This window comes from Anarhichas minor, unplaced genomic scaffold (assembly GCF_050575085.1).
Source record: "Anarhichas minor isolate MPS153535 unplaced genomic scaffold, ASM5057508v1 ptg000016l, whole genome shotgun sequence".
Classification (NCBI taxonomy): domain Eukaryota; kingdom Metazoa; phylum Chordata; class Actinopteri; order Perciformes; family Anarhichadidae; genus Anarhichas; species Anarhichas minor.
In genome coordinates, this window is record NW_027466462.1 from 1,677,656 (window position 1) to 1,821,834 (window position 144,179).

The 144,179-nt window shown below is 43.8% G+C and overlaps 3 protein-coding genes across 3 annotated transcripts; 2 read left to right on the plus strand and 1 right to left on the minus strand.

Annotated features, from left to right (window-relative positions):
* Positions 1-44,702: 44,702 nt before the first annotated feature.
* Positions 44,703-91,841, plus strand: htr2cl1 (5-hydroxytryptamine (serotonin) receptor 2C, G protein-coupled-like 1). The gene is made up of 8 exons (XM_076092373.1): positions 44,703-44,792; positions 68,664-68,836; positions 73,509-74,618; positions 81,202-81,402; positions 84,442-84,605; positions 84,709-84,862; positions 84,957-85,192; positions 86,607-91,841. Exons 3-8 carry the CDS (start codon positions 74,204-74,206, stop codon positions 87,177-87,179), a joined length of 1,743 nt encoding a protein of 580 aa, XP_075948488.1. The 5' UTR covers positions 44,703-44,792; positions 68,664-68,836; positions 73,509-74,203; the 3' UTR covers positions 87,180-91,841.
* A 12,844-nt stretch (positions 91,842-104,685) lies between these two features.
* LOC142950610 (actin-binding protein WASF3) lies at positions 104,686-115,990 on the plus strand. The gene is given in 10 exon segments (XM_076092173.1): positions 104,686-104,818; positions 106,212-106,346; positions 110,896-111,049; positions 111,287-111,404; positions 113,383-113,427; positions 113,728-113,861; positions 114,350-114,649; positions 114,826-114,946; positions 114,948-115,230; positions 115,833-115,990. Coding segments are annotated over 10 exon segments (1,581 nt in total).
* A 14,321-nt stretch (positions 115,991-130,311) lies between these two features.
* gpr185b (G protein-coupled receptor 185 b) lies at positions 130,312-132,722 on the minus strand. The gene is made up of 2 exons (XM_076092252.1): positions 132,216-132,722; positions 130,312-131,381 (listed from the first exon to the last, which is right to left on the minus strand). Exons 1-2 carry the CDS (start codon positions 132,268-132,270, stop codon positions 130,312-130,314), a joined length of 1,125 nt encoding a protein of 374 aa, XP_075948367.1. The 5' UTR covers positions 132,271-132,722.
* Between the last annotated feature and the right edge of the window lie 11,457 nt (positions 132,723-144,179).

The following is a 144,179-nucleotide window of genomic DNA, read 5'->3' on the forward strand; positions in this document are numbered from 1 at the left end:
GTGTCTTTGTGAGGACCAGTTTGACTTTTAGACCATGTGAGGACCTGGTCCTGGACTCTTTAAAGGTCTGTTGGAGGTTGAAGCTTTGGGGGTTTTCTTTAGATTTGAGGTTAGAATTAAGGTGAGGTTATGTTTTGGGGCTTGGATAGTGGTTCTCAAAGCATCGGTACGCTTCAAAGTGCTTGTCAGAGCATTGACCAAGTGTCCAAACTGCTTACCTGCAGACCCATCAGACATATGGATTGGATGGGCTTCAGTCACCTGTTCAGCCAGCGGCAGGTGTGTACAGGTGTAAAAGTAGACGTTGAGTTTGACCTTCCCTCTCAAGATGTCTTTATTCATTCAACTACTTCTGTCAGTTTTTGTGTGTGCAACTTAGTGTAACATCATTTGGGACAACTTTGAAGTGTTTTGTCTAGAGGTGTGCTTGGGCAACTCTTTGCACAGACTGGTTTGTATCAATCACACCCCGACTGTTTCTCGTGTTCAATCATTTCCAAGAAATAGCTTTTTGAAGCACAGAGCCATTTCTGTTAACAGTTGTTCTTTGGACATTATTATGTTTCTGCTCTTGTAGAATTTGACCGTGGTTGCTTGCGGTGAGTGCTGGTGTTCTCCGTTAGTGTCTGTTTGAATCGACAGCATTGGGACTGACACTAGTGATCCTTGGGTACCTTTCGGATCAACTCAGATTCTGCTCTTAATTCATCTACGATGGGTTTCAGGTAGGTTTTTCCCACAGGTGCTTTTGGGATCAGGTTGAACATTTTGAATCTGTGAAGACCTCCACTTGGGGAAATAGAGGTAAAATCATGAAGAACATGAAGCGCAGGTTCCTTGAACCTTCAAAAGAATACTGCTCGTTAAACCTTGCTCAGGATAGAAATCCTGGCTCTCCACTATACTGAGAGTGAACCTGAGAGCAAGATAGGCTTCTTCATATTTTCGCAATGAGGATCACCTGCTTCGTTCTGAATAAATCTAACCTGCATCTCGGTTGCGTGGAGGCCTCCTTGCATTGTTCCCTCACGAATCAGATTCATTCAGCTTTAGCTGTCGTCCACACACACGGTTTCCCCACGTTCACGCGTCCTCTCAAGTACAGAAGCACAAACTCCGGTGTGTTTGTGTTCAGCCATGATTGCTGCACTTGATTCAGTTGTTCAGTCAGAAGAGGATTTCGTCTGACTGAATTGCCTGAGTGTCTCCCGGCCCGGGACCCAAAAGATTAAAGTGACAATCAGTCATGTGAAACAATAACAACCACTGCCTCCATCACCACCCTCTCTCTGTAGAGGGGGTCGGTGGGGGGGGTTTAACCTCCAGCATTGAGTTGGCGGTAGACAAACCTCATCAATTGCCAATCAATCCCTCTAGCTGCTGCTGCTGTGTTGCTTTCCTCCCTCCATATGAAGAGCAGAGATAAGAATAGAGGCTTCTCGAGTCTGATTTAATCTTTCTCGTAATGGTGAGGGGATGGTTTTTTGTGTGTGGCTGTGTGTGCAAATTGGGATTTTCCAGCTGCGACAGCCTCTAAAAGAAAACAAACAAAGTGACGTCCATCTTTTTAAAGTCCCTCAGCATGAATCTAGGTAACTTCAACGCTCCCTCTGGCATTTAACAGTCAGTTTACAGACAATCCTACTGTCTGACTACCTGCTCCTTGTGTTCCCTCCCCATGTTTTAAAGAAGAGGATCTTTGATTGTAAGGTATCGTGTCTTTGTGAGTCGGCAGAACAGTTCATTGCCTGCGGTGATAAAAGGGGGGGAAACTGCTGTGAAAGCGGAACATAAGAGAGTTTTGTTTCACAATGAGATATCAACCTCTTCAAAATCAGACACCTACTTTTACTCAAGGTTGACTTTAATTCAATTCAAAGATGTAACCGTCCAGCTGCTCTTAACTGTGGGGAAGAGCAGTATTTTATGAGAAGTAGTCATTTGTGCTCTTTAAATATTGATCAGTGGACATGAGACAACGGTGTTTCTTTTCATTCTTTTAGGAAGTGAAACCCGGCCTGTTGTGCTTTATAATGAAGCCTAATACTCGTCATGTGGGGACGGGCTGTTTGAACAAAACAAGCAGGATCGATGGAATATCTTTGCTTTGCACAGCAACTGCAATAGCATCAGTTATATCCAAAGTATCTTCAGTGAAAGAAGAGCAAAGAACGACACTGAAGGCTTTTGTCGATTGGAGAAGATGCTTTCGCTCTTGGTTTCGGCAAGAGTTTGGTTGACGGATCGTTGCAAACTTTTTGTGTAAGTGCCTGCCCCTTCCCCAAACAGTTTCCAATGATGACCTCTCAGATGGTTCCGTGTAACAAACAATCTGGCTCGTCAGGTTCCGAATGGATTTGCTGCTGTATGAAGGCATTAAACTTCAGGTTGGAGGTAGATTTATAGCATCCAGGGGAGCAGAGAGGCTTTGTCTGGTTTAATGTGTCCGCAATGGTTCAGGATGATTGAAATAAATGGATGGAAGATGGAAGTATGAAAGGATAGAGTAATAATCCAGGATTTATAGAGCTGAACTTGTGATACAGAGATGTCGTATCAGCCCTTTCACATTCTTGATTTGGTTTAAGTGGTCTCGCGGTTGGATTCAAGCCTTCGGAGACCTCCCTTTAGAGGGACAGGAGGCAAAACGGGACCTTTCATTGCTGAGATCAAATTATCCCACGCAACTCCAGAGAGCGGACCACCATCTGTTATGACTGCAAAGACATGAACGTTCATTTGCATATTCAAAAAGCCTTTAATAAAGGCTCAGTCATGCTGGACCTTAAACCAAATTGAATGGCCTCAACAACTCTTCCAGAGATTGGAGGATTGGAGGAAGTATCATGTTTATTCCCTGGGCCATTGGAGGGATTCTATGAAGAATGCGTTAATGTATTCGTCCTGCATACTCTCCGGTGGTATCATTGATTTACTGCTTTGTTTTACAGCCAACTTGGCTCCTTATCACCCTGCAAGGGGGTTTCCTTCCTTTTATGATCCTTCCCAAGGCAGTTTTTCTTATTAAATACTTTATTGCTGGAGTTTTTGGTGCCCACTTGGGGGGATGGCATTCTTCTTTTCTATCTAATGTGGTCCTGTCAAGCCCTTTGACTTGTTGGAAGAAACACTTTTTAACTGCATATAAAGGATTTAAATTAGAATATATCGCAAAACAAATGAACGGTTTCCAAACTAAAACAAAAGCAGGACATTTTCTAATGCCTTTTTTAGATTATCTAAGTGAAAAAAATTAGATTTTCAAACATTTCTTCTTGGTAATGAGGCCAACATGCATTCTAACCAAACTGAAATGACTGAATTCATAGCTCTTCTTTGCCTTGATCTTTCGACTTCAACTTGTTTTCTTTCATCCCAAGTCACCTTTGTATTCTACGGTATTATCAGACCTGTTCACAGTTTTGCGTCAGCGCAGAACACCTGATGATTCTGAATAGTTCCAGTAAACGCTATGAATAAAAGGATCTCTTATCGCTGCAGAGGCCTCAGGCTAAAGGAACGTTGAGCCAGGTATCTACGCTACATACAGTCTTATTTTAACATTTAATCAGTGAGACCTTGAATGGCTTCATACTCTTTAAACCTCTTGAGATCTGAAAAGGTTATCTGAGTGAGAGTAAATACGCGATTAGGAAAGTTGATACCGTGGAACAGAAAGCAGGAAAAAGGGAGCAAGAAAAGGAAAGGTATAGAAAAGAAAATGAGAGAATAATTGAAAGAGCTAGGAGGGTATCAAAGAGTAAGACCAGTAGTTTGTGACTTTGTGTGTTGAGCTGTCTCTCAATCTGGCTTTTAAAACCACAAGGTCAACAGGGGCAGTTATAATCCACTATAATCCCAATTTACAATCTCTACCTATAGATGTAATTACCCAAGTGTTAAGAGCTTAAACCAGTTTGATATTCTGCAAACCGACTGAACCTGACTTTGTCATTATGACATGTTCTGGCAAATTGAAAAATAGCCGACGTCAGCGACCTGGGCCAACGACATCATGTCGCTTAATCCAATTTGTGTTACATAATAATAAGCAACGATAATTAATGTGATTAATATACTATTATGTTTGTTCATAAATGGACTCACAGACAGGCCATACCGGTCCGGTCCGGTCCGGTCCGGTTATTACATCTCTTTCACACTTCAGCGGTGGAATAACTCAAATGTCTGGAATGACTGAGGCCAACGAGATCAGCTCATTTGAATTCCAGTCACTTTGAACACTTCTGTTCTTTTGATCATTTAAATAAAATAACCCCGGCCTCATTAGAAAAGCATACTTGGATATCGTCCACCCTTACTGGATCAAGAGTCTTATAGGAACAAGATACGTCTGTATGTGTTTGATAAAATAGTCCTTACTAGAAAGCTACTGTAGCTTTTTCAGAACAGGATCCTTTAATATACTTAGTGTATTACAACAACACACTTTAATGTCTCCCAGCCTTATTAGAACTGGATACTCATTGCCTTGTAGCCGTTCTTTAATTCATCTAACAGATTCACACTTGTAATGTTGTAAAAAATAAATGAAAGGAACTACAGTTTCACCATTTCTCTGTATTGTTACACTGTTAAAAAAAACAAAAACTGGAATCATCTCGGCCCAAGATGTTTCCCAACAAGACATCCGAGGTGATACTCCGGCATCACATTGTGCTGTTACAACTCCCCGGAGCGTCCTTCGAAATAACATGTAAGTGCGAGGTAAAGTGAGAATTACATCCCATATGGCTCCTTGTAGATTTCCCTCGCCGTGCGCTGCGGCCGCCGCCGCTATCTTCCTCTCGCTCATACGCGCCTCTCTGACTGCAGTTATTTTACAATTTTCCCTCCTGTTTGATCTCCTCTCAGGGGAGAAAGTGGAGGAGAGATGGGTGAGAGTGCACTCAATGCATCCCGTTCATGTTATTGGTGAGAGTCAAGGACTGCGGTGAATAAGGGGACGTAGTGGACACTCGTGAGTGTGTTTAGATAAGAGATTCAGCTTTAAAAACATACAGAAGACGTACATAAGTGGGTTTAAGATTACTGTCATATGTGCACGCTGTGTGTGTCACACCCTAAAGATACACCAGGAGATGAAGGGAGGACAGAAGGAGGTAAAGGAGGATACATGCATTTTACTTGAATTGAGCTGATAACTGAATTTTTGACACTAACAGAAAATCTGTCAAATTCAGGCAGTGAAAACCAAAAAAAGCAGGAATGCAGTAATTTGAAACTAGCTTGAGATGTTGTTTAATATCTATTAATGTCGGTCGGCGTTGGGTTTAGTTTTTACTAATGTGTGATAGTTTATGTCGCCTGTGTTGTTGTTTTAATACGGCCTTCTTGGCCGGTTCTCTCTCGGTAGAGATGATTTCATCTCAGTGAGACGACATTAAAGGGAATTAAAGATGAGAACAGGTCGGTAATGGCAACCTTGGCGGCAACCTCTGCCAGATTTCGGCAGATCTCAGATCCCCGTTCTCTGATGAGCCGTAAAAAAAGAGCCGTGATGCAGAGAGGTGCACGGCAGCCAGCCGGTGTGTGCGGTCGCTGTCGCATCTGTGTATCACCCAGATGGTTCATGTTCATCCGATACAGTACGGCGATCACCGCCAACAACCGCTCCGCATTCATATTCCCCTCAGACTTTTTATCAATCTGTGCTCTCAAGTAGAGCGGACACGTCTTCCAGGGTGTGTTTATTAACATGCTCCTGCAGTACATCGTTGTACACTGCTGTATTCAAGTGTTAATAACTATGAGGCTGACATTTTTGGAAATAACTCAGCAGAGGCAGATATAGACCAGAGAGGGCAACTCCCATGCGTATATCCTACTTGTAATATTGAGAGATGAGGATACAAATCTGACTTTGAGTATTGAGGTTTCGTGTCGTGTTGTGGCAAAATGACAACAAGAGACGCCGAATTGGAGTTGATGCCCAGCGGGAAGTATTTTAATGAGCACAAGGCAACATGCAACAAATCCAGAGTACGAGTTCTTACGTTCTTGCTCTTATAGTCTAACTTCAGCCCCCTTACGTCGCTTTCCACCAATGAAAGCAGGCGGTTGAACCGAATAGTTGGAAGCTTCATTCATAAAATTCACACCTTGTCTCTTCATTCTGTTTAAACCTGGATGTCTGCACAGTTGCAGGTAAAGATTAGGTTACACTAATCAATGTTTCCTCTTTCATAGTCTGCAGTCACTTCATTCAAATGGATGATAGAAGATATTCGCCGCATTTGACGACAAGTTTAGTCCAATTGGATTAAACTTGCAGAGCCTTCAATAGTTATCCATAATGAATAATGTGGGATTACTATTCCTCATGTCATGTGCTATTTGTGATGTTTGAGGTAATGCATAAAAAACAAAATGGACGTTGATCACCTAATCTTATGTTTGTTTGAGCCATCCATCAGACTTCTTCGCTCTTTATACAACCTCACCTGACTGTCGGACCACTTGTATCGAGTAAAGCGCCAACACACACACAACTGTTATTCCTGCAACCTTTTGGGTTTAGCTGGGTACCAGAAGCACGCTGACACACACACACACACACACACACGCATTCAAACACACACATTTTTACACTACGCCACATGACACATTCCCTGTAAGTCCCAAAGGGATCCTGGGGAGTTTCTGTCAGTTTGTGTGTGTGTGTTGTGGCTAAGCAGCGTTGAGACTTCCTACAATTCCCTGATGTCATTTGTCAAGTGTTGGAGGAGCTTGAAATATAGATTAGTGAGAACACACACATACACACACACAGACACACACACACACACACACGATCTGATAGACTGTAAGCACGTTGCACTTACGACTCTCGTGCCAGTTTGTCTTCTATGTTTATGTCTCTCTCGCTCTGTTCAGAGTTTGTTTTGATGTGATTAACATTCTAAACTGCCGTCTCGGGCAGAAATCACATATTAAAAATATGAGATATTTCCCACCAGCCTCCACAGCCCCCCAGTCGGCGATTCATCTCTCGCCCCTTCAATTCCTGAGTGTGCTCTCTTGCAATCCTTCAGCCGTCCTCCACTGCATCCCTCCATTGTATCCCCTCTCGTGATTCTTTACCCTATTCCCCTGCCGTCCTCTCTCCTTTACTCCTTATTCCCTTCATCATTTCCCTCCATCCCTCGCCGCTTCCTTCTCCTTTCAAACCTGTTCCTTCATTCATCTTTTACTCTCCCCACATCCCCTCTCTCATCCTGCTCCCATTGTTTTTTTAATCTATGCTCTGTCTGCTCTCTCTTCCTGGTCTCCTCCTCCTCCTCCTCTCTTCTTCCTCTCTCGCTCTGTATTCTACCCACCTCTTCTCTGAACTCATCCTGCAGTGTGAACGAGTCTGATCAACACATTCTCACACCTGTGGTCGCTCTACGCTCCCCCTCTAGCGTCAATATTCGGTAAGAGCGTGGTTACCTTGAGTTCAGCGTTTTGGCCGTCGACGTCTTCGTTTTTTGCAACCAGTGAACTGAAGTGACCACATTTAGACTGTGGAGGAGTGACGTAGACATGCTGTATATGGCTCTAGTAGCGACCTGTCAATCACAGTGTAGCCCCGCCCTAAAGCATCCCCTGCTTTATGGTCTGTTTGACTCTAAATGGACCATAACGTACTAAATGAACATCATGCTGTATTGAAGAAGACTTGAAACTAGAGATTGAGACCATAAACTCATGTTTACAATGTTTACTGAGGTAATAAATCAAGAGAGAAGTAGAGTCATTTTCTCATAGACTTCTATACAACCAGAGGAGTCGCCCCTGGTGGACACTAGAGAGAATGCAAGCAGATACTTCCGCATTGGCTTCACTTTTCAGAACCAGAGGTTGCCGGCCTGGTTTACAATGCAGTTTGCATTGCATTCACACACTAAAGAGTGTCTCTGTACGTCGGCGTCAGACGTAGTGGACTAACCAATCTGCTGTATTTGACACATCGAGAGTGAGAACCGACTGGTCTGATACGGTTGCCACAAACACTCAGGACACCACTGTTTTCTCACACAAACACACTCACACCTTCTCTGGATAGCCCTCCCTTTGTGAAGGTGATGTGCTTTGAGGATTTGTCTGTTTCACATCTTTTTGACAGTTTGACACACACTCACACGCTTCAGCGACCATATATGCTGCCAAGCTCAGTTTACCAGCTAAAATACTCTTTCGCTTGTCAGTTTATCAACTACACAACTCCTTCACCGTCTCCCTCTTTACTTCTTCCTCACACACACACACGTAAACACACACAAACACACTCATTAAAGTGTGTATGGCTCATGTTGCGAAAAACGGAGCTAAGCCCGCCGGGGTTATAGGGTTTCAATTCCCAGTGAAAGTGCCAACCAGACGGTATGTAACATCCCTTCCAGCGGCATGAAACCCTGATATAAAAACTCCATTAAGCCAGCTTACGTGAGCGCCATTAATCACAGGTACTTAACCTTTGATGATGTCACTCACACACACGCATTCACGCATTTATTGGTCGAGGCCACTTCCGTCTTGATACGCTGTTACAGTGCAATTAGCCTTTGCATTGACTGCCGCGTCGCAGCCGATTGCGTTTGTCTGCAACAAAAACGGTCAAACAGAAGAAATCAGTGTTTGCTGTTTGTTGCTGTTTGGCAGGTAATCACCATGTTACACTCTCTGTTATAGCTGTTGAAATCATGGTCGGTTCCCCTTTTACACCGTGCATTAAAATGTGTCTTTACACTTGGTATTAATCTGCGTCTCCAGTGTCCACATTGAGATCCGATAGCTTTAGCGTCTTTGTCTTTTTACCTGAACTGCTGAATCTGTTCGACATCCTAGATAATTTAATCTTATGTTTAATAAAGTGGTCTTAACGCCGCCTGGACCGCCTCCAAAGGTCGGATCACAATCCGTGCCCATTGCCTTTTGTACTGTACCCTTTCTGTACTCTCAAGCAGTATCCGACTGCAATCCGATCACCCAAAATGAGTGAAGGCTGTAAGAGAAGCAGAGCTGTAGCTTTGGGCTCTCCTTTGAAATAACTCCCTGATCAGAATCATTGATGTAACGGACACACAGTCCAGCTGGTGATTATTAAACTTTAACTTGACCTGCAGTGCTGCTTCAGTTTCTCCTCACACATCCCCACTTTTGACCGCTTGCCTCGACTTCTCCAAACTTTTACAAGAGTCCAGAATGGACCAAAGGACCAGTGGCTGTGCTTGAGGCTGGATTTCCCTCTCAATCCACTGATGTTCATGTCGAGCTGCAAAACAGTAGAGCAAAGTTTAATTTCTGCATCAGGGAATTGCAAGAAAAGGGCATTTGTGTTCAACCAACTGTACCTGGATAAAGTTTTAAAAAGGCTAAAACTCCAAGATTAGCATGTAGCATTGCAATCGTTTAAGCTTGAATATTGGATCAAGTTTTTTATACTCCGTCTTGTCTTAAACATCTAAGAGAAGGCTTGAAACTCTTTGAAATGTGTCTTTTTTTCCTCCCAGGATTGATTGAGTGCGCCCAGCAAAGCAGAGCCGACTAATATTCCCCAAGTCAAATCCCCTCTCCATCTGGCCCCCAGCCAGACCAAAGCAAACGCTCAGACAGTGTCTGGAATGGCTTAGGGAGATTTCAGCTCCGCTTTAGATCTGCTGCACAAGTTTATGCCCTTTCGTTTGTGATGCGTGAAGACAAAAAGGGAATATCCTCCCGTAACTGCCTGACTTGACTTCACATGGCGAGAATTTACAAAACTCCAAAAAACAAACAAGGAATAGATTTATATTTGTCTTTTGAGGCTATTTCACTTGATTAATTATTCATAGAATGGTTAGAGTCTGGAAATATGCATCTTGCACTCATACAAAAGTGTGTTTTGAGAATGTATTTGTTGTTTTGCACATTGATAAATATACATTTGCAGTACATAAGTACAATACAGACACTGCAGTAGTAGTGTAGTAGTAGTGATATTTTCCACCAGTTAATTAAAGAAAAAAAAATACTGCAAATACACTATAAACTCATCTGTCTATGCAATTCTGTATATTCATAAGTCCGTGTGAGTTTATTAGATACATTTGATTCGGGTAACAAACAGTGTTAGTGCTGTTTAAACAAATCTGATCTTAATTAATGGACTAAATTGTTCTCTCTCTCTTTGTGTCCCACTGGCTAGCTAATTGGCGCCGTTGCGGTTGTTCGCGCTGTTAGAACTGTTTGCTGTTAGCACTGTTTGCTGCTAGCATTATTTGCTGTTAGCACTGTTTGCTGCTAGCACTGTTTGCTGTTAGCACTGTTTGCTGTTAGCATTATTTGCTGTTAGCACTGTTTGCTGCTAGCACTGTTTGCTGCTAGCACTGTTTGCTGCTAGCTGCCGACGTATCAGTGTTTAGAGCCATGTGCATACAGGCTATCCAGGCTGTCTGGGTTTTGGCTTCTAAGAATGCTTGCAGTGATTGGCTGCTAGAAAAAAAAAATACAAATAGTATTTTTTTCCTATCTGGGCACAAAAAGGATCAATTGCAGGTACTGTTTGAGATATTCAATATTACTTGGCACTGGGTCATTTCGGTCGATACCTTTAAGTTATTGAGTTCCCATAGCAAATGTTGGCTGCATATATACACTGTATCTGGGGAAGAAAAAGTCGAATGTGAAGAAATTACATGGAAAAATCGACTAAGACAACAAAAAGATTCAATTTGTTTTTTCACTGCAATCAAGTGTCATCTAATTCCATATTTTGGAATTACAAAAAGACACAAGGGCAATCAGTGGAAGAGAGAGAAAACAGCAGATGGCGAGAGAGAAAGAGAATGACTGTGAGAGAATGCCAAGGGCAATAAATCAAAGAAATAGACAACAAGCAAAGGAGAATAAAAAGGAAATTGAGACAGACAGATTAAACTAAACATCAGCCAAGGTCTTCTCAAAGTAGCATCTCTCTAACAGCGAGTGAATCAGCCACTCCAAACAAAGACATCAATACACATCACTATATATCAAGAAGAGAAGACATTCTCAGTGGTAGATACGTTTAAGCACCGCAGTGGGGGAAATGATTTGAGCACATTTAACCAAGTACTGTTTAGTTCAATTGTGAGGTATTTAATTTGATATGTTCATATTTATTTTATAATATTTAACACTATTGGAGGCCATTTACACATCACCCATTCTTTCTGTAGTTGCTAGTTACTATTTTATCAACGAATCATACGATCTAGGTCAGCTTAAATTGAGTAAACAACTACTAATGTGTTGTCAATTAAATTTAACTTTATGTTCTTTTTGGCCACTTGAGGGCAGCAGAAACGAGCTGAAAACATTGACATAACGTCACCTTATGAAGTCGTTATGGCTAACATGTTAGCCAACAGTTGCGTATTTACTTAGCAACGTTAGCGCTCATTTTCGGGTCCTGTTTTTTGTTCAGTATTCACACTCCTTTTAGCTCTGTTTTGCTAACTCTTGAGGGACATATGTGGCTCATTAGATGCTAAAAGCTCCACTGTGTTCACCAGCTACCCGCTAACGTTGCCGTTTGGTGCCGTGTTAGTAGTGTACGGTGAGCGTTATCACTGAAAACCGCCTCCAAGTGTAAATTAGTTGAACTACCTTGGAAAGTCAGCTAATTGATAATTAGAGGCTACTATGGTAGCTTAAACTTGGGAAGGTCATGTGGGCTAATTAGCTAAGAGTCCAGCAAGGGTTTAATGATACACCACTTTAAATTATGGACTGAACTGTGAATACTAAATGATTTCAGAGGCAATCACCTCTGTTCTCGTTTGACTCCATAACTTCATCATAGTAGTAATTCTATTAGCATGACCCCAAGCGTTTACAATTGTTTAGTTGAACTTTCCCCAGACCTCTGTGCTCTTGGCGAGGTGGTTGTCTGGAGATATGAGATTAAAGCGAAAGAGATGAAGGCAGGATAACTATATGAGAAAAATGTGGTCTTATCTGCCTTAGATCCATTTATTAACTGCCACTCAAACAGCTTTGGCCGCATATAGTTTGTAGTTTCTTTAATTCAGGCAGTAATTGTCATGGTAGTCAATGCACAGTGACAGTTCCTCTATTCATTCAATCATTACAGCTGCTGGTGGAAACTATCTTGGTAAGATGCAACAGCCGCTGGGTGTTTACAGCAGCAACACGTAAAGCTTTTGTGGGTTCAATTGTGATGATATCGTTTGGTGTTGCGGAGTAGAAGAATAAAGATGTATTGATTTTAAAATTGGCACATAGCCTTTACTCTCTCTCCTTTTCTGCTTTCTCCGCCATTGATTTTCCTCTCAGCATCTCTCCTCAACTTCATCCTACTCTCCTCAGTCTCTACCTTTTGCACCTTATTCCCTTATTGTCTCCCTTACTTTCCCCCATCCTTAAACCAGTCCTGTAAATCCTAACCTGCCACCTGTGAAGGGGGAATAAGAGACCAGGTGTCGAAAGCCGGCCAGTCGAGTCGTTCTTTTCATTCCCGTCGCTCTGGGATTGTCTCCGTTAGCTTCGCCTGCAGGCACAGACGGCTCAGCCGGGAGGGGGAGAAAAGAAATTGGTCCACTCGCTGTTCGGATTGTTATTCACGCTCATTTGTCTTCCCCTAACGAAATTATCTGTCTGATCCTATCTGTTGCTATCTGTTTACCCCATCCTACTGCCGCCTGTGTGTTGTGTTGAATCACGCTGGATAACAACAGAGTCAGACCCCTGTTATTGGCTGATTTAAAGGGACTTCAATCAATACGAATCATATTAAAACATGCAGGGAGTTCTTATGAGTTCATATTTAGTTTGAAATCAGTCTAAATAATTCACGTATTGGGTGAACATGGAGTTAATATGAGTCAATGTTGACAGAAGCTCTATTTCCTTCTAAAATGAATTGTTTGGCTCAGGCATCTGAACAATTGAGCCAAACTGTAGCAGGAAGGCTTCACTTTGAGTTGACAGATAGCTGCGTGCCTGTAGTTGCTCTGTGAGGAGAAGTGAGCATGCATTTCCTTCAAACGTACAGTATACTATAGGTTTGAATACACCTCGACAGAATCTTCCACATCCTCCACAATTAAATGGGTTAAGAATTCCTCCAAAATGAATTACAATTGGTCTTAATCAACCAAAGAAAGCAAATTTCCTGTTTAATTTCTGCGTAATTCTTTGCCTATGTAACCAGAACAGTATAGGATAAGATGTTTGAAGCAGTCCATGCTAACGCGATAGCTTCCCACACTATCAAAGGGATTGACAGGCCCAGTTGGAAAGTCATTGTACAAAACGCCAATGTACTAAGTAACGCCGTCTGCGCTGAGCGAGGAGCTTTTTGCTGGGAGTTAAAGTCACATCCTCAGTAGTCCCCAATTCTGGTGCCAAGCTCCCACAATGCCCCTGGCCACCGGTCGCTCGGCCTTTCGCCACTGAGATACGCAAGTGTTTGTGTTTGTGTGCTGAAGGTTGATGCATCTGTCTTCCTGTCTGTGCCGTCTAGACACTTTTATCCTGAGACATTAGCTGAAAAACACACACAAGACAAGTGTAGATGACCACATGACCAGTCCGGTGTAATTGTTCCTGCTGTCACCCTCCGGCCATGGCAGACTAATGTGAACCCACACACACACACACACACACACACACACACACACACACACACACACACACACACACACACACACAGTGTGTTAGCTTGTCAGATTCACCCTGTCAAACAGCATGGGGTTCAACTGGGGTTTTAGTGTGTGTGTGTGTGTGTGTGAGTGTGGGTTTATGTCCACATGAACCCAACTGAGTGTGTCTCACTCTGTCAATTTCTGTGTGTCTCAGCCGACTGTGTGAACAGATGCCTGCTGCCTTCCTGTTACTGCGACTTTGAAGGTGCCACTGGTGCGCACATGAACACACACACACACACACACACACACACACACACACACACACACATATATATACAGCCATATAGGGACACGCATATTTACACACACACATACGCCAGTTAGAAAAACAGAAAAGTTGGACTGACTTCCAGCTGATGTGCATACATTTCCCAGCATTCCAAACATTCTGGGTGGTCCGTGTGTTTTGCAGCATTACTCATCTGTTGATAGAAGCGCTGCTGAATTCATCTCTTGGGGGGGATTTAAAGGAGCATTTTGGCTCAAAGACGTAGTCGCACCGCCATTTAAAGCAGCCACGTTGATTCATTTTGATAGAATCGGCAATCGGAGAACAAAAAAATCCACTCGAATTTGAACTTTACAAAATGAGCTAATACGCTATTGTAGCTTATTAGCTGGGTTGCATTATCCATTTTTACATAACGACATGAGTCGATTTCTTTTGAATAACCAGTGGGAACCTATTTGTCCTGTTATCCACCAAGCTAACTGACAGTTAGCTAATATCTACAAACAGTTCCTGCATTCATCTGTTTGGCATTAGAAGCGACCTGGTTTTTCATTCGTGGTTTGTGTCGTGTTAAACGTTTGAGCAGGCTTTGGTTGAATGAGTCTGCGTCGAGCAGCAACAGAGGCGGAACGCATCGGGCAAAATGCAATCTGGGAACTCACAGCAGAGGAGATACTGTAGCTAGCAGCTAGCGACCTGATACGTTACGTCACTCAAAGTGCAGCCATTGCCATTAAGTATGCCTAACTTTAAGCCTTGATGTAATTTAAACTGTTGTCATGAACGGGAATATTAGCACCAAAACCACTTTTTTGTACCACGCTGTAAAGATTTGTATTTCTGCTTTAAAGTTGTGCATTTTAACATGGCGGCCTATGGGGATTGACTCGCTTTTGGAACCTGCCTCAAGTGGTCATTTTGGGGAACTGCAGTTTTTTTGGCACGACCGGAGGTTCCCACTTGGTTAGCATGTAAGCGGTTAGCTCGCGAGTAGTCACGACCTCACCAAGCCTCCAGAATCCACTTGCATCAGCAAAACGTCTCTTCGGAAGTCTTTCTGTGGCCATCTTGTCTCGTGTAGTCCACGTAAACAGTCAAAAGAAAACAGAAAAAATACTTTGTCTTTATCCTTTTATTCCAGAAGTTAATTTACACATTCATTTTCACTAGATACTGCAGCAAGCAGTTGATCTTTTAACAGCAGGTTTATAAAAACTTATGATGTATGATTCACAAAGGGAATCCTTCACTAATTCCTTAACGTCTTGTAATCTCTTTTCATTTGTTTCCCCCTCTTGCCAAATATACAGAGAGTTGAGCTAACTTCATCACAATCACATCGCCATTTAAACTCAAATTACCATAAACAGCTTTTGTGAGATCAAATCATCTGTGGCCAGACGGCAGGTTGATTCAAGGAAATGCACTTAAAAAGCCAAGAAAAAAAACATATTGAAACTCATAACTATGTTCCAACAGCTACTGTAGCGGCGTTTCTGACAGTTAATGGGTTTTGTCTACACACAGTAAGACTCTTTACTTCCTCACTCTCTCACTCTGCAGTGAACCGGTCGGCCTTCTTCTTCCTCTGCGTGCGGTTGTGTGTTCGTCCATCTGTCTAGGTGAGAAACTCACTTTTGCTCTGCTGTGCCGTCGATAAACGCGGCCAAATCCACCGCCTCGCTCTAATCTGAGAGCTTTAGGAATGTGTTTACTCTCTCGCTGGAGGAGGTGAAATGCACACAAAACACACTCGCACAATATGTTGCTGCGTATTTGGTTGTGCCGTATGACCTCCGTCTTGGTTTGCGTCCAACACTTTTCTTTCTCCCTCTCGTACACACACGCATACACACACACTGAACACAATATCTTGTCAGATGTATTTACTGAAGGCAGGGACTCTTGTTATGATTGTTGAACTGGTTATAGTTGCGATATTGGCGCCACGAGTGACGGGATGAAGTTTGTTTTATACGGGCCAGTTAGTGTTGACAGTTGGTCAATGATACATTAATTTAGTCTCGGATGTTTGGAGGATTTGAATCATATCAGCCATTTTTAAAAGTCTCTGTTGATATGAACAAAGAGCATCACCCGTCATCATAGTTAGAGGCTTGTCCGTTTCACGAGTCCCTTCTCTTCTCTTCACATCTTTTTTCACCTGTTCTCCTTTGATCCCCTCAAATATCTGTCACAGCAGGAGAACGCTTTGATAACCGCCAGACATCGTGGCAGAAAATGATTACGAGAGTAAACATCGTGACGAGCCTCTGACGTGTCAGCGACACTTCAAAGTCATCTTACATATTACATTCAGATTTTTTTTTTTTCATCAAAGAGCGTCACTGTTCTTCTTCTACTGCCTGCTCTCTCACTCAAACACCAGCTCTTATTCGGCACAAAGACACCTTTGATATGGACGGGTCCATACCAGAGCAAATGAAGAAAAAGGGACTAAAACAAAAACAATGAATTTGACATGATGAGCAACGAGATACATGGATTAAAACGTTCCCCATCTCAAATCACCATGACAAGCAGGTAGCCGCAGATATGTTTTTAACATTGCAGATCTTGTTCAAAAGTCAGCATTAACATGAATTAGCAACTCTCATTCAGTCGTTATCATATACTTACACTGCTAACTCGCCTCCAGGCTGGTACGTCTGATGTGGCTCGGTGATGTGGCCCCGCCTCCTCCCCAGCTTCACCTGCTTGGATCTGCTTTGACACTGTGAGGATGCACTTATGATCAAAGTCAGCAGTGAGCTACACGAGCAGATCTGCATAAACCAAACCTCTCACATTGTCACCATTAATTAACGTTTTGTACCAAACAGAAGAATGATCCTGAATGAACGGCTGCACTAGAGAAGACACAGGGCTGTACAAATATCAAAGCGGGGTTTTAAATGGGACAAAGAAAGAAAGAGTCAATAAAGAGAGGGATCACTTTTGGAGGAGAATAAGATTGAAACAAAGGCATCACATAAAAATTAAACATGGACAAAGAGAGAGGCGAAGAAGTGAAAAGTCGGGAGACGGATGAAGGCTTGCAGAGAAAGATGGAGTTTGAATTACTGACGGAAAGTGATGCCCAGAGGATGACAGATGGCGGGAATAGTTAGATGATTAAAAGAAGCAGCCTGTTGTCCATAGCGCCCTTTTGCCCGTTGGCTTCCACTTCATACGTCTAGTGTTTCACCATTTTTGCCACTGATAGAAATGACCGTTTGTTCATCGTCCTCTGCGAAGCAAAGTGACTCCAATTCTGCCTGTGATAAAAAAAAACGAAACACAAAACGATGAGAAAAGAGACGGAGCGAGCGAGACGGCGCGAAAGCTCATGAATGAAGTGAGTAACGACAGCTGGGACGAGGAGCGAGTGAGTGATGAGCGTGAGGAGGGAATAACAATGGAGCGATGATTCAGAGAGGAGTGGATGGATGGATGAGGGAGGGGATGAGCACCTCGCGTGATGGAGGTACGGACGGGCAGAGGGATAAATTAAGCGATGCGGAGGTAGAGAGACGAGAGGAGGCGTTGTCGGATGAGGGGGATGAGATGAAGGCCGATGGAGGGACGAGGAACAAAAAGCATAGAGTGGAATTCAACTACTGGAACACCTGAAGAAATAAATCTACTGGAAATCAATTTTTTTTTGAGTATCGCAAATATGTCACAAGTTGAGATTTAAAAAGAAGCCGTTCAGCAGCTGTGACTCTGCCCTCGTCTCTTACGATAGTATGGTGTGAGCACAGATGTGGAACAAACGTGTGACCCCCCTCGTATCCGATAGAAGATGTTCCTCTCTTCACGAAAGGTGCCACTCACCCCCCTCGCAAGGAGACATGAAGCTGCCTCTGCAGTCTTTTCTGCATAAACAAAATGCAAATCAGCAGCTCAGACGAGCATTACACTTTCATAATCACTTCTGCTCTTTGGCTTCATCTCCAACAGGAATGCAGGGATGAATTCAGGGAATAATCAGCTTGAGGCGAAATTTCGATTGCAACCGTGTATGTGTGTGTGTGTGTGAGCAAGTTTAGTAATGTACAGCTTTACAGCTCTAAAGGTGCTGATGCAAGAATCACATTGTACGCTCCTATGCAACTCATCCTCATACAATAGTACGTAGGCTTTTCCTGCCAACATATCACTGTTAGACCTGCTTACTTGGTGGAGGAGCTCCCACATCTCTGCTTGAGTGTGGGCCAAGTAGATCGGTACCCACAGCTGGTGTACTTAGGGCCTAGCAGTCATACGACTGGGCGGCGCTGCTGAGGGCCCGTTCTTATTTCGCTCCATGTCGCTGCACAGACGCTTTGCTCGCACAAAGCACAAGGACTACTTGTGTGTCAGCACTGAACTGTTGAACGTATGCATTCATGCATCCGATGCTTCCAGATTCCGCCCTCGCCGTGTTGTGATGATTGATCACCAACACGGAGATGAGTGACTTTCCCACTGATCTGATGAAACTCGTCCAGCTGTGAGGTATCAAAAACCGGCTGGAGGCCTCTGTCCCCCGCAGATGATCAGCAGCTGCTGTCAACCACTGATGGAAATGAAGTCCTGACGGTCATGTTTCAACTCCTCCTTTGAATTTAATACACTCTGCTGTTTTTACTCCTGCTCTAAAATACGAGTGTTAGATTTCGTTTGTCAACGTTTAACCTCCAAATGTGATGCAACAATTGTGTTCTCACCTCCAGAACAAGACGGCCATATTTAGCATTTTCTTGTTTCGCAGGCAGTAATGGGACAAGAGGGAGCAGTGCATCTGAAGTGTAGCAGCTCAAGGAGAGTTGGAGTTGGAAGTGGTATTAAGACGGACACAAAGTCTGGAAGCAAACATACCTCTTGACACAGTGTAGGCAGGAAACAGAAATAACATACAAGGTTGATGCAAACGGAGAAGGAACACAAACAAACTGGAAGGAAATGGAAATCAAAAGGAAAGATGTAGAGGCAGAGAAAGCCTGACAGCGAACAGAAAGAGACGGCGTGGAAGGATCAAAACAAGAAAAGACTGAAGGAATACCAGAAGATAAACCAAGAGATGTTAAAGAGGTTTCATGAGGACTTTAAGTCACTACATGCTGTTCTGGTATTCAGATATTCTCTGACTCATCTTGTCACTGTTTATAATTCATGCCGGCACAGTTTGTGTTCAGCTGAGAGCGATGTCAGAGAGGAGGGGAAGTGCGTCCGATAGCCGGCGATGATCTCTCCAGTTAGAGAATCAACGGAGGGGAACGAGTTTGACCCTCCACCTTCGACGTGTCGCCGTCGAGACGGCTGCAGACCGACGGAGCGTAAAGTCATCAGCCCTTCACCCTGTGTCTTTTTGCAGATGACAGCACTTTCTCTGTCTCACTCTGCCTGTGATTATATAGCTCTCTCTCTCTCTCTCTCTCTCTCTCTCTCTCTCTCTCCCTCCCTCTCTCTCCCATCATTCTCCATCATTGAAATTAACAATAACTGTGTGTCAGCTTTTTATCGGTTCAGATCACTTTTACAGGACAAATGGGTCTCTCTGTGTGATCCCCTGTGCACGTGCCGGTAAGACCTGCATGCATCCATGCATGAGTGGTCACACACACACACACACACACACACACACACACACACACACACACAAACAGCAGGTTTCCCTGAGATATTTTTAGTCATGCAAATCTTGTTTGTTTAGACCTGCAGTCACGCAATACTGTGTAAGTGTGTGTATAATTATTTGTTTGACATTGTAATACACAGATGAGTCTGTCTGTGTGTGTGTGTGTGTGTGTATATGTGCACATGCACGGGATAGAAAGAGTGTGGTAGGTCGCCTCTTCGTGTGTTTTTGGGGTAAACCAGTGCAATCTTAATACAAAGCAGTGAAACTCTGTGTTTCTGTCTGTGTGTTCTTCACATATCTTGAGAACCGTTCATTCGATCTACTTCACACTTGGCGTGTGTATTGATGGGCACCCAAGGATGTGCGGTGTGGACGTTGGTGCGATTTGGACCGCGACATATTCTGCATTCATGGCAACGAGTCGAGAGTTTGGTGTCAGAAAGGTTCTGGTTCCCGTTTGCTGTCTGAGTAGTATTGAGTAATCATGTTCCAGCAAGCTTTGGTTTGAGTTGCAAGATTTATATTATTAACTTTGAATAAACAAGCGAACACGAGATGTCTGCGTGTTGGAGTTGGAGCTGAAGTCAGAGTGTCGGTTATAGAACGATTACTTTTGTCCATGTCAGGGGTCTTTAAGGATTGCTGAAGGCTGTTTGAGATATTGATTGTACTGCACCAACCTTTGATATATATCACCAAAAACAAACGATGGAAGACCTTTCGTGACGGCAAGAAGCTTCATGATCTGCTGCCAACCTTGAATTTTGTTGAAGAGCGTTTGCTTTAAAGCTGACTGACTTTATTCATCGTGTTTGGTTGAAGTCGTGGACTATTTCTGCAGTAGTTTCATCAATTTTTCAGGTTGGTGTAAGAAGCCTTTATTGATTTCAAAACCATTACTCAGGGAGTCAGTTAAACGTCAGCGATTAAAGGTGTGATGATGAACAGAAACTGTGATAATAGCTTTTTTTTTTACAAAGGAAAACGGTGTGAGAGACAAAGGACAGCCAGGAAGACAGAGAGAGGGAGCAGACAGTCGTACATCACTCGCTGCATATTAAGGCTCGTTAGCTTGTACTCTTCAACTGAAGCCAGCGACTGTGAGTGGAATCCAATATCTCATCTCTAACAGCTACACACATTAACACACACACACACAATGCAACATAATAGTTATTGGCATCTGCACTTTCAGTCTATCGATGCACACGCTATCGCTGGCTTTTTTCCCCCGAAAAAAGAGGGATATCACTTCTTCTTTGTGTTGGAAACGACCACGATTATCAGCTCTGCTCTCAGTGAGGTTTCATGTACGCTACACTGAATATCACCCCTGAGGAACCGCTGCCAAGGTGCTTGGCTTTTTCCATTAATTATTGACAATTAGCTGAAGCAAAGTAGGCCAAAAAAATAAATTCCAGAATTGGAGTCATTTGAGGAAATGGCACTGTTTTCCCCGCTATAGATGGCTTAAGAACACAATTGTGCGGAGTAAAAATATTGTTAACTGTTAACTAATCATTTTTGGAATGCCAAATTCAGTCAGCTCACACCTAAACAATCAAACTGTGATAAGAAGTGTAGAAAGAAGTGGACGTAGTCGTTGTGACGACCTCCATTGGTTTGTGGAATGCGGTTTTGAAGCCTCTAGTTCGGCATTTGGGTTGTCGCCATCTTTGTTTTTCGCCATCGCCATCTTGTTTTTTGCAACCATTGCACCTTAGTGACCATATTTGGACTTTGTAAGAGTGACGTAGAGACGCCGTATACGTCTCTGGTAGAGACCTGTCAATCACCGTGTAGCCCCGCCCTAAAGCATCCCCTGCTTTATGGTCTGTTTGACTCTAAATGGACCATAATTTACTAAATGAACATCATGCTGTGTTGAAGACTTGAAACTAGAGATTGAGACCATAAACTCATGTTTACAATGTTTACTGAGGTAATAAATCAAGAGAGAAGTAGAGTCATTTTCTCATAGACTTCTATACAACCAGAGGAGTCGCCCCCTGGTGGACACTAGAGAGAATGCAGCTTTAAGACTCTTCTGCATTGGCTTCACTTTTCAATACCAGAGTTTGCCGGCTGTGTTACACGCTGATGAGTTTGAGCTTGAAAGACATGGGTGTTAAACAGGCAGCGAGGGTCTATGTTGTTGAATTGCATTATGGGAAGTGTAGGATCCAGTATTTCTTACCCTTGACCCAGACTAGGGGCGAAACGTCAGGATATCTCAGCCTCTGCTGGACCCCCCCCCCCCCCCCCCACCCCCCATTTCTTGATGACCGTCTAATTTTTCATGGCTGCAGTGCCCTTTGAATGTTATTTTATATTACAGTGCTCATAAGGGCTGTATTTATCCACCCTGATGGCCATCAGGTCTGGTCTGCCACTTGTTTTGGTTCTGTGTGCTCTATGAACCAGGTTATTAGTCTAATTAGATTCATGTGGAACATAAATTCAAAACGACGAGCTCCTCTGGTGTGGAAAGTGTTCGGTGGTGATGTTAATTACGTCATTTGTAGTTAAAGTAAAAGTTTTTAGGACTGAAAGGGAACCGTCTTTTTTTGTATCTTTGCTGTCAATCCAGCATCATCTTGAAGTGCAACTCCTGAGCTGCCTCTGTGATCAAAGGCGGAACAAATAACGCTGCTTCATCTGTGCGTGTCAGAGACATGTTATTCTTCACTGGTAACCGGATCAATTAGTTATTCTTGAACATGCACACATATCCACAGAACACACTCGACCACGGATGCAGCAAAGAGAATTCAAGTGTTTCATCTTTTACCACAAAACACAAGATGATTTCTTCAGGCTACCAAACACTCACTCACACACACACACACACACACACACACACACACGCACACACACACACACACACACACACACACACAAAGAGGTCATCTCAGCTACACTTCACAGCCTCCACCCACTCACACAAACAAAACACACACCTACATGCAGCTCTTACACCAGTCACAGCGTTCAATTGGGTTTTCGGAGAGAAGCCCGTAAGGCATGCTGGTTCTCGCACCCTTTCAGCGTCTTTCCGCACTTTTGCACCAAATACCGACACCAGTTTGCTGAAATGGACTTCTTCAGATGCAGAGACAAGGTGTCAAGGAGATGACGGACACTTTTCAGACCTGCTGACTCAGATCGGTGAAGGACTGGGGCTGTCTGGATCACCACAATCAGACTGGCACCATAGATATACTTGAAGGTTCTTGAAAGGTCCCTGGAAGACAGGCAGACTTCTGCCAATATGTATTCACATCTTAGGGGTGACTCGGTGTGTGTGTGTGTGTAAAGTCGATGGGTTTTTTGAAATGCCTGAAATAAGGTCCATGGTTAACACAAGGTAAAGAGATTTGAATGTTTTGTTCTAGGATACAAAATGCTTTAGTAAATGAGACCTAAATGAGATTACAAAAGGTCATCACACGTCAGAACCACGGTTCTTAAAAAAAATACCTTGATTTTCCATTAAATCACAGACACACACACACACACACACACACACACACACACACACATACACACACGCGTTGTTCCCGGCGCAATTTGAGAACTACATAAAACTAGAAGAGGAAACTTGTGCTCTGACGCAGCTTTTAATATAATTGCAAATTACTGCAGGGATGCCACACAAGCCCGGAGGTGGAGAATGACTCACTCACGTCGTACTAGCGTGTTGCTATTAGCCTTCTGACCCTGAAGGTCCGGTGGGAGAATTGTCTCTTACACACCCACACACACACACACACACACACACACACACACACACACACACACCGTCTTTAGTTTTCTATTCATATATTCAAAACTGCTTGTTTGCTTTCATGCGCTGATGTTGCCCCGAAGGCCTGATTGTGCCGTTCTGTTCGGGGAGCCTCTCCGCTCTGTGCAGTTGCTGCACATAGACAGTTGTGCACACCTAAAGTTTACATTAAATTATATGTGTCTGTGTATCCTCTAACATGTGTCAAATCTAATGAAGGTTGGCCAAAAGTCTATAGATGTGCCAGTTTTTTTAGAAACTTGAAGTGGGAATGAAAAGGATGAGGTCAATTTAAACACCACAGAATATCAAAAGCTTATCTTTTTGTTTTATCATAATTTCTATAAGTATGGTTCAAAATAATGATATGTTCGTACAAAAAAGGATCGACATCGATGCTTTGAATGCAGCGTGAAAGACAGAAGGACACTGTTGTATCTTTATGTTGCTGCTGCATAATTACAGTCTAGCAGCGGCAGCAACACCCACAGTTGTGCTCCCTAAGCGCTGCTGGATTCATCATCCACCTCCGCTAAAGGTTAGCGAGATGCTACCGAAACCTGCAGTCAAAGATTCTCGGGTTCCTCCGATGGAACAGCATGTGCAGTATATGCTGATAGAGACAGAGGCTCGATGGGAGTCAGAGTTTCACCGGAATAATCCACTCTCCTGGGGACTTTATATAAAAACCTACGCGGGACGCAAACAGACGGGACAAAAGTGTAAACTTGTTGTAAAATAAATTGTAAATGCACAAGACAAAATGGCAAATATGTCACTAGCCGAAAATAGTTTGTGTTGCTTTTCAAACTGCCAGGATTTTCTCTTAAAGAGCAATAGCAAGCAGGTGAATGGCAGAAAACTGAAACTTTCTTATATAAACATTCAGCGGAGGTGTTTATTTATTAAAGAAAAGTGTGTTTTTGATGCGGATTGTTTGTCAAGTATAATGTTTACCATGACCCCCGTTCTATTTTAGCATGTAAGCATGCTAATATCGCTAATTGCCACTTAACACAAAGTCTTCTTCTTCAATGTATTTGGTCTTAAACCAAATAAAAATGTTGACCAAATGATAGTGCCGGATGAAAAGTTAGAAAATCTGCAAAGTTGTTATAATTCATCGTGAAGGAAACGGAGACGTGTGTCCCAAATTTCATGGTTGTCCATCTGATAGTTATAGACATGTTACAAAAAGACACATATTAACTTGATGGCAGAAGTTCAGATATTTCACTGGATTAGTGGAAACTTTAACCTGCTGGTGGCACTAGCTGAAAAGTCAGAGGATCACCAAAGTCAGTAGGAGTCATCTTCTGGGGACCATGAATGTGAGCACAACAGTTCCTGACAATCCATCTTATAGTCGAGATACTTCTGGACCAAAGCGGTGGACTGAACAACCGGCTGACATCGCCATCCGTCATTGGAGACATTGACAACAACAAATATTTGGCAGCTGATCGGACGCCTCGGTACGAACTCCTAAATATCCCTCATTTAAATAATTCGGTCCTAAGATTTGTGAAGTGCCAAATCCAGAGTGATTGTCCTGCTGCCGTTTGAGTCATAATGAGCCAGTGGCTGAGTGGCTGGGAGACGGGGTGAAAGGAAACGCTAGTGCACTTGCTCTGAATCATTGCGGTTCGGACACTAAGAACACCGGATGGAAATGCATCGATCAGTGATGAAACAGTTGGCAGCTCTTGCTATTCTGATCATTAAAAGTAGGCATGGAGCTCACTGGCTGAGCTGTGGGAGTGTTGAAGAGTTGGACACAAGTACTCTTTGTTGGCAGTGGCAGTTGGTTGTTATGCAAATGAAGTGTACAGAGCATCTATTCTTTTTGGGGGATACAACTCTTTTGAGGCTTCTACAATCCTATGATCCACGGGAATGTTGTACTTCTTTTCTATTTATCCATTCGGCATCTTTATTTTGATTAAACTTGCAGCGTTTTCAGAACTACTCTGATTGGCCCAGGAGACATTGCAGATCTAACTGTTTGAGATAGAAAAGACTTCTCCGCCCTTTGTTTAGGATGCAGAATTATTTTTTTTTTTTACGCAGTTACAAACGCTGACTCAGACTCCCTCGCCCACACGATCTGCGTCTGGAGCAGAACCTTGGCGGGCCGACTCTGCAGGAAAGGTGTCTCGGATGTTTGAGTCATCTGGTGGAAGGAGAAGCCGGGAGGGCAAAGGGGCGACTGCCAGACGAGCGGCAGGAAGAGAGCGGGAATAAGCGAGTTTGTGAATGAGAGACTGATGCTCTGATTGGATGACGGGTACGGCGTTACGTTCGTGTCTCAATTGCATGCATGCAGAAGGACATTTTAGTTTGTTGAGGAATTATTACAACGCAAAACAAACTAAATATAACTCACTCTCTTGTGGAAAATCTTTCTTAAAAAATGTTCCATTGTGCACTCGAAATTTAGATGAAAAGATAACCGACGTGGATATGAAGACAGAGAGACGCTATAGGCTCTGTAACATCTTCTGCACTTGAGCAATATGTTCCATGTCAAACATATTAATACCCCGTCAGTCATTGGAGAAGGTCCACTGTGTATCTCCTCCTGCTCGGTTAGTCTCTCGACCAATTATGAGCAAGGAGTGCAAGGTGTTTACCGGTAGGCCCTTGGAGGAAATGCATCAACTGTAGGGAGCAACATGTTCGCTGTTGCATCATTTAATTGCTTTTGCAGAGTACACAATGTATGTCAATACTAAAGTGTGCTGATGAAGCGCTTTATGTGCTTTGTACCATAGACAGCATATAAGTGGACGTAGTCGTCATGACGGCATCCATTGGTTTGTGGCATAAAGTCCTTGAGTTTGGCATTTTGACTGTCAAAATCTTGTTTTTTGGCCGTCGCCATCTTGTTTTTTTTGCAACCAGAAGTGAAACGAGAGGGCGGAGCTCAACAAAACCGAATGCTGAGTGAGACAATTAACTTTAATGAAGTGAAAACCCCACTGTTAAGGGTTAAAGATGTAAGACAAAAACATGGACAACTCCCAGACCGGACAACACCGTGGTAGAGACCTGTCAATCACTGTGTAGCCCCGCCCTAAAGCATCCCCTGCTTTATGGTCTGTTTGACTCTAAATGGACCATAATGTACTAAATGAACATCATGCTGTATTGAAGAATACTTGAAACTAGAGATTGAGACCATAAACTCATGTTTACAATGTTTACTGAGGTAATAAATCAAGAGAGAAGTAGAGTCATTTTCTCATAGACTTCTATACAACCAGAGGAGTCGCCCCCTGGTGGTCACTAGTACAAATTTAAGGAACTTCCACGTTGACTTTGCTTTTCAGGACTGTTGTTTGTCGCCTGCTTTGTACTGTATGTCTAATACAAACAAAGCCAGTTAAAGCTTCAGCTGTGTGTGTAAGAAAGGAACATTTAGAATTTTACCTTTGGGGTTTAATTATCAGGATCTTGGCCGTTACAGGTGGAACATGAGGACCATTAAAAGTTACGTTTTAACCAAGGTGCTCTGTCCTTGGCTGTCACAATAAAGTAAACGTTTCCTTTTCTTCTCCCTCCAATTAGTCTGAAAGTGGTCATGGAGGATGTGGAGGGATGTGAAACTCTCTCTCTGTCACAGGTTGTTAATGGGAAACTGGTACACGGCTGGTGGTCGTGGGAAGAGGGTGAGTTTGTATTTATGTTTGTATTTTGTGAGTAGTAGTGGATGCATGAATATGTAGGTTAATTCATATGGTTAAAGAACAGTTTTGACCACAGAGGCATCAACATAATCCAGTTTCATGGACAAATGTGCATTATTGGTTCGCATCCATAATTGGAAATGTAATGTCATATGCAAACCTTAAAAGTCCTATTTAGATATTTTACATCTTTTAAAACAAATACTAAAAAAACCTAAAAACATGTATCACTCTTGACATAAAGTTTTTGTTGTTCGTCATTGATTATTAAAACAAATATAAGTTTAAGCCAATTTTTAATTTTACGTCTTTATTGAATTTGGGGAGGATTACGGGTTAGAAAAAACCCTAAATATCTGCAGGATGATCTCAAAATGTATGCGTTAAAGATAATTTATACAGTGAATCCAGTTAATTAATTTCAGGTAAATTCAGGGTTACCGTCTGCAATTAGCAAAATCTGTACTCGGTAAGGGGCAGGGAATGGTCGAAAGGCAATACAGGTCCTCCTGGCTCAACATAGCATGCTGAGTATCTTTTTAAAGTGACACCCAAAGGAGCACTGGCTCACACACCGGGGCATGCGGCTCATTAAAGGGTGTACGAGGAGCCATTGTCACAGGCCTTATTAAAAAAACAAGTACGGTGTAACTCTTGTCGCCTCATTTTTTTTAATCATAAAAGTTGAAGCCCGGTGGAGAGAGCGCTGATTAGTCTACATGCACTAATTTAAAGTTCAGGGAGTGGGTGGGTGGGGGGGGGGGGGGGGGGGGGGGGATCCAAAAGACTGAGTCACAGGGGAAAATGCCACAGTGGAGTTAAAAACGCAATGCAGAGAGAATTTACATCCGTTTTTAAGGACGGTTTCTCTCCGTAACCGATCACCCTCATTGGGATCATTTGGGTTCTGTGATAAATTGTTCTGTGATGAATTGACAGGACCAGAGCCGTATACAGCATCTCTACGTCGCTCCTCCGCAGTCCAAATATGGTCCACCAGATAGTTTCTACTACGCACTTCATAGCTTTAAGTGCAATCAGACAGTACTTACTAGATTCTATACTAGTTTCTAATTCACACTAGACACTCGTTGGTTCCACCATGCACTACATCAATCATAGCTGTTAGTGTGTTTCTGGTGTAAACCACATAGTTTGTCGTGTGTACTTGATGTGCATCAGCCACTTTTGGTTTGCATTACGTAGTTTCTAATGTGCAGGGTGTGTTGGGCGGGTCAAGATGCTGACCATGAACCACAATGTCACCACTTTGCATCTGTTTCTCATCTCTCTGCTTTCAGCTGTTTAATAAAAGCATAAAATGCTCAAAAGCAAAACTATTTTTAAAAAACAATGTCGCTGTGCGGAGGAATAAGAGAGGTTGAAAGAATTCTAATTTCAGTTGAGCAAGTTGTACCTTGAACGATGCGAGACACCAAGCGCAATCAGTGAAACAGTCTGTGAAGTCACTGATGAGCCCCGTGTAGAGGCGTGTTCGAGGCCTCCTCATTGTGCATGCTGTGTGTGTTTCTGTGAGTACCACACAGCGCCTGCAATGTGGAGGCTGAGACACGCAGAGACGTCTCGCGCACACCTGCCACACGCCCGCTTCGACTCTCAAGGACAACCGACACAAAGAAAGTGACAGAAGCTGGTTCAACACATACATGCACACACATTTCCAAGGTTTCTTTTTAACATTCTGGTGCATAATCACATCTTTTTTCTGTATGTAGAAGTCTTCAAACACCTACAGGAACTCTGCTCAACAACAACTGCTTCACAGGACTTTCCCCACAGTTTCCCTCTCCACCCGCAATCTATATAGAAGTGCGTGGTCTCAGTGACGGAGCTGCTCCTCCGGGGGCCAACACAGAAAAGTGGAGCTCTCTGTGCTTATTATCTACTGCAGCACTGCAGCGGCGCCATGGAGCTCTGGCAGCATAATGACCCTTGAAAGATTCCAGTTTAGTGCTACACAGATGACAAGCTATACAAAGGTTCTGCTGTGGTTAATGAACAATAGAAAAGCATCACGCCCCCAATGTTGCGACCAATTTGGTGCCTGCTCCCTCTGGGTTGTTAATACTAATCACTAACAATCTCCCTTTAAGAGATTCTCAAACATTTTGCACAATGTTTCCTCTCCCAATTAGTGCTACGGCTAACGTAGCTTTTTGTTTCACCCCGTCATCTCCCTTCCCACTTTGTCTAATTTTACCTCGACAGTGCCTCCACGTCTGTCACTCTTAGTTCCACTTGCTCGGCCAGCCCTGCCCGTTCAATCAGGTGCATGCTAATTAGCTTAGGGTGGGACTAGCCAATCCCGCGGGGAGGGCCGCTGGGTAATTAGCTCATGGCTAATAGGCGTAGCAATGGCACCAGGGGGGAAGGAAGAGCGGAGACCTGCAGTCGGGCTCCTGACAGTTGTTTGTCTCTGGCGGCGGCGGCAGGGGGGGGGGGGGAGGTTGCTCTCGATGTTGTCAGAGTGTACAAGAGGAAACATTAAAGATGGAGGAGGGTAGAAGAGGAAAAGAGCTGGAAGGAAGGAGAGAAAAGCAGTTCAAAGAACCGTTTATGTAAAGATCAACAAGTTATTTCTAGCTTGCTTGTTCTATTTAAACACATGAATGTATGATCTGTCATTTAGTCCACTTATGTCAATGAGGCTGAATAGCAAACACCTCTCTGTGTAATTCAACAGCAGAAGAAACTACATTCTCCAAAAGGCATTAGAGCGTTTGTTTTAGCTACGTACTTAATGAACTGGCAATCGAGTGTAAGAACACTTTAGTGTTTCAGGGATGCAGCTAATAACCTATGTTGCAATGATCTCTAACAGTAGAGCGAGCTCAGGGGAGTTCAGAGGAACATATCAGATAGTGTTGTGCTCCAGTGGGGCTCCTCAGAAGCACCGGGGCGTCACCTGAAAGCTTTACCTGCTGGGAGTTGCTGGTTTAAAACTCTCAGGAAAAAGAGGAGCCTGACATGCTGGATGCATGTGGTCGGTCGGTTTTATTCCGCCATTCATTTACGGGAAAAGACAAACTTCCCGACAGTAAAAGCCTTTTGTTTTCGGACGTATTGCAAAGGGAATGTGGGAGGGAAAACGTATTACATGCTCGTTGGTACGGACATGTAGGATGGTGGAGTAGGAAGCAGCTGTCTTTGAACAAGCCCATCTAGAGAGGGAGAGGAAGAGCTAATGATTCTGTATCTATCGGAAGCAAAACAGGGAACGTACTCTGCATTAGGACTGATATATTGAGGGATGACGGAGAAGAATGGTGGGTCTGTCTGTCTGTTTCTACAGATGGTTAGTCTCATATCAGAGGTTGAAAAACATTTTTGGGATACGTTCTACATAAATATCCCGTATGTTCTTTGGAGAGGAGGTTGATTTTTTTGGGCACGGATGTCATACGAGCAGATTTAATCTACCTGCCATTTATTTAAATAAATTCTGGCGGCACATAGTTTGAAAAGATGCCAGAGCCTGATCCGGTACCTCGTCCATTTCATCTTGTTTTCAAATGCATTTTCATGTTTCTTCTTTGAGTAGAGAGAGGGAGGAAGAGATAACGAGAGAGATGAAAACTGAAAAATGTCATTTCAGCTTGGGGCAAGTCCAAACTTGGCCTCGTGTGAGGAGGACACACACACACACACACACACACACACACACACATCCGTCGCCCACACATGTACACGCATCAGACAAATAGATATGAAAACACACGTGAAAACTTGCCTTTGTTTTCCAACAGAGAAAAACACATTCGCCAAATTATTCATTTATTCAGAGAAGGCTGACTCAGGGTGCGGAAATACTCCCGCTACCGGTCCAGCCCACGCTCCATTTAACACATCTGAGTGAGTTAGCGGGTCGTGTAAATGGACAGCGCTGTCACCTTTTAAACAGACTGTGGACAATGTTTCACAGAGGGAGGATGCACCACATTACACAGGAGTCCAAAAGCTATTCGACTTCATTAGAACCGCATCCTGGGCAGGTCGCTCATCTTGTCGGCTCTTGTTGCTTAACTGCGTTTTTCAAATTATGACTGTTGTTTCAAGGTGCCGGTGTGCTTTAGCTGAAGAGCAGAACGGCATCGGACTCTCCAGTAACGGGCTCAAATCGACTGATAGTGAAGTCAGATTGTTTGTTGTTGTACTATTGACCTAAAATCCAAACCATCATAATCTTGTACACGCATACAGTACAATATATATATATATATATATATATATATATATATATACATTTTATTAATTTCTAATGGCACCTTTTGGTATTTTTATTGAAAGCTTTTCTGTTATGTGGTGTTTTGAGTAAAATGATCTTCATTTGGGGGCTTTTCCAAGTAAATATTTGTGGTTGTTTGCCATCATATCCGCATATATTCCCCTTAATGTCTCCATGGCACCAATACACACAAACCTGCGCCTTCAACGTGTTGTCAAAGAACCAGATATTTTCGAACACGGCTGTTCAACGTTTGTATCGATGATTCAATCAAAAGTGTTTCGTGTCCATCCACGCCGTAGATGGGAGTCGTGTTACATTATGCCTTTAAGGAGAGCCTGTAGGAAAGTGTGCACAATTAAACATATTTGCATGAATATCACGTCTCGCCCTTCTCTATAATGGCGGGCTTTCCACTCCACTTTCGAGTAGGGCCATTATAAACAGCTATAAACACTTTTGCCTTTAGCAACTTGCTCAAGGGCACATCAATCTGCTGACTGCTGGGAAAGAAGAAGATGTTGTGCACTATCTGAACTCTTGACTCTGATTTCGAAATAATAAGTAAAATCGTTATTTCTGCAGAGCAGTTGCGTGTTTCCCATTGTCTTCCACTCAATTTCCTTGCAGCCAGATTCTTGCAGTTCTTCCACATAGTTTCAGCATTCATGCATTTCACATTGGCAAGAGATCAGTGTACATTCACATGTTCATGACCTGGAAGCTCAGCTCTCAGTAGGAATTCCTTGTTTTGTCTCATTTTTCCTTCAGTTTTCACCTCAATGCTACAAAATGCAGAATAAACTTTTCAGTTTATAGTATTACTTTATAACGTATGCTGGTAAGTTGATATTTTTGGACTTAAAACACTGAGTTTTCTTTGTGGGCCCGCGGCGAAATTAAAACCCAAGCCTGTCTGTGTGTGTGTGTTCAAGGCTGCGAAGCACCACAACGACGGAACAGATCGGCCCAAAACATTTCCCATACTCTCACCCTTGGCCCTTCATCTTGACCTCGATGTTTTGTTAGCGGAGGATGTGGAAGAGGGAAGTATAATGACGGGTACGGGCGAGGAAGAGGGCAGGCTCTATCGATCTGGTTCTTTAGAAACTAGTGAGGTGAAAGTCAAAGTAAGAGACGGGAGAGGAGACGATTCCTAAACCCCTTTTTGTCGTCCCTGATTAAATCGGAGGTAATCCGGGTTACGGATCAGTCCTCCTTCGAATGTAATTTATTAGTTCTTTCGACCTACCTTCTATCACACGCAATTTCTAGGTGGAGAATTGGGTTCACTTGGCTCTGACCTGGTTCGGTTCAGCCAAATCTATTTTGGGTCCAGATCCAAGCTGGTATTACCTGGATTTGTTAAGCTCTTAGTGTAACAAATCTCTCTAATCTTTCACCTCGTCTCCTTTTGTTAGCAAACACCAACGCATGAATCATCAGGTGTCATTCAGAGCATTAATACAGGAGAAAACAACTGTTATATGTAAAGGTTTAGTGGAGTAATGTCTAGTGAAGTCGCTCTCCCTTTTCCTTGCTTTGTTGACATGCGTGTGCATGTTAGTGCACGTGAGCGTGCCCCAACTGGGTAGCTCACGGGCGCCCATCCTCTGGTTCCCCCTCACCGTTAGCTCTGTCAGCACTGTGCAAGGTCTCTGCTCGCTGATGTGTTCTAGTGGGTTTTCGGTTTATGGCACCAAGTAATAACTGCAAAACCTTAGTTTATTAATCTGACCCCGTGACTCCCGGCTGTCTCCTGTCACCGCTAACAACTGAACACAGCACGTCCTGGTCCCGTAATGCAAAGTGACACAAGGGAGGAAACATGTTTTTGTGAATCATTCGCCGTCACCTTCTCTCTCACACACACACACACACACACACACACACACACACACACACACACACACACACTCCCTGTGTTGAGTGTTAAATTGGTATGCAGGACCAGTAAGCCCGACAGCGTTATTACGCCTTCGGTCTATTAATGCATGTTATCTCTCTCGTTCTCTTTATTTTTTTAATCATTTTTCCGTCTCGTCTTTCTGTTGTGGACATCATTTTCTAGATCTCCTTTCCGTGTGTTTGCATATTTGCTTTAATCTCTGTGTGTGTGGCTTCTGTTTCGGTCCTCCTGTCTCCCTCTTGTCTCCTTCTTAGCCTCTCATTAGATTTGAAAAACCCTAATGAAAAACAAACAGGATGGAAAACACCTCCTCCAGCCCTTTCTTCCTTCACCCATCCTTTTATTTTCCTGCCTCTTCCTCCTACGCCCATCTCACCTCTTCAGCTGCTCTGTCCTCTTTCTCTCACAGCCAGATCCACCATTTGGGGAAGAGGAGAGAGAAAAAAAAAAAAGAAAGGCACAAAACAAAAAACGAGAGTCTGCAGCACCTGCTCTTTCAAAATGGCTGCAGACATAACGATAAAAACAGTCATTTTTGGAAAGCGCAGGTGACATCGAATATCAGGATCTAAAATTGCTGCATTGGAGGAGACAGTTTTTAGGAGAGTGGAGACATCTGTTGAGACAGTTTAGGCGTGAATGAAAATAATAACCTCTTGGCATAAACACCCTACTTTATTTTTCGCTTATGAACTCTCCTCTCTCGTATCATCTCGCTGTCTTTTTCTCCTTTTGCATCATTTCTCCCTTCCTTCCTTCCTTCCTCTCCTCTTACTCCATCTCTTTTCCCGTCTCTCTGTGGCAATGAATACCAGATCAGTCGGAGACAGACGGTGCGTGGGGTCTCACCGGAGGAGGGATAAAAAAAGAAAAACACTCACAGAGCGCACGCATGCACGGCGACATATGCCCAAGCAAGAAAAAAAAAAACCTCTGTCTCCGAGCGTACAAACACACACACACACACACATACACACACACACACACACACACACACACACACACACACACACACACACACACACATTCTGACAGTGTAATCTTCCTTATCGGTAATCTGCAGCCACTGAGTGAGACTCAAATAGCTTCTTCAAACATTAGTGAAGCCACGAAAGAGATAAATGGAAAAAACACACACACACATGTTCAAGAAAACACACACATGGATACTGCCACACACATGGGAAGACACACACACTTTGCAGGGGCACTTGTGAAATCCACTGCATTTCCTTTTCATGTTATGTCGCTGCCTTTAATCATGTCTTTTCTTCAGTTTGAGAGCCAAATACCGACGCTCTCGTCGGCTTGATGCAGAAGGCAGCCTTTAGAGTCTTTATGAGACACACCAGGCTCAACTAACTCTAACTGACGAACAGAATACGACAGTCAGCAACAAATGTAGTGTTAAGAGCGAGAAGGGACGGGTGGTGGAGGAGTCAAACAAACACAGGACTTTCAGCCCGCGGATTGGCTTATTTTTTGTCACCAGTGTAGCATTAAAGCATGGTGGAATTATCAAGCTAGCTAACTAGCCAGCTGCCCACTAGCTAGCGTGCTAATCCCACCATGCGTTAATGCTACACTCATCTGCCGATGGCAACGTGTGTGGATGAAGCATTAAGGTGTTCAGTTTTACTCATTCACTCTGGCTCTCTGGGCTTTGTGATGTTACTTTGTACCTTTTACATTTTAAACGTTACTGCAAAACGTCAGTGAGTTTGCGACTTGCCATAAGTCAGTTTCGTTTATGCAGAACTTTGCCCCCTACATCGGCCACATGTGGACAACGGTACACATAAAAATGGCCGCCACTCTGACTCCTGCTATGTTGATTTAAATGGGATTGTCCATCTTACTCCCATTCTGTTTCTATGATTCTGCTCAAGTGGCAAAATATGACGAGAAGGGATGATATCATTGGTAACAATGATCAGACTCCTCTTCCTCTGTCTTCATGTGTCTTTCTCAATCTTTGTCTCTCTCCATGTGTCCTTTCATCTCTCATCGCTGAAAACCTTTCCCCCCCTCTGTAGCTTCACTTTGGTTTTGATTAGTTTAAGTCTGTGTGTGTTAGTGCGTAATCTCACTTTGCTCGACACGCCACCAGATGTAAGGTTTACACCTGGTAAAGATGCAGATACTGCCATTGAATAACAACTAAGACATCATAAAAAAACACATGTACAGTTCTAATAGCGGAGATATGGCAGGATGTCCTTTCTTCCTTTTTGTCCCTAGGCAAAATACATCATTAATATCCAACAAGGTTTGTTAAATGCATTTAAAAGCTCCAGAATCTCGTGGTGGAAGGGATCGTTTTTGTGTCTTCAAGGTCAAGAATACACTTTCACTCCCAAAGTCCTGTTTCAAAGGTTATTGGAAATGAGATCGAGACATGCAGTCTCATTTTGCCTGAATTTGGAGGAAACTCATTGAGCGTTTCCCAGTTGATCACTGTTTTTTACACTTTGTTGGCTCTTTGAGGGCAATGTCCTGGTGGTAAAATTAGAAATGTTTGACTTTAAAGGTTTTTAATGAGAACCTGAACGCACCATGAGTTCGGATCTCTGTGCGGCTGAACAGTTTTATTTGTAGAAGAGGTGAATGTTGGACCTCTGAAGGACCCTCCTTCATGCAACGCGTCCTTTGATGGATTCAGTTTCTGAAAACTCATTTGAAAACTAAATTGGATGCAGAAATTAGTTATCTGTTAGTTTTGACTAAACTGGGGACAGAAAGCGAACCTGTCCGAGAGTATATGAGAGGTTTTGTTGGCTAACAACGTAGCAGAAGATCCCTATATACGATTCAGTGCTTTATGAACCAACATCATTGTCTGAATTCTCCAGACAATGAGTGCCTCAATTCACATATGGGCCCAGTCGGACATCACACAGACTTTGCACTCGTAAGCTGGCGGGGTGAAGTCTGTTGAACATTCAGACATTTGTGTTCTCACATACAGCTCCTCCGGTTAATGTCGAAGTAAGAGGGTTCAGGGTTCAGTGTGAAAGGCGCTTTAGACAGCAGCTCATTATGCAATCAGCTCCTGGTACTGATCTATACCCTGATGCTTTGCTCTCCCGGTTGACCTACACTGGAAACTGCACACAGCCCCAACTGTCTATAGCAATTATAGAATTTTCCGTTTTCCTCTAATCTGCCAATCCAATCTATATGCAAAATCCGGCTTTAATTTAATCAGCAGAGCGAGCCTCATTGGTTTTATATAGACAACTCTGTGTGTCATTTTAGTTGTCAGGATTCGTTATCCCTGTGCTGCATTCTGTTGATCATCTGGAATTATCAAAGGTGCCCAAATGGATCAGGTCAAAGAGATCCAAACAGACAGTTCAGATCAAATTTGTTCCTCACGAATGTCTGCTTGATAACTGGAACACAATCAGCTCCGGAGTGCAAAGTTTGAACCTTTCCCCGTCCATGCCAGCATACGTTTTAGCGATTGGCGGATTGCCACGGCATTACTCATGCAAAACTCTGTTTTCGCTCAATCATCGCGGACCTGCAGACGCGGCGAGGAGAAGGATGATGTTTGTGTTGAGCAGGACGTAAAGTTGAAACAAGCCTGCCAATGCGGGGAAACAAAGAGGTGATGCACTGCGGAGTGCACCCGACTTATTAGACAAAATCAAAGAGGTGTTGGTGTTCGCGTGCACGTCTTTCTCACGAGGAACAATGCGTTGGAGAAGAAATACGGCTGCGGTGAACTCTTTGAAATGAAACGACGTGATATGAGATTACTGCCGAGGCTGTGCATTGCTGATAAAATGAGACGGAGACGAGTCGGCACATAAAACTCCCCACACATTTCATGCATTACTTGAAATACACCTTTGTGTGTATTATTTACTACGAGATTCTGATACCGTTTCACTTGGAAAGATGAACCACAGCTTCGAGCACAGCTTGCTTGCTCTTTTGGGGGGAAAGAGCGGACAAGGTGACACGGGGGGGGGGGGGGGGAGATATGCGGGCCTTGCAGGACGTTGGCAGCGGGGACGGGATGAATGGACCAAACACAGGGAGATTAAAGGACAGCGAGGGATTAATGGCAGAGATGTGGCGCGCCAGAAATTGGAATTGGGAGAATGAGAAGGAGGCGGTGGAGAGATTTAGAGGTGTCAAGTGTAAGAGAAAGAGACGCACTATTAATTAAGGGATTCATGGATGAAGGACTGAGGTGCAGGAAGGGTTCGGGTACAATCGTACCCGAACTCTACCCAATGCACAGAAAGAGGGAGCAAGGCAGTGAAGAGGAGTGACACAAAAAAGAAGGGGAATGACGATTAGACTGGTATCTTACAGTACGTACTTATATTATACATCCATACAGAGAGAAAGGTAGATAACTAGATGCTGGAATGGTTGAAGAAGCAATGGCGAGGAGAGAGAATTAATTCCCCTCTGCAATCCCTAAGGGAACCAAATGGAGCATGGGAAGTCAAGAAGGGTGAAATGCAAGAGACCAAAGAAAGAGAATGAATTAATTAATGCTTTAGTGGAAGAGAAATGGAAAAACTGAAACTCTGGCCAAATGAATCACGAAAGTTTAACTTCATGTCAAAGACTCGTCTGTTTATTACCTGCGTGACCTTTCTTTAATATCTTTCTCTCTGAGTCGTTTGGTTCTCTTCTCCTCTCTAACCCTGTCCTTCTGTTTCATCGTCGCTTTATTCGACACAGCACAATGGAAAGGCTTCGGAAAGATGGTGGACTATATGGCCTCTCTGCTTTGCAGTGAGGACTGTAAGTGTGTTTGGTTCAAGTTCAGTACCTTTATATCACGGCACCGCTCTCCCTTCAAGACTCCATAAGATGTCCATAAGATGTGAAGTTCTGCTCTGATACCATGAAAACAAGCTCACTACTGTTTGTAACAGATTCGTTGGCAGCAGCTGTGTGGGATGTCAATTTGTAGAACTGCTCCAACTGTGCGACAGCTGACAGAAATGCCCGACATCCATCTGATCACCAAACAGCCAGACTGTTGATCATCAGGGCAAGTATTGAGGCATACCCCACTTAGAGAGATCTTAAGGCCACCATTGCAGGAGAACGGTTGAGAACCCCTGATGTGGCTCCTTCTGCTATCTGGAAAAACCAGACAAATAAGGAGCATGGTAGTTGTTGTTTCTTTGCTGCATGTGGAGCTTTGCTGTGGTTGCATTTCTTTTTCGCTTTCATTGAAATCCAAGGGTTCGCTTGGGCACAAACTGATTATAATATATATTGTTTCTTTGTTACTTGTCACCTGCACACACCTGATCCTCACGTGGGAGACTCATTCCCTGAATCTCGTAGAGCACGTTTGGTGAAAGATTGAAACTTTCATAAAGCTGTACGTCTAACTCTGTTGTGTTTTACAGCAGCATTGATGCAGGACTGAGATATTGATCATTGTGACAAGGCTGCATGTGGTCTCGTAAAAATGACGTTCCCATTCAACGAAACTGCAGAGTCAATTAGGTTTTGAGGGAACTTATGTTCTCCCGGACTACGTTGACTTTTGAGGTATCACAAAATACCTTTAATCGAAGTCGGCGTACGTAAGAGATCAGGACGGATGGAGGGAGGGTTTGATGGTTTATGCACGGGACTCGCACCCAGGTGACCTGTGTTTGTGTCCCGTGTAAAAAACAGAAAGTGGAAGTGTGTTAAAAAAAAACGGCAAAAGCGCCATAAGCTGTTAAAACACTGTCACGTTGATCCACACTTGTGTAGAAATGTTGTCATGAAACATATTCTCGGCTCAGAATCCTCAAGGTTCATTGATCCAGTCTGTGCCCATCCAATCTGTTTTCCTTTGCATCCTGCTCAGGATGAACAGGACTGTGTAGCTACTGTATATGTTCTGGATTTTGAAGTCATCCTTTGATGCTTCTCCTACTTTCCTTTTCGTTCTTTCACACCCAATTTTCAACCCCAGGCCTTTTTAGAAATTTGGTGTTGTGCATGATTGTATGTGTTCGAGTCACTGAATCAATACATCAGCATCCACACAGCGTTGGAGCTCCCTGTCAAACAAAGTGCCTCTCTCCCACTCTTTCCCCCCCCTCTCTCTCTCTCTCTCTCTCTCTCTCTCTCTCTCTCTCTCGCTCTCTCTCTCTCTCTCTCACTCTTGCATTTCCAATCTTTTCCCACATGCAGTTCGCTTCAATGCCCTCTCTTCTTCTCTTCACCAACCGACTCAAACAGGCGCTTCGGACTTTCACATTCATGCATGTCTGTGAATGCAATTTCAGCCGCGCAAACAACAGCGCTGCACACGGCCGGGTTAAACCGGTGGAACAAGGGTCTGAGAGGATATTATCTGCATCGGTTAAGGCTCCAGCAGATTGGCGCTCACTCTCTCGCTCACAGGCGCTGGTTAAAAGGGTGTAACTGGCAGCTCTGACAGAGAATATTATCTGCTTTGGTCAGGGCCCGGTGGCTTTGACATGCAGAGACACACACACACACACACACACGCGCATGGTGTCTCGCCACTAATGCGATGTGTTTTTTTCATTAGGACCCAGTCATTGGAGGCAATTACACAGGTCATCGTGGGTTTTAATGGAGGAATAATGGACTTGGAGGAAGGCAGGGAGAGATAGCAACAGTGAGGAGGGCAAAGAGAGAAAAGAGACTTTGATGAAGAGGAGAGGGGAGAGAGAATGGGCTGACATGAAGTGTCTGTCACACTGGTGGTGTGTGTGTGTGTGTGTTTGTGTGTGTGTGTGTGTGTGTGTGTGTGTGTGTGTGTGTGTGTGTGTGTGTGTGTGTGTGTGTGTGTGTGTGTGTGTGTGTGTGTGTGTGTGTGTGTGTGTGTGTGTGTGTTTCACAGAGGTTTGAATGGAAAATGACATAAATGACTGCCTAAAGGAAAATTATGACTTAAGTTAAATGTATACTTAGTGTTATATGTATATAAAGCTTAGTATCGTCGGGTTTCCTGAAAATTCAGAGCTTTAACTGGCTCTCAACATGGCGACCTCTGAGCCGGCGGCTAGCAGCTAAAGGTGCTAACAGCACAAACAGGGCAACTTTTTGAATTCAGCAGCCAGAAACTTAACACTGATTTCAACAAAATGATTGCAGAAAAGCTCAATTAAAAAAATGCAATTTGTGGTACAGGCGCTATGCTGTTGTGTTTATGTAGTTATTAGTAATATGTTATTTATCATTTCATGAATTATATAAGCAAAGCTGCATTTTTATATAGTTTTCTCTCCACTTTTAATCAGATGAGGGGTGAAAATATGGCATATTTACAGTGAATAAACGCTGAACTTACTACGTATTATTGTTATAATCGATGAATGATCAGCAATGGACTGTTTTCAGATCAGCTAAGAAATGACCAGTGAAGACTTAATGTGATTGCTCTTATTGGCACAAGATGTGGCAGAAGAAGCCTCTTGTCTCTAGATTTCCTGAAGTGCTTCATATTTATGCGGGTTGTAAAACCGGAGAGCTTTTTGCTTAGTCACCTTTTCCTCAAAGCCGTTTAAATCATGACTTAGCATCTAAATGATTGCTCAAAGAAGCCCCAGGTGCTCGGTGTAATTGATTTGTTTGGTGAATAAAGTGGAATGACTTCACTGAAACACACCTGGTCTGACAGAGGTTTAAATCATGACTAAGCATTTTGATTAAAACCAGAGCACATAGAGTGGATGGTCCTCTGCTGCATTCATTGTATGAAGCAGGTTTCAATTTTCCTGCCACTGACCATGAATGCTGCATTTGAACGTCTCATCGGGAAACGCTGATCTTCTGGGCTAAGTGATGTCAGTATTGATTGACAATAAAGCAGAGTGTGTGTGCGTGTGTGTGTGTGTGCCTGTGTGTGTGTGTGTGTGTGTGTGTGTGTGTGTGTGTGTGTGTGTGTGTGTGTGTGTGTGTGTGTGTGTGTGTCCCATCTGTTTTGCAGCCTCTCCATCTCCTCCAGTCTCTCTGCTCTTGGCTATGATCTGTCTTCCGTCCCATCTGATGTTGCAGCATATCATTACAAAATCTACCAAACTGCGTTTCTTCTCTCTTTTCTTTCTGTGTCTCCGTCTTTCTCATGTCTTCCTCCTCCACTTCGTCCGCCGCAATGCTACAATCTGTGCCTGTTTTCTCTTTTTAATGTACGCAGCATCCAACTGTTTTTTGTCATTATCGTGCTTTTGTCAGATGCAGACTAACTCTCATCACTTCTGTGACACTTGCGAGTGGCTCTACGCTGCGCGACGTGACTGCATTGTTGGTTTAATTGCTGCTGCTGTCAGAGAGGTGTTACCTAGAGATGTAATTATGCACAAACATTCCCCCGTGATGCCTGGATGGTTTAATATCTCTCGCAATCTGTTCTGTATCCTCTGTAGACCGAGAGATGCAGAGTGGCGTCAGTCTGTCGGTTGGTTCTCACAGACTGAAATGAGTGAAACACAATGTAATGGATGAATCGTCGGGGGAATTTTGTTCGGATGCTCGTGGTTCCATGAGGATATATCCGAATGACTTCCATGATCCCATGACTATTCCTGCACACTGGCAACAACTATAAAACTAGTATATTGGATCCATTATGAAGCTTTCATTGGTGTACTGATCAAGTCAAGTGAGAAACGTATTGAAGCCTGTCGGGTACGCTCACAGACTGAACGGGGTTCAAATTGGACCAGGTCTCCGTAAGTGTCAGAGTGTACGTGTGGCGCATCCATAAATATTTAAATCGGATGGATGGATTAAAAAAACATTTAAAATGCGTGGCCTTATCACATCCTCGCCTCTGTCCTCAGAGTCGTTTAAATAATGAATTCTACTTGATGATGCTCTCAGGCTCACTTTATTGAAATGGGGAGCCTTTAATCCCTTTAATCCATTTACTTTGTAGAGAATGTTTGTCCCGGACGGACGCAGTGCTGCCGATGTAGGAAACGTAGACGACGTGCAGAAGACACTGCGTTTACAAGGACGCATGAATGCACCGCGCTTCAGTCCCCGTGGTCATCTGCATTACCTCACAGTGATTTACAATTTGAATGATTACCGTTCCACAAGTTCTAAGTTGATTTTGTATTGAAATAAAAGGAAACCAGCGGGGGCTGATGATACCGTGCGGAAGTATACAGTGGAAACTTTATGAAAGATGCATAAACACCAGCATGCTCCTTTTAATCTTCTGAAATCCGCACGCAGCACTAAAGTTATTTATTATGCAGCTAATGCAACCTCAACCTGACCTCATGTTTCTATAATTACATAATGTGATTCATTATATAAACTTGATTTTTTTTTTCTTCCAAGCGGTACGGAGGCTGCAGGCCAAGTGTTTAATTTTGACTTCAGACTAATTACGTCTCAATAATTCTCAAAAAATATATCGAGTCAGCTCATTTCCAAATTGAGAGCTTTCCCAGCGTTGGAGCGGTGAGATGAGATGTTATGTAACAGCTCTGAGGGCGTTGTAGGGAAAGCCAGCAGAGAGCACACAATGTTTATTGTTTGTTAATGTTTCAGCAGAGCGTTTTTGATCGGTTTCGAGGCACGCTCCACTCCCAAAAAGAAACAGCCTTGCCAACGCTTGTGGTAACAGGGGATCTAATTAGCGAATTAGCAAACTTTATTGGTCTTTTTAGTTGTTTTCTTTTGGAGTAAACTTTTCTGTACCCAGGCGTTTCACTGTGTGAATGTTAAGCAGGGTGTTTCCCCAGATAAATATCCATAACGAGAACTCCGTGTGGCAGCTATATACTGTACTCGTGCTCTCCGCCGCGGGTGGCTTTGAGCTTCTTATTGTAGCTGCTTGTGATGGCAGCGTGGCTGCCCTGAAGGGGGGGGGGGGGGGGGGGGGGGTCTCGGCTGGACTCGGTTTCAGAGTTCATCAACTAACTGGAAAAAAAAGAGCCGAGGCGGGGGAGGGAATCAATATATGTTGTTTTGTAGAAGTCAAGACAAGAATAACGCTTTTTTCCAGCTTGATATGGGACACACACGAATGCACAGACTCCCTAATAGGACCAACTCAGCTTTAGGTTTTCTTTACTTTTGTTTTCTTTGAATAATGAATGAGCAGTGCGAACAATACCAAACAACAAAACTATTGATAGGGTTGCATTGGCAATTTGGTACAGCCGTAATTTCGTACATTTGAGTGTCAGGCGGTCGACCGTAAGTGGGGTGAGAAACAACAAGCACGCTCGTGAGAAAAACGTTGAAGTAACATGATGAAGTAACAATAAAAGCGTCGCTTTGACGAAACCAAATGAAGGCTTCAGGTCGACTGTGATGGATGGTGTGTGAAGGCTGTTTATTGTTCTGAACAAGAATGGATGGCTGCAAAGGGATTCTTCTGAAGGGAGGAAAATGAGTTGCAAATGTAAAAGGAGGGTGGAATGTACACTGTTGAAACACGAGCACACCCCACAGGCCCGACCCGGTCTGAGGGGCTGCTCAAACCCCTGCAGTGCAGAACCTGTTTAGGCAACAAAACCACTTGGTTAGGTTTAAGAAAAGATTGTAGTTTTGGGGTTTAAATGACTTTACAATACTGGACGCTAAACATTAGCTCACTAGCGTGCCACAACACCTCTGGATACATATTTTCTTTTTTGTTTCAGACTTTAAAAGCACGACAGATGTCGAGCGCCTCGAGTTCGAAGACGGTGCGAACAACGCTCATGTGAATGCAACAAAACGCTGAGACAGCTCTTCCAAGGGGGCCTTTTTCCACATGAAGACACAGTCAGCATTCGACCAGGGTGAGTACATCAGGACGTAGCTTCTTCTTTTTAAAGTATACTAGCGTTCAGTGTTATGTGGCACCAACTGTCCCTGAGCAGGAAAACTGTACATGTACACACACATAGAGAGTGAGAGAAACACACAGTCACACACACACTCAAATTTCCTAATCATCCCCCTCCAGAGGACGCTTTATTTCCCCTCTCTTCCTCCGTCTTCTTCGCCTCTGTCTCCTCTCGGTCTCCCTCTGTATCCGGTGGTGTCTATTTAAAGAGGATTACCCCACAACTCACCACAAACCTATCTAAAACCCTTATAACTTCAACCAAAAAAAAACTACTTTTAATATTCTCAAACAGCCCTCTGAAGCAGTCAGACTGGCCAAAAATGTCGTAGCTCTGCAGGTCTGACACCTTAAATTGGTCCTCACACACACACACACACACACACACACACACGCACACACAGATACATTCACAGACATGTGTTTGAGGGTGTGTTTAAGGGTTCACGGTTTAAAATGGTATTCTGGGAATTCTCTCTTACGCTTACTCTCTGCTTCTAGCTCTCTGGCTTTCACGCGATGATGAGACATGATGTACCGGGTCCATCTGGCTGTGATGACTATGCCCTTGTATTGATTAAACACACACACACACACACACACACACACACACACACACACACATGTTCTCACTCAGGGAGGAGGAGAGAAAGGTCATGTCTCTCAAGTTAATTAGTCTCTGTAACCCTCAGGACTGGAGAAGCTTTCCTTTCCACTTCTTCTTGCCTCATGTCTTCCTCTATCTGTCTCTCTCTCCCTCCAGTCGGTCTCTCTCTCTCTCTCCAGTTTATGCCACCAGAGCGTGAAGGTCAGATAACCTCTCTTTACATTTCTTTGCATGTGTTTATGTCCTCCGTACATGCACACATAAACACACACACACACACACACACACACACTCACACACACACACACTCACACACACACAGACACAGACACTATATCTTTGATCCTAAAGCCAGAATCAATTTGTTTTGTCGGTGCGGTGGAGCTACTAAGTTTAATTACTTCTTCACTGTAGCTGACGGGGCAAAAAGTCTGTGTTTGGCCGGAGGGTTCAGCCATAATGAAGTGTAAATCTATCCGATAAAAAAGCCTGTGAGTCAGTGAACTACCCCGAGGGACAAACACACTACTTTGACACAGATTACCTCTGTATGAATGTATGAACTTGAAAAAAACGTTCTAACTTACTGCTGGTTAATTTCATATTCATTCCATGAGGGCTGAAATTGGATTCTTTGAATATCTCAACATGTTAAGCATTTTATTTGTCATTTGATATTTATTTAGTTGGCTGTTTGTTTTTCCTGCGAGTTTTATTTAAAAGGTTTTCGCACATGTCCTGTCACCCCTCTTTGAATCAGCAGCTTATAAACTTTACACACTTTAGCAGCTGTCTCAGGATTGTAGTCTACTTTACCTCAAATTATTACCAGATGATTTACTGTTTTTCTTTCCTGGAAAACTACAATGGAATTACAGGGAAGTAATGGGCTGTTTAACGCTGTTTTTCTCCCCAATGGAAAGGTCTGAATGCCCTTTCAAAGCTCCTTCCATGCTGCCAGGAATAGCATTTAAATGGAGTTTGACCAAATCATTTTTATAAATACTTTATTTTGCCTGAAATGAGTCACATTCGGAGTCTAAAAATAAGGCCAGAGTCGGTCCACAACTTTCTGCGGGTTGTGGGATTCTCTGCAAATTTCCATAAAGTACCTCAAGACCTCAGTGTCCTCAAAGGATACAGTCATGATGTCATACGATCTGCAGTTATATCAACAAGCTCCACTCAAGGTCCATATTTTTTTGACAATTACAATTAATGTAATGGATTCATGTGCTGCTCAGAGAGATCGATGTGAAGGACAATTAGGACTCTCTAGGGACCGCAGTCAATGTAAGTTACAATGTAGTATTGAAAGACGGCTTTGTGGAAAGAAGGATATCTGTCTGCAGCTTTGTGGGTACATGTACAGTATTTCTAAATATATTCGAGCATATGTTTAAGTTTGAATAAGTATATACAATAACTACAGAGTGCGAACAAATGTCAGTGCGACTAAACATTTCCTCGGTCGCACCGATGTATGTCGTAAGTGGTCGTGTTGTTTTTATTCCCGCCCTAGTTCAACGCCTTTAGCAAACTTCTTCATACAACCTGTGCAACCAGTCCACAGAGACCCCCAGAGGTCTCCCTTTTGGACGGCCCCTTCAAACCGAAAGGCAGCTGAAAAAGAAGTGGGGAAAGATAAAGAAGAGTAACGTACCACGCAGCAGCCATCTTTATTTGTGGAGTATGGAGTAAAGGTGTTCTCTAGTCAATTTAAACTGAATTGACGTGGGTGTATTTTTTACTTAACATTATATATTTGGTAGCAGAAGCAGAGGTACATGTTTGTAATTTATCCCACATGTTATTATCTGAGACTATCAAAGCCTCAGTCTTTTGTTGTCAGTGTCGCATCGCGATCTTGACCACAATGCACTTCACTTTCCTGTTGCCAGGTAACGGAGACCTTTTTCTATGTGTGTGTGAGCACAAACTTTTCAACTATAACTTAAATATGAATGAAGTTATTTTTATCCTCCCTGTGCAGTACTTGTATTTGTGCTCTTTCTCTCCACGCCGCTCTAAAGCGACAGCTTCACGGTCATAAAGAAGCCGATTCAATCAGTCAGCCGAGAGACTCTTCTGTCCTCTTCACTCACTCAGATTAGTTATTGTTTACAGCACTTGAGATGGTTTATCTTATATAAATTGTGCCGACTCCTTTTAGAGCGGCATCTAAATCATAATGACTGAGACGTGACTCGTCTGTCCGAGTAATGCTCGTTAGTTATATATATGTATATGTATATATGTATACATGTATTTATGTTTATGTATCTGTAAGTATATATGTAGGTATATATATATATACTGTATATGTGTGTATATTCTGACGCTGTCCATGGTGCTGATGTAGTCATTGGACCAGGTGTATTGTCTTCAGTGCTATGACAACTTTATTTACTAAATGTTGGTAAGAAAGCTCCGGTATCTGTCTGAATTTCCAGCCTTGCAGTAATACATTCATACTTTTTGCTTTGGCTGAATTTCTAAGTAAAGATAGCAGCAATTATTTGCCGTTATTCCAAGAAAAGTTGTCCAATCTACACTTTATATGGCTGCACCAAAACTGCACTCGTTCCAACTCATTTCAGTTAGGGGAACATGCCATTAGCTCACCAACGACAGTTTCAATTCTTGGATTTTGAAACTTTTTTTCTGCTAATGATGCTTAAAAAAGAACACCACCTAAATTAGGAAAGGTCTCGGAAAGTTAATTCCATATTCGTGAGATCAAGCTTCTCTCTTTCAAAGCGGTGAACCAGAGAAGGAAGTCTCAAACTTCTGGAGCAGCTCCATAATGAAGTGAATGGGAGACAGATATATTTTTGGACTGTCTCAGACCGTATGAGTAACATGTATGAACTATGAAAATGTGCGTACTTCCCCTTTAAATTGGGCAACCACGTATTCATTAGCAGCTGCCATACTTACAGGCTTCTGATTGCCAGAAATAAAGGTAATCAGCGCAAATGGGCTTTTTTACTTTTGGACACACAATCATCACGCCCACGCTGGGTGCATGAACCCAAATTGGCTCCTCACACCCTCTACGTCTGCCTTCTATTTTTAGGCAGAGGGCAGAAACATGTGTCACGAAATAGTTGAGAGAAAGGTTTTCTAAATTCTCTGTTCCCTTTGCAAAGAAAGAGACGGTCAGCAGTGTAGTTAAAATCTGATTGGAGGACTAACACTAGCATTCTGCGCACAGATTATAAAACCGGTCGGTGTGCCCTTGGCCAAAGCTCCAAAACCCCCTCGTAATGAACTGCACTGTAGCTGCACAAAGCTCCCGAAAGAACACGTTACTATTAAAGAGTACACAAGTGCCTCCGTAGATGCTCGCACCTTCGTCTTGACATGTAGTAAACACAAAATAATAGCTGTCTGCATAACGTGCACAACGTATACACACACACACACACACACACACAAAGCCACCGCTCGCCTTCAGGCTGTCCGTCAAACGCCGTCTGGCTTCATAATGACATGCTAATAAGGCGCTAAAAAAGAAATAGGCTAACAAGCTTTGCAATTAAAATTACCGGAAAATTCCTCTCCTCTTCACTCCTGCCTCTCCGCCGCTTCCTCCCCGGGGGGGGGGGGGGGGAGTGTTTTGTCAGCCTCACTCGGCTTGAGTAGTTTCCATAATGGAGGCAGGCACATCAAGAAAGTGTCAGTTTGGAAGTGTGTGTGCACATCAGAGGGAGAACGTGTGTCTCATTTTATTTTTTTTTGTTTAATCACCAATAACGTCAGACTGTTAAAACTCCCTCAAGGGCTTTCTACACACACACACACACACACACACACACACACACACACACACACACACACACACACACACACACAAAGCTGCACACCGTCCTCCTACTCCTTCTCCTCCTCAACGTTCTTTTTTCCCATTTGTGATTATGCGAAAGGACATGGTTCGAAGAAATTCAAATCAAGCAGAGTGGCAACAGAGGAGAAAGTCGGATGAAGGGGTTCAGCATCTCCCCGTCGTTCGCTTCTCCACTTTCTCACTGTGTCTCTCAGAGGAAGAGACACAGGAAGACAAAATGCCTTCTAGAGTCATCGCCGCTCCCTCCGAGCACCAGCTAATGCATTCTGCTGTGGCGGCTGTGTCAGCTTTATTATCTCATTTAACAAAAACGAAATACAAAATAAATTGTTGAGGTTTTGGCGGAGGAAGAGAAGCAGAGCAAAGTTGTCCGGAGGAGATTTACAGTCGTGCAAACTCTCAGCTCGTACCGGTCCTCTTTGACAGTATAAGAATCACATTCAAGGTCTAAGGTCTCCAAAACTGTGTCCTGATGAATTGTGTTTCTGAATCCAAGTCCAAGCTCAAGGAAAACTTCTGCCGGCAGAGGAATATTTCCCAGATTACATGTGGTTGTAAATTTTGTGGTAACCTTCAAAAAGTAGTCCGCGCTCCTGCAACTATTCATAAACGTGGCAAACATAAACTTATAGTTTTTATTCTTCACCATGATTCGGAATATAGATATTTTACCATTTTGGGGAATCTATACATCCCAAATGTGATGCGAGTATTCTTCAGCATAGGAGTAAAAAACCTGTTAAACTACACTGCGAATGTGGCCCACAAACCCAAATAACTAAGTTAAAGTGCATTTGAACTAATCATCTACACACTAATACTAAGACTTCAGTGTTCTGTGTCTCTGACCTCCATTCTCTGCTGTGAAAACAGACTCAGATTTTACTTCGGCCCCTCGCTACAGGGTTCACTGACGGTGTTTTTTCCTGACAACAAAGCTACATGTGACTACAGGGATGTATGTCTCTGCCACGGGTCAATGAATTGCAATGACCACAAAAGAAAGGATGGAATTGTAGAAGATTTTGCTTAAATATGACAAGTATGAAAAGTACATTGTGCTAACGTTACTGGGTTAGCCTTTGTGCTACTGGACTAGCCTTTCTGCTAACATTACTGTGTTAGCCTTTGTGCTACTGGACTAGCCATTGTGCTAACGTTCTGGGTTAGCCTTTGTGCTACTGGACTAGCCATTCTGCTAACGTTACTGGTTTAGCCTTTGTGCTACTGGACTAGCCATTGTGCTACCATTACTGGGTCTGCATTTGTGCTACTGGATTAGCCTTTGTGCTAATATTACTGGGTTAGCTCTTACTCGTTCTTTGGCTCACTTATGAACGAGTTCACTTTTGGATTCACTGTCGGCACATTTTCCCATGTTTTCTATTCATGTTTCATGTTTTTTTTCATTACAAGCTGTTTACACGTATTACGGTTTTTTTGAAAATGGCGGTTGCCCGTTCTGCATTGGCTCATGTGTTTGACCAATCACCAGTCAATTACATCACTCATGGTTCTCTTGTGCTTGCAGAGTACCTACCTAAGTACTATATTGGCTCTTATAACAACAACGAAAAATTATTCCGGTCTGAAAACACTCCACATTCTACGCCGCTGTCGTTTCTTTTTTTTGTTAACGAGCGTCATTATAGACAGCAAGGACTCCTCTGTCTCAGCCTCTCCTCCTCCTCTCATCATCATCAACGTTGTGCATTGTGTGTGTTATAGTGTGTAAAAGACGGTGTGCTGAAGGTGAAGGCTCCAGTGTTGTCATGTGCATCACTATAGAGACGTGCTTCTCTCTTTATGTCCCCCTCTACCCTTCAGATAGAAGGAGAACGAGGGGAAGAGTTTTGGGTTGGAGCTGAACTTTAACAGTCTGACTCATCATACTCTGACATGCATGTGAAGTAAATTCAAGCAAAGGGTAAGAGAGGAGGAGGGGAGTCTTATCTGTGTTTCCTAAATACTGTATATTAGCAGAGATTAGAATGTATCTTCACAAACTGAACTAAAATGTTCTTTGTAAATTGTCCTTGGATTTGACAACAACAACCTTGAATTATGAAGCTTGTCGTCGCAGTGAAGACAGTATTAGGAACAATGGCACCAACAAAGGACAATGCTCATCCTTCAAGTGAACACAGCCCTCAGGCATTGTTCATTGTTTTGAGATGAACACAATTGAAGTTTGAAAGAGTTCCAGCGATTCTCCTTGTGCAGTTTGTTGTGATGGAAAGGCTTATGTTTGAAAAAGGAAAAAAAAAACGAGAACAGCAATCCAATTTGACCTTTAAATATTGCCACTCAGACGATAGACGTATAGTGGCAATTTTTTCACAATCAATATACACAGGTGGGGTTAATTATAGGTGACCGCAAGCAGCACAACAAGTACATCCTACAACAACCTCTCCAGGCACAGAGCGACGTGCCGTGGAATACTCAAATAGTTGACTCAGATGCCTCCTTTTAGAGGTTTTCCGGTCACGTCCACCTGGTACGAGGCCCTGAGGGTAGACCCGGAACATGTTGGAGGGATTATATATCTCCTCTGGCCTGGGAACGCCTCGGGGTCCTCCAGCAAGAGCTGGAAAACGTTGCTGGGGGAGAGGGACACATCTGGAATACCAATCCCGAGCCTTCTGCCCTCTCGACTCTGCCCTAAGCGGTAGACAATAGATGGATGGATGGAATTAGCAAGCGAGCTAACTAGCCAGCCGCAGAAAAGGCCAATAAAGTTGTTCCACATACTAAAACCGTTGCTGGAGTTTTAACCTCTAATGGACGCCTCCGTAAACTGCTCCGTAATGAACATCTCTTTTGTTTCTCCAGTTCCTCCTTCTCTATGGAGGGGTCACCTCTATCTTCTGTGTGTGTTTGCGTGTGTGTGTGTGTGTGTGTGTGTGTGTGTGTGTGTGTGTGTAAGAGAAACAGGGAAAGTGTGAAGTGTGTGTGACCATTTGTTGTAACTCACGTCTTGACTCTGTGACACATTCTCGGCTGCAGAGACACGTTTGTGGATATCGAAGTTGATGGTGCCACGGTAGAGTGGTTATCGAGTGTGTGTGTGTGTGTGTGTGTGTGTGTGTGTGTGTGGATGGATGGGAGGGGGCAGCAATTTGTACCGTTCTTGTTTGCCAACCGTTTGCATTCTGTAACGTTTTGCAGGAATTTATCTATGCAAGCTCTCCCACGAAACATCTGTTGTGTTTGTGTGTGTTCACGTGGGAGTATTTGTGTGTGTGTGTGTGTGTGTGTGTGTGTGTGTGTGCTTGAATCACTGATGCGTATTGTGCTTGATGCGGTCAACCTGCTTATGGTTTCACAGATAATGACTTTCGCTTTTTGCTTGGAAGTTTATTCCAGTTATGAGCAGCGATTTGCACAAAAACATGTCCTCTGGACAATTATGTTTCCTTTGTTTTCAGCTATTAAAAATAGCACAAATTGTTTTTTCAGGGGGGAAGAAACAACTTGAAATGCATGCATGCACTTCCCCTTAATTTATTAAGGGGCCCCAGGTGTGGGGGCTAGACTAATGTATTCTTGGCCTGCGTGTTTGAGAAAGTCTGCCAATAAGACCAGCTGTTGAGATATCAGCTTCTAGTAGCATCAGGGACGCAAAACTGACATGAAATTGAAGTGGATCCTTATCTGCTGATGAAGATCAGGTAATATGATCGAAATCTTCAGAACAGCTACTAAATGGACCTCGAGGTTGAGACTGTTTCGTCCACTGAAGCCTTCTTTACAAAGTGAATAATTAGCGTTGAAGCGTAGCGTAACATTTGCAGGAGAAAGTTACTCAAATATATCAAACATCAGCAGTTATAGCTATTGCAAAATATGTGACTTTAACACGTCCAGGCGTATTAAAGAAATCCATATGTATATATACTATTTATTAAATGATCTTGATTCCACCCATCACTGTTCATCCATTACTATAGTGCATGTATCTCCCTCAGGATGAATTATGCAAAGACAATGATCAGTTACTGCCAAATTGCTGTTTACTTACCTCAGGCGCATGAACACAACTGCCATAATTGATTTATCTACATCCTTTAAATCATTATTTCAGCTCACGTAATCCCACCACTACTTCGCCTCTTTGTTGCATATAACAGCGTTAATGAAGATATTGTGTAAGCAGGTGGATTTCCCTCAGTCTCCCTATTGCTGACATTCGTTTTGAGTATTTAATCAGGCGGGTCGCCTTAAAGATGCCACAGTCGTGACCAATGTCTGCAAAAGCTTATGTCAAGACTTCTAATTGTAAGGGCTCATCTACAATTCTGGATCTTTGCCCTTTGCTTCTTTTCCTGCATATTTAGTAACGGATAGTTGAAATTTGATGTGTCCCCTCTCATCCCCTCTACAAGCCTCGAGACTTCTGAATAAAAGCCGAAACACGAGGAGGGGGAGGAGGGAACTCTTTAAATATTGATGTTGACTGTTTCAGACTTTTTCCTCAACTGACCGTGAATGTACAAAAAAGAGAAACGGTGGCATAAACACACTCAAAATGCACACGCAGTAAATGCACAAATATCCACAAAGGAGACTGATGTTTTCAACAGTAAACACACACACACACACACACACACACACACACACACACACACTTCTTCTGGTTGGAGTGACAGCGCTCCCACTGATTGAAAGGTCTTCACCAAAACCCTGCTGCGTCTTTCATTTCATGCTGCATTACCCCCCCGCCCCCCCCACACACCTCTGTGTGTGCCAGCGTATTTGCCGTGTGCCTCGCTTTGTGCAGATGCAAACCTCCGTCCTCGTGTTTCCCTGTTTGCAGAGTGTATTGTCTTCTGCCTGTGATGAAGGTAAATTAAGGGACAACACAGAACGCGTCAGCAGATCGAGCCTCAGAGGTGGGATTCTTCTATTAGCATTCGCCTTGTCCCGCTCCACGCTTCTGTTGTCTGGATCGCGTCTTGTTGTGTGCTTCGTGCCAATAAAGGACAATTAAATTGAGTCTGCCAAGACGCAGATAGACGGCGATAAGACGGAGCGAGGCTGACGAACAAAGCAGTCACCGGGAGACAGAAAATGAAATCCACGACAACGAAAACACTAGAAAACAGAAGAAGTGTGAAAATAACAAATAAAAAAGCCATAAGAAAGAGTAGTGACAGCCTCTTAAAGGTCTTTGTTAACGTGTTTCTTATTCAGTGGGCTTTTATTCTGAAACGCTTACTCAGGGCGACACAAAAGATGAATTATTAAGTCTTTTAAGAGGGATATCTAAAGGATTATAACAATAACAAACATATTTTAGATGAAAAAAAAGAATTTTCACAGTTACAAAAGCACTCTACAACAAAACAAAATCACAGCTCTTGAAAGCAAAACGTCCAAATGATTAAAAGAACAACCCTGGACCACATGTAAAAGCTTGATGCACAAAGTTTTGGCCAATAATAAACTTGTAACATATTTGATGATTTTTTTTCAGAATCTGACACACAATGTGATCAAAAAACCCTTCAAAACCAACGTGACCCCATCGCTGCTTCATCTCTCTCAGGCTCGGCCTGAATCAGGTTGTCTGCTCTCCTCCTCTTATTCTTTTCATCTCTCCTTTAATTTCATCCCCAACGTCTTCTTTCTACTCGCTGACTCTCCATCACTGCTGATTACAGCTTGCGACATGATTGCCACCCACCTGTGTGTGTGTGTGTGTGTGTGTGTGTGTGTGTGTGTGTGTGTGTGTGTGTGTGTGTGTGTGTGTGTGTGTGTGTGTGTGTCACTCTGCTCATTTAATTATGTTTGTATCTGTCCTTTCCTTCATTTTGTGTGTGTGTGTGTGTGTGTGAATCCACAGTTTGTGCATGTGTGTGTGTGTGTGTGTGTGTGCGTGTGTGTGTGTGTGTCAGCATTTAAGGCCCTCAGCCAAACATCTTAATAACACTCAGCATGAGGACCCTTCAGCGCCGTCGGCCATCTTTTTTCTCTTGCCGCCTGATTAGTGGGAGTTGAAGCTGCAGAGGGACTGTAGGTTCGAGCACAGCGAGGGCAATCGGAGGGGTCTGGAGGGGTCTTAATGGTCCAAGACCTCCGGGATGCCAATTAGAGAGAGGGATGGAGGGGGAGGATACACGGAGGAGAAAGAGGACGAGGAGGAAAAAGGGGGCGGCGATGAATCGAGTGGAGGTGGGCAGCAAAAGAGGATGAGGTTAGGAGAAGGTGGGAACAGAGGAAATTAAGAAGAGGAAAGGACGGATGGACAGATGGAGGGAGAGACGCAGAGAGAGCCAAGATGATTCAAGGCTGGGAGGAGAGACGGAGCAGGAAGGACAGAAGTGAGGATGGAGGGATGTAAACAAAGAAGAGACAGGTGGAAGAGGAGTCTTCGCTAATGTGTGCTGAGAGATGAAGGAAGGAAACGAGACGACGAGACGACGGCCGTGCTGGCAGCTCTGAGAGGCTTCATTTAGAAACAGTGGTGCTTTGAGCTAAACGCTAACAGACAGTGGAGACGTTCCGATAACGTTTTTCTCCTTCCTGTGGCATTTTGCTTGGTTCTTCTAATGTATTCATGGAGCACCAGAAGGTCCAACTAAACGTTAACGCTAATGCGATAACATATTTAATCAGGGATCATGAAAATCATTGTGGTTCAGCCTCTGGGGAGTTGACAATCGGCCGTTAAACAAACCGACATCGCTGTCCCTGAAGCCATGCGGAAAGATACGGAGAATTAAGGCAGATTTGGAAAGGAAAGATGTGAGAGAAGGAGGGGGGGGGATGAGGAATACGAGGGATAAAGGAAGGTGGCAGATGAAATCGAGCACACAGACAGGAAAAGAAAAGGTGGAAATGAAGACAAAGGACAAAAAGAAAGAACGAAAAAAGAGGTCTAGATAGGTGAAAAGGCCAATTAGATACAGACACTGAGACAGTGAGGAAGAATAATAGTAAAAGAAAAAGGGACACTCGAACTGAAAAACCTGACACGATAGTGAATAATGACCTCGCAGCTCACTGCAGGCAATAAGGAGAAGGTTCCAGGGGTAGGATTTAGCGTAGGAAAGGAAACGAGTCGGATAAAGAGAGGGAGAAGGAAGAAGCGATGGGTTTTGGAGTTATGGCCGAATGGAGGTTAACTGTGTCCGTGCATGTGCAGCGATCACCATTCCCCTCAGCAGAGACCCGACCTCCACACCGATGTGCTCGGATATACAGTACCTGTGTGTGTGTGTGTGTGTGTGTGTGTTGAGGCCAGAATAGTCCTTTTGCACTTGAAGCTAAAAGCCTCGGTGATGGACGTGATCGATTGTAATGAAACTATTCTCAATAACATCGCAGCCATTACGGGTCAATATTTTCACGACGAAAATCATGTCGATGGTTTATTGGCGCGACCACGAGTCGTGAATGCGGTCGACAATGTAGCACTTCCTGCTCTGGAGAAAACGGCTGTTAAATATGTTAAATATATAGCTTTGATATTAGATGTAAGCCATAAAGAAAACATGTCATAAACACTTAACAATGTTCTCAAAGCACACAGTTACACAATGTTTAATGTGGTCCCAGTAAGACAAAAGACATCAGGGAGTCAATAGAGCTGTGCTTCCATCCTTGTTCATTAAACTGTACACGCACGCTCTGACCTTTCATGACAGGATCTAAGACTTTTTAATACGAATCGGAGGTGCCAAAGTGTTGGACACTTTTAAACATTTACCCCTGAGACACCTCCTCCTCTTCTCATGACATCTTAGTACATAGGAGGCAGGTGGAGGGCAAGAAAAAGAGGATGAAAGTGAGTGAGGTTGAAGATAAAAGAGGGAAGTGGGGGGGAAGGAGATATAAATATCTCGAGCAAGATGTGTCACTCCCCCTCAAGTGTCTGCTTTTCAGTTCTTCTCCTCCACTTTAAATTTACTGGGAGGCATGGGGAGAGATGGATGGAGGGAGGGAGAGATGGATGGAGGGAGGGAGGGAGGGAGAAAGCAGAGATGGAGGAGTGTGTCGCTGCCCACTCAAGGGCAAAGACCACCTTGACAGCCTTTCTCGCAGAAAGTCATGTCAGCCTCTTCTTCTCTCTGTCTCTCCATGTGTTCCTCTCTCTCTCTCTCGTTTACAATTTCATTTCCTGTCAATTTATTTCTTCCTTTTCCCCTGGGAGCTCCTCTTCCTCCTTCTATATATATATATATAATAATACATATTATTAGTATAGCGCTTTAAAAGGTGCTACAAGGCACTTTACATGGTAAAAACAGAAACAATGAAAACAATAACAATGTAAAGAAGCAGAGAGACAGAAACAAACCACAGGTCTAAAGCAGATTCAACTAGATGAGTTTTAAAAATAGTTTTGGATATATATATACATCCATTAATGAATAGAAAATATGAATGAACAGACTCATTGTAGTGCTCAGAATTATTTAATTTTTTTAACAACAGTTCCATTGTACAAACATTTTAGTTAGTTCTTACAAACCTCTGCTGAACGTTGGTGTGGAGTGAACACAGTGAAGGAAAAAGACACAAGTAACCCCGACAAAGGATCAACTAAATGAAGGATATAAATTAATGAGAAGTAAACAAATATTAGGATTCCTTAGCTCCACTTAAACACACACAGGCACATGTTAATGTGGACACACACACACACACACACACACACACACACACACACACACACACACACACACACACACACACACAAAAGTGTAATCCATCTCAATACCTTAGGGTGTGAGTTGAGGGATGAAGGAGGATAACAGATCGTCTTATAGCTCGACATAATCACAGCGAGAGAGGATGTTACTAAAGACTGTCATTAGATGTTGAATGTACACACACACACACACACACACACACACACGGTGAATCAATCTTCTGCCTGCAAACACCTTAAAAACAAACCTTTAACCGTGCAGTTTGTATGTAAGCAGATAAGCGTTTCTCTGCACAATCTGCATGACACACACACACACACACACACACTCAACTCTACTGCACACATGGCAGTCTGATGAGCGTCTTTAAGTCAGAGAGCTTTTGTCCTCGTCGTGTTGTTTGGCAGAAGAAAAGCTCTCTTTTGAGCTTCGAACAAATTGTACAAAACAGAAGCTCTCACACACACACACACACACACACACATATACACACGCACACATTTGCTTCATTTCACTTGCTCACCGTTGATTACATTATCGCTGAATGAAAGCCAAGGACTTCCTGCCTCACCTTGTGCTGGATCGAAGGTTGCGTGAGCCGAGTTGTGCGTCATCTGTAGATGGTGTTGAACTGTGTAACTTCAGCTGCAACTCACGTCCGTTTCATTCGATTCCAAGTACAAAACGCACCGTGTGCTGGCAGGATCGGTCAGGTTTAATTCTTCGTGGTGTTGACCATCATTTCTATCGGCAACACGTTGCTCACTGAGTACCGCTGAGTAAGCCAAACTTATTGAAGGCGATCATCCTCAGTTTTCCTGTGCAATGATGGATCATAACTTACATTTCGGGTGCGCTTGCTTTTGTATTTACCTCTAAAATGTGTGACCACATAAGCCACCGTGTTCCCAGGCCAAAACAAGTAGCCGAAAGATGCTAAAACTCTCCGTAGCGCTACAATCGACAAGTAGCCCTCCCAAAAGTATTGACTATAGCTGCTTTAAGTGAGGTTTTCCTTCGATAACACAGTTTCAGTGTGTTCATGCACATGCCTGCCTGTTTCAATGTCTCTGTGATTCATGGACAAGACCCTACTTATGATCTCTATAGATGGGTTAGTCTTTTATTGCGTTTGCATTGCGGCAAAGTATGCATGGCTGTACTTAAATGTATGTGTACATGCATGATTACCATCTGCGCCCTGTCCCGAAAGTCTTTACGTAACGTTTCATTGAAACCTATCTGACCCCTAACGGACGCAGGACCCGTGACCCCACGCCAGCAATGTTTATCTGCGACATGCAGGAGGATGGAAAATATGATGGATGGATAGAAAAGTCAATTTTCAGCAGGGCTTTTTCTGGCGTCACTTAGATTTATTTCAGTGTTTTACAGCGTGTTGTCCAAAGTCACCCGCTGTGTAATTTAATTCAGTCTGGTTTGCTTTCAAGCAGAAACGTTCAATATTTCATTTGGCTCTCAGAGCCTCATTCCGTGTTGTTAGACAGTTTCTGCTGCCCGCCATGTTTAGTCTCAGCTCGTGTTTATGTGACTGGATCAGTATTGGAGCTGTGAGGCCGTGAGTATGTACTTAACAGTCAAGTCACAGAATCTAAGGTTACGGTAAAAGTAGAGTAATATTATCTCTTGACCGGCAAAATCAAATGTGTACATTGAGGCTTTTGGAAGCTTAATGAGATCCAAAGAAGAATCCAAACTTTATGTTCAGAGTTGTTTGAATTCCTGTCTGTTAGCTACCAGTGAAAGAAGAGATATTTAGACATTTAGTCACCGTCAGCGAGTTGCAGCATTTATCCAGACGGAGCATTTGGTCTCTGCTGCGCCACAGCAGCCAAAACTGAGAAACATAAATGTTACTCTTTCCAGCTGAGTCGCCTACAGCCATCTAACGATGGTCCTGGTGCGACAAACTGCCGTTTCCTGTTAGTACAATGCAGATTTGTCTTTAATAACTGCACGAATAAGGGTTTGAAAGAAGGGAAGAGAGGACGGGATGCACAGGGCAAGAGGGTTTTTTAAATGAAAGAAAAGCTCATTGTAATAAAAACCACCTCTGACATTTTAAGCTATAAAGTATAAGCCAGTAAAGAAGGACTTTGGGGGCTCACACACGTAGGCAGGAAATTGGAAATAGGCAGGAAATACCTACAATCCAACCAAAAATCTGTTATAACGAATAAAAAGGGAAAGAAAAAACAATAGTTATAAAGCCCAGTTAACTAGCTCCCTGATTATAAGGGATTACAGGGCAGCCAATAAAATGCAACTAGCTGTACACTCTGGGCATTAGCAGCACATCTGGACATCTGGGACGTGTGTTTGACCAATCGGATTGCTCCGATTAAACCCCCCCACCCCATGTGTAACCAGCCAGACATATATATGTAAGTAAGCCACAACTGGACACCATCTGGCGGGCTGTACAGAGTGCAGTAGGAAAAAGAACCGTCTTTACATTCCACATTTGAAAGCCGTGCTTTGTTGGAATTATGGGAACAGCTGGCACACGTCTTTGACCGATCACACAACACCATATATTTATATTTAGCTTGGTTTGGTTTTACACAGTATTGTTAAGTATTCTCAGCTGTAGCTTTTTACGAAATAGCAAAATGCAGTTTCTGAAATGCTTGTGGGCATTGCGGAACAACATATGGCAAAAATGACTCCGATGATGAACAGCTTTCTTGAATTGAATATAATACTCCATGTGGCTTTTTAGAGGATCAAATCCTTTATTTGTAAGTTTTACGCAACAAATACTGACTGAAGTCTCACTTGCATGTTGCAAGAGGGCTAAAATATGATTCCAACTGATATTTGAAAAGGTAAACACATCTTGAATTCTCAGCAGGTGGTGATCAGAAGTAGATCAAAGAAATGTTAGCACTCCACCCATATACTGTATGTAAGAAGTGGACTGTAGTGGACTACAGTTTTCAAGCTTCGAGTTTGGCATTCTGGCCGTCGTCATCTTTGTTTTTGGTCACTGCCTTCTTGGTTTTCGGGCACCATCATCTTGGTTTTTGGTCACTGCCATCTTGGTTTTTGATCATTACCGTCTTGGTTTTTGGTCACCATCATCTTGCTTTTTGATCATTGCCATCTTGCTTTTTGGTCACCATCATCTTGCTTTTTGGTCATCGCTATCTTGGTTTTCGTGACACGTGAGGATGGAGCTTAGTATGACCAAAACACTGAATAAGACATTTGAATAAAACCCCAATACTGATCCCTTTGTTGGATTGATGCTTGAAATCCAGAGTGTGGGCCTCTTTGTCTGTTTTACTGACCATCACAGACATTTCATTGATGACCACAACAAGCCCAGATGGCTCAAAGGGGAGTTGTAGTATCCCAGATCTTCTCTGAGCATCCAAGCACCAATAAAAGCTCTCACTGCTCAGCCCTCATGCCCCATTTAACTTGTATTGCCTGGCACAAGAAGTGACTCATAAAAGACTATCTATTCAAACTGAATCTAATTTAATAACACTACAATTTAGAAACTGTAAAACCTGTATATGCATGTTTCCCCAATGAGTTTGATTCCAATTGTCAACCACTAGGTGTTGACATCTTGTTGACAGAAATGCTACAAAAAGCGGGTATCACAATTCACACTGTAGTAATAGTGCTATTCACTGGAGTCATCAAACACACACCTACACACACTAGTTCTTTCCCTCTTCCTTGTCTTTTTTGCACGTTCCCTGGTGTGAAATCAACTCATCCAACAGTCTCTTTCATTTTCCACAGTGTTAGTCACAATAAAGTTCCCACAAAGAAGCCGCTGCCTTTATCACTTTCTAAATACAGAACCGAAAACCTCCTGATTGCTTTGGGTAAACTTAGTTTGTGAGTTTTGTTCGATGCGATGAATTTGATAAAATACCGCAGATTGAAAAAAGCCACTGTATATAGATTCATTTGAAGATTTAAAGATATTTAATCAGAAGAGCACCTGTGTGGGTGTGCTATGAGCCTCCAGGGGCTCTATAGATAGATAGATCGTTTTTTTAGTAACTTGTTAGTTTTCACGTTCAATATACTATATTGAATATTGGACTGTTTCATCTAAGGAGGCTGATTCGATTTCCAATCTCACGGTTGAATTGTTACATTGGTGGAAAAATGTTGGCTTTGAAACAAAGGATGATTCCATTCGAGGTATATGGGGGTGTGGAATTTCTGGTTTTCCATCTTGGCGATGACCTCAGAAAGGCTTAACAACAACAACATAACAACTGTTTCAAGCTTCCCATGAGAACACAGAGCATACAGTACAGAGCTACCATACCATACTACATAAGGTATAATAAAGTATAATTGTGCAACAGCTTTCTAAGGGATTTTTCTCATTTTGATTTGAGAAGTAACCAGTTACCAGAAATGTATAACAACCTGACCTAAGTTCGGTGGACCAGCAACACCAATATGCACTTAAGGGACAAGTTATGGCTCTTGCTTCCTTCATGACTCTGTAGTTAAGACGACCGATGGCTGAGCAGAACATAAATCAAGGGGAAAACCCATTTATAAAACCAATTTTGGGAGGCTAAAAGTTCTCTCTGATTGACTGTATTTTGCCGACTCGCTCCGCTCAGAGCACCAATTGTTGTTGTGCTTATGGTGGTGCTGTTGACACATCAACTGTGCCTTAATGGAAAGTTTGACAGCAGCACGAAGGGGAACACACACAAATAAATGCACACGCGTATAAAAAAAGTTTTCCGTGCACACTTTCTCCATTCGGGACTAGTCCCTCTGTCCCTTCAGTGCTGCAGTGTCATAACTTTTAATCAAAACCACAATAAAAGTCAGTATCTGTTGTTTTATTGGCAAAGATAGGGAGAGAGACAGAGACGATACAAACTGAGAGAGAGACAGTGACAGATACAGCCAACATGTGCACAAACTAACAGATTTAAAAAAAGAATAAAGAACAGTGCATCACCTGTCAACACTTGGTAGATAAGCCAGCATACACCCTTTCTTTCAACTGCAGGAACTTAAGGAAACACAAAGTGCATGTCGCCATTGTCAGGGTTTTAATTTTCTCTGCTTTGGGGACAAACACCGAAAACAAACTTTTGACATTGCTCAGGTGTGAAAAATGCCAACACAGCAAAGCCAAAAAGTACAGGGAAATAATGAAAAAGATGAAACAAGACTATCAGAATATTGGGAATCCCAAAGGGCCATAGTGGAGCACACTGTGCTGGGCCTGCTTGGCGCCACTTTGGGCCATCAACAGGCCTTTTCGAGCCCCAGCTGTGCCACTAATCAAGAATTGCCAAGAAAAACATTAATAGCACCACTTGACTGTCCGTTCCTCAACCTCTTACTTGGCTTGCCGATAACAAACACTGCATAGAAATGCTCTAAAATATACTTGCGATATCGTAAAGTTGATCCCACTAGAGCCTTTTTAATGACATAGGTGTCCAATGTCCAGTTAAAAGGTCAGCCAAACTGAAGAGTAGTAAAGCCAATTTATCTTTGTTTTAGTGGCATGGCTGGTGTTTTACACATGTTTTTAGAAGCAGCGTGTGAACGGCCCCATATATCTGAAACGTCCCAGTTTGTCAATTAGATTAGAAACACAAGGAAGAACAGTGTATGTTCTGAGTCAGCCCAGGTTATAGGTTAAGTTCCCGCAGTGAAACATGGGCTAACATAAAGCTAGGATATACTTTTAAATGAATAGTGCTGAGGACAGACACTACACTGGGGAGAGTCATTACTCGCCCAACTGGAAGAGGCAATAAATCCAATTTCATCATACACACAGTAGCATATTTCTGTTGTTTATTGCAGAATTACTTCCACCAACAGGGCTTCAATCTGTATTTGGTCCGTGACTCATGATAACGATTCAAATTAGAAAAAGCTGGGTGGCGAAATTCGGTCCAATTTCCTCAAACACTGCAAAAAAAAACAGCATTTCCATTCACTCGAAGCGTAACTTGTTTTTGCCAATGAATAAATTATACGATAAATGTAGATGGAAGTGCAACTGTTCAATAAATTATGATGATGGCCCGGAGCATGAATGGATCAGACTAACTGTATAACAATTTAAGAAATGGCTGATATTCCTTCTGAAATGTTTTCCATGTAACCACGAACTCCAGGAATGTTGAACCTGCTGCTGCATGCACACGAGCTTTTAGGTAGCAGATTACCATACGGTCTCTAAGAACCAATACATTAGCCGACCTTTAAGTTATTCAAAAAAAAAGTTATGATAACAGATTATTGAAATTTACCTTTTCTTTAGTAAGTCTATTTTGATTGCAGCTCATGGAGGTGCAGGCCTGATTTGCATTTTCTTTTCTTGACATTTCTAAAGTTCAGGTGTAATCCCTCTTCTGTCTCTTTCTGTTTACGACTTAATTAATCTCTCTCGGCAGGACGGTGCCTCTAAGATCCCTGTTTCATGTCCACTTAATACCTCAGTGTGTATCTCATGCTCTCTCTCGGTTGATTGAAGCTGGTTGATAAATGTACGGGGAGGGGAGGGGGGTGCTTCTGATTAATAGCCAAAAGGCCTTTCAGGAAACATAATGAGTTTCTCCTGAAGTGTGTGTGTGATGCATGGTTCAGTGGTTGTACATTCCTGTTTACGAGTGTGTATTTATTTCTTTTTGTACACGTAGCAATGAAAAATGCTCCGTTTTCATTGCCTCACTTATTGAATCTGAGCCCCCCCCCCCGTTCACATCGTCACCTCCTTATTCCCTTTCCTTCTCCCTCCATCCTTTCTTCACTCCCCGTGGGGTTAAGAATACAAATTGCACAGTGGGACTTAAAGGCACTAATTAAATCTCAGTGTGTCTTTGTTAAATTAACTGGGAGACCACAGTTGAGGCATGTTGCAGCCTGCGTCTTGCTGCAGTGGTATGTAAATGTACTCTAAGGTGTGTTTCCCAACACAGTCACCAGGAGAAATTGTTGGCATTGTTTCCTGCAAACTTCGGGATACCTTGAATGTCAACATATCTGAAACAAACGTACTTTTCATAAATACTTTTCATATCAGCCTCGTATACACTTGCACAATGCCACGTGATTAACATCGGGAAATGATTGTTTGGTTTTGGCAGCAAAACTGCTTGGTTAGGGTGAAACAAAAACATCCTGGTTTGTGTTAAAATAATAATAATATCAATATAACTTAACAATGTAACGTAACGATGTAAAGTAACAAAGTAACAATGTAATGCAACAACGTAATATGATATAACGTAAGGTAATGCCATAGCATAACGATGTAACGTAAAAAAATTAACGTAAGCAAACGACGCAACGTAATAATGTTAGGTAACAACGTAACGTGACGACGTAACATAACAAAAATGTAATGTAACCGCAACGTGTTCTAGCAACAACTTAATGTAACAGCGAAACGTAACAACGTAACAATGTAAGATAACAAAGTAACATAACGATGTAAGGTAACAATGTAACGCAACGTGAGGTAACAACGTAACTTAACAACATAACAACCGTAACTAAATAACAACCCCCCTGTTATGTAACAACTGTAACAATGTTTTATGAAGTCAATGTTTACTTTTAACACTAAGAGCGGCCTCCTAGGTGAAAGTCCTGTGTTTGTTTGACCTTTCCACCACCACTCCGTCCCACGTTTAGTGGGCATTTTTGTTTGTTTGTTATACCCGTTAGTATACCACGAAACTTTCAATCGATGTAGCTCGATATACCTCGTCACTTGCTCTAACCAAATGCAAAAACAACCACATTCAACATATCCATAGTTTGCAGAAACAAACAATGCCAACATTTCTTTTCACGCCAACTGAGCTGATTTCCTGTAATTTAGATCATGTTGCTTCTTGTCATTTAAATGTTAATCCAGGAAAAGCAATCTCACGAGGAGGTGAGAGGTCTAGATTCACTCGACGTTCTTGTGTTTTCGCTGATATCGCATGACCTTCAAAAGCAGATGGATTTCGCCCAGTTGTCGTGGTATTATAGAGCACTTTATGGAGTGCTGGAATAAAGGCTGTACATTATTGACCTTGTAAAAAGCAGTGAGGAGAAGAAATCTCACGACAACTCTGCTTTAAAATGAAAAGGCTGCACCAAAAGGTCCTGGCGTGCTCTGAGAAACACCAGCAGAGCTGCACTAACTGCACCATGTAGTGAGATTGTTTCCTCAACTGTTGTTTCTAGAATCAAGAAAAAAGAGGTAAAAGTCCCATTTATTTTCTGCATTGACATGTTTTCCTGCATCGTCCACCCTTCCTTTCCTCCTTGAATGCTTCACTGTTTCCTCCTTTCTGTCCTTGATCGTTTCTTGGCCTCCTTCTCCTTAAATAGTATTTTTCCCTCCCTGCTTTATCTATTTTTCCTTCCTTGTTCATTTCAGTTTTTCAATCTCTCTCGTCTTGATTTTTATTGAACCATCCTTCCACCTTCGCTTGCTCCTTCACTGCTCCATCTTTTGTTCTTTACATACTATATTTTCCTCCCTTTATTTCCTTCCTTCTTTCCCTTTCCTTTCCTTTTTCCTGCCCTCCCTTCTTTCCTTTCACACTTTCCTCCTGTGTCCTAACTCTTCTTCTTCTCTGCTTGCATCCCCTCTTGTTATCCGTTCCCCCTTGTGAAATATAATAGCAGTGAACCCAGTTATAGCGATCCATTCTCCATCTCTCTCTCTCTCTGTCGCTCCGGCTTTGTCATCGTCTGCCATTTGTTTCCTCGTCGGTCTCCTCTTTGTCTTCACATGCGTGTGAATGTGTACCGCCTCATAATATCTGGAGTCTCTGGACTGATTTAAGGAACGCTCTGTTCTTTTTTCCCGCCGTGTCTCGAAGCGTACGCGCTGCAATATGTTATCTGTCTGCTGTTTTTACACACTGCATCGTTATGCCGTCGACACACAGACAACCCCCCCCCCCCCCCCCACACACACACACAAATACACAAATACAAACGCAGACATCCAGAGCTGCATCTTTCCACGTGCAAATTATTCTTCAACTTCCTTTGTTCTTGCAGCCCTTCACATCCGTTGATAGACACAATATCTTTGAGTTAAAGTGTCCCTCACTCACTCATCCCCCCTCTCTGTCTCTTACACACACACACACACACACGCACACACACAGATGCAGGGATTATGTGGTATCACATTAGCAGTGCAGCTCAGTGTTAATGGCCTTTACATCATCCAGCAGAGAATAAACTCTTTAAACACATTAAACCCTCTGCGTGTCTCTCTTACACTGTACATCTAATACACTCGACATATTTTGTTCCCTTTGGACAGAGTAAGGCATTTCCAAGCTTTGTGCTAAGCTAACTAGCTCTTGGCAGTCGCTTCATATTTTCCTTTTCTCTCCATCAGCAGAGAGAGAATGAGTGTATTTTGAATGACGTCAATCAAACTATTCTTTTAAATATAAAAGAAGTTGTTGGTTTTTAGGGCTCGGTGTCATTTTGAATAATAACTAGTATCAATACTAGCACCTTTAAAGTGATACAATACCAATAGAGTACTCATTTGATACCCAAATCCATACAAATTGTATTTTTTTTCCTTCTACATCTGGGTACACAATAAATATCGTCATGCATTTAAATAGGTGAGTTTTGATACATATTGGTACTTTGTTATTTGGGTCCTTACCTGTGCAGGTACTCAGCCCTAATAGGTATAGACTATAGAGAGGAAGCTGACATGCAAAGTGGGTCTTCGTCTGGTAGCAATTAGCAAAAATGCGAAAAACTGAAAATGTGCATTAAAACCTAAAAACAGATGATGTTCTCTCTCTCATGTGTCTCTGCCTTTCTCTTTCTTGATCTAGTCAACATATTGTTTTACATCATTGAAAATATAGTTTCACAAATGAAAAAAAAACTCATACAACGAGCACAATAAGTCTGATGTTGACTTCCCCTCCCGCGCTCGAATGAAAAGTTACTCCAACATTTACTGGCTTTGTTTCTCCGCTCACAATCCCTCCTCTCCCTCTGATTGGGCCTCTCTCCTGCCTGCTACTCTCTCGCTCTCATCTAAACATCTCTGTAGTCAATTATCTTTTTCTTTCTTTTAAATGATTAATAAGTGCCGGCGCAGAGATTTAATTACCTGAAGTATATCTGAGTTGAAGCTGATGGTTTCAGGACATTTAACGAGGCTCTTTGCCGCCTGACGATGTAAATACTCTTTCAACAAACACCAGTCTTTTGAGGCCGCTGTAAAGACGCAAAGTGCCCAATTAAACTGCAGGCAGTGAGCTTTATTTGCCTTTCTGTAAGGCGTACGAGCCTCTGAATACTTGTACAAAGGAATACAAGAGAAAATAAGTCTTTATGTCGAAATTTTTGCTTTCTCAGGAGTAAACTGTCTAAATATAGTTTCATATGGCTTACCCTACATGGAATAAGCAGGGATGGAAATAGCATTAATACATTGATATTTCTTGGATGCTGCTCTCCACAAACCCCACCCAGTGCGTCCCCCTTGTCCCTGTAATGGCGCTCCGTCTGTGCGGTCCATTAGGAGGCCTCGTGGCTTGGTGCCGTCACTGACGACAATGACCCCTGTGAGAGTACATCTCAATCCGCACTCTCAACCCGCTCTTGTGTACATCGCTTGCCACCCGGGGACACAAAGACTGGTGTTTTCTCTTATTTATTTTATTTTTTTCTGCTAGACCTGCATTGAATCGTGTCACAATGACTCGCTGGGGCACTTCCTGCACACAGGAACCTTTTGAATGCTTGTAAACCAATATTGCTCTGAAATCCCTGGTGTCGGTGTGTGTGAACGACATTTTATGAGAGAAAAACAGTAGATGTCTGAGATGGAATGTGAAGAAACAGCCACTGTGCCACTTCTGTGTCACGTTGCTGTACTTCCTCTGTCAGTCGTGGAACCTGTTGTTGCTTTTTTCATTTGGTTTAGAGAATAATGTGCAGAATTAAAATATCCATGACTTTTACCGTTTAACATACATGAGGAATAACATTTCTAATAATCCAGAAACTCATGTTTGAATCTGTAATTTACATATAATTAAAACCAAATTCTTTGCAGGAAACTTGACAGAAGCAAAAAGAAGAATTATCCAATTTGCATACAAAAACCATTCAGCACTTTTCTTTGTTTCTTTGTTTTACTTCTGTTATTTCACAGAGCGGTTATTCATACTTTTCTTTCCCTAATTTGTCAGTTATATGTTCCACGTAACATTAGCTCCACATCTCATCTTTATACTCTTCTAATAGATTCAGTTCTTCCTGCTTTGTCCTGTTTCCTTTCTACTACGAATAGGGATAATTAATCCAACCCAACCATACCATGTGCAGGGTCGTTGTCAGTGTGCTTGTGTTGGATGAAAGAACCGAAGATTAACGTTACGTTCACTTGTGTTGTTGTTGTTGTTGTTCCCGGTGTGTGTGGGTTTGTGTTGTAGGAGCCATTGTGGTTTCAGGGGGCTTTAGTTTTGATCTGAAATGTTTCACAAAAGTCTCTTTATTCTCTCCCTCCCTCTTTCTCTGTAGGCAGATGGATGATGCTGATCCCTCGCTCCGGAGGTGTGGAGTGACAGATGACAAAGGGATTGATACGGCGGGAGAGGGAGAGAAAGGGAGAGGTAACGTCGGAAAGGGTCGCCGCCGCCGGTAATGGAAAACAGCTGCAAAGGTCAGGCCCATCGATCGGGAGGCGAGAAGAAGTAAGTGACCAGATTTACTGATACTGGGATGTTTCTCACTCACCCTCTCTCTCTCTCTCTCTCTCTCTCTCTCTCTCTCTCTCTCTCTCTCTCTCTTTCTCTTTTGTAAAACACTCACATGTTGTACAGTGTGCAACACCTACAGAGATCAAAGTGCTCAATATTTATGACTAAAGGAGCTTCTGAGTTGCAGTTTCAATGCAGCACAGAAACTTTGTGTAAAGGCTTTATTGTGCCATTCCTCACACTATTGTTGGCTGAAGAAGATGTGCCTCTGCAGAAACTGCAGTGCAGTGACGGAACACATTCATTCAACTTTTTTCTGTTTTACATTCCTCTTATGTGTTGGCTCTTTGTAGTTCTGCTAGCTATTAGCCAAACACCGCGTCTCTGGGGCGCAGAGTAGCGCCTGGAGGTCGGCGTTGCACTCAGCTGTGTTATCACTACAGGCCCTACAGGCTGGGGGCCGGTTAAGAGTGGTGAGTGAGGAGTCAGCAGGCAGTCAATGGTCGTACAAAACAAGAAATAAAAGATGATTTGAGAAAATGAGTCACCGCAAACACGAGAGGTCGCAGATTGGCCGTGGACGGACACAGAGGTGCACTCACTCACTCACTCACTTGTGCATGTTCCTCCTGGCGTAATAATTACAGTTTCAAAACGAAACAAGCGTGTGTGTGTGAGTAGTGAAATTGAGAAAGAGATACAAAAAGTGTTTTAATAATTTACCAATGTTCATAGCTGACGGTGTTTATGGATATAAAATACAAACCCTTGAATGTTAAGCTGCAAAGCAAACACACACAAAAAACAAATGTCCTCTTTCACCCGACACCCTCCGCTGTTTTATCTCGCCGAGCAGAGATGGCTTAAACAAACATTAGTGCGGCGGCAATTTGCTCTGGCGGTGAAAAAAGCAAAGCGACGGCGGCGGCGACATCTGTGCTTTAACTAGACTTCTGCTGCGGAATCCTTCTCTGGGTCTCCAGCCGTGACTCTCTCTCTCTCTCTCTCTCTCTCTCTCTCTCTCTCTCTCTCTCTCTCTCTCTCTCTCTCAGAAGTGTTTGACGGTCGCAACACCAATTATAATCAGCCGATGATGTGATTGGCCGGCCGTGACACGCGTGCAGACGACCCCAGCGGGTCGGGTCTGTAATCTTTGGTTTGAGCCGAGTGAACTGTGTGTTTTCATGCCAGCTTTAACGCTCTTATGATTAAAAGGAAAATATGATTATTGTTAGAATAACAATGCAGAGAGGCCACATCCCATCTGTTTCCTCTCCTCTCAATCTCTTTTTCTTTGTCTCTACAATCCATCCTCCTCCTCTCCTCCCCCATCTCTCTCTGTGATGTACTGCTGCTTTATCAGACCGGTCAAATGGATCGCCTGCAGTACTGTTTAGTTTCCTGTGAACTATGCTGATACTCTTCCTTTAGAGGAGAAGATAGGAAGCAGCTTGTGTATTACACACTCTTATATGTGCACACACACATCCTCGTCGTCTGTTCTTATTTAAAGCTGTTTTCTTATGTTTCTAGCCATTTGTTTACAGTGATGCTTACAGCTACATCATTACTGGCTTTATGTTTAACACAACCACACTACTCGTGTGTTTTATTGATTTTATGCTGCACAAAGTTTTCCCAGCGTAGACCCAGCCAAGATAAATAATCACACAAAGCGCAGTGCAGCCGGCTTTAATCGGCTAAAGATATATCGACGCTGAGCTTTAAAAAGATTTATCCGATCCCCACTTGGACGGAGCTGAAGCGCAGTGAGAAGCTGTGGCAGAAAGAGAGGCTCCTCTAAACTTACAGTAGTGGGTGAAGTTGCATTACGAATGATTGAAAACGTGCCTTTTGATTTGGACTAAGATGAAACAGCTTGATGAAAAATTCAAGAAAACAAAGTCCGCTCAAACCTTTCGGGCAATATCCTGCGGCCGAAAAGATGGAGCCATTGTTCTCCTCTTACTGTGCTATTATATCTTCTTCAGTGGAGTATTAGGGTGGATGGTTGGATGTAAGAAGGTCCAACATTGACAATAATCTACAGTCAGTGTTGGGTTCTTATGACCGAAACACATCTCTGATCTTAACCAAGTGGTTTCATTTGCTTCAACTTTGCCAAACGTTGTCGTAATAGTTTGACATTTTGGGAAATATACCTTTTCACTTTATTTCTGATAGTTGGATGACGGGACCGAATGCACTCACATTCTTGTGTGGAGTAGAGCCAGGAGCTAATTAGCTTAGCTTCTCCTAGCTTAGGTTAGTTTAAAGACTGAAGGAAGGGGGAAACGGCTCACCTGGCTGTCTCCAAAGATAAAGAACACAACACATCTAAAAGGCCTGAGCTGACCAATTCAAAATGTTAAATCTCTGTTTGTTGGAGAAATGTAAAATATGACACTCTGTGGTTTTACGGGGAGTTATGTATACTTTATTAATAGTCTCTTTCATTTGATTTATTTGACATGCTAGAATGTTATTAGGAATAAAGGTTTTGAATGATTCAAATGAATAATATTGAACAATGAGTTGAACTCCTTTGGGTTTGTGTTGTCGTCCTGTACGGTTTGGATAACGTGACGTCTGTTGTGTAAATGAGCAGATGGCAGAGGAAAGCAGTTGTTTTTTTTCACCTCTACATCACAATGCAAAGAGTCTCCCGACCATCTTCATACGTGATTAATAATATAAATAAGTGAAGAACTTGAAAAGAACAAGATGAACCGCAGATGGCCACAATATGTGCTGTAACTAATTCCTCACAAACAACAGCTGTGGTCACGGTGACTTCACGGTGAGGTCTTCACATCGCAGTGAGATCCTGAACAGCTTCCAGAATGTCAAACTGCTCCTTTAACCGGAGAGCTCGTAGGTCAGAAAACAGTCACGTCACTCATTTTTGCAAAGGTTCTACGGGTCGTTTCGGAAGACGCTGCAAACAACGTTTATGTTGTTGTCCTTTAGGTATGATGACTAACAATTCATCTGCCCACACACACACACACATGAATAATCTGAATTATTGATTATGTTTGCACACAATCACACCTCGACAATGAATGCAGTCATTTACTCAAGACAAAGACAACACACGTTCATATACAATAGATTCCCGTTAAACAAAACAAATGTTAACACGCAGGCTGAAACAATGCAAAGCAGGAGTTTTATCATTCTGCTTATAGCAATGAGTAGAACATGCACACACACACACACACACACACACACACACACACACACACACACACACACACTCAGAGGGCCTATTGTGCTCTGCTTGATATTATTGTAGACTCACCGCCTACTAAACTATCTCAGCTTGAGGCCGGGGTCCGTCTGGAGATGTGCAGGCGTTTTATCTTGAATGCACACACACACACACACACACACACACACACACACGCACAGAGTTTACTCAGACCCCTCCACATGTCCTTGTAGACATTTATGAGGTGCTAAATCACTAACCCGCTGAGAGCGAAGGGTAAATAGAGAGGACAGCCAGTACTTTTGCACACACACACACACACACACACTCTGCAATGTGAGGGTGTAAACATCCATGCTTCCGTTTCGTTTAATCACCATCAGTTTGTTTTAAATGACATCATTCTCTCTTCCCAACTTTTATTGGGAGTGACAGACAATATCATAAATTAGTCTAGTAAAGCAGGGACCGCTGTGTGGAAGAAGGAAATAAAGAAGGATAGAGCGAGATCTGGTGGGTGGCTGGAGGGGGGAGGGGGAGGGGGGGGGGGGGGGGGGGGTGCAGGAAAAACAGGAAGGGAGGTTAGGGAGAAGGACAGAATAGAAAACACAATAAACGTGTGAAAAGATCCAAATAAGAAACAAAGGAAGGATGGAAACATGTAAGTAATGACTTAAAAGAATATGGGGTAATGCACTCTAACAAATACAGGTCCTAACTAGAACAATAAAGGACCCTTTATCTGTCTAGAACCCAACATAACAGGATGTACTTAAAACGATCTGTGAAAGGTTCCACCCAGAACCCCCTGGGAAAGGTTCTTCAGAGAACTGTTCTATGGTGTAAGAGTTTGTCCTGGAACCCTCTCGGGAGGTTCTGTCCGTGATCGTATCACGTGTTAAGGGTGCTAACAAGAATCAAGTTAAGGGGTTCTACTGAGAATCCTTTTATATACCAAGGCTTTCATCTCCAACCTACCAAGGGGGTTCTTTTGAGAACCTTTTTATATTCCAGGGGTTTCATCAAGAACACACTTGGGGGTTTTACCGAGAACCCCTTTTATATCCCAAGGCTTTCATCTAGAACCCACCCAGGGGTTTCTACTGAGAACCCTTTCATATTCCAATAGTTTCATCTAGATCCCATCAAAGGAGGCTGATGTGGTGCAGCGCAATCCACAACAATCATGGTCTACAATCACAGTTTTGGGGTTTTTTTGGGCTGGGAGGATCTTTTAACAAAGGGGTTCTTCAGAAGCAAATGGTTCCGAGTAGAACCTCAACCCTTCAGGAAGAACCCTTTTGGAAACCTTTATTTCTATTTACCTTATTTGGTAAAGGTAAAGAAGAAAGGTTTGAAAAGACAGACCAACGGATGTTAAAACAATACGGAAGATGCAAGAGAGACAGATTTGATTGATTAATGGTCATTCTTTTGTTGGTTCCTTCACAGATCAACCTGATCATCAAGTCTGACCTGAAAGAAGAAACCTGCAACACCTTGGACATAATCGACCACAGCAGAAAGATTTACAGCTGAATGCATCAAAACTGATTGAGACTCATCTGCAGACTAACCAGTAGAGATCTGGCTGCTGGAGCAGACAGCAGCTATGGATGTGTGTAAACCAATTTTCAGATCCAAATTAGAAACCCTCAAACTCTCAGTTCCATCAAGAGGTGGATGTGACTGATCCACCACAAAGCAACGCGGGACAATTTGGCTTGGCGAACACCTTGAGAACTCCTTGCCAATGATTTATTGGCAGGAAATGGGAGATTCAAAGCTCAGGGAACAATTTGAGGCTGTTTGCAGCTAGCAAGACTTCACTGGAATACAATACATACTAAAAAACAACACTCTTGTAGCTGGGATCTTCCAATCCCCTCTCCCCTCTTCCCTGTCACTCCCCATCCCCAAAGTTGCTTTGTCCCTGATTTTACCCTATCCCCCAGATCCTTCCTAATGGTGTAATGCTATTGAGAATTCATTTTGGAAGACCCACTTCAAAACTGTTCAAATAACGTTTAATCAATGCAGACCGCGTGTCTCTCTCCATCTTCTTCTTCCCTCTGCTGGTGAGGAAGGTGAGTACAAACCAGGGGAGGCCTTCCCCTTATAAACTTCCTATAGGTTCTCTCTTTGGGATGGGCGGCCCAGAAAGGGCTCTTCTTGGCGGGTTCAGCACCACCACTTCTTCCCTGGAGGTTGGTGTTCGGATGGCTTGGCCAAGCATAAACCCCCTGGACCTCAACCAAACCCTGCCATGGGGGATAGGGTTTGGGGGCAGCGGCGCAGGTGCGGCAGCCATGAGCGCAGGCGTGGACAATTTCACCCAGGAGTCTGTCACCGCCCTGGTGATGAACGATAAAAACTGGCCGGCGCTGCTCATACTGGTCATCATCGCGCTGACGATCGGTGGCAACATCCTGGTGATCCTGGCAGTGTCGCTGGAGAAGAAGCTCCAAAACGCCACCAACTTCTTCCTGAGGTCGCTGGCCGTGGCGGACATGCTCGTAGGCATCCTGGTCATGCCGGTCTCCCTCATCAACATCCTCTATGGTGGGTTTTTACTACACACAAAGCAGACTTATACACATGCAGCAAGCAACGGACAGAAAGCTTCATAACAGATAACGTTGTTGCTCCTTGTAAACCTTTATCTTTTTCTTGCTCACAGTCCCACATTTCTCTGGATAATCCAGGTTTAATTTCGACAGAAATATGTCTTTTTACTGTAATCATACAGTGTCTTACTCTAATCATACATACTTATAAATCCTCATTACTTAAACATTCTTCTACCTCTGCTCTCGGGCACCCGCCCACTTACCAGCTGCACCTCACTGTGACATGCGTCCTGTCGTTATTTCAAAACATTTTTCAGTGCAATTGTTGAAATGATTATTACTTCACCGAGACGTTGCTCGCTGTTACACTGCGAGTGATTCCAGAGCCGGAGGATGCCAACTTGATAATTGCGATATCATACCCGATCAACTGCTGTTCCTGCTTACAATATCCCCGCCAGGATTCAGCATGAACGCCCACATTAGCCTAATAGGATGTCGGGGAGGCTGCCTATTGAATTTCTTTTCCAATGTTGAGTAAAAATATTTGATTAAGGAGAAGCTGTCTCCCTGTAACATTTCAGCATAGGTCTCTGCATTAACCCCACAGCGGAGAGGTACATCTCTTACTGTGCACCTGTAAATGTCACCATTACTGAGGAGCTGATAGTAGGACATCTTATGCACTGAAAACATGCACCTGCTTTAACTGCTCGGTGCATGTTGTGACACTAGATGTGTGATGTGTTGATGCTTCAGCTACTGTGTCTCTCTGGGCAGATAGTGTAGAGTGGGTGCAACGGAAAACAACGTTAATGAGAGCCTTGAGAGTGAATTTAAAACACTAGATTTGCGGACAAACAATGAGCTAAAAAGGGTTTTAAAACCAAGTGGAACTGCAGCGTCTGGTGACAATTCTCTGTTGGTTTGTCACTACAAGCTCTCACATTGCACATTGACTCATTAATATAAAACTAATGATAAGTGCAGCTTTTAAACTACAAGGTCATGTTCAAACATTTTCAGACAAGTGTGCATCCAAAGTTATTTTGATTTCAGCCACTTTAGCAAACGTTTAAAAGAGAGAATGTCTGCACAGGAATCCGGGTTAAATTCTTTTGTTATAGACGTGAGAAATATTGTTGATTTTCAGCCACCAATCATCTCATGTGTTATTAGATCCAGCATCTCTTTGGAACTGCAGCACACAGAGCATACACTAATCTAGTCAGAGGACAGCAGTGACAGCCAAATATGAATATGGTGACGTAGCGTTTATCGTGACAGGCCAACGGATTTGAAGAAAAAAAAGCTGCTCAGGCTCGGTCGGCGCTAAATGATTTGTGATTTGATCTCTGTGCATCTGGCGGAGACGTTGATGTGAGACGTCGCCTCGGTTATCAGCCGGTGTCACATGTGGTAATTTTGTGTCTGAGAAAACTTTCATTAATTAACTTGAGTTTGGGTGCAAATAGTGATCGCATATGTGACGGTGTACCGATGTGACAGCAACGATGGACAGATTCAGAAAAGGTCAACATAGCTTTTTATCTTGACAGGCCCAAAATGGATTCAATTTGGGGAGTTTTGTGCAGGTTACACCTGTTAGGATTTCCATGTATTTGGACTGTTTTTCATTTTTTTAAGCTTCCCAACACTGACGTGTTTTACCCACATACCTACCTACCTTTACCTGTACGTCTGAATATCTGAAAATGACTCTACTTCTCTCTTGATTTATTACCTCAGTAAACATTGTAAATATGAGTTTATGGTCTCAATCTCTAGTTTCAAGTCTTCTTCAACACAGCATGATGTTCATTTAGTACATTATGGTCCATTTAGAGTCAAACAGACCATAAAGCAGGGGATGCTTTAGGGCGGGGCTTACTGTGATTGACAGGCTGTTACCAGAGTCTCTACGTAACTCCTCCGCAGTCCAAATATGGTCACTTCCGTTCCCTGGTTGCAAAAAAACAAGATGGCGACGGCCAAGATGCCGAACTCGAGACATCAAACGTCAGTCCCCAAACCAATGAGTGACATTACGATGACTACGTCCACTTCTTACAGTCTGTGGTGGCATCATGGGAACGTTTTTGAAACTTGACCTATACAAGTGATTCAAAAGTCAGGATGTCTCTTGCGAGTCCCCCAGATCCACGGAAGTCTCCGTGGATCTACACAAACCTTCATCAAACATCTTCACTCCGTCTCATGTTCGCCCCCGGCAGCTCTTTTGTATCCTCGGCACGACTTGGCCAAACTTACTATATTAATGTCTCTGCTTTGTCGCTGGACTCCCTCAGGAATACAAAGCAGGACGGCGAAGGTTGATTAGTGCTTAATGGGCCGCGTACGGTCAATGGACACACTCGGGCGCTCATTCTGTGTCTTGTCTGTTGTCTGGAGCTGCTGCCGCTGATTGCCCACCGCGGTAATCAATGTTTCACACAAACACCAACAATAATCTTTTTTTCTCTGTTTTACAGACGGATGCACACATAAAAGCCGAGGCAGGCAGACAGACAGACAGGCAGACAGGCAGACAGGCAGGCAGCGTGTCATTTATAGACAGACCCACATACCTTCCATACACACATCCCACAGAGCCTGGATCTATATACTTGCAGTGTTCCATCAGACTGATGCTCGACTGCATTGATCACCACGGCTGGCTGAGTGATGGACCAGACACACACACACACACACAGAATGTTCTCATACCATTTAACTTTATAATGATTATGATGATGATGGCAATCATGATAAAAGATGATGTGGATTGTAATTTAGCGACTTTATCTCTATATACACACACACACAGACACACACACACACAGTTTTTGGCAAATATTTGAGTTTTTTAAATTGGAATTACAGGAATGATGACTGAATATATTTGATAGGGTCTAAGCTTCCAAAATAACCAGCACACACACACACACACGCACACACACACACACACACACACACACACACACACACACTGTTTATAACGTCCCAGCATAAAACAATGAGGTAAATGTTGTTTGGACGGGAAAGCATTATTCTAATCACCTTGATCAGATCACGCACGTCCTTGTCGTTGCAGATGTCACTTTTCCAGCCGTCCTCCGTCAAACGTCCTCGTCCACGCAACCTCGCTCTGTCCTGCGCTGCATGTAAATGGTTGAAAATGTCTGCGAGAGTGGGAGAAGCGTCCCGCAGAAGACACACCTCGCTACGGCGTCTTGTCGCTCTGCAACACGGGTCTCCAACAAGTAGCTCGCCGCCCGTTTCCGAGTGTCTCGCTAAAGGTTAAAAGATTATGAACGTAACAGCAAGCGCACACCAGATTAGACAGAACGTTGGGCGCCACTTCACCAAAAGTCCACAGAAACCTTTCATGGGACTCTTTCAGCTTGTAGCAGTCGTACGGACAGAGAAGGTGTGGGAGCTGGAAACGAACCACAGTCTCTGTTCACCAACCTGAGGAAGAAGGCCGACGCGGCAACAGAGGCTTCGTTTTGTGGCGCACGTCGTTACAAAACAGAAAAAGCCCTACGCTTATCGTAGGCGAGGCGATGATGACTGCGGTGGCAGGAATGCAGTTTGAACTTCCGTACAAACTTTTTCCACAAAGATAATGTCTTAACTTTCCATATCCGTTCGTATTATTCGGCACAAATCTCACTTCTTCCATTGATTCAATATGTGGCCGTAAAGGAAGACGAATAAGGCAACATGTCATTTAGATTCATTCAGCTTTGCGGGGCCAATAAAACAACAACAGTGGTAATTAAACACTGATAATATATGAAGCGAGGCACATAAACAAAGAATGGCACGACAGAATATATCGCACCTCAAATCACCACCATAAAGTAAACAATATATCTAAGAAATGTTAATGCGCAGGAATAACATCAGGAGATAGACTCAATTAGGACGGGAGGAGATCACACACGCACTAAAACACACACACTAAAGCACACACACACGCACTAAAACACACACACTAAAGCACACACACACACACACACACAAAAACACACACACACAGGAGCACACCGCCTCAAAGTATACGACCTTCAGGGCCAACTCAATCAAAGTTATCTCTCTGCAATTGGAAACACTCGCTGATCAAACACACACACACTCACACACACATCGATGCCGGACCTCTTCCCACAGACGGCGGATTGTTATGAGATGTGTCATCTGTGCTTTAATGAATCGGAAAGAGAAGTGAGACGGACTGTAATATGAAGTACGATGAGAGAACCGGGCAGTAAATTGCACGTCGCTCAGGTCGATGGCTTTCTGCCGCTTCACCCTCGAACACGTGAGAGCAGCGCGGACTCACTGAAAGTGGCAACAGGCAAGTTCTCTCTGCTTTAGCTCATCATTACGAAGTATGTGTTGGTTTCACAATGTAATGGTTCTAGAATAATCACTCAATCGTGGTTTAGATGGGTTCCCTACAGGCCTCGCTTTCACTGGTTCTGTCGTCGGGTACGGTGTGCCGGGAAAATGAAGGCGCCATTTACAGCACAAACACAACTGCGTCAGCCAAAAGGACGAGGATATTGCTTTTGTTTAGGGGAGACGACAACACAAGCTCTCATACTTTCCTCAAACTTGCAGTAATTGTTTACGTATATTGACTAATTAGAAAAGAGGTCAAAAATGAAGAATTTCCCTGATATTGAAATTAAACGGCTACAAATTGTGCAATACTCTCATTATGAACAAATTAATAATTAGACTGTAGCTGTAGCGGTGAACTCAGTCTCTACCGCGTATTTACCAGAAAGTCCAACGCACCCGCGAGCCAGCTGAGTAACACCTTGTGTGTGTGTGTGTGTGTGTGTGTGTGTGTGTGTGTGTGTGTGTGTGTGTGTGTGTGTCATGCTTGGTGCCCCCAATAAGTGTTTGACCTCCGGAAAGTTATGCAATCTGCCTCCCACTCGGTCAGCACACACAAACAAAGGCGTGATTCACTCTACATGCATCACATACATGCGGCCTGTGCTGCGAATCAGAGATGAAATTAAAGATCGTGTGTGTGTGTGTGTGTGTGTGTGTGTGTGTGTGTGTGTGTGTGTGTGTGTGTGTGTGTGTGTGTGTGTGTGTGGCCGCAGGTCTTGTCCTCTGTAAAGATTCTTGGCATAACTAAGCTTCGGGCAGGGAAAGACCCAGAGAGTCGGACTTTGCAGTGTGTGCCGTCTTCAGAGAGCTGACGCAGCAGCAAAATAAACAGCAGCGCGATCCCCCCCCCCCAACTTTATGAGCCTGGGACACTCGCTACAGATGCATTTATCATATTTTGGGTGATTTTACTTGAGTATTGGGCTTTCATTCTCCTCCCCAGTGTTTCTTTCCTGCTTGTGGGTAAGATATTGCCTGGATATCATTTTAGCCAGCTCAGCAGCTAATTAATTTACACCAGCAAAGGTGAACCCGTTCACTCAATGCTCTGCTGAAACGCTCCCTGTTGTATTGCTGGTAGTTACATCAGCTGCTGATGATTTAGGCTGATTTTATTCCCCCGGTGACCCGAACTTGTTTCCCCTGCAGAGCAGCGAGCCGAGACGCTGACTCGCCACCAGCTCTACAGGGAATCACGCTGTCAGCGGCTGTGACCTGTGACCTCTCTGTGGGGGGGGGGTTGTTTGATCTCGCCTCGCTCTATGTAGTCTTTCTTACTCTTTATACTCGGTTGTGTTTACACTGGAGTGAGTTGGAAGCCTGGTGTGTCTCAAACAGATGCTAAAAGGTGCCTCATGCTGTATTGAAGGAGACTTGAAACTAGAGATTCTATACAACCAGAGGAGTCGCCCCCTGATGGACACTAGAGAGAATGCAGCTTTAAAGTACAGTTTCTCTTTACCAACTCACATTGTGACATTCATGTTTTCTAGTGGTGTTCATGCATATTTATCTTTTTCTGAATAATTCTGATCAAACATGCTGATAATAAGATTTCCCCAAGAACGCAGCATGATAAATGTAATACTTTTTAAATTATACATTCAGTCTTTGGGTGACAGTCGAAAAACGTTGACCGACTCTGTCCCATATTTTAACACACTTCTAATGATAATGAATGACTCATTTCCTCCAGTGTGGGCGCAGTGTTGTGAAAACGAATCTGTCAGATCGATCTTTATCTTTATAGTCTGCCTTTGTTTTATCTTTTTTATTCCCAGAATGCACCAAAACCTCGAGTCTTTCACAAAACATAACAAAAAAAACACTTAACTTCACACAAACCTTCACATCTATAATCTATAAACATATAGATCATCTAAACCAGACGCTGTGTAGACAAAGTAATGATCTAATCTGAACCTCTTTCTCTCCGGCTGTAGAATAATCCATGCAAACACGTTTGTTAACGATCTTAATCGTGATAATGAAGAGTAATACTTCTAAACTAAATGCTGCAATCAAACCGTCACTTTAACCTGATTCCTCGTGGGAGCTGTGACATGTAGTGCATGTACATTTCTAGCACAGCCAATGTAACGTCACCTTTCCTTTCTTCTACCCTCCCTTCCTCCTCCTCCTCCTCCTCCTCCGTCCTCCAGACTACGCCTGGCCTCTCCCCAGCGCCCTGTGTCCGATCTGGATCTACCTGGACGTGCTGTTCTCCACCGCCTCCATCATGCACCTGTGCGCCATCTCCCTGGACCGGTACGTCGCCATCCGCAACCCCATCGAGCACAGCCGCTTCAACTCCAGAACCAAAGCCATGATGAAGATCGCCGCCGTGTGGACCATATCTATAGGTCAGAACACACCTTTCAGCGTATGTTTCATTCACGGTGGAGTAAGTTAATTATCGTGACAATCATCATCAGCTGGATGAATCAATAAAGGCCAGGTTTGCATGATTGCTGTCAAGAGGAAGAAGCTTATTGATTTTGGGGGATACTGATGAGCTTTTCTCTTAAAGTGGTACGTGATCACTATTTTCTTTATATATGGTAACTCATAAAAGCAGCCAATCAACTGATTTAAAGAGACAAACACTTGATTTGTACTCTATGAGACATGATGGAGGCTTAAACCCCCTATACGCCCACACAGAGACTTTGCAGATTGATGGCTGTTATTCAATTGAATGGGAGGTTTTTTTTTGGGATCCCCTGGCAGTTCTCTCCACAGGTCCACCCAGCACACCTCCTGACTTCTCTGAAACACGGGGAACGTCGTCCCTTTGTTGACGCTCAAAGCGTCTCCCGGCTCCCCGTTACAGACGCAGCTGATCTGCATCTCGTACTTCTCTGATGATCCATCCCCGGAGGTGTGAAGGCAGCACTTTTCATAATCGTCTCGATCGGTTGCGAAGACAAATGATATGCAAATGAATGAATTATGTCGTCTGGAAATGAATGACTGCTATTAGCGATAGCCGCGAGCTAGGAAAGCACTGCATATATATAGACGGTGGATGTTAAAACAGATATACTGAAGCACGTTCGTGCATGTGAATTATTTTTTGGAGCATATTACAGGTCCAATGTTTAAGATTCAGAAGATTTAAGGGAGCAGGCCACCGCGTTTCTACAGTAGCCCTGAATGGACAAACCAAACACTGGCTCTATAACAGCCTTTTGCGTTTTTACGTTCCCTGAAGGCCACCGTAGTTCTCCGACACGCTAGATGTTACTGAATCCTCCAAACTGCTCTTTTAAGGACGTCTTCGTCCACGTTTTCTTGATCTTTAGACTTCACTCTTGACCTTGTAAAACTTAGTTTACATAATAATCTCGACTCTCGATCACATCACGAAGAAGAAAAAGTTACTTCACTATAATTTCCTCCTGTTTCCAAAATCCCTCCCAACCCTCCCTTGTAAGAGCAATCTTTAATAGCCTGCGTGTGTGTGTGTGTGTGTGTGTGTGTGTGTGTGTGTGTGTGTGTGTGTGTGTGTGTGTGTGTGTCCTGGGGGGAGAGTAGTGCGTTCTTCAGGGATCAGATGACTTTTAAAACTTTCCTCTCAGACCTCCCTCTGCCTGTCTGACCTCCGGCTCCTGTTGATGTTGTTTTTCGTGCCCTTTAAGACCCGGGAGGGCTTCCATGTCTTAACACGTACTACAACACAAGCTTAGTTATGCCAAGAATCTTTACAGAGGACAAGACCTGCGGCCACACACACACACACACACACACACACACACACAGATTGTCTAAGCATATCATTAGTCTGCCGTCCTCTGGCCCTACAGTACATGTTAAGTCATTGCATTAGCACATAGAACCCTCTGGGATACAGTAGATAGTTCTTCTGGAGGAGATCCTATACTTAGGATCCCTACTGTATGTGAGATTTAACACAAGTCAACTCACTGACTGAAGAGTTACATGAGGGAAATATTTAAAAACTCAGAATAAACTTGTCTCTGTTGAAAAGGGAAGATTATTAAAACGACTCATTAAGGTGGATATTTTTCTAAATGGTGTCTTTAATCGAGGACAAAAGTTAATTGTCATTTGTGTTGGTTGAGAGAAAAATAACCAAAAGTCCAGTCATATCCGCTTTCATTATTAAACAAGCCACAAGCCTGTTCTCTCCTTTCTGAGGACTGAATATTATGTTTATCTATCAGTGTTCAAGACTGATTATCTGACAATAACCACGTGCTTTCGCTGTGTGTAGATCAAACAGGAAGTTGTTTAATTTTAGTCATTCAGCGTCTGGCTAAATTCACCATGCTTCCGCCATGTTTTCATGCTAATGTTAGCTGGCTAGTTAGCTAGCGGTGGGTGGACTGAGGCTCAGACCTGGGAGTGAAGTCATGAACCAGCTGTTTCTAATAATACGTTTTTAGCAAAGACGATGCACGAGTTTGGGAAGTTCTGGTCATCCGACTGGACAAACGAGACGTAGAGTTGTGTGAGCGCTCGTTGACACGTTTTGGTAAAAGCGGCCTCTATTTACTTCATCTCAGACTTCAGTCAGCGTGTCGTAGCTGGAATCTTACTGGTTACTGTGAGAATAAATACACTGACAATCAGCATAACACCCGTCAGCTGTGCTACTCCAAAAGCTCTCCAACTGGTGAGAGCAGGGGTACCCGCTGGGGTAGAAATATAATTGGAAATGTGCATCATCCACTGTGAGGTATTCTCCATTTACTCCATCTGGTGTTTAGAGGTTCTACATTGAGAGACTGCTTCTCGAAGGCAGCATTGACAGAAGGAGATGATTGACACCTGCAGATACAACAGCACTCACTCACTCACCGCTGGCTACGCGCTGCAGAACATCCAGCGGGAGATCCTCACCGACGTCTCTCTGGTGTAACGAAACAGTGAGACGTAGAGGCGGTCTCAAAGAGGGGGAAGTAAAAAAAGAGGGAAGAAGGAAACAAGGAGGTCGGAGTAAAGGAAGAAGAAAACAAGAAGGAAAGGAGTAAAGGAAGAAGGAAACAAGAAGGAAAGGAGTAAACAAAGAAGGAAGAAGACCACTGAACAGTCTCATTAGAACGATTTGCACATCAGATGTTATTTAGACATCCTCAGATCTGAGATCCGCTCACAGACTCTTCGTCCCGGGCGACGTCTGTGTGGTCGATCTTCAACGATCTCATTAAAGGGAGCTGCCACTGCTCCTAAATGGCGTTTTGATGTCGGCCCGGTCCCCAGCTGTGCAGGAGAGAATGATGTGCCGTGGACTAAAATGAATTACGGCAGCGAACGAGAGACTTGTCTGTGTGAAAGAACACGCATGTGGACACAGAGATCCCAGATCCCTTATACTATATTACATATTGTTATTGTTTTTAAGGATATTTTCCCTTTGACCCGCTTGCTGTCTCCAGGCGTGTCGATGCCGATCCCCGTGATCGGCCTCCACAACGAGGACAAGGTCTTCGTCAACGGCAGCTGTGTCCTCAACGAGGAGCGCTTCATGCTGATCGGCTCGTTCGTGGCCTTCTTCATCCCGCTGGTCATCATGGTGGTGACGTACGGCCTCACCATACAGGTAATCGTACAATATGTCCTTACTTCACAATCCTCTCCCACGTTCTTTCTTCATTCTCCTTCTCTCCCTCTCTCTCCCTCTCTCCCTCTCTCTCCCTCGCCAGGTGCTCCAGAGGCAGGCCACTGTCTTCCTGTGCGAGGCAAAGAGTTCGTCCCAGCAGCCTTTGCACACACCAGCAATGACGAATACATTGCAGATTCCACCCGGCACCTTCCAGATTCCTCAGATCACCACACTTGCTCCTTCAGATTCACAAGGTAGGGGGAAAAGAGCAGGCTTTGTGCAGTGGAAATTTGGTTCAACACTTTCCTTGGTGGTGTAGCTTCTTGACCGCTCTCGCCTCTCCCACAGAGCTGAAGCCGCCGCCTCATCAGAGCAGACGAAACACCTTGAGCTGCCTGAAAGGAGCGGAGTCCAGCATACTGCGCAGCATCTCCTCGCCAGACAGCCTAAGCATCATCCCCAGCTCGGAGGTGGCGTCTCAGCTCAGCTCGCCAGCCGCGGGGCAGGGGCGGAGCGACTCGTCGGGGTGCCACGGGCGGCGGGGCATGATGCAGGCCATAAAGAACGAGCGGCGGGCCTCCAAGGTGAGAACAGAGAGTGGAGCTGAGTGCTTGTCAGGCGATTTAAGGTGCTCTTCTTCAGGGTCCTGCAGGTATGTAATGTGGTAGCAGGGAGATAATCTAATAAAAACTGTTATTTAGACAGTTGCTTTTGTTTCTATGGAGTACTGAACAGGTGTAAATAGGGCACAGGCCCAGGGCCCAAAGTGTCAGGGGCCTCCCTGGCCTTCCCCTGCAAAATGTAACTCAAGGAGACACATACTGACCACAAAGTGGTGCAAAAAGAACCACGAAGAAACATAAAACGACTACAAAGTGACAAAAAGACCTCAAATATACAAAGAAAACACAAATAGACACAAAACAACTACAAAGAGACACAAAACAACTACAAAGAGACATAAAATGACTACAAAGGCACGCAAAACCATTGCAAAGAGACACAAAAGGACGACAAAGAGACATGAAAAGACTACAAAGACTCAAAAAAAAGAACACAAATAGACACACAAAGACCAAACAGACACAAAATGAGCACAAAATGGCTACAAAGAGACAAAGAAACTACAAAGAAGCACATCACAACTACAAACAACCAAATTCCTCACACACACTGTGTGTGTGATTCCTGTGTAGGAGAGGTGGAGGGGCCTTCTGATTGTCTGTGTCCAGGGGCCCGTTGTCTCATAACCCGTCCATGTTTACACAAACAAAAAGAACATAAGAACAACGTTTAACTTCTCGCCTCGCTGCAGTGATGTAGAAGTGTACTCCAGGGTGCGGTCAGTACACTGTGACATCACTGGTGGGTGTGGTTGCAAATGCAACAGAGCACACGTCCGACCACACCCACCAGTGATGGTTGACCGTGTGTCTGTATATATGTCTTTTGAGCCCCTATTTACATAAAAAATGTGAATTAAAGCACCTTTAAAAATCTCTTCATTCTGTGATCTTCCATGTTATTATTAATGTTAATACTGAAGGAGCAGTATTTAGAGCTCTGTGTGCAGCGTTGTTTATCACTAAATGTACTAAGGTAAGACTCGTCCTTCCGGTGGTTTCACACGTCTCCTCTGAAATGGTGAGACGAGCTCGCGTTATCAAATCCAGCCAGACGCTTTGAGCAAACGTTAAAAAGAAGAAGCTTGAAGCGTTGCCTGAGTCAGAGTGCTCGGCGGCGGTGGCTTCGCCAAAATTCTAATTCACGCTGGATGAAGACCAAAGCGCTCTCATACCTGCAGCAACACCTTCAAATCCCAGCAGCAGTGGCAGCAATGATATTAAGAAGAGCATCTATGTGTGTATGAAGCATGAATTCTGATCAGAGAGCGTTTAAGAAGCTTTTAAAGAGGTTTTATGAAGGGGAGAAAGATCCATGTTTTCTTTTATTGGCGTCTTTTTAATTCACTTTCCCTCTCTTCTTTCCTCTCCTCAGGTCCTGGGAATCGTCTTCTTCCTCTTCCTCATCATGTGGTGCCCCTTCTTCATCACCAACGTCACCTTCGTCCTGTGCCGGGGCTCCTGCAACGAGTCGCTGCTCAACGACCTCCTCAACGTGTTCGTGTGGGTGGGCTACATCTCCTCGGGGGTCAACCCTCTGGTCTACACCCTCTTCAATAAGACCTACAGGAGGGCCTTCTCCAGCTACATCAGGTGCCGCTACAAAGTCGGCGCCAACGCCGCCGGACAGAGTTGCAAAACCCTCCTGGTGCCGCCGTCGTGCTCGTCGCACGCCGTGACCCCTCTCCTGCTGGGCGGTCACGGGAAAGCGGGCGTGGACCGCAACAGCAACTTTCGCAACGGCGGGAGGGGGGACAACGGGAGGCTGGCAGTGGACCTGGACGACGTTACGGACGACGAGACGCAAATCGGAATAGTGTCGCAGAGCCTCTCCGATTGCCACAACGCCGGCGCGCTCTCGGAGACGGAGCTGGAGACGGAGGCGGAGCAGGAGCTGTCGCTCATCAGCTACAGCCCCGCCTCCAGAGAACACACCAGCAGCGTGTGATCGCAGGCTTTCTTTTGTTGTTGTTGTTTGACGGTTCCCTTTTTTTTGTTTGTAGCCTGCAGACGCCGGGACGAGCAACATTATTGTTTTTTTAATCGACGAGCTGGGATTCTGGATGCTGGGTACTTTTATTGTGAAAGGACTCGTTTGGGTCGAGCAGCCTTATCCCCAAACTGAAGTGTGCAGAGAAATCAGATTAGAAGGTAACCTCTGAGGCGAAAAGGATTTGGAATGAAGGCCAACGTTTCAGACGGGTTTTGTTTTCTATTCGGCGTCGGAATGTTGGTTTTCGGGTGAAAGCATCCGTTAAAATGTGGTGTACTTCACGGGGGCGACGGTGCCAGCTGAGACTAAAACAGAAGCAGGACGTGAAGAGCTTCTTCTCTTTGTCAACCGGGCATGAAGTCCAGCGGCCCCTCGACGGAGTCCCACTGACCTGAGGTCACAGAGTCGAGGTCAACGGGTCAAACTGCGACTTCGAGCCTTTTTCGCAAAAGAGTCCAAATCCAGTCCGAGCTCCGGGTTTCACGTGGATTCTCTCCGCACCGAACCAAAAACTAAAACCAAATCTATTTTTGTGCCGGGTCAAGCTTGACAGCAGCAGTCATAGAACAGTCATAGAATATATGAATGAACCTTTCCAGCATGTATAATCAAACTGTTCAGCTGACAGAAGTGTGGAAACTTTTCTCAAGGCTGCAGTTGAAGTTTGCCTGCGAGCACCACGATGAAGGAATGTACACCGGTCTCCGGTGGACTCACAGTGCCATCTGGTGGTCGTCACCTCCCTTTGAACAAGGGGCTAAAAAGAGCTAAAAAGAAAACATGGCGCAGGCCTCCGGTCCAACCCAGCTGTCAGGCTCTTGCTTCTGATGACCAATACAACCCCTTTGTAAAGAATCGAAAGTCCCAACTTCTCGAGGTTTCTACTGACAATAATGAAGAACATATAACGGAGCAATCTAAACAAAAACAAGTGAAAAAAAGGTTTTAATTTAAAGGTGCACAAAGCTTCCTCAGATGTCATTCTATAAAAAGAACAAGATATAAAGATTTCATGACATCAGCCTCGGCTCACCGTCATTACTGTCATCAATTCAGTCAAACAATAATATATGAAACTCACTTTCCAAGATCTTCCTCAGCTGTGATCAAATCACACTCGCCTTTATTTATCCAGAATCACATGAATTAAAGAAATGTGTCTGTATGTCCCCGTGTTTCCCAATATCTAACGATACACGTTGAGCGTTGTCCTACACGTCGAGCCAACAGTCCGCCGCCTACTTAATATACATATCATGTAATCAGAGTATTCACGTCATCTGGGCCGTTTGAGATTTAAATAAGCTCCGTCAGAGCCCTGGTGTTATATGTTTGCTGTGATGAAGGGTTTTTAGGATAAAAAAATGGCCAAAATCTCCAAGAATTACAGTTTTGATCGTCCAAACTCTCCGATCTCCGACCCGAGTGTGACTCAAACAGCTTCAGATTTAATCCGTTGCATAAAACAGACAGAAAGTCAATAAGAGACGGACCTCTGACTCTGGTCCTCGAACCTCCCTCCTCCCACATCGTATATCGACATCCGACGCGTGATTCCTTCACTCTGCATCTCCATCAGCTGAAAACATCTGCAGTGTACCGCCGTGGAAGTTTACTCAATATATTGTGTGGGTTTTTTAAAAAGGTGGCAAATTTAGATTTCTTAGCAACAAGAGATAATATAGGAGATATAAAGCTGTAACTCGTATGCGTCCGGTGATCGTAGGCTTAGTTCAATAGAGCTGAATGGTTGTGTTGTAAAGGAAGTCCGTTGAGAAAAGCAGCGTTTTAAGAGATCACTTAAAGGGGCACTCCGTTTATTTATCCAACGTCTTCTGTGTCTCCGGAGGAGCTCTCCAAAGTTCTGCAGAAAAATAGCCCTGTTGATGTTCTTCACTCTCACAAATAAAGGTACTAACTAGAACCATATTGGGTTCTTCAGCTTGTCCTCATAGGAGTTCCTGGTAAAACCTTTTGTAAAGGTTCCACCAGAAAAGCTTTCGGCAGGATTCTACCGAGAACTCAACACAAAGAGTTCTACCTGGAACCACTTGGAAAGGTTCTACCCAGAACCCCATGTGAGAGGTTCTACAGAGAACCCTTTTATGGCGCAATGGTTCCAGACAAATCTTTCCACCTTCTAAGGGTGCCAACAAGAACCCAAGAACAAGCTGGAGATCTGAAGTTTGATAGATGTGAGCATTTAGGAGGCGGACGGTTGAGGTGCATTATGGGAATTGTAGTGTTTCAGAGATTGAGACTCAAAGTCAGGATATCTCAGCCTCAGCTGCTTCAATTCTGACCAATCTTTGTTTAATCTGTCTCATGTTCGTCCCTTAATCGTATGAAAGTGTAATACTTAATATGCGGAGTGCCCCTTTAAATGCAAAAAGATATTGATTAACACCGTTCACCTTATCAAAGTAGATGTCACTTTCCCCAGTGATCAATATTTCCTTTTGGTAAAACTCCCGTCAGCCATAGGACAGCCAAAATTACAAAAACCTGAATGTAAACCCCCCTCCCCCCCTTTTTTTTGTTTTTTACCCATAATCCCCCTCTCCATGGTCAAAGAGCAAAGATCAAAGCCTGCAGTGGACCGATTGAATCCAGAGCCGGAGGTTTTTTGCAGTCACCTCTGCATACAATTAGAATGAACCGTCATTCTGTTCTGTGCGTCTCTGTGCCATTTCTCCACCATTTGTGTGCTGCAGACGAACACAGGTGGTCAGTCGCACCACGTTCCTCTCCACGAGGTCTACATGAGCTAACGTCTGGCCTGCAAATACCGTGCATGTTTGAAGTGATCAAGGTCAAAAGGTCAAAAAGGTCCTCTCTGCCTCGCTCAAGTTTCATTTTATTTATTTTTGTTCTGTCTTTAATACTGAATAAAGCGCAGGAAGGGAAGAAAGAAGCAATCGACAACAAAACGCACATTACGAACAGCTTGCGATTCCCGCGAGCATTTTCATCTCCTTCAAAATACCAACAATACCAACACAAACAAGAGAAGGAAGAACAGAATAGAGAAGAGTGGGTGGAGTTTGATCCATCCAGGTGTGAGGCCAGCCGACTCAGTACGTCTCAATGTGATAACTGTGTTCCCCGTGTACCCGTGTGTGTCCCAGGCCCGGCTCAAATTGCTCTCTGAGATTGATTCAGTAACATTGAATCGGGGTCGTCGCTGCAGATGTCAATCCTGTCCGGCTCGCGGTCCCAGAAAAGGTGAAAGAAATCACTCTGAGAAAGTATCTGGAGGGATTTCAGCCGGTAATTCGATCCGGGCCTGGTGTGTATAGAAATAGTCAGAGCCGTCTATTGACAGAGTTTCGTATTAATACGTTTGAGGAGCTCTGATTTGGGCTTTTATTCCCTTCTTCAGGACGTCTGCAGACGTTCTTTTGTGCAAGAGCTGCTTCATGAAATGATTATAGTGTATTTGAAAATGTTCTAACTCTATGAGGGAGATGTTTCATGCACAAGCTTAAAGGGAAATAATGATAACAATAATAAACTTTATTTATGTAGCACCTTTCATACAGGGGGGAGGGGGGGGGAGTAACAAAGTGAAGGAACGAGATAGTGAATAAAAACAGAATGAAACATGCAAATACTGCACGATAAAAACCAAGCAATAAAACAAAGGAACGTGTAGAAGATTGAAACAAAGGAAGAGGGGCAGTTAGTTAAAGGCAGCGCTGAATAAATACATTTTATTGTAGTTTTAAAAATGCATTTCTTAAAGCCTTGGGTAGAACATTTCATAGTTTTGGCACGTAGTTAAAAAGAGGCTGAGCTGCCGATTACCTTATTTGTGTGATAGTTGAATGAATCTGGAGCCAGCCGACAGTTAGCCTAGCTTAGCATCAACACTGGATACAGGGGGAGGAGCTAGCCGGGCTCTTTCCAAAGTTAAACTAAAACTTTAAATCAACAAACACTCCACTCTGTCACTACACGGCTCTGAGACTAGCCTGAGCTGCAGGTTGTTCAAGAGTTTGGCAAACCCGACTTCTTCTTCGTCAAACGTTTGAACTCTTGAACGCCCCCGGAAGGTGTCGGAACCCCTTCTCTGCTCGTCTGCAGGCCGGTCTGTCCGGTTTGTCTCGCTCTTGTCTGATCCGGCGCTCGTGGGTTAGCTCTCTTTCTATGTGTTGAACCCTCTTCTGTTATGCAGTGGCTGTTTGTTTTTTTGTTTTTTTTATACCATTTTAATTGTGAATGTTTGTCATTTTGAGTTTATACAATGATTATGCCGTCATCCACACAATGTATTTTTTTTTTTCTGTGTGATGCTGCTATTTATTTATTAAAATATTATTCTAATGTGTGGACAACTGTCTTATTTGTACATTAAAAACAGATATTTTTATTATTTTTTTGCTATAAACCTTTTCTTGCTGAAGTCTCCAAACTGTCTTTCTGAACTTACTATAAAAACAACAAACGATGGTCTGTTTCTATAGAGTTATTCTTAATGCTCGTCATCGGAGCCACCGGGTCGGATTCTGGTGCAATCAGATGACATCATGCAGGTTCACCAGAAACTCCTTCAGCTCAGACTCCAGCAGAGACTGTGCAGTGAAGTCTTGCCTTTATTCATCATTCAGACCCACAATGAGGCACAACAGTAAACAAAAAATCACACACACAACCATCTGTAAACTGCCACACAGCCTCCTGGAGAAGTCCCACAATGCACTGCAAATAACAAGAAACACAGCGTGACCGTTTCTTGCACTACTTCGTCTGTTGTTCTTCATGCCTTTCTATGCAAGCTTAGATTTTAAAAGCAAAGCGTTTCTTTCCAAGTCTCTTGTTTGCAGCGGCGTCACTCAAATCAGCACCACGGACAGCGACGGAGGAGATTTCAACGTTTCAAACACGAGGCAACAGCGCCGCTGAGTGGTGGAGCTGGGAAACAGCAGGAGGTAAACTATGGTTTCTGCACAGCACTGGTCTTACTAAAATAATAATTATCCCCGATATGTTTATAGACTAACACCTTGTTGATATGTTGTGGGGTTGTTAGGGTAAATAGGTGTGAAAGATGAGCCTAGATTCGAGTCATAAACCACTGTATTTACTGTAAACTAGTCCGTAGGCTAGACTTTCTTTAAATTAGAGATGCATGTTGGTAATGCAAAGAAAATGATGCAGCTGCAATACTTCAGACAAGTGAGTATTGCGTTCATGTCGACATATTTGCAATATGTCTCTTCAAGTGCAATGTTATTCATGGTTTGACATTTCTTAATCATAGAGTTTATTCAAAATAGATTCTGAGAATGTCTTTAAAGGCACCTTTAAGATCACACACTATATTTAATGTGTCCATATATATCGGAGAAAACCTTGTTTCATCGCGTTATCGTGTCTATTTAACATATAATCATAAAGGGTCGAGTGACGTCAGTGAAATGAGCTTGTTTATCTGCAGTTAATGTTATTTTTTCGTTTAATAATTAAAGTGAAATGAGCTTCTCATCCACACACACGTTTTACACGTAACAGCCGCATCACTACAGGCTGGCAGCGTCTCAAAACCCTCCGCCTGCTCGCACATGCTGCTCGGTGGAGTGGGCGGTGGCCTCGGCTATCTCCGGAAATAGTCGCCTGGTTTCGGGCGCTCATGCGCGATTTCACCGATTTGCTGCATCTCGCTGGTTCGTTTGAGCGGCGTCAAGCTAGCGCGAGGTACCACCAGAAACACCAACGGTTAAGCTGTTTAACGTTCAACATAAAGTCCAAACTGAACTATTATCTCACTATTAAACAATTGTGCGGTATGTGAGCTACAAACAAATCTGTTCACACCTCATTTCGTCCAAAATGTCGCCTGAAAGAAACAAACATTTACCTGCAAAAGGTGAGAAATTAATTTAGTTAACGTAATGTTTTAAAAAGAAAGCTTGTGACCTAAAGCTACTATAGTTTTGTATAAACTTATCGTCCGTTATTTGTCTATTTAAGTTAGTAATTGAACCGTTAATTCTTGTCATAGTCTCCCTATTTAATGGACAATCACATGCTTAATTAATTGCACCTGGTAAACTGTCACCTGGGTGTGTATTATTTGCAATTAAACCAAAACACAACATTGAAATATAGGCTTAAGTCAGCTGCATATTTTAACCATAAATGCAAGTATGTAAGTCGAACTTTCAACAGTTTATTCTACAAATTTAATTAAACGATTCTTAGTTTTACTTCTTGTTTAAAATATAAATACAGATGTTTTATTGTAGTGCACAAAGAGCACGTTTTAGGCCATGGTGGAGGAGGGACATCTTATTATAGATTAAATCTATTTATATAAAAATTATATTTCTGGTGTGTGTTAATTTGGCAGAGACAATAATGATAATATATATAAAGGATGTGTATATATATATATATATATGTATGTATGTATATATATATATATATATATATATATCTGTATGACCATGTAGCTGAAGATAATCTACCTATCATCCCTGGTTATGCTTTTAAGATAAAATAAAATAATATAATCCTTTAATAATCCCACAGCGGGAACATTTACAGGATTACAGCAGCATAGTGGATAGTGCAAACAAGAGACATAGTATTATAAATAAGTGATAAAACCGTAAAGAATATTAAAAAAGCAAAAAAATCCACAATAACTAAAAATGATATATACAGACAGAATAAATACATACAATGACGACACAGTTCATGAGACATACTAAGGATAAAAACAACAGAACAGACCGAACTGATTGTTTGCCACTTGTTGGGTAACTTTAATGTAGACTTTTATTTTGAAACGCAAATCGGAAGTTGTGCTTCTTTGCTGCAGGCTGCCAGCTTGATGCTCGTCAGGTCGACGGACGCTGCCTTGGAAACGACATAAATCCAGTCCACGCAGCTGGGTCGCGAGCAAGGGACCCAGATTTTCCTCACTTCAAAGGCTTCTCCTCCTCCTCCTCTTCCTCCTCCTCCTCCACCTCTCTCTCCATCTCTCTCTCTCCATCCATCCATCGAGCTGCGAAGATGGGCGACCTGAAATGAAATGCAGATCAACGGAGAGAACCATTTAAATAAGCGAGAGAAGAAGAAGAAGAAGACCGCAGCCAGGTAAATCTAATTGGATTTTTAAAATCTGCTTTGCACGTGACAGCGATGGTGTGGAAACATGCCTCCTGTGGGAGCGCGTACGTGGAGGGAGGGCGCGTTTGTTATTGTTATTACATTGCGCGCACACACGCAGAAAACACGAATAGAGAGAGAGAGAGAGAGAGAGAGAGATGATGATGCATGCTTACTAATTGGCCTCCATTGCTCTGCAGGCTTGAAGCTCTTTTAGCTCCATTTTAACGCGTGAAGCGTCGTTCCCAGACGCGCGCGTCAGGTGCGTCTCCTGCAACAAAATGTCACCAGTGTGGTTGAATGTGTCGTGTGCTGGGTGTCGACTTGGAAACAGAGCAGCGGGGGCTTATACGGGGAGGTGTGTGGAGGATTAGTCTGTCTGTCTGTCTGTCTACCGCTGAAATAGCGTGTTTTTCATGGGATTTGATGTCGCGGTAATCATAAGAAATAGCCTGAAATGTGTTTGTACCTGCACCCTGTTCCCCGTTAGAAATCCCTGTCGGTATCTATATTTGAGGACATTCAGAATGCATTACAATCAAATGCATGATGTTTTTTAAATGCATGCTGAATGGATACAGTAGGGCATTTTGCTTTTACCCATCTCGTTCTGCTGTTGCTGCGCTCCGTGTTGCCTCCTGTTGCTTACCTCTCTGCTTGTTGATTCCTGCTGGAATCGGAAGTCATGTAACCTCGGGCATTTGTGCCAATTATGATACTACATGATGATTTACAGGAGCTGCAATGAGCAGATGTAGAGGAGGGAGACACTGTTTCCATCTCTTTGTTAACGCGATATTGCAAGAAGCTACAGTTGCAATTTCAAGACGTTTGGGTCCAAGATATTCTGCCATTTTGAAGACTAAAGAATTATTCAATACCTATAATTATCAGCAGTCCAACGCTACTAAATTTCCCTAAAACATCTCTCTGTTTCCAGATTAACTGTTGAAGTATTTCCATATTTTGTTGACATAATGTAGACAGCTTTCGGGTTTAAATGGAGCAAAAATCGTTTGTTGAATACTTGCAGAGCAGGTTCTTGTAATCAGGTGACTGCCCTGCAGAAGCGCCCATGAGCAGGGCACTGGAAATGTCGATAGCAATGTTGGAGTGAGGCCAAGGGACTGTTAGACCAAGTGGTGCCGCCGGCCATCAGACCCCGCAGCACAGTGTAGCATTAAAGCATGGTGGAATTAGCAAAGCTCGCTAACCTCTGTACTTAAACATGAAGCCACAAGAAGAATCTAGCACAACTTTAATGTTATAATAAAATAAACTAGGATGTAAATGTGACGGCTCTGCGAATTTAAACAGCTTTTTAACCACCAAAGATGACCACTGAACAGCAACTGTGTCCTTTCACATCTACAATGGTGATTAGATAAGTGTGTGTGTGTGTGTGTGTGTGTGTGTGTGTGTGTGTGTGTGTGTGTGTGTGTGTGTGTGTGTGTGTGTGTGTGTGTGTGTGTGTGTGTGTGTGTGTGTGTGTGTGTGACAGTACAGAGTTGTATTCATAAGAGACGGCGCTCAGACTAGCTTGCTCTGATTCCTTACGTAAGCGAATCATCGAGGAAGGAGGGCGAAGAAGGCTCAGTGCTAAATAAGCATACGGTGCATAACTACTCGCACAGTAACAGTAACTTATGTTTCTTAATTAATTTAGGGAAACATGTTTATTAACCTTCTTACCAAAGTTAGATGAGAAGATTGTTTTCTCTCCCGTGGTGAATGTGACATTAAAGCTGGTTTTATATTTCTTTTTGTGTTTTACAAATTCAACAAACACGATAATTCTGCAAAATGTAGAGGGGTGCTGGTGGGCGGAGCCAACTAAGGCTAGTGGTTTCCCTCTACGTCCAGTCTTTATGCTAAGCTAAGCTAATGGCCCTGGCTTGTGGGCGGTATCTATCTTTGCATCTATTGCATCTAACTCTAGAAAACAAAGTTATATCCTGAAATATGCAGCCATTCTTTGTGATGATTAATTATTTACTTTGTGAAATGTATTTAAATTGATATAAATATGTACCTTTTGAAACACAATGTACTGCCTTCGGGAAAAATTGCGTGATTGTGATTGTAAATACCTCAAAATTTAGGAGTAAAAATCCCCGTGAATAATATGTTATGTTCTACTGTGAGGTTGATGGAATATCGAGGTACTTTGGTGGTTTTATCGGAGAGGTTTCGGGGAGTAAATACATAAAATATCCACTTTATAATTTGAGAAATGGACGCCCTGCTCTGTATGTTTCTTCTTCTTCTTCTTCTTTCCTTTGCTGGAGGTTTAAAGAGCTGCAGGTTCATTCTGAGCCGGCTGCTGAAGCTCTGAGGATGATTAGCATTCCAGAGGCGAGCGCTGTGTTTTCACAGTGATCTGTATTTCAGGAGTCATCCGTGCTGCGTCCCTGGGTAGAAGGCACATTATGCATATATATATATATATATGTGTTTTCCAGATGCACGGAGGAGCTTGTTCTGTTCTCCGGCCTCCTCTTTGAACCACATCTGGTGGCTTTCTAAACGGTTCCAGGTGACAGGAAGTGGGGATTCTGATTGTATCATCCAAACAGATCTCTGCCTTCCTTTTGTCTCGTTCTAATGCTTTGAATCAACTCTAAAGATACGCGCAGCAGCCTCTTCAGGGTGCACTCAGACTCTGTGATGTGGCCACTTAAGAGATCCACTCCCCGGGTTATTCATCGTGTGAAGAACCATCCGACACATTGAATAGGATCCGTCTGTCACGAGGCTTCCATGCAGTGTTTTCTTCTGCTCTACTGAGTTGATTGGACCGTAAACAACACACAGACTTCACCAATTCCCATAAGCATTATCGTATTGTTCTACAAATAGAACTCGTCTGCCGCCAGAATAACATTAAAGATGCTATAACAATATACACGTCGTGACTTTAAAGATGCAGATGTGTTAGCTGGCATGTCTACTTCTCTATGTTTTTTAATTATTTAGATAGAAATGATAGCTGCGCTCGTCACTGTTCCTTTTCACCCAGCTGCCCAATCACAGTGCAGTAGAGGCGGGACAAAAGATGTGATCAAACGTGTTTTATTATGAGTACGTTGTGTTCTTATTGCGTGTGTTACGCTGCTCGCTACCCAATCCGTGCATCCTGCCCAATGCTACATTGTGTTAGCACGTTAGCAGCCGGGTTTGTTTGGTTTGACCATTCTGGGCTACCGTAGACACATGGCGGTGCAACAATGCAGAGGACCTGCTCCCTAAATAGATACGAAGGGCTTATTCTACGCTAAAGAAAACACAATGATACTCACGAATAGTATGTTACATTTCTGTTAATAGATCCCCCAAAATGCTGCACACTGTTCCTTTTAAAACCAACGTTCTGTGATTTACTCGCTTGCATCTTTCTGCTGGTATTCCAGCTGCATGAACTCTATCACTATTTCTATTTCTTTGTATCTGCTGCTGGCAGCGCAGCCCGGGTCCATTCATCATACAGTTACTTCTGCATCACCTCCCTTCAGGTACAGACAGGAAGGTGGAAACCACTCAGCGTCATTGCTGTCAGGAAATGTATATTTTCTAACCCAGCGTGTCTGTTGCTGCTGGGAACGTTGCCAGGCCGTGCACCGCCTCTCCTCCACCTGGTCGTCTGACCTCGCTGCTCTGAACTGCGTCGGCTTTTGTTGTCTCACTCTCGGTGTGATGATGCAAAGTGCAAGCGAGGCCGGTCTATTGACGACTCGTCGGCGTGGGTGTTACACGGCACAATGACACCGCTGCTGTGTGTGTTTCCTCTTTGTGTCCGTCGGTGCTTTGTGTGAAGCCAAAACTAATTCTCTTAATGCCGCCGTGTGAGATTTATTTGAAAGAAACACAAAAACAATCACATTAGAACTCGTCTGCCATCAGAATAACATGAAAGATGCTGTAAGATATGTACACATGGGGACTATAAAGATGCAGATACGTTAGTTGGCGTGTCTACTTTTATTTGTTTGTTTGGTTTAGTGTTTTTATCATTAATTGCAGCCGGTCGGTGCCTTGCTCAGAGGCACTTCAGTAGAGAGCATGCTTCCAGATGTGACGGCTTCCTTAAACACTCTTTATAGATCCTCAAACCTCCCGAGTCTTGGTTGAGAGATTCTCTCTTGAATACTGCTGGAACAAAATCATGAAATTGGAAGTCATCACATTCAGCTTTTGGAGCTTGTGATCTTTTGTGCTCACACACACACACACACACACACACACACACACACCTCCTTTCTCATAACTGTGGCTCTGCTCCCTCTGCAGCTGTTGAGGAAAGCGATGACGTAATAAGGATGAAAAGGGAAACATTACAGCTACAAATGCTTTTGAATTTGAGGGTTTTTGAGGCAACGTAGCCTCGTGTGATCCAAGCTGATCCAGGGGGCCGAGGACCATCCACAGTGGATCGATACGTAGAGTTCTTCTCCTCTCATGCTCGTTGGAAAGATGGAGAGAAAACAAGCTCATTTCTGGGAAAGAACGCCATGTTTTAAAAGATGGAGGTTGTATCTCCTGGAGTGGATTCTGGGCTCCACGCAATATTTCTAAATGGATTCGATTATTTATGTTGGCGAGCCTTTGATCAGATTCAGCCGTACACTCTGACAGCACCTCGTGATCTCACTGGTTCCCTCTGTCGGTCTCTAAACTGGGAGCAATGGAAACTAGGACACACGGTGTCACATCTCATCTTTACCGGCCGTCATCCCAGTGTCCAGGCCCCACTGTCCACCGTGTGTGTGTGTGTGTGTGTGTGTGTGTGTGTGTGTGTGTGTGTGTGTGTGTGTGTGTGTGTGTGTGTGTGTGTGTGTGTGTGTGTGTGTGTGTGTGTGTGTGTGTGTGTGTGTGTGTGTGTGTGTGTGTGTGTGTGTGTGTGTGTGTGTGTGTGTGTGTCACATGGTTTTGCCGGATGACTTGTTGCAATCGTGCTGAGGTCGACACTTTTAATTGTGGGAGACGGGGCCACAGAGGGGCGTGAGGAAGCTATACATGGTTGTACACACACACACACACACACACACTGCATTCATTGGCTGTGGCTGACCTGTTCACTAACCACATTAGCAGAAACCAGAAATGGAATAGAATAGATATTTTGTGAAGATCTTCAGCTTCTTTAAACTCGTTTAACGTCTTAAATAGAAATATAACTCGTAGCAAAGCTGCTCTTTTAGCCCTTTAACTAAAACACTTATCAGGGTTTGTCATCATGTCATATAGTGAGTGACATTACAGTCTTAAAAAAAGTGCAATTGTATTATTAAATATGCTGGTGGCACCACAAACGTCTGTTCTATTTCTGATCCAGTGTTTGAGATGAGAACCAAACGGCTTCATGTTTACTGTGAATCACACCTAAATACATCATAAAGATCAAGATCATCTCAGATTGTTATCCAACCAACAGTTTCCTCTGATATGAAATATTGTTAAAGAGCTGAAACAACCTCTCAGGCTGTTGAGTAAAAACAGATTCACCACCATCACAACAACCGGGTCACATGAACTGACATTGAATCACTTGGATTGGTTCATTTACTTTGTGCATTAAGGCCAGAGCTGAAAAGTTAAATAACCTGTTTTTTAAAATTCTATTTGTTGCCTGCAACTCTGTTTGTTTTTTTGCGGTAAACTCCACCCGTCTGACACGCCCAGTAGATCAAAACAAATACCACTGATTAATCGCAAACACCGTTTTGACTACCAGGAGTGTGTGTGTGTGTGTGTGTGTGTGTGTGTGTGTTCATCATTGTGCCTTCAGCTCTTTTGTTTCACATGTTTTATTCACCGTTCATTAAAGCGTCTGTTTCATTACACTTCATCTGCATTCCCCCTCAGTGAAGAGGTACTGTAGACACACACACACACACACACACACACACTGGACACGATGAAGTGACTGGGATCTCTTGCAGAACTTCAGTGCTCCGATGTAAACTCTCTCAGCTCTGCTCCCATCACTTCATTATCCAGCCAAAGATGAAAATACTTCCAAAGAAACCATGACAACAACTCCACAGAGCTTGCTTCCAAAAAATAGAGAGAGAGAGAGAAATCTCTCGTCTCCTCTCTCGCTCCGTTTTGCATAATTTGTTTTTCTGGAGGATTAGTGTGAAAGGAGGAGGATGAGGGGGGGTGGGGGTGTGCCATCGTAACTGTGATCATTTTGTACAATGGCTCCTCACCCAAGAGCAATCAAATACACACTTCAAAGAGAGAGGAGCTGGAGTCAGGAGGGAGGTGGAGAGCTTAGGATGGAGGAGAAAAGGAGGCCAGAAGGAGGCATGTAGGGGGGGTGTAGCGGTTTAGATTGGAATGATCAGTCTGGTTTCGAGCATCAAACACAACTGGATTTCTGACACAAACAAAATAAGACAGCGAGATGTTTCCTACAGCGCAGTTCTTGTTGAAGTCATTTTTTATTTTATTTATTAAATATCCGCTTTGTTCCGTTCTTCACTCGCTGATGCCTTTCTGTTTGCCGACACGTTGGCGTACGACCAAGCCGAGAGCTTCCCGCAGATCAAAACCAGAGTAATCCTGACTCACAATGAAGCATCAGCTCACTCTGTCTCACTCTGTCTCACGCTGTCTCACGCTGTCTCACTCTGTCTCACTCTGTCTCTGTCTCTCTCTACTGACCCTGCTGGTCACTAGACAGAATGCAGCTTTAAGGGGCTTTAGTATTGTCTTCACTTTTCAAATCCAGGTCTGGGAATCTGATCTGAAAGGATCGGTGCAGCTCTATTTAACATAACAATACCCAGGGTTTCACACACAGTATAACCCTCATTAAGCCTCTATTGTGCTGCTGCCTTTAATTCATTTACATTAACTAGTAACCTAATAACCCTCTTAATTATACGCTCCTGTGTCATCCACACAGCGACGCTGCTCGTGTTAGTTAGGCTGCATGTGTCACACAGCGCGGTGCTATCAGAGCATCACAGAGGCAACACGGTTTTATAGTTTTAATTCTGTGTTGCAGATGTTTCTGTGACATTTTAAATTCTCTTCAGACGTGGATTATTAGGGTTAAAACAAAGGGATCAGGTGCAGCGTTGTGGAGCTGGTTTGGGACTGTGAATGCAGGCGTTATTAAGGGAAATCTCAAGATCAATTTGTGTCATTTTCATGTTTTAACCACAAGGTTTGAGGTGCAGGTTCTTCTACGGGTCACAAGAATTCAGAAGTTCTCGTAGCCTTCATGAAACTCTTTTAAAAACCACACATGGGATCGTCTCTCGAGCTCAGGGTTCAATCTTAAAACCATCTTCATTCTCATCTCAGTAGAGAAGTACCATACAGCACCAGCTAGCTGTGCATCAGAGGGAATACAACTCTGTCCCTGGTGCAGAGTATCCTCCAATTATCACATCGTCTCAAAGAATCAGTGGTTGTCATTTAGCCGTCAGTTAGTTACAGTAGAAGGCGGATTAGCGGTGATTATACGGGTCCCTCCTATGGAGCGGGGGAGGGGAGGGGATGCTAACTCTTCCCTCACAGCAGACAGACTTTGCACAGTGGGAGACGTGTTTGTGTGTTTGCACTTAAGTCTATATGGCCGAGCAGACGGAGCAGTAATAGCATTAGCTGCTGCTGTCCACACGGCCTGCAGGAATGATAAATACCGTCTCTCTCTTCGTCCATCTGTCTCACACACACACACACACACACACACACACACACACACAGTCCTGCATGTAAAGCAATGCACATCAGAACTGCTTCTACTTAATTATAAATCACAAACTGCATTAGATATTGTATGGCACAAAGTGAATGGCTTAAGACCAGACAGTCTATCAGACAGTCTATCAGCAGTCTCCAGCATCTGGAGTCTTATCGCTAACGGCCTCTGATTGGTTGATTCGTGCGACTGCAACCTTTCTCTGCAGTGCCCTTAAAACAGTCTCCATCTTGTCATGAATCTATTTTTCCAGCGTGAAGGTGTCAGACAATACAATCCTCTGGAGGCCTAATTTTAGATTTAATGTTTCCCTGTTCCCCTTCTCTCCGTCTCTCTTTCATACTATTTTCAGAGTGGCGCCAAGTGCGAGTGTTTCTCTCCTTCTCTTGGTGTCTCCTTGTCACTAGTGTGTGTGTGTGTGTGTGTGTGTGTGTGTGTGTGTGTGTGTGTGTGTGTGTGTGTGTGTGTGTGTGTGTGTGTGTGTGTGTGTGTGTGTGTGTGTGTGTGTGTGTGTGTGTGTGTGTGTCTACATCATTTCATTCATGTACCACTACATCATAAACCCAGACTTCATGAACCTCAACGTCTAGCATTCCCTCGTCTCGCACCGTTATCTTGCACACATTCTCTCTCACACACACACACACACTCTCACACATAAATGGGGGGATACCCGCTCTGTGTCGAACACCGGGGGGGGGGTCAGAGGAAGAGATCTTCCCCCTCACTGGTTTATTAATGAAACCAGGCGGAGAGAAGATCTAGAGCGAGAATATACTGGGAAAAAGGTCAGGAAGATGGGACAAATAAGAGATGAAGAGCAGCTATTGAGGATGATGAGGGTAATGTATTATTAAACAGTGGCGGTGTTAGATTATTTACTACAGCTGGAGGAGGGAGGAGATGTTCTCACAGTCTCAGGGAACTCTTTTTAAGGCGAGTCTGTGAGATCTGAGGTGTAATTGGACGTCAGAAGCTGTTAGACGAAGAGCTGGAGAGAGACGGAGACGTAAAGAGGACAAACGAGTCACCTTTTATTGAAGCTGGCATGTGTGTGCTTCAGTCTGGACAAAGAACTTTAAGGACCACGTGCACACACACACACATGCACATTTTGTAAGTATGTAGGTTCACATCGTTTTGGCAATGAATCCTTGTGTTGTTGTTTACTTCCTTTTGTCTTCGTCCCTCCGAATCCTGGAAATATTAATTGTGCCAAACAATATATCAGAAGCGTGGGAGCGAGTTTCCAGAGCGCTGACCTGTAACACACACACACACACACACACACACACACCTCCCACGAGCACATATGTACACTCTTTTCACATGAACGCACACCGAGAAGTCGCACGTACTTTAATTTCTGAGGCACACACACACACAACCATGGCCCAAAAATAACAAGCGTGTCCCACATAAGAGGCTTCACTCCGAGATCTGACGTCTCTCTCTCTCTCTCTCTCTCTGTCTCTCTCTCTGTGTGTGTGTGTGTGTGTGTGTGTGTGTGTGTGTGTCATGAGGAATAAAGAAGGGTCAACTTCCAGTCTAAAGTCTCCATTTAATGCTGAATCTACAATTTATTGCCCGTTTCTTGCCATTTAGTTGATGATCACTTATCCCCAATTTTTCTACATAAAGCTACTTAATTTTTCTGTTTTTTTTCCCTCAACTGTCAGAATCTTCCCAACCCTTTAAAGGGACAGTCCACCCAGAAATACAAATGTGTCCTTTAACCTGTCGTGCGATTGATCAATCCGGATGCTTTTTTGCAAGAAGCCGAGTGCCATCTCGGCCCATTGTGTTGGAGAGAAGGCAGACATCTCTTCAACACTCCCTCCCCCATTAAAGGGTGTTTTCTGGGGGGTAGTTTCTCCCTTTGAGGGTCCAAGCGCAGAGGAAGGCGTGTGCTCGACAGATTGCAAAGCCCTCTGAGCCAACGTGTGATATTGGGCTCTACAAATACATTGAATTGAATAGAATAGAAATCGATAAATAGTTACACATTTCCACATAAAATGTTCATTCTTTCAAATAAAATGGTCATATTCAGAATACTAGTGGAACATCAGTGTGCATATAAAGCTATAATGTATCATTGTCCATTGTGACTCCATTATTCTGATAACTGAGGCTCCTCATCAGACTAACTGATCTATATGTAACTCTTCCCTTGTGGCCTCTCAAACACCACACACACTCATTCTCTCAGTTGCGGCTCGTTAGCACCGTTCAGAAAACGCCTCATTTGATTCTCTGCCCGTCTCAGCCGCATTGACACAAAGCTGAGCGACTGCGCCCTACGACGGACATGACACCCCCGCCTCCTTCAGGATTCGCAGCTAAACACCAACCAACCCCCCCCCCCCCCCCCCCCCCCAGCTTTCTTCTTCCTCTCCTATCCGTCAGGTCGGAGCTGTAATGTCGCAAATTGTACTTATTATAATGAGCCACAGCATGTTAACAAATGTCAGAGACGCAGGGAGACACCGTTTTTTAGGGATTTCAAGACAATATTTAGGCCTTGATGTCTTGAAACGATACAGGAAGCGGTTCTTTTTAAGGCTGATTCTCACCATCAACCAATCGTCTCTCCTTCCTCTCTGTCGTTTTCCTCAGGCGTAGACCAGCATGCCGTTGGTGAAGAGGAACATTGAGCCCCGGCACCTGTGCCGCATGGCATTGCCGGACGGGGTGACCAGTGAGCTGGAGTGCGTCACCAACAGCACCCTGGCAGCCATCATCAAACAGCTGGGCAGTCTGAGTGAGTATCCTGTGGTTCAAGCACCAAGTATGATTATACAAATGCAATCACTAATAAAACGCAGATTATCCTGGAATTTTGCTGCGTTTTCTGCCATTTTATAATCATTTCTTTGAAGCTTCCCAACATCTTTATGTTGGGTTTGCCGGTGCATCACCTAACGGGTTAAATATCTGACCTGCTGGGGAGCTACAGCCAATGAGAGCGTAAGACACGCTTAGACGGGAGGTTTAGGGGACGGGTCGCCTGTTAGCCATGAAAAAAAATGGAGGTTTCTTAAGGCTCTTCTAAAGACCTGAACTTTGAACCCCAACTTCCTGCACATTTGATCTAACGACACGGAAACCCGCTACTCTGTGTTTGCAGCACACAACAGTAGGTCACATGCACGCCCGACACGCCCCTACAATATGTTGTTAGCAGTCGGATCACGATGCGTCGTCTTTTGGCATCTGAGGTGCAAATGAACGCAGGGCTACGTTCTTGGCGTTTAAGTGAACGAGGCCGCGTCTGTGTTTCAGCAGCTCATAACAAACCTGCGTCAGATTAGAGATCATTCAGTGGAAACGTGAAGGGAATGAAAAAAAAACAGATCTGTTTAAACATGATTAACATTTCGGGACTAAATTAAATTCAGCGACAGCTCGCTGTGAATGAGCGAGTGCTCTGCCTCGGCTCCATCTGTCGTGTCGTGGGCTGAGCAGGTGTGTGTGTGTGTGTGTGTGTGTGTGTGTGTGTGTGAGACAGAAAGGTCCTTTAAAGTATTAAATTCGACAACTGCATCGACAACATTTGTGGATTTCTCCTCTGACTTCTGACTTTCTGTGGGTTTTTTCTTTGCCTTTATCATGTCCTCCAGGAGGATCATGCCTGAGTCAGTGTTTGTATTTAACTTTGCACGGCGGCTGGATTCTCGCAAAGGTCACATGATCATGCGAGAATCGTGGATTATCACTCCAAAATCCATCTCATCAGGCTTCAAGTAAAGCGTTTGTGTCTGGACCAATCAGCATCCTGTGAGGAGCTACTGGCAGCTAGGGGGCGGGGCTTAGGCGACTGTTTGTTCTAAACAACAATGGCGGCTCCTGAAGAGGTTAGATGCTGCAGTAGCATCAGTCACATCAGGACTGGAGAGTTTTTCTTCATTGAAAGAAGAGCAGAGAACGACACTGAAGCATTTTCTGGCTTCGGCAAGAGTTTGATTGACAGATGGTTCATCCAATCACTTGAGCCTGCCCTTTTCCATCTGGATGGTCAGACACACCTGGAGGAGAGCACCTCTTAGAAATAAATACTGTTGAGCTTCGGTCTCAAAACTAAACCTTGTGTTGGTGCGTCTCTCTCTCTCTCTCTCTCTCGCTCTCTCTCTCTCTCTCTCTCGTTCCCCGTCCAGGTCGCCATGCGGAGGACATTTTCGGGGAACTGTTCATCGAAGCCAACAGCTTCTACCTGAGGATGAGCAGCCTGCAGGAGAGAGTGGACCAGCTGGCCGTGAAAGTCACCCAGCTCGACTCCACCGTGGAGGAAGGTAGGGACCACGTGTGTGTGTGTGTGGCCCTTTAAAGGTCGTCTGTCCCAGATGATTATGATGAGTGCTGTCTCAGGTGTTTTCTGTCTTTTTTTTGTGTTCCAGTGCTACGGATCATTGCATGTCTTGTAGTTAGAGAGGTGTGTGTGTGTGTGTGTGTGTGTGTGTGTGTGTGTGTGTGTGTGTGTGTGTGTGTGTGTGTGTGTGTGTGTGTGTGTGTGTGTGTGTGTGTGTGTGTGTGTGTGTGTGTGTGTGTGTGTGTTGGCATGAGCACACACTCTGTGTGTTCTTGCTTGTGTTTCGGTAGGAGGTGTAGGAAGCCTGTTGTGTGTTTTTGTGCAGATGTGTGTGTCAATGCTTACCCCTGCAGCATTGCTGATTATTTATTGATAAAGCGTCTCTGCAACAGTCATGTTGTTCTTTGTGTGTGTGTGTGTGTGTGTTAGCAACCAGTTCCACCTTCTTTGTTCGATGTTTGTCTTCTTCATCCTTGTAGCATTATCTCCATATATGTGTGTGTGTTTGCATGCCATCTGAGTGTGTTTAGTGAACAGACACACTCCAGTTGCGTGTATGTGTGTGTGTATACACACAGTCAGAGCCATTACCATTATCTCCATCATTAAGCTTTTCACTAACTCTGAAGGTCAATCACTCTTTGATAATTGATAGGCCTACACACACACACACACACACACACACACACGCTTGCGGTCAGGCCGGGCTGTGATGATTCGCTCAGCACTGACAGGAGGATCTCAGAGCTGACTACGGTGGCCCCTGAGGCTCAAACTGAACTTTTTATGTGTGATGTGAGACACCTCGAGTCTCGAGCTCTCTTCTTTTCTTTCTCTCGTCTCTCGTTATCTCACAAACGCCACGAGGGAATTTCTTCGTATTCGTCACAAACGTCCACCTTGACTCGAGGATGAACTGATTAAAATGTGGTGGTCAAAGATCACTGTGACCTCACAAAATGAGGAAGCGATGACATTTTAGACAGACATGGATGTCAACTGCAACTTGACCGGTTGGCTGAGACGAACAACCTTGAGGCGTTATTCTTTCAGTCTCTCCTCCTCCTTTGCCTCATTACTCCTCACCCTTTTCTTTCTTTCTTACTTCCTTCTCTTCCCTCCTTTCCCCTCTCTTCCTTTTCTCTACTTCCCTCCCTCTCTTTGTGTCCCTCTTTTTATCATCCCCACTACTCTCCCTCCAACACTCCCTCATCTTATTTCCCTCCATTCTCTGTATTCTTTCTCTTTCTTCCTCTCATTTTCTCTCTCAAACCCTCTCCTAACCCTCGTATGCCCTGTTCTTCTTCTCTTCCCTCTTCCTGTATTCATATTTCTTCTTCTCTGTTTTCGACTTCCTCCGATCTCTTGTCTCCATTTATTTTCTTGTCTCCCTCACTCTTCTCTTCCTCCCTCCATCCCCCCTTTTCTCCCTCCTCTTTCTGTAGCACTCTTCTTTCTTTCTTCTTCTCCCCTTCCTCCCTGTGTATTTCTTTCTCTCTCACTCAGCTGTTTCCCCCTTTCTGTCTCTTTTTTCCTCCATTTTTGTCCACCTCCTCTCTCTCTCTCTCTCTCTCTCTCTCTCTCTCTCCCCTGATACTGCCTAGTCATTCTGCAGCACGGCGTCAGAAAGAGCTGCACAGACGGGGAGGAAAAAGGAAAAAGCTCAGCAGTCCTCGGCCTTACCCTCCTCCTCTCTTCCTCTCCCACTCCTCCCCCGCTCTCACTCTTTCATCTCTTCTCTCGTCCTCTCTTCGTCTCCTTGCCTCTTCCTCCCACACAAAAGCAAATCGTCTGTCTTTTCGTTTCCTACCACACAGTCACGATGTCATCTGCTCCTCTGTTGCATCTCAGTCACATCTTTTCGCTTTACTTTCTTCATCCCTCACTCGAGGGAGTGAGAATGAAAGAAAGAAAGAAAGAAAGAAAGAAAGGAGGAAGGAAGGGAGTGAGAAAGAAAGAAAGAAAGGAGGAAGGAAGGGAGTGAGAATGAAAGAAAGGAGGGAGGAAGGGAGTGAGAAAGAAAGAAAGAAAGGAGGAAGGAAGGGAGTGAGAATGAAAGAAAGGAGGGAGGAAGGGAGTGAGAATGAAAGAAAGAAAGGAGGAAGGAAGGGAGTGAGAATGAAAGAAAGGAGGAAGGAAGGGAGTGAGAATGAAAGAAAGGAGGAAGGAAGGGAGTGAGAATGAAAGAAAGGAGGAAGGAAGGAAGGGAGTGAGAATGAAAGAAAGGAGCAAGGAAGGAAGGGAGTGAGAATGAAAGAAAGGAGCAAGGAAGGAAGGGAGTGAGAATGAAAGGGAGGGAGGGAGGAAGGAAGGAAGGAAGGGAGTGAGAATGAAAGGAAGGGAGGAAGGAAGGGAGTGAGAATGAAAGGAAGGGAGGGAGGAAGGAAGGAAGGGAGTGAGAATGAAAGAAGGGAGGAAGTATCACCAGTGAAACATGTGCCTTCTGTCCATTCTACAAAGAAATAAATTGCTTTTATGTTTAAAATCCCAAATTAAAAAGCGTTACTGTTATTGTTAAGATGTAAAAAAAGGAACCTACAAAATGTGCTTGACCTATATTCTATATATTCTACTTGCTTATCTCATTGGTTGTTGAATTTAATCTCCGCTGCTCTGAAATGCAAATCGTTGAGTTGAGTGTGAATGTGCAGCAGCACAAAGGAGAGGTTGCACTCCATGACTTCTGTGAATCCCATTCTCACACTCTGGTCATGGGAAAGGGACGATCTGTCAGACCCTTAACTGTAACTCTAGTTCTCCGTGATAGTATTATTCATTCATCTGAAACGCCTCCTGTGTGTCCTGCAGGATGCTGCACATCCCAGACTGAATATTAACTTCTTATTAAACCATCGTAGTGCAGGTTCATTCAGGCCCGCTGCAAATCCGTCTGTTTAATACGTTAATCTGGTGATTAGCAGCAATGAAAACATGTGTGTGTGCATGTGAATGTGCAGAGAGGAAAGATGAGCGTTAAAGTCAGAGCGATGAGGACGGAGGAGATAGAGGTGATGGAGAGACGGGGTGTGAGTGTGTGTGTGTGTGTGTGTGTGTGAGACCAAAGAAAGAGAGGAAGAAGCAGCTTGAGGTCTCTTTGAAGATGTGTCTGAATGAAAGTTGCATTAGCTGCTAGTTTTGTGGATTATTCATTTTGCCACGGGGACAGAAGCTTAGGGAGGAATGATCAAACAGAGCAGACGCATGTGTGTGTGTGTGTGTGTGTGTGTGTGTGTGCGCTGACTGCAGAGTCTGCACACACACACACACACACATCCCTGTACTTCTGTCTTTGTGAGGACACTCGCTGACTTAATGCATTCCCTAACACCCCCAACCCTTAAACCTAAACCTAATTCTAAAACCAAGTCTGAACCCTCAAACATGCGTTTGAATAAGTGAGGACCGGCCACAAGAAACTGTAATTGGTCCTCACAAAGATAGATGTACAAGAACGCACACACACGCAGATCAAACGGCCAATCACCATTTAGTTTTTGAGGAATTTGCTGTCCGAGGTTGAACCTCTCACACGCCTTCTTTCTGATAACAACACACACACACACACACACACACACACACAGTGCAGAAGTCAAGTAAATCAGTGGTAGGAACATATGTCATATTGACACAGTTTAACCTGATTATACACAGAGCGGATCTACACTGAACCTGTGTGTGTGTGTGTGTGGTTAACCATCTGCTAGATCCTGGATAGCATTACAGTATTGTAGTGTTAAATCTCCTCTTGGGGGGGGGGGGGGGGTTAAGGGATTGACACACATAACTGTTGTCTGTCCGTCACTCTCTCCTCTCCGTGTCAATACTGGCTTCTGTTATATGAAGACACGTTAATTATGCTGCAGTCCTACACGCTGCAGAACACACAAAGCATTTTAACACACACTGTTTTTGCTCCTTTGCTTCCACACACACACAGTGAACACACCTCTCTTGCTGCTGCAGTGTGTGTGTGTGTGTGTGCGTGTGAAAGATCCTTGTTAAGCTGGTGCAACAAGCTCTAAGACTAATCTGTCCCTGCTGTCCTATTATCACCTTCTGTGTGTGCGTGTGTGTTAATGTCAGAGTGCATACAGTGTATTTTTAATAATGTATTCGTCTATATGCATGTGGGTTGTGTATTATTATTATTATTATTATTATTATAGGTACTTAAAAGCACATAAAACCTTTCAACTTGTAGTATTTGATCTCCTGTACTTGTACTCCTTTAAGCAACTTCCTACATTCCCAGAATGCCTTTCAACAGAATCCTTAAACGCATAGAGGTGTGACATTAAGTTTCTGGGACTGGATCCACGGTGGCATCCTGTTCGGTGTTACTCTATCTACTAAATTGTTAAAATTTAATTTGGAAAGAAGTCAAAGGAAAACACAGTCAAGTACGCTGAGTCCATAGATTTAGCCGCCGAGCCGACCCTTGAAGAGTTAAAACAGCCGTTTCTTCGGCCTCTAAGTTACTCGACTGTTAACTGAATCTTTCTCCGTTCTGCATGTTTTTTGCCTCCTTCCAGTCTCCCTGCAGGACATCAACATGAGGAAGGCCTTCAAGAGCAGCACCATCCAGGACCAGCAGGTGGTGTCGAGGACCTCCATCCCCAACCCCGTGGTGGAGATGTACCGCCGCTGTGACAAACCTCCCCCGCTCAACATCCTCAGCCCCTACAGGTCAGCAGATCAACATGTCGGTAGTTTAAGAATCGGTGTGAGACAGTTTGTAGTAAATCGTGGCGTCCAATTTACTATAATTCAGTTAAGTTTGTGGGTCCATTAGCTTGTGTTTTGTGTCATCTGCTTCTTAAACTCTCACACATTTTCTTTCAATCATTCACCCAACTGACAACCCCCGCCCCATCAATCCCAAACATCTGTTCTTCACCCACTGTTCCTCATTCCTCTACGCAGGGACGACAAGAAGGACGCGCTGAAGTTCTACACCGACCCGTCCTACTTCTTCAACCTGTGGAAGGAGAAGATGCTGCAGGCCACCGAGGACAAGCGCAAGGAGAAGCGACGGCAGAAGGTGTGTGTGTGTGTGTGTGTGTGTGTGTGTGTGTGTGTGTGTGTGTGTGTGTGTGTGTGTGTGTGTGTGTGTGTGTGTGTGTGTGTGTGTGTGTGTGTGTGTGTGTGTGTGTGTGTGTGTGTGTGTGTGTGAGACTGAAAAGTAAATGAAATGCATCTTGTGCTTTAATCTATATTTTATTTTTCTGCCTAATCGTGTCCTTTTTTTAATGCTGTTATTTATTTTTATGCATTCCTATCTTACTGTGCTCACCGTTGAGGTTTTGCTTTGTCGTGTCTTTGGTTATTAAATCAGCAGCAGGTGGACAGGCTCGTTATACAGAGATAATAAATGACAGTTCTGTAACGCCATATTCACATATTTGTGCAAAGATGTAGCTCCTTTATGATGTTACAGTTCAGGTTTTTGTCGTTTATGTCACAGAAGGAAAAAGCTTAAAGTGTAAACAATACAATTATTGATGGCTGAATTCCATTTGGCTGCTTCATGCCGACTTACACATATACCGTGCGACCAAATAAGAGATGTATCAGAAAATGTTGAGATTATACTGTACACACGTATATCCATATATGGCAAAAACAACTTTTTGTTTAACATTTTTGTAATTTAAACCTAATTCATGAATGTTTTCTAATTCAAGTAACATTTTTAAAACCGATTGAAGGGCCAGAAACTATAAGGAATCTCGTTTATTTTGTCCAGTTTGAGTTATTGATATTGCTCACTGTATTCAAGGATACAAGGTAATAATAATACATTTGACTTGTTTAGCGTTTTAACCCTCTCAACCCCAAAACTCGCCGGGCCAGATTAAAAAGCATGTTTTCTTTAAGCAATCGCCAAAACGACACTGTAAAATAAACCAAAACGTCATTATCGTCTTTGAACACGGAGCAAAAGAACATTTTATTCCAAATAACCCGTATAATAATGGATTAAAATCCGACTTAAATTGTCATAATTTTCTGTCTTTTCCACTTAGACCAACACAGTATGTATATATTTCACTAGTATTCCCCTTCGATTCACTATAAATCACCAAACCTTCTCTCAGCCGCTCTACGTGTTTGCTGTCAATATTTCTGTGCAACTGAACGCTGCTCACATTCTCTCTGTTCCTCCCCAACAACCTGGAAACAAATCCCCATAGAAGCATCGTAGATGACGGGTTTGAATACGAGGGGAGGCTGCAGGAGGATTTCTCATCTCCTCGTTCCTCTCCCTCTCTCCCTCTCTCTCTCTCTTTCTCTCTCTCTCTCTCTCTCTCTCTCTTCCTTTCTCTAATGTATCTTTAGAGTCACCTGGTCTTCTAAGACCCACGCCCACCCTTCCTCCTCCTCTGCTCAGTCTAACGCACCAGCTTGTCTTTCTCCCATGTTTCCATAGGGCTGTCCGGCCCACCCCGACAGGCCCCACTCCAGACAGGCCCCACCCAGGAGCCCCCTGTCCATCTCCGTAAGACAACCCAGACCCCTAACTTGCCTTTTCCTGCTTCCCCCACCTCCCCCACTTCACCCCTCCACACTCCACTCACACACACACACACACACACACACACACACACACACACACACACACACACACACACACACACACACACACACACACACACATTGTAGAGGATGTGAGACGCACACAGAGAAACACATTTTTATTTAAAGACACACACACCTTCCCTTCTGTTTGTGTCTGTGTGTTGCCACCTCACCGTCTCTCTAACCCTCTGTGATTGGTTCCTGTTTTGTGTTACCAGAGTTTTGGCTCTGTTGTCCACCGCCTGCTAGTGTGTTTACTAGTGTGTGTGTGTGTGTGTGTGTGTGATGGGTAGACTAGTGTGTGTGTGAGTTTACCCCGTGGTGAAGGAGCTGGTGACGGGGTCCTGTTCTCTTCCTCTGCCATCAGTACAATCAATAATCAACGACTAACTCTCTCTCCGCTCTTCTTTCTACCCGTCCGCCTCCGTCTCTCTTTGTAGGAGCAGCAGAAGCAGGTTGAGGACCCGGGCAGAGAGGTGAAGAAGGTCAGTGAGGATGCATACCAGCGTGTCATTATCTTTTGTTGACTTCCTTCTGAAACTAGCATGAAGTTAGCAAAGAATGAAAGACCGCAAAGTAGCGTGAAATCATCAATATAATTGTTTTGCGTTGCTGACCAGTAGCAAACTGTCTTGACATTGTTGACCTTTGAGGATACAAATTTTCCATTGACCCCCTCCCCCGAGTTTCTCCTCAACTCGGGGGAGGGGGTCCCCCCACTGCTTACATTATTCATAAGATAAGCGACATAAATTGTAAATATTTATTTATTTTTACCTCTGAAGGTGCGTAAGGCTCGTAATCGGCGTCAGGAGTGGAACGTCCTGGCCTACGACAAAGAGTTCAGACCAGACGCCAGGCTCACGCCCTCACCTTACCATGGCATGTCCTCAGAAGGCTCACTGTCCCCTGATAGCAGGTAAATAAACACACACACACACACACACACAAGCACACACCGGTCAGGTTAGGTTTCCTGCATTGGGATGATTAAAAAAAAAAAACTGGCCAAACTGACTTTCTCTTTTTTTTTTTTACAGCCTTAAAAAACTATAAATAGTATTGAGGTGTTATAAATAGTATATAGTGTGCAGGTATTCTAACACAAGCACTCAAAGTCTCACATTCTAAGCACAGACCTGTGATATAGATTCAAGCAGCACCAACCCACCTGCTGTATTGTTTAAAGCTCCTTGCTGCCCTCTTCTGGTGAAGGTAAATCACAGCACGTGAATTTATATTTCATGTCAAGAAAAGATGAGATCAAACTTTGGATCACTGCAGCAGAGAATTCAAACACCAGATGTGCAGAATATAGATTAAAGAAAAGGCTGTAATCAGAGAGAGAGAGCTGTTTTAAAATGTGTTGAACTTCGACCGACCGCCCGCTCCCGTTCCCTCCAACAGGTCAATGGCGTCCGACTCTTACCCCGCCAGCCCCAACCACCCCTCCACCCAGGCCCCCAGCGCCGTCCACCCCGCCGACCACTCCAGGGACCACCTCACCGCTGCGCCCCAGACTCAGTCCCTGGATCGGGTCCTCAGGCCGCCCAACCAGCCCCCGGGACCCGGAGTACCGGCGCCGGCAGGGCGACACGCGACCTCCCTGGGCCGGACCCCGTCGGGACACGGGGTCCAGGCTGGTGGAGATCCCACGGTCAACGGGCCGAGGCAGCAGTCGGTTAAGGAATACCGGGCCGGGCACGGGTAGGTTTCCTCATCGAGATGAGGTTTTACTGACTTTTAATGTGAATGTCTTTCTGTTCATGTATTTGATGGTGTGTATTTTCTACTATTTAAACAATCTGCATAGGAGCTAACCGTTTCCATTGAATAAACTTTATTAATCCCACACACTTTCTTCTGTCCTCCTCCCCCACCAGCGGCCAGCCCTCCACCATCCCAGAGTACTACATCCCACCCGCCCCTCCTCCTCCCCCTCCCCCGACCATCCCATCGGCGCAGACCGCCTTCGACTCTACTACCGCCCCGCCCTCCACCGCCGCCGCCTCCGCCGTCCCCCCCCACCTCCTCCACCCTCTCCCGTCCCTACTCCCCCTCCCCTCCTCCTCCCCCGGCCAACTACGTGCCCTCCCCCTCCCACCCTCCGTCGGGCGCGCCCCCGGCCGCCCCTCCCCCGCCGCCACCCGGAGCCCCCACGGGCTACCTGGCTCACCCGTCGCCGACGCACGCCGTGGACGGGGCGCTCTCGGCAAGGAAGTCCACCATGCCGGGGATGATCCCAATAAGCGACGCACGCTCCGACCTGCTGGCAGCCATACGTAGAGGTACGTGTGTATGTTTTAATAAGATTAAGTTTATATTTAATACTATTTATATTAAATACTTTGATTTAGAAAAACTTACCCAACCACCTTCCTAGTAAAAGTAGGACAACAGAAATTAGGTGATCAAAGTTATATTAGATTATACTACATTCAAACTAAGGTAAGTATACAAAGAAGTATACTCCTTCACACCTTAAACACCCAAAGTTTGAGAATTTGGGATTTTGCATTGGTGACTTAAGGTGAGTGTACCTTCCCCTTAAATCAAATGAATACAGTATTAAAATAATAACGAAGTCTGAACATAAGTAACCGACTGCTCTTGTAAGGCTTTCATCAAAATAAAACGCCGGCACAAAAGCTGAAAGAGAAATAATGTCTATTTCATTAACAGTTGTTGTTTTGTATAGTAGTTGTTATGGCGATTTATCAGTCACATGACGGTCCATCAATGTAAACCGGCCTCTGATGAGGCATGATCACACATGATACCTGACTGCCGTTGTTGAGCTGTTACCAGGGACCCCCGGAACTTCTAGTCACGTCCCCCCTGCTCACTCCCGTCCTCCATCCTCCCCACTCCCTTCCTCCCTCCCCTCCAGGCATCCAGCTGAGGAAGGTGCAGGAGCAGAGAGAGCAGGAGGCGAAGAGGGAGCCCGTCGGCAACGACGTGGCCACCATCCTGTCGCGCCGCATCGCCGTGGAGTACAGCGAGTCCGACGACGACTCCGAGCTCGACGAGAACGAGTGGTCCGACTAAGCGTTTAGTCTGAAGAGTGAGACGAGGGTGGGTGGGTGTTTGACAGAGGTGGAAACATTGAGATGGAAATGAAGGGGTTCGGATTAATGTTTAGCATTAACAATTTCACAGAAAGAATAATTAGTAAAATTCATACATTAACGAAGCCTCTGTGAACATCGAGCGCTTCAACAGCAACAGGTTGGCGACTCACTCGCACCATTTCAGCCCCCGCCCGCTCATCTTTAACCACTTAACACTCAGCTGTGAAAAACAAAACCTCTCCCTTCCTTCATATTTGCTAATTATTAGCAACGCTACAGGTGGAGAGCCTGTAATAACTGTAGTCAGGTGGACCCCCAGTGAGTACGGGGGGGTAATGTGTTTACAAAGCACATGGTATAGCACAAGAACAACTCATTATACTGCAATCTTAACTTATCTGCCAAATGTTTGAGAAAGAATTTATAAGAACAATCAGGGAATAAAAAATATAAAGGATGACTCCGCCCCGCCGGGCCGTGCCTGTTTACGAAACATGTGCACTCTGCTTAAAGAGACTACACTGTCATTTTGGGAGTTTGGTCATTTTAGTAACCAAAGTGAGACAATAGATTCAGCATCAAAATCATCTCTGTGTTAGGAACTTCGGGCTCGTGTGCAGTGCTGATGGTTGATTAGCATGTAGCTTAGCATACTTCCCTAGCGTGATCGTAATGTTCTGCAGGGTGTATCGTTAAACGATACTTTAAATCAGGAATAAAAACTTTGGAGCTACTTAACGTTTTGTAAGCGGGCCTCTTGCTTGAGTTGTAGGTTAAACAGGAAGTTGAATACAAACTGCTCTGTGAAAATGTGCTGAAGTTCATAACGACTGGACAAGCACCAGGGGAAAGAATCCACAGACGTCAGAGGGCCAAACTCCCAGAAAGTCAGTGCAGTCCTTAAACTCTCTCACTTTGTGACGAGCAGTGTTGTGCAATAGATGAAACTGTGACGAAAGACGCCACCCGCCCACGTTTACGCTGGTTTGGGAAAACAAGCGCCACTAGCTTTGTTGAATCATCATTTTCATTTTTGCTCTTTTTGTAGTCGTTCATGACATGAAGCCTGACATTTCATTGACTGTGTGCCGTGTGGTATTGGTCTTAAATAAACGCTTCCGCTCTTAAACACACACCGGAGCTGCAATCACACAAGCTTGTCATCCTACCGCTGTCCGTTGGAGGCTTTGTGAACGCAGCCCCGCGGACTATAAATGCATTAGTGTAAGAGACCTGCAACAGTAATCTCCAGTATATTCTCTCTCTCTTTTCAGTATAGGTTTGGCTAATCCTCGCTATGAGCTGGTTGGACTGTAGTGTTTTTATAATGTGGGTTTTTTCTTTTTTTTAAATTGTGCTGCGGTGAGTTGTTGACTTTGGTTTATTTTTAGGGTTTTCTACTGAAAGCCAGGATCGAGGTACCAGATAAAGTCAGACGCCAGTTAAAGGATAGTTCAAATCTCGAGCCAAAGCACCGTCTAAATATCCCGTAAAAAGCAGGATTCAAACGACATTCAATGCTAGATTTTGCCTCTCTTAATACTAAATATATATAAATATATATATGTATATATTCATTTCCTGTCAGCTGATGCCGCTCACATGCCCTGCAACAGGAAATAAACTGGGACACGTTTGGAACGTTTACAACTGTCGGTGCCACAAATTGGCAGTAAAGCATTCTGGGAAGTGTAGTGCTCCTATATTTGGTAGCACCGCCTCCTTTTTTTTTTTTTACGTGAAAGACATTCACCGATACGGAGTATTTATCCTTTTATGTTAATCTCCTTGTGAAGACGATCTTAGACGATTTTAAAATTGTTTTAATTGAATATTTAGCACTTAATAAAAACAGCAATTAGACTACATTTTAATGTGTAGCCTGCTTCACATAAAGAAATGCTGTTAAAACAGGTGTTATGTAACCATGATGTCTGTAAGAGCATCACATTTTCCAACCAAGTTTGGCCTATTTTTAACTTTTGATCTTTAAATCACCAAAACGAACAAGCGTATCGGTTTATGACAGAAAACATTACGATTTTGAAAGAGATGTGGCTCCAAAGTAGTTATTTTGTTGTATATAAAAACCACACAATGAGGAGACGGCTCACTCTGTTGAAGAACACACATTTACAACTGGAAAACAGACCGGACGATGGAGGGATGGTTGGTATCGCATTTATGGACTTTATTATTGAAGCAAAAAAGCACTTAGACACGGGACAGATTCACCAAGGAACACAAATAGCTAAGAGACCGAGATACACGAGTCTCCGTGAGTCCTAGAATAAGAAGATGCTGGTAAAACACTGATTACCAATCATTCTCAACTACCAAATCTGGGAGACAAAGTACATCAAAGTCTCGTGTCTGAGCGGAGGCTCAAGAAGCCGATATTTCAAATCAACCTGGTGTTTCTGTGGCTACTGGCTTGTGAGAAAACTTCATTACGTGTTGAAAATGTGAGAAATGAATCATGTTGTATAGACTTTTGGCGAGGCAGCCTGTGAAGTAAAAATACATTTTGGGGTAATATAACATAGACAATGGAACAAAAATAAAACTGTGTTGCACACTAAAACAAACTGTAAGCGAGTATGCATGTAACTATAGACAATAAATGGTGAACAAAAGTGATCTACTGTCTTTTGTTTTAATGACATACCTTTCTCACTGACGTGTTGACAAAGTCGGACATATTTGTGATTGATTCATTTGAGTTGATATATTGTGATGCCGTACTTCATATTAATCCATATTTTTAAATGTATCATATGTGACGTCACCCCCCAAAAGCTCTATGAGCTCATCTGGTTGTATTGTTGTACAATTAACCTACCACGTATGTGATCATTTCCTATTAAAGGCCTCACTTCTTCTCTTCTATATCATCTCCACTTAATGCTGTTAGGTGATGCGTGTCTGTAGATTTTCTTGGAATATAAACGACTAACGTGTATTCAGCAGTTTCAGTCCTCTCATGAACGATGACGTAAATGCGGCAGTCCATCGCTCCACTTGGCAGGCCGGAGGAGGAACCGATGGGTGCTGTTTAGGGAGTGAGGAGTCATATTTTGGGCCACAGATGGTGGCACAGCAGAGAGGGAGGTCAGTGGAAAATACAAAACAAAAACACCACATAATAGTGAGAAAATATCTGCTGCCCAAAGTGTATCAGTCAGAAGAAAAGCACAAATAACAGTTTCAGGTGATGGAGTTCTGCATCTTCCTCGCATCCGTCTTTCCTGCCGGGGTCTAATTTTAGCCTGGAGTCTAAGTTTGGAACCAAAGACTTCAGATGAGCTTCAGATGCACTTTGATTTATCTGATGTCGTAAGAGATGCAACCAATCCTCCCGAGATGACTCACACATATTCAAGTCCAGATGCTTGATTCTCTTTTTCCTGTGCAGAGATGAATGGCGTCACAAACATAAAGCCAGTTAATTGCAGTAGCAGTGACATTGAGTCACTGTTAGCTAAATCATTTCAATCTCACAGACTGGATCCGGTGTTTGAGAGACGGTGAATAATTATACGATCATGTCAGTGAATATATGACACTGCATTACTGCAGACCCTTGAGCAAAGTACACAAGTTATAAATATATTTTTACATTTGAACATTTATCAACCCTTTTTTTGTCCAATCCCCAGTACAGTCCCGTATCTAATAATCTTATTTCCCTTTTAAGAGATATTCAAATTAATAATTCACCTTTAAACTCTTTAGCGGTGTTTTAGATAGATTCTTACCTTTTGTTGCAGTGACTCCTGCAGATACAAGACTGCTGTGCTGAGGACAATTGCGTTTAAAAAGAGACATGCATCCAGTCAGTGGATCCACCTGCTGAAGTGACCCTCTGCCAAGACCTGTACACCTACCCTCAAGGACTTATTTTGTAGTGTAAGTAGGTCCAGCAAGACATTTGCACCCATGGACGAGATGGTGGACAACATGTTGCTTAAAGCATTATCTCAATTTGCCGTTTCCAGAAGTGAAAGCTTGAGCCACAGAGACGGCTGCAGAGGTCGACATTTGCTGCATGTGAGCACACACCCACCTTTATGCGGGGACACTCAAGATCACAGGGAGGTAAGTCTGAAAGTCCGGCTCGATTTAGATCTGAGTCCGCCATCGCTCCAAGATATGACTGGATTTTGTGTTTTTTTAAAAGATAAGTTAACTCTTGATGACAGAGCGACGTGTCATCTGCATAATGTTGACTGTAGTAGTTATAATTTGGCTTAAAAGAAGCATGTAAAGGCAAAATAAAAGAGGCCCAAGCATTGAGCCATGGGGAACTCCTCGTCATGCTACTTACCTTGGATAGGTGTATTAGTTGCCAAGTTGCAGCCACACAGTGTGCGACCAGACTGGCAACAAAATTTGGGACAACTGGGATACCTACAATTTAAAAGATTTAATCAGCATCTAGCTGCAGCGACAGCATACGACCAGGAATTGCTCAAGTGAGACTAATGATACTTGTATCATAGTTAAAAATCTAACCTAGTAAAAGTATTTTTTTGTTGCAATATTATTCTGATGAGTTCCGAGCAGGAGTAACATCAACTATATTTTAATCAGAATGTTCTTCTTGAACAGCATACTTTTAAAAAATCTTTAAAAATGTTGTCATAATCATCCGTTTGACAGAAAACGGTTTTGTACTGTTTATTTTATTTTTTGCAAACACTGGACTTTAGTATAGCAGACCGCTGTTTGTGTCCCACGCAAAACTAAAGATTGACATTTTGTCACATGACTCGTTAGTGTCGTCAGAGACACGACAAACCTAACCGAGTGTTTTTGTTTCCTAAACCTAACGTTCTATCAAGGTGGAAGTTTATTTTGTAAAGGCATGTGAGCTATTTATTTTACAAAGATAGGGCTCAGCTCAGGTCTGCAGCTGCTTATCGCAGATGTTCGCCGAGGCTTGATGGCCTCGAAACACGAGGTAACTTAAGTAATGATACCAGACACGGTCGACTAATTGCAGCAGGTCCGTTGCCAAATGGCTGAAAAATAAATAAATTGAGTTTTTAAAGAAGCTTGTTGGCAGAGCATGAAGGCAGCAGGTGGATAAAGATGCTGCTCAGTTTCTCTGTAGGACTGTAGAAGCATCATGTGAACTAAATCCCTTCTATGTGAAGGATTTTTCTTGTCCAGCCTCATTTAAGCCATGTTTTCTAAAATATCTTTCACAAAATAAAGGTTGGATTTTCTGTTAAATCCTACTTATCTCCCGGCTCGAGTCTCTCAATGGGTTGCTGAGGCATTCTGGGAAATGTAGGTCCCATGCACAGTATTTAAAATAATAAGCGTTGCCAGATCAAAGATGATGTGTTAACGTCTGGTGCAGCGAGCGAGGAGCGAGGATGGATGTCATAATCTTTGTAGGTTTCATTTAAATGCTCATTAAAATGTAAGAACATAGTGAAGAGGACACAGCAGATGCAGGAATATCAGCACCTTCTGTGCTCTATTTTATTTATTTATGTTTTTTTTGCACATGCACGTACACGGAGGTGATTTGCAGCAGATGGCGGAGAGAGAGCCTTCTGACTCACAGAGAGGGAGACGGAGGGGGAGGGGGGGGGGGAGAGAGTGCACACGGGTGAGGTAGAGGAAGATAGAGACAGTAGGGTTTGGGGGGGGGGGGGCGTTGACTTTTTGTTGCTCGTTTTTGACATAAAGTTGCTGTGATGACGTAAAAAGGAAAGTGTGTGTGTGTGTGTGTGTGTGTGTGTGTGTGTGTGTGTGTGTGTGTGTGTGTGTGTGTGTGTGTGTGTGTGTGTGTGTGTGTGTGTGGATGCTGCGTCGTCTCCATGATGTCTTTGCGGTACACACCTCTGGCCACATGGTGGAGCTCCTCACCCTTCCGTGTGGATGCCCAACACACACACACACACGCACACACAGTCTGGTACTCACGCTTCTCATTGACACACGCAGGTTTGATTGATTAAAGGTTAAATTCTCTCACACACCTGCGTCACAGATTTGGAGGAGCGAAATCTCCTGCAGCATTGTTGATTATTTATGAAGTAGCTCTAGCCCCACCCTCACACACACACACACACACACACATACATACCTGCACATAGAACACGTGTGTGTGTGTGTTTTCAGGCTACATATCAACACACTATCCAGCCTCCCTCAGCCATTTTGGCACCTTTCCTTTCCTTCTCTCCCTCTGGGCTTCATCGTTTCTCCTTGATGTGAATGTCACATGGATGTGTCTCCCTCTTCTTCTTCTTCATCTCTCTCTCTTTCCCTCTTCTCACTCAGGGTCTCTCCATTTTTTCTGCCGTTATGCAAGCAGGAGAGCGGTTTAATAATTCAGCGGCATCTTTTTTTACAACACCACATCGACTTGCGATATTGACTCGCACACACTCTCGTAATAACACCCACAATGTCACGCAACCCCCCCCCCACCCCCCCCCCCCCCACACTCGTTTCACTCATCCCAGAAAAAAGAAAACACAACTTTCCTCTTTTTGTTCTCAGTTTATTTGGCAAATTATTCTTCACTTGTTTTTTTTTTGGCAGTCTTTTTTTTGTTGTCTTTCTTTCTCTTTGCATTAATTTACAATTATTAAAAATAAATCTTTCTCTTCAAGGTTTTACATTCGACATTTACAAGTGCAATGTGTAACATGTCCATCTTATAAAGTGCATTTTGTACTTTTTATCGTAACCGACTGTTTCACCACACGGACTCGAGAGGAGAAATGAAAGAAAATACAGTAAAATAATGAAAACAAAACGACATGATTCAAGGACACCGTATCAGGTCTGTGACATCACAGTATCATTACCCAATAACCGCCTCACCTTGAGGGCCCGGTGATGCTCGTTCACATGTGCTGCTTCCTCATCCAGACCAACAACATCAATGCATAAAACAATGTTTGTTTTCTATGAAGGCCATACTCGGTCCAATAGAAAATTAGCTCTGTAATGGTTTGTTTTTTTCTCTTCTGATTGGCAATCTCTGCTTGCCTGAAGTGTTGCCAGATTGTAGGTCACAGAGGGAGAACGTTAGCCTAGCCTAGCCATGACGGTCGAGTGTGCTGCACTCACCCACCAATCCCTGCTTTTAAGAAAGAAACCCTTTGTGTTGATGCTTGTGCTCCGGAGAAACGAATCAAAAAAGAGAGAGAGACTCTGAGGAGAGGTTTAAAAATAGAAGATGAGCGTGTGCTCGTGCAAAGAAGATGAGACGGGAAGGAAGGAACTCGACAGGGAAAGAGAAAAGAGGGCGAAGGGTTCGATTTTAACTTTCTTTACTACCTCGCTCCCCTCCTTCTCTTTTTTTCCTGCTGTTCTTTTTTCCGCTTTTGCCTTTTATCTGCTTTCAGGGTAACTATTTTTAGACGGAGCCCGACCGACTCGCTTCCTGCAGGCCCGAGGATAGCAAAATGTTAGACGAGAGAAAGAGGGCGGGGGAGGGGGGATGAAGGTGAAGAGAGTGGCAGAAGATGGACGGAGGGAATGGTGTAAAAAGAACCTCGAGGAAAAGTGGAAAAATGAAGGGATGCGCTTGAAACTATTGGGGGAACGAAACGAGTGAGGATGAGTGGGAGGCAGAAACGATGGGGGGGAAGCTGGCGAGAAGAAGAGGGGAGGGATGTCTTTGAAACGACCTGCTCTCTGAGACACGACTCAGACAAAGTGACGTCACTGGAAACCTGACTCTGTGACGTACAACACCGTCTCTCTCTCTCTCTCTCTCTCTCTCTCTCTCATCTTTTTCTGGAAAAAGTGTCGGGATTACTGTGATGGACTTCTTAATGGTGATATTGGTCTTTTTTTGTGATAAATAACATCAAGGTTAAATACTTCTACACAACCTCTTCTTCCATCTTTATCCCTGTCTCTGACCGTGTTGAGCTTCTTGTTGTTGTTTACAGATTTACTAACTCCACAGTGAGAGTCGCCCCTCTGATAAACGTGTATGTACACAAAGATAAACAAATAAATAAGACACTAGATAGACGAAAAATATGGCACTTTTTCAGCGTATCCGACACACAACTTCTTCTTCTCTTTTTTTTTTCAGCTCCACCAAAAAGAAACTTTTGACATTTGTTTATAGGAAGAACACAGAAGAAGAGGAAGAAACACACACACACACACACACACGCTCACAACAAACTCATGCTCACAGCAGCGACCATGACTCGTAACTCATGCCCTGATGAACATTACAAAAATATACATTTCTGTACAGCATTTGCATAATAAAAATAACACACACACACACTTGTACAGTTATTTCTTTCTTTTTTCCCGTCTTTTAAATTGAATTATAGTCCTGTATAGCGGCTGACAAAACCATTCCGCGTGTGTGTGTTTACAGTGAGAGTTGGTTGAGTTATGGTTCATTACAATTGGCTATGATCCCGGGGGGACAACACACACACACACGTACACACACACACACACACAGTGAGTGGTCGCTCCACCCCTGCCCCAGGAATGGTTGACTGAACGGTGGCATATTCACAGATGAGTTGTTGTTCATTGTTATAAACCATCACTAGATGGACAGGCCAGATGGGATGGTGATAAAAATCACAGCTGAGCGACGCAGGATTCAACACGTCAGTCAGCGCACTCTGAGAAACGGCTGATTCGTGGTTTTTACTTTGGGGCTCGTGATTCCCTCCAGACTTGGATCAAATAGTTAGTTTTACCCTGAAGAAAACGCCAGACAGTTGACATTTTTACTGCCAAAGGACAAAAAAATACCCACCAAAATGGCCCAAAACGTACACAACAAAGTGTGTTCTCAACCGACAGGAATATATTATCAATTGATTAAAGTAAAAACAGAAACTGACTCCATCTTAAAGGCCAATTCCAACACATTATCTCTCCCAACTCGTCAAATGCTTGAAACCATGACGCTCTAGGTTCCCCTTTAGCTTGACTTTTGGGGCGTGTCAGTTTCCAGTGGTTGCATCCGCGGTGTCTTTTCATAATAAACTTCCAACGTAGGTTTACTTATGCAACAAAAGTACTTGGCTTTTATGGAAGTTACACAACAAAAACTAAGGTAAAATAAGTCTACGTTGACTTGGTTTAACACGGGACACGAACAGCGGTGTCCTGGGTGAAAGTCCTGTTTGTGTCTTTGCACAACGTCACCTCCTCTAATAGTGACGTGGATGTTCTTAAACTGGAGTTAGTTGAAAGCTCCGTGCGTCTCATGCAAACGCTACACTATTAGAAATAGAGGCGCTAACTAGAACCATGTAGGGTTCTTTTCTTAGTTCCTGGTAGAACCTTTAGTAAAGGCGTTCAGGGAGTTCCACCTAGAACCCAGCATAAAGAGTCATGCTTAGAACTTTCTGTGAAAGGTTCCACTCAGAACCCGCTATGAGTCGTTCTACAGAGAACCCGTCTATGGTAACCTTTTCACCTTCTAATGATACTAACAAGAACCCTTTAATAGTCCAAGGGTGTTATCTAGAACCCTATAGGACCAGGGCTGATGTGGTGCTGCACAACCCACAACAGTCATGGTTCCCAATCAGTTTTTGGGGGGTTTGTGGGCGTTCCCTTTTAACACCCATACCATCAACAATCCTTGAAGAACCCTTTCTTACAAAAAGGGTTCTTTGGATGAAAAAGGTTCCTAAGAACCCCAAAGAACTAGAAGCTGAGTGCCACTGACTGACCGAGCGTCAGTATTGGACGACTTGGGAGAGAGAACAGTTTGCATTTCACACCTGAAAGTGTTGCAGCGAAATATTCACGAATTGGTTCTAGACGCTTGTTGCTAACAAGCTGGCCAGCCGGCCAACATGCTAGCGCTAGTCGCTAATAGGATGCAATGCTTTGTCTCTCCGGCTTTCAAACGATTTATTTTGCTCCTTTAGTGAACCCACTTATTGCACATATCCCCTTAAAATAAATACTATTGTAAATATAATTGCGGGGAAATTTGGCCATTTGAAGAGTTTTAACTGGAGCCAAGACAGTTTTAAGCGTCGGAGTAAAACAAACCATGACATTTCATTTCTGTTTAATCCAAGTCTGGTTCATGATCCTAATTGCGTCTGATTCATTTTTAATAGGGAGGTAAACACGGGGACGTTAGCTCGTATGCTAGCATTAGCCAAGCTAGTGCAGATTCTCCACCTTTAAGGCTGTTTTAGAGACGGGTGTGACACTAACATCACCTAAAATGTAATCTGGGTCCCATCTAGCATCTCCAAACAGGGCCGACGAAGCAAGTCTCACACATCGTTGTGCAAACAGGAAGACGGGCGCCAACGGGATCTGCATCAGATTCCAATGTGAAATAGATTTAATTATCTCTCTGGGAATCGTTTGGTTTCACCAAAGCTTTTTCCAGAAGCACCGAACTCCGTCCGGCTTCAGAGTAATTGAACATATTTCACTCAAGTCTTTTTTTACCGTTAGGCTGTTCCATCAATGCGGCGGTTCAGCAAAAAGAGAGGGCGAGAGGGAGGCGGTCGACTCGTTTAACAGCCGTCACCTTCACATAAACTTTTTTTTATTTCTTTTTTTTACCTTTAATAGTATAAAACGAGACATCTAACACACAAAATAAAGCTTATTTTAGAGAGAAATATAAGATCTCCTTCTGCAATACACCATCTATAAATGGAAACTTCATATTTAGGTTCGTCCCACTTCCTGCTGAAATGTATTTTGGAAAACCCCGTTCAGACATATTCATACCAAGTACAGTACAATGTGCTTTAAAAAGGTATACTTTGAGTTACTCTGCGAACCATTCAGAGCCCACCGCCTCCACCTGTCGTACTCTCTTTTTCTCCATTGTGGCCTTTTTTTGTACACAGCAAAAATACAGTTGGACATTATTGCGAAGGAGTTTTTTTTTTTTTTTGTTCAAATAAGGCCAGAAAACAGATAAAAACAAAGAAGACAAGAGATTCTGCAAAGGAAGTCATTGGCAGAGTGGTGTAGCTGCTCCGCTAACAACTGCCTCCAAAAACACAACTGATTGTTTGCTGCTGCCAAGAAAAATACACTTCTACGTTTTTGATTTACACTCTAGAAAAACAAATAATACCAACGTCTCCTGAGCGCCATCTTCAGAGTTTTCTGTGTTCTTAGCTAGTCGACTATCCTTGTGGTTTATTTGGTAGAAAGCTTAAATTCGGAAGTGACTCCCTTGTTGCAGAAACTTATTTTTTTTTTTTTGTGATTTGAGTGAGTTTCCTAGTTTTGAAACGACAGCCTTTATATGAACTCTCTCTCCCAAAAGCCAGCACACCTCCCACACATGTATATTAGCAGCATGCGATAGCTTAGTCACGGTACCTCTCTCTCTCTCTCTCTCTCTCTCTCTCTCTCTCTCTCTCTCTCTCTCTCTCTCTCTCTCTCTCTCTTTCTCTCTGAGGGAAAACTATCTCCTCAGATCATTTAAATGCAGATTGAGTGTCTGCAACAAATCCTCTGTACATCCCTCCGCCACTGTTACCGAGATGTTATTAACATTAGCTGGATTTAACTCACACGATGCCCTTTTCAGTGGGAAATGACTTGATCCTGATTGTGTGTGTGTGTGTGTGTGTGTGTGTGTCTGTGTGTGTGACGTTCAGACGTGACCTGAGGTTCCGTTAAAAGCGCGTCTCGCCTGCCGTTTCTATTTCACGCTGCGTCACCTCGCCTCTCTCTCTCTCGCTTCTCATTAACCCCGCCGAAGCCTTCGGTGGGGGGGCCCCTGGGGGCCAGAGCAGCGCTGCTTCTAGAAGGCCGTGTGTGTGTGTGTGTGTGTGTGTGTGTGTGTGTGTGCAGCGGATATCCAGCTACTGCTGACGGGCTGCAAGCAGGGAAGTGAAAATGGAAGCCGGAGGAATTGAGACCATCTGATGCTCGTGTTTTACAGCATTATAATAGATTGTTTGTGTGCGTGTGGTTCATACAGGCTTTGGCCTTATACCCTGAATACACGATTTATTCCTGACCGCGGGACTTAGTATAAACATGGACAATGTTTTTCATGGCGTTGGAGATTAGATAGAACCAGGGCTGCCCGCTCTTAGTCGACTAATCTGTGGTTTTGTTCTTAGTCGATCGAGGTTTAGTTGATCAAGTGTTTGTAGCGACTGTAATCCACGTAATCATGAACCAGGAAGTGGTGAGACGGCAAAAACAACGTCGATTAGTGGTTTTGTGATTTTGTTTTTCATGCTAAATGACTTAAGTGATTATTTTTAGAGAAACTCAGTTTTAAAGATCTGTCGATTACATCAACTAACCGATTGGTCGACTAACAAAAGTCTTTGTTCGAGGTTCAGCCCGAGATAAAGTAATGATTTTTGCAGAACTATCGCAAAATCCAAGTACAACTTAAATAGAAGGTAGCCAACCAAAGTCCAGAAGAAAAGTGCTCTATTGAATAAAGATTGTGCTCAGCTCTAGCTATTAAATAACCAATGAGACGGTGGCGTTAGAATGCCGTCTCTACATTTAGAGCCGGCGAGGCGTCATGCGGATGCAGATAAACGCCGAGGTCCCGTTAGCCTCTGAGAAACATCGGCTGCTCTCACCTCAGCCATGTCAGAAGGTCTGCTTTACCGGCACTCGTGGGGCCGTATATGTTCTTTTCTCATGCATAATTCCTGCTGCTGAGATACGAGGGAGGTATAGAGCGACGCAGGATAGAAAGGACGGGGTCATGGCCGCGCTGCAGGAACTCAAGTGGATAATTACGGACTATCTGAGCCCGATCGAAGTCATTTTCTTTAGCTTTTTGACTTTTTCAGCATTTTTGTCTTCGATTTTCAGCGTTTTCTAACTGTTTTTAAATAAGGTAATGCAGATTTAAGCCGCGAATGTGTAAAATGAAGCCTCGCTATTTAATTCAACTCCTTTATTTTCTTTTCCTTTTTTGCCTTGATTGAGTCTTGTTTGACATTAGCAACCCTTTTGAAAACAACGCTCACGGCGGTCTCTCTTTCAAACCGAAAACTGGAAGCGATTTCAAAAATGTGCAGCTTTTCAAAACAAAGAAACAAAGAAAAGCTGCTCTTCTAGGTCGCGCTGATAAACTACCGTTACCGGCCAAATTAGACGTACGTAATAATCTCGTTTTGTTTGTCTCTTCCGGACTGAACGTTGGGGGAAAAGACTTAAAAATACCTTCATTCAGCATCCAATGAAAAGCTGGAATGTCCCTTTAAAGCACGTTCCTTATCTAGTCAGTGTAGAGAACAGCGTAGCCTACTTCCCCCCCAGCAGCAGAGAGCGTTCCCAGGGTAGCGTTGCTCTGCAGTGGCGCTGTCCTTGGTGCTGAATTCAGCTCTCTCTCTCTCTCTGCCTCACATTCACCGGCTGGCTGAGAAACCCCTCCTCAGACGGGGGGAGCAGATTTGATTTCATCACACCAGTGTGGAAATCCCTCTCTAGGTATTTTAAAACTGGCGGTGGCTGCTCTGCACATTTAGGAGCCCTGGTAGATTCAGAGTTGAGTGTTTTGGGGAGGAGTCGTTTTCTCTCTGGATCGTGACACATTTTTATTGCCAATTGAAGGCGTCGGCGTGGGGGAGAACGAGCTAGCGATGCTAATGATGATTAGCAACCAACCCAATTTTAAATCTCGGCACATGAGGGTTAATTATCATTATAGGCTATAAACTCACTAATTACCTAACCTGCATCACATCAAGGGGGACGTCACCGTTAGAATTTAGTTTCAAAAGGAGGAAGTAGTCTCGTTCCCATCAGGAGAACAAAGATAGCTCGTTGAGAAATACTCAAGGTCATTCGTTGTGTATATTTAGCTCGTCGTATTTTTATCCACATCAGTGAAAGCGCATCCAGCATTTTAAAGACTGTTTTTGCACCTTTTTGATTGCATAACCATGCGGCGCTGCCCAAAAAAGCTAATGTCCAACGGAGATTTGGGGACGTTTTTCCCCCTTTCCCGAATCCCGTCCATCACATGTATGCTACTCTTGAGGCCTCGCTTCCTCGTCGCTCCCGATAAAGGAGGTCAGTCTCCCACCATCATCAGGTTTTTGCAGTTGGTTTCACGCCACCTCCATCACCCTTTTCTCCAAAGATCTTCATTAGCTCTATCTTTATTTATTTCTTTTTTTGTGTTCTCTTCTTCCAGTGGCTCCGCCTTGCGTCCGCCACCAGCCCTGATATGAAGAGTGGAAGAAAATCTCTTCCCTCCGCCACAACCTTTCACCTCCCCCCCTCCCGTTCCTCCCTCCTACAACCCCTCGACTCGACGTTGAGCGTCACGCCAGACAGAAACCGACCTTTTCCCTGCTACACGTCGCTGGAGGTCCTGGGTCTGAGGGAGAGGTTGGACGGGACGCAACCGCAGCACGCCAACCACAGCGACTTCTGGATGTCCGGGTTTCGGAACGCATAGATGATGGGGTTGATCACGGAGCAGCAGGTGGCCGGGAGCACCGTGGCGTAGGTGTATATCGCGGGGTAGCTGGAGTCGGCCACGATGGAGTACATGGCGAACGGCAGCCAGCACGCCCCGAAGGCACACAGGATTGCCGACAGCGTGGAGACGCCTTTGGTGGTGGACATGGCGACGAACTGGTGCTGCACGGCGATCTGCTGCGCGTGGCGGAAGGCGATCTTGCAGATCTGCAGGTAGAGCTGCATCATCAGGGCGAAGACGAGCAGGAAGGTGACGGCGAGCGCCACGGCGTTGACTTTGGTGACGGGCCGGCAGACGCTGCACGCGGACTCGTCGCGCAGGCAGTTCCAGCCGAGTGCCGGCAGCAGGCCAAGCGCCAGGCACGACACCCAGATGAGGACCACCATCACGTAGGTGAAGGTGACCGTCCGCTCGGTGTGATAGGTCAGGGCGTTGTACAGCGACAGGTAGCGGTCCACCGTGATGGCGAGGATGTTGAGGACGGATGCCGAGAAGGCGGAGATGAGCAGTGCGACCGACAGCAGCGTCACGTACTCCACCGAGCTGTCGACCAGGTAGGTGAAGACAAAGTTCAGGATGAGGCCGAGGCCGGCTAGGAGGTCCGCCGCCGCCAGCGAGCCGATCAGGACGAACATCGGCGCACGGAGCGTCGGCGTGTAGAACAGCACGGCGATCACCAGCGCGTTCTCGCAGGAAATGAGCGTGCCCGTCACGCAGAGCGCCACGTCCCACGGGTTCACCTCCTGGACGGCGACCGCGGTGGTCGCCGGCTGGAGGTCGGGGGTCAGGGTTCGCACAACGGGCTCGGAGGAGTTGGAGGGGTCCTCGCCGAGGATCCAGGAGGTGGAGGAGTCGAAAGAGTCGAGGGGGGAGGAGTAGTTGAGGCCGCTGCCGCCGCCGCTACTCATGGCTGCTACTGCCGCCAGGGAGAGAATCATAGCTGGAGTAAGGAGAGAGGGAGGGGGGAGGAAGGAGACGAGGGAGGTAGATGAAAGGGAAGTCAAGGAGGAGGAAGTTCAGAGGTGAAAGGAGGAGGTTTGTGATTGACGGAGGGAAGAAATGTGAGAGAGAGAGATATTTAAAAAAGGATGGAAAGAGCGAGAGAAGAGGGGAGGAAGATTGAGGCGGAAACGAGCAGCGAGGAGGGAAGGAGAGGAAACGAAGGAGGAAATTGCAGTCAGTAATAGGTGAGAGAACGGGGAAGTGTTAAAGGGGAGTAAGAAATAGAGAAAGAAGGGGAAAATGAGAGAATGAAGGTTGTGCAAAGAAAAGATGGTGAGGAAGAGGATATATCGTGAGTAAAGGGGGGAGGACGCGAAACAGGACGAGGGACAAGAGTCGAGGACAAAACAAAGGAAGGAAGAGAAGGAAAAGGAGATGAAGGGTGTTAACACAGAAAACTCCCTTTTTTGGATAAAAAGGGCAAAACAGACATTCATTCATTCATTCATGAAAACTCTGCTCTCGAACCCAGGGGCACCCACGTCACCAGCAGCTCCCACGCACCACAGGAACAGGTAATTAGCAGCAGCACAATAGCAGGTGTGGACACGCGCACAATGGGGGGGAAGTAATTCAGAAATGACAGTAATAATCCCTCCCATGTCGGTTCCGAAGCAACGTAATGGACCGAGATGCCTTCACACACACACACACACACACACACACACACACACACACACACACACACACACACACACACACACACACACACACACACACAATAAACAACGCAATTAAATTAAACAGAAGCTTAAATGTGCCGCCTCCTCACCTAAAAGATGCCGGAGACTGAAGATGTTCGATCTCCTCTCAGTCCAAACCATCATCAACACATTCTATTTATAGAGCATCTCTAAAAATGGTGCATGACGTCCTGGGGCACGGCGCGGCGGAATATAGCTGCTGTCCTATTCACCGGTGGCGTGTTATATGAGCGCGTGCCCAGACGCGCGTGCGCTTGCAACCCAGAGCCCCCCCCCGTTAATTCAGATTTCGGATCCACATATGCTGCTGTACGCAGACACAAAAAAAGAAGAAAAAAAAATCCAGGCACGAGGCTAATTTTAGCTCAGACAGCGGAGCTGCCAGCGCGCGCGCTCGCGCCAAAAAGCTCCATTCACAAAAAATAAAATGTATCCCCCACTCTCTCCCACCTCCCACCTCAACCTCCACCACACACACACACTTCCTTCACCACCCGCCCCCTTTATTTTTCATCTCTTTCTTTCATGCACACGCGCACACACACACACACACACACACACAGTCAATGACTGCAAACGGCCGTGGAAGGTCAACACCAGCACCATCGCCACCACCAAAAGCCCTGCAGCTTGAGGGGGGGGGGGGGGGCCCTCACATCCCTGCGGTAACGGGAGCTCGTGCAGCCCCGGAGCATCCACTTTTATTTAAATTTTTTCAAGCAGCGCGTTCAGCGACCCTGCCACGAGCCGTCAGACTTTCAGCGCGTGTCTTTTTTAGCAATAGAGAATAACAATAAATACCTGGATCTGTTTCATTCAGCTGAAGCAGTGCAGTCCCTGAGCCGGCGCGAGAGAGTGGGGGGGAGGGATGGGAGACCACGCCACAGAGAGAAAAAGAGAGAGAAAATTACCAGCTTCTTGTCTTCTTCTTCCTCTCTCTCTCGTCCTCTATCCTCCACTTTAAATGTATATATGTATTTTGAAATATCTTCTTCTTCTTCTTCTAGGGTTTCCCCCCCTCTCGTTCTCCCCGCGTGCTATATCCCTCGGTTGGCATGGTTATTTGCCTTCTGTCGGCAGCTCTCCGTCCTCGTGCTGCACATCCTCGGCCCCTCATTGGACGCGCGTCCAATGAGGGGCCTGACGTAAGAAGTCTCCGCTCCTCCAGTCACCGTCATCGAGGTCGGTGTGTGAATCACGGAGAGAGGGAGAATTAATAAACGAATAAACCTCCGGTAAAGGAACCGTATGTTTTATTAAATTTTTATTTATGTCATTTTAATTAATTTATTTATTTTATTTATGTCATTTTTTATTTAATTTCATTTATTTTCTTTTATTTTCTTTTGTATTGGTCTACTGAGGTTAGATGTGAGTATGTGGGTGTAGTTTCATCCCACCTCACACCCACGCACAAGGTCGGAGGACTTGATGTTGGATCAAACTGTGACACGCAGCTCGTGTCAGACTTTTTCCTCCCCCACCTGAAAGGTGAAGCTGACCCCTCCCCTTCCAAGCCCCCCCCCCCCCCCACAAAAAACAAACCCAGCCGTAAAGCATATTGCCTCAAAATGTCTGCAAGTGCGGTGTTTGCTTGTGGGTGCTGCAGCCGGTCCAACCAGCCACGCGGGTGGGGATGGGGGGTTATGCAATCTCGGAGCGCTGCTGGGTATCCCACTGCATTATTATACTCACTCACTCGCGCGCGCACGCACGCACGCACGCATAGCACCATACTGCACCGGCTGGGGGCCCATGTGTGTCGCCATGCGTGATGATATATATATATTCGACGCCAGCTTGTTTTTCCGCAACCAATGAACAGAAGTGACCATATTTGGAATGCGGAGGAGTGACGTAGAGACACCGTATATACGTCTCTGGTAGAGACCTGTCAATCACCGTGTAGCCCCGCCCTAAAGCATCCCCTGCTTTATGGTCTGTTTGGGGCTGCATTGAAGAAGACTTGAAACTAGAGATTGAGCAGTCTAATCTCAGTTCATATATTTGCTATTAAATACGAGGTGCTGTAAATCATAAAGTATTATTATAGTAATACGTTTAACTCTTAAGTTGTGTGGTCCTATGTGGCAGGTTAAAGGGCCAGAGAGTCCTAAAACCTGGAAACAAGTCAGCATTTATGTACTTCCTGTTCCCTAGTTTTTAAGTCTATGGGTTTCTTTAATTAATGTGTTTTTGGTTAGATGAAGCTGAAATAAGCTCTGTGGTTAACACCAGTTTAACATATTTTAACGTTTTTGTTCTATGACATGACTCGTTCATTTTTAAGGTTTTACATGTCTTAAAAAAGGCGATCGTGTGGCTAAACGACACTACAAAATGTCATCATACCGTGACCGTGGTGTAGTTTGTTTATAGCCTAGCATCCTGCATTCTCTCTAGTGTCCACCAGGGGGCGACTCCTGTGGTTGCATAGAAGTCTATGAGAAAATGACTCTACTTCTCTCTTGATTTATTACCTCAGTAAACATTGTAAACATGAGTTTATGGTCTCAATCTCTAGTTTCAAGTCTTCTTCAATACAGCATGATGTTCATTTAGTAAATTATGGTCCATTTAGAGTCAAACAGACCATAAAGCAGGGGATGCTTTAGGGACAATATAAGCTTGTCGCTGATATGTATTTGTTTTTGCATATGAAGTACGAAAATGCCAACAACCTGGTGTTCTATATCTTAATCGCACTTATTTAATAACCAGATTCAGAGGCCCTGAACACCAGTAGCTTGTTATATCTATTGGCACAGGGAGTTTGATGTTGTGCATTAATGCTTAATAAATATATTAGCGAATGCGTCACTATCAGAGTTTCAAACTCTCAAATATCAATATTGCTATCTGCCCTAAAAAAATGCAGCATCTGTCAGGTTAAGACCTCCAATCCGCTGAGGAAGGTCATGTGATGCGACCGAAAGCTCCAGAACAGTGGACCTCGTGCTGAGAAGGCTTCGCTGAGGTAAAGACTGAACCTTTCGTTTCAATACTTGATTCACGCTCATTCAATTAAAAAGAAAGAAAAGGGTCAAATATCAAAGTTGATACCCGGCTTAAACGTCGTGTATCATATTCTTATTAGTCTTGTTCTGAATTTTAAAAAGACCGTCTCTGTTCATGAACTGCTGCTCTGCTGGATATGATAATGTCTCCTCGTCCTCCTCCAGAGTCTTTTCTTTTTCCAGCTTAATGAGTGCGTGACACTCTGACACGAACCTCCCTTGTGTGGGAAAAAAATAGAAAAGAAAGATACAAGCTCTTATTTCTCTCTCTCTCTCTCTCTCGCTCTCGTTCTGTGTGCGCGTGTCTCTCTCTCACATCATCACACCTTTAGTGCAGGAAACTCCCGAGCCGGCCCACGCGCTCTGCACTCCGCCAACCTTTTCTTTTTCTTTCTTTTCTTTCTTCAGCTCTCCTCATCTCTCTTTGGACATTGTTAAGCCCACACACGCCAAAGGATGAATGCAATAAGAAAAATAAGCTTTTGCTTTCTTTTGATGCACCACACACACACACACACACACACACACACACACACACACACTCCAGTTGAAGCGTCCTCCTTATTCTGTATGAATCACCCCCCACATGATTAGAATACAGATGAAATGCAAGAGCGCGCATCTTCATTGACGCCCTCCACATGTCCGACTTCATTCATCTTTCCAGCAAAGCACTCTGGGTAACTGAGAGCCGTTACATCATCTTGCTGTTTTGGTATGCTTTGTTTAGCAGAAAGCCGGGCCGTCTCTCTCTCTCTCTCTCTCTCTCTCTCTCTTCCTTCGTCTCCATTTCTACTACAAACACTTTCTTTTCGACAGTGATGCCAAAGTCAAACTGTATTACATCACTGGTGCATTTCCAACAGGAGGCTCTTTTTTTGTTTCCTCCTCCGCGATGAAAGCGGACATTGAGGAGATTGAGTTGTATAACTCCTTCATATTTAGGGCAGTGGTGCATGTTTACGCCGTGTGATCACCGTCACGATGTCGTGTGATCCAACGTGAAAACTGACTGCTGGAGAGAAGGAAAAAAAATGTGCGGGGAGATGAGAAAATCGACGTGAGGTTGATGGTGCTGCAAAAAAAAAACAGGATAAGCAGGCTTCTGCTGGGTTGAATCCCCGTATGCACATCGGCTGTGAACATCTCAGCAGTGAGAGTGGATGACTAATACTACTCCTCCCCTCCTCTCACACTCATACACACCTACACACTCCTTCACGAAGCATCTGCTGGGTTTCCCTTGAGTGTGATGCTTAAAGGAAAATCCACCTAATCAGGCTAAGTTGTATCATTGCAGTGCAGGAGTTAAGCGTTCATTAAGTGGGATTTGTTGAGAGTGGAAGCTGAAAATGACAGTTGGAGTTTGACTTCATACCTGAACCATAGACTGTATGCAGTCACCGTTATGTCACCCATTGGTTTGAAGCCTCGTGTTTGGCATTCTGGCTGTACCATCTTGCTTTTTGGCCGTCGCCATCTTGCTTTTTAACCAGCGCCATCTTGCTTTTTGGCCGTCGCTATCTTGCTCTTTGGCCGTTACCATCTTAGTCTTTGGCCATCGCCATATATGTTGGTTTTTGGCCATTATGTGTTGGTTTTGGCTATCGGCATCTTGGTTGTTGGCTGTTGCCATCTTGTTTTGGGCCATTGCCATATTTGTTGTATTTTGTCCGTCGCCATCTTGGTTTTGGCCATTACTAACTGAACTGATGAGAGCACTAGAATTGAATATGTTCAGACTCAATCACACTTGTTTTTATTTTACTTCTGGAAAGGACTTGAAGCTTCTGTCCTTAAAGTGTTAGATAATTAAAACCATAGTTTTCTAACTAAGTAGTTCTGTTGCCTAAACCTAACTAAAGTATTTCACAATCTTTTCCTAAACCCGACTTGTTTCCTGTAAAAACGGAAGTTTGTAACGAGCGGAAATTGTCACGTGTTGCTGGACTTTCTTAGGAAAATGCACAAAAAAACGAGTGACTTTTCCTAAGATATTATACGAACCGTTGCATGAGGATATTTTATGTTGCCCTAAATTTGAATGATTTTACCAAAGCCCAAGTCTAACTTTGCATAACTGCTACATCACCAGATTCATCAAATCTCAGCAGCGACGCTTCGCGACAGTGAACTTGTCACACTGAGAGCTTCCTGCATCATTCACAGAGAGCGACATCTTTTTCCTCGTTCCCTCTTGTTTCACCCCAAATCAGGTCTTAAAAAGCTACGTTTTTCTAGATTGACTCACACTCGGCGTCCCCGGTGCAGTTTTCTTTTCCCCGAGCCTAGAACAACACGCATAATTCAGCTCGCTGCTGTAGGATTAAGGGGGAAGACACCTACTTTTTAGACCCACCAAATCCCTGCAGCGGCGTCGGGACGTGTGATTCGCTGGTTAGCGGCGGCTCCGGGGAGCCGTATAACTCTGCTTTGATTAAAGGTCTCGGTGAAAGGTCGAGAGGGAGGCCGACAGAGAGCAAATTGAGGGACTTCAGAGGCGCTGACGGAAATGTAAAATGTCCCTCACTGTCAGAGCGAAGCTTGAAATAAGTGTGTACTGCTGTGATAATGAGTGCTCTAAAACAGCTATTCTCAACCCCTGGCTGGGGGCCCTCTGGTGGGCCTCAAAGCGCCATCTGGTGGTCTGCAGAGGTACTGTTAAATAGTAGTTTCTGTTAACTTCCAAGTTATTTTTATTTCTAAATGTGCTTAATAATTCACATGAATAAAAAACTATATTCAAACAACGCATCACTTCAAAAAACAACTGTTTCGACTTCGTTAGCTAGCTAACGTTCCCCTCGGGGGCATCGGGATGTGGGAGAGAAAGTTGTGAGGAAAATATGACTGAATGCTTTAAATGTGGATTCAATGGTAGTGATGGCCGCTTTTGTGAATTTCCATAGAGACTACAATAATATGTGTATGTTAGAGAAACACATCCGTGTACATGAGATTGGAAGTGTGTGTGATAAAATGTGTGTGTGACACCTCGCTGTTTCTGACACTAAATATTCTTTGTGTGAATGAATGCGTACATGCGTCTTCACAGCGGTTTGCAGAGGGTTAGTAGTAGTAGTCCTCGTAGTAGTAGTAGTCCTCGTAGTAGTAGTAGTAGTAGTAGTAATGTGGGTGTACTATAGTTGCTTCTTCACCACAGTGTCTTTTTGAGCACTGGGGATGCCAAAGTAGCACATTTTCACATTTAAATAAAGTGGCTTTAACACATTAATTAACTGTATTAACTCAGTAAGTTAACGCTGAATCACATTGGAGAAAATACCACTATATTCTGTGGAAACAACGGCTGAGGAGATAGCCATAAATATAAGCTTCGTACAGCCGTGCTCCTGCAACGAGCAAAGCGATCAACAGTCTCATTTTAATCTCCTCTCAGTAAACTCATTTGGTCGCGTGACCCTCGTCTTATCGAGTCGGTATGTACCTGACTAAGAGTCCACCTGCATGAATGTGTGTGCATATACATATCATTATCCCACCACGGTGTGTTGTTGCAGGAGAGTGCTCTATAAACCGCGGGCTGAGTAATGATAACGACGGCAGTATCGACGCCGTGACAATGATTCAGAGAGAGAGCCAAAGTGTGTCTTGATAAACTGATGGAGGTTAAGAGGAAAAATAGAAGAAGCAATTTAATTACAATATTGATCTCTTTAATGATGAATGCATCTTTGCTCATTTCAATAAACTCAGAGCTTTTGCTGTTAAAGCCCTATTTGGTATGCTCTGGTGTGACCATTAGCTTGTGGTGGCTAACGCTAGCAAACTTAAGATAGATATTGTTGTGTACCTGATGCTGCTGTTACGTTCTGTTCAACATGTCCTCGTAGGATACCCTACAAAAACAATTACTCCTCGTTTTTGGTGAATCTATTAAAGCATCAATTAACCAAAAAAAATGCAAAACTATTTGGAAGAGCTTCAACTGAAATTGTGAATCACTTTTGGTGTGTGTCTTCTAGCTTTTACCAAACCTTTATGACACAGAACCTATGTATTGTATCGCTCCCTGACTTCATTACACAGTCCATTTTACCTCAGCCTTAAAGGGACAGTTCACCCCAAAATCTGAAATACATATTTTTCCTCTTACCTGTAGTGTTTTTATCAATCTAGATTGTTTTGGTGTGAGTAGTTTTGTAGATACCAGCCGTAGAGATGTCTGCCCTCTCTCCAGTATAATGGCACCGTATGGCTCTCAGCTTGTGGTGCTCAAAAGGTGCAGTCATGCGTTTGTTCCTCCTCTTCCTCGCTCCTTATGTCCATCTGTCGTCAAAGTGTAACATCGCCGGCTGCGATCCTGGCTTTTTGCTTTCTTTCTACCAACTAAATCCATCCGTCCCTTAGTCACAGCAGTTGGACTCAGACCCGGGAGTTTCAGTGATTTCCCTCCAGTTTCTGGTTGAGGTCCTCTGGATGGAGCCCAGGGGGGCCAGATGCTGGCCAGCTGTAGTAGCTCTTGTCTGGGCCACTCTGTCACCAGATGTGCCTCTCACCTCTGGACCCGGGACTGTCCTCCATCACTCCGTCTGTCTGGCAGGGAAACCCATCAGTCCGTCAATCCAGGGCTTTCTCTGCCTCCGTTGTTTGCTCACATGGTGAGGACAAAGCAAACCTTCTGCTTTTCATTTGACATTTTTTAAGGATTAATATAAGCTTGCAACAATTGTGGCACTATGTTTAGAATTTTTATATTATTATTAAAGATAAACATGTTTATTCATCACATCATCATTCAGAGGTTTAGTGGTGAGGAATCAGACTGTATGTAAAAAGTGGACATAGTCACTGTGATGTTTGTTGACTGGAGTTCTGCATTTTGGCCGTCGCCATCTTGGTTTTTGGCCGTTGTCATCTTGGTTTTTGTCCGTCACCATCTTGGTCTTTATATATCTAATCAGTTATAGGTCTCCAACTATTGATTAATCTGTTACCCACAAGGAGGAATCTTTGTGCACTGTCCTCATATCCACTTTTCTGATAACACCAGTGTTTTCTACAAGCCTGCTTTGTTTGCGAGATGGCCTACAGTACACTGTGCAGAATGAGTTCCTCCTGAAATCGGACAGATTTTTAAACGCACACACTCCAAAGACAGATCGCCACAAACCTCACAGAGCCTTGAGGAGGAACTCGTGTGCTGTCGGCTTAGAGCGGCTCTGCCATTCGTTAATGCAGAATGTCAGCGCGCAGCTCAAGGGAAGGACAACAAAAAAAGAAAAAGGAAGGAGGAGGCCACACATGACATTGGCTTAAGATTCATTTTTCACAAAATACTACGTGAACTATCAGTAAAGGTTATGTTGTCGTGTAGTGCAAGAAAATAAATGAACTGACTGAGTGAATCCAGCAGGAGCTGAGCATCCATCTCACTGATGGACGTCCTGTCAATCTCCTCGAGGGAAACCACACCACAGAGGACCAATCAGCACTAGAGGGCCGTAAGCATTAATACACAGACACACACACACACACACACACACACACACACACACACACACAACTTTGCCTTTAATCTGTACACAGCTTTATTTTGTGGAGGGATTTAAGAGTGTGAAGTCAGAAAGAGGTCAGTGAGCAGAAAATAAAGAGACTCACGGCAAAGCCTAGTGACATACTGCCTGTGTACACACACACACACACATTCATGTCGTCGTGCCTGGAGGTTCTACTATTCCAGACAGTTCCTGTTGAGACATATAGCAAGATTGTGTGTGTGTGTGTGTGTGTGTGTGTGTGTGTGTGTGTATGTATGAGTGTGGGTGGCCCCTGTTGTGAGTGATGTGTCTGAAGGAGTTTCCTGCAGAGAGCTGCAGCGGTGTTTTGTCATCGGGCGAGATGCAGCAAGGAAACCCTACTGTGTGTCTGTGTGTGTGTGTGTGTGTGTGTGTGTGTGTGTGTGTGTGTGTGTGTGTGTGTGTGTGTGTGTGTGTGACGCTGACACAGGGAGGAAAAGGAAGGCTGAGAGTTATTGAGAACGATATTGCTCTATAGGACAGAGAGGGAATAAACCGATAAAAATGGACAGAGACGTGAAGAGGTATAAATTAAGGAACGAGAGAGGCATCGCACAATAATCCCTCTCTGAAGATACAATAAAGACAATATATAGCACCTGTAAATAAACTCACCGCTTACAGACAGCAGGCAGTGACTGAATGCTCAGCTTCATAAGAACAGAAAACAGAGAGGGTGCAAAGAGGCCGTTTTTACTGTTTTTACTGCACAAATATAAACAAATTAGAGAGGTGTGTGTTCTAAAATATGCTGAATTAAGATTAAGTCTGTCCAAGCACATTTTAGCCATCCATCTCTCCCTAACATTGTGTGTGAGAGTGAAACAGTGATACAATCAGACAGGCTGTTGGCATTGTGAGCAGCTGTGGGTTAGGACCCCACTGTCTGTGCCACACCACTGCTGTCTGACACACACACACACACACACACACACACACACACACACACACACACACACGTCAGTCCATATCACTGTTAACATGGGTGACTTGAGAGCCACACGGGTGCCATATAAAAATAGCACTCTTCTTATTCATAGAATGAACAGCTTTGACTCTGATTGAAGAGGGCAGTGTGTGTGTCGCTATGTGTGTGTCGCTGGGTGTGTGTGTGTGTGTGTCGCTGTGTGTGTGTGTCGCTGTGTGTGTGTGTGTGTGTGTGTGTGTGTGTGTGCGCGTCTCTGTATTCCACCAAATCAGAGCTTCACATTACTTGGGATCTGTAGGTCGGCGACAGCTCGTACTCACAGCAGCACAACATGGGGCCACGCTCTTTCTTAAAATGTAATTACATGAAAGTATAGAATACATTAATGAAACAGTAATAGTCTGGTGTTCAGATTTACACCAAAGAAAAACCTCCATGTGGCCCTATTGTTGTTCAGTCTATCTGTATTTAAAACCTTTAAAATAAGGAAACACTCAGTTTCTATTTAATCATTTCTAAAGTATTTACAGAAAGAATAACCATCTGTTAGTTCTTTAAGAAACAATGTGTTTTGTTTGATTAAATTAGATATATTCCAGTCCATTAGTCATGTTATTGAGTAGATGTGCATCTGCCCCCCCCCCGCCTATTGACCAGAGCTATTTCTCTTCAATCAATCGATCTACTCTTTGCTGTAAATCAATTATCCCGACATGTAAACAGGCAGCAGTTGCTATTTCTAAAGGCATTGATCTCTAAAGGCCGTATTACAGTATCACACACTGTATGCAGCAGAGGACCGTCACAGGAGACAACTTATGAACATCATCATTTTAAAACATTGTCCCGCATAGACCGCACCAACAAACACATTTTAATAATAAGAAAGCCACCAAATGGAACCGGAGTTAAGATTCTAGCATCAGTAAGATTACTGCCCATTCTATTACCTGGTGTTTACGTTCATAATGTGGCTTTTAGCGCACCGGGGAATCTTAAAATGAGCCGGCACTTTAACATTTTCTCAGCCAACAATATAGCCCATATGAAAAAAAAAACAAATGAAATCAATGCACACAGTTAACAGCTGTATCTTTCCTGCGTCTCTCCCTATATAACCGTCTGCCCTTGAGAGTGTGTGTGTAGGAAGGTGTGATCTCAAGCAGCTTTGCTGGTCACACATGCCTACACACACCTACACACACACACACACCTACAACACTTACAAAACAAAACATTGCTTGCGTAACAAGGCCAGCTGTTCCTGCAGTGGACGCCGTATACTTTTTTTTTTTTTTTACTGACTTTCTCCCCCCGCTAATTGGCGTGTGTGTGTGTGTGTGTGTGTGTGTGTGTGGGTGTGTGTGTGTGTACGCTGCTGTCCATGGTTACGTAACACAGATGCATCAACCGTACGGTACACCTGAGCCGCTTCGAAAAGTCGTGTAACACTGAAGAGTTTCGTTCCAAACAACCTCAGCGAAAAAGGCAATCATCCCCACAGAGCTGAGCACTTTAATGGTATTCCGTCATAGGTTTGGCTTTTAATTTGCATTAATGTTTTTGTGGGTGTGGTTTGTATTTTATGAGAGAGACTTGTAAAAATAATAATAAGGAAAGAAAGAGAATATACAGGCAGAGGGCAGATTCTCTGTCGACACACTTCTAGAGGATCATATGTGATGATCGAGAGGGATTCTTTTTGTACGAGTCGTGTGTTTTTTAAGGAAAATGCTGCATATTATACCCGTTTCAGTGTCCACATACTTTTTCAGCTCCGTTTCCTCCGTCGAGACAACAACGTCATTTGTTACGGTCTTTTAAAATAAGATTTTCTGATCTGCAACTGCTATGGTTTGAATTCGGTTCTGGGCAAAATGAGAGACGGTGGTTCGTACTGTGTATTGACCGAGGACTCGCGTCCTACCGTGGGCACTGAAGTGGGCGGTCGATGGATGAGAGTGTCCTTAATGTCGGCCCGTGCGTCCTCAGAGATTCACTCGAGTGCCCTTGCACATGATACATCAGCCCCAACAGCTTCAGGGACGCTGTTCAGTCTCCATTAGCTGACTGAGTTCCCTGGAGGGAGGACAGAGAGGGAAGAGTGTCACGTTAGTTCAAATCAGAGTCAGTCTCATTCTGACAGCTGGAGAATTTTAGCTGGTGATATTCAGCACTCGAACAGCGGTGTTTTGAACCACTGAAGCAACTTTTGTTGCTTTTTAAACTCTGTTTTCCATCCTGCATTTTGTAAAGTAACTTGCATGAGTTTGCTTTCTTCTTCGGTGGTTTTTTGTTGTTTAACCGCTGACACATTTTATTGTTTGGCGGTTGGACTCTGACAGTTTGCAAAGCTTTGGGTTTCTTAATGTTTCATTCAGACATTTAAACCATTTTTACTATTGATGCCACTAACTGTGGCACACTGCTGCTCAGACTGTGTCTAAAACCATTTAATGAATCACTCGGTTAATTCATTCCCCACTGGAGGAGCTTTGAGGTTAAAACCTCTGTGCTCAAGTACTTCTATATCTCACTCCTGTTTCA

Coding starts and splice junctions, on each gene's coding strand:
- gpr185b (XM_076092252.1), bottom strand. CDS start 132,270: ATGATGGTTTGGACTGAGAGGAGATCGAACATCTTCAGTCTCCGGCAT. Junction 131,382..132,215: donor CAGTCTCCGGCATCTTTTAG/GTGAGGAGGCGG, acceptor TCCTTACTCCAG/CTATGATTCTCTCCCTGGCG.
- htr2cl1 (XM_076092373.1), top strand. CDS start 74,204: ATGGGCGGCCCAGAAAGGGCTCTTCTTGGCGGGTTCAGCACCACCACT. Junction 81,403..84,441: donor CGTGTGGACCATATCTATAG/GTCAGAACACAC, acceptor TGCTGTCTCCAG/GCGTGTCGATGCCGATCCCC. Junction 85,193..86,606: donor ACGAGCGGCGGGCCTCCAAG/GTGAGAACAGAG, acceptor TCCTCTCCTCAG/GTCCTGGGAATCGTCTTCTT.